This window comes from Stegostoma tigrinum, chromosome 23, assembly GCF_030684315.1.
Source record: "Stegostoma tigrinum isolate sSteTig4 chromosome 23, sSteTig4.hap1, whole genome shotgun sequence".
NCBI classification, from domain to species: Eukaryota; Metazoa; Chordata; class Chondrichthyes; order Orectolobiformes; family Stegostomatidae; genus Stegostoma; species Stegostoma tigrinum.
This window is the reverse complement of record NC_081376.1, coordinates 33,999,459-34,143,637: the sequence shown is the minus strand read 5'-3', so window position 1 is coordinate 34,143,637 and position 144,179 is coordinate 33,999,459. Positions and strand designations below refer to the sequence as shown.

At 42.0% G+C, this 144,179-nt stretch overlaps 3 protein-coding genes and 1 non-coding gene across 11 annotated transcripts in view; 1 reads left to right on the top strand and 3 right to left on the bottom strand.

Annotated features, from left to right (window-relative positions):
* Nucleotides 1–55,052, bottom strand: part of eef2k (eukaryotic elongation factor 2 kinase) — a 63,531-nt gene extending 8,479 nt beyond the window's left edge. The window contains exons 1-18 of one of the 7 annotated variants that reach the window (XM_048552217.2): nt 54,946–55,052; nt 47,281–47,426; nt 42,083–42,353; nt 40,371–40,418; nt 26,795–26,895; nt 20,883–20,943; nt 19,051–19,088; nt 15,942–16,113; nt 13,762–13,911; nt 13,142–13,274; nt 12,292–12,419; nt 8,264–8,474; nt 8,023–8,090; nt 7,198–7,272; nt 5,948–6,001; nt 5,715–5,780; nt 4,880–5,020; nt 3,593–3,781 (exon numbers count right to left, since the gene is read on the bottom strand). In XM_048552217.2, coding sequence (XP_048408174.2) covers nt 3,593–3,781; nt 4,880–5,020; nt 5,715–5,780; nt 5,948–6,001; nt 7,198–7,272; nt 8,023–8,090; nt 8,264–8,474; nt 12,292–12,419; nt 13,142–13,274; nt 13,762–13,911; nt 15,942–16,113; nt 19,051–19,088; nt 20,883–20,943; nt 26,795–26,895; nt 40,371–40,418; nt 42,083–42,298 — 1,851 coding nt within the window. In that variant the 5' untranslated portion in view covers nt 42,299–42,353; nt 47,281–47,426; nt 54,946–55,052. Of the gene's footprint in view, nt 1–3,592; nt 3,782–4,879; nt 5,021–5,714; nt 5,781–5,947; nt 6,002–7,197; nt 7,273–8,022; nt 8,091–8,263; nt 8,475–12,291; nt 12,420–13,141; nt 13,275–13,761; nt 13,912–15,941; nt 16,114–19,050; nt 19,089–20,882; nt 20,944–26,794; nt 26,896–40,370; nt 40,419–42,082; nt 42,354–43,760; nt 43,927–44,532; nt 44,708–47,280; nt 47,427–54,945 lie in introns of those variants that run through there. The other 6 variants (XM_048552219.2, XM_048552223.2, XM_048552222.2 and 3 more) reach the window with 6 other exon arrangements.
* A 63-nt stretch (nt 55,053–55,115) lies between these two features.
* On the top strand, nt 55,116–55,197 carry trnal-uag (transfer RNA leucine (anticodon UAG)). Its single transcript has one exon. It is a non-coding gene; the product is annotated as a tRNA-Leu (tRNA).
* A 14,563-nt stretch (nt 55,198–69,760) lies between these two features.
* Nucleotides 69,761–99,774, bottom strand: sdr42e2 (short chain dehydrogenase/reductase family 42E, member 2). Its single transcript, XM_059653870.1, is given in 11 exon segments — nt 69,761–69,867; nt 73,000–73,123; nt 73,294–73,431; nt 82,471–82,612; nt 83,003–83,089; nt 83,091–83,118; nt 84,029–84,055; nt 84,058–84,082; nt 88,424–88,519; nt 97,342–97,419; nt 99,766–99,774. Coding segments are annotated over 11 exon segments (861 nt in total).
* A 617-nt stretch (nt 99,775–100,391) lies between these two features.
* vwa3a (von Willebrand factor A domain containing 3A) lies at nt 100,392–142,346 on the bottom strand. 2 transcript variants are annotated; one of them, XM_048552759.2, is made up of 33 exons: nt 142,089–142,346; nt 141,794–141,894; nt 140,811–140,931; nt 139,729–139,853; nt 139,571–139,648; nt 136,689–136,743; nt 136,065–136,166; nt 135,854–135,960; nt 135,331–135,456; nt 133,189–133,297; nt 132,502–132,567; nt 129,579–129,710; nt 129,354–129,492; nt 128,582–128,685; nt 127,881–127,961; nt 127,512–127,606; nt 127,306–127,425; nt 126,662–126,736; nt 125,501–125,639; nt 121,727–121,922; nt 120,333–120,403; nt 119,607–119,765; nt 118,752–118,842; nt 117,730–117,840; nt 117,126–117,223; nt 115,559–115,711; nt 111,759–111,867; nt 110,781–110,925; nt 108,872–109,016; nt 106,118–106,269; nt 102,134–102,260; nt 101,479–101,576; nt 100,392–101,238 (listed from the first exon to the last, which is right to left on the bottom strand). In XM_048552759.2, the coding sequence occupies exons 2-33, from the start codon at nt 141,856–141,858 to the stop codon at nt 101,184–101,186; spliced, it is 3,549 nt and encodes a 1,182-aa protein (XP_048408716.2). In that variant the 5' UTR covers nt 141,859–141,894; nt 142,089–142,346; the 3' UTR covers nt 100,392–101,183. The 2 variants fall into 2 exon arrangements, with proteins under 2 accessions (XP_048408716.2, XP_048408718.2); XM_048552761.2 differs by lacking the exon at nt 127,881–127,961.
* Between the last annotated feature and the right edge of the window lie 1,833 nt (nt 142,347–144,179).

The window sequence follows — 144,179 nt, the reverse complement described above, 5'->3', positions numbered from 1 at the left end:
TAAAAAGGCAACACCAAAGACTGAGGATGCATCAGTTCTGATCTTCGAGAATGGTCCCAACCTGGATTGGAAGGCAGCTGTTCACGAAACAGGGAGAGGGGGATACAGGGAACTGTTAGTCAGTTAGCCTGACATCAGTAGCAGAAAAATATTGGAATCTATTATTAAGGATTTGAAAAATCAAAATGGTTTGAATAGGGAAAGCTGTCAATTACTTGAGTCACAGCTGAACAGGTTAGGGCTATTTTCCCTGGAGCATCAGAGGCTGAGGGGTGACCTTAAAGAAGCTTATGAAATCCCTGAGGGGATGGATAGGGTGCAGAGCCAAGGGGAGTCCAAAACCAGATGGCATAGGTTTAAAGGTGAGAGGGGCAAGATTTAAAAGGGACCTAAGGAGCAACTTTTTCATGCAAAGGGTGGTGTGTGTATGGAACAAGCTGCCAGAGGAAGTGGTGGAGGCTGGTACACTTACAACATTTACAAGGCATCTGGATGTGTACATGAGCAGGAGAAGTTTAAGAGGAATATGGAACAAATGCTGGCAAATGGGACTAGATTAATTTGAGATATTTAGCTGGAACTGACAAGTCAGACTGAAGGGTCTGTTTCCATGCTGCATTTCTCTGACTATGGCACTTCTGATAATCAGTTTAACCTGCCTGGATTGTTGCACGGCTCTACAGAAGCGGGATCAGATAGCCAGATTGATGGAGACATGTGAAGTCATTCTATACTTAACCTTGTCGCCATGTGCAAATCCCCTTCAAGAATACAATGTGAATTAAATCAGACCGCATGACAGTAAACATGACAATGTTCACAGCCCTCCTGGCAACACTCGACTTCCCTCATGCACACCAACCACCTCCGTCAACTATCGCTCGGTCTCAAAACATGTCCTCATTCCATGACAATTTTCATTCCTCCATCCAACAACATTCACCACCGTGTGGCTCACTCACCCCACCACCACTATCCTCAACAATGTTCACCCATCACCCAAATCACATTGTCCCTGTCTAGTCAACGTAAGAAGACTGCATTGCCTGGGCGTGCATGCTGAGGGACTGAAGGGAAGACAGTGAGCACATGGATGAAGAGGAGTCAAACACTATTGGGAGTGGGAGGTGGTGTTGGGGGAGTGACAAGTGCTGTCCGAGTGTACAGACAGACAAACACCATTGAGGGGGAGATGAGGGAGCTGTGAATACTTTCAACTGAGGGATGAGGGAGAGACAAAACCTGTTTGGGCCTGAGGGGGTGTTGAACACAATTAGGATGGTGTGGTCTGGGGAGAATAGAAATTTACTATCATGTGTACTTTTACATGAAAAATACAGTGAGAAGTTTTAAAAGTCACCCTACCACAATGCCTATATAAAATGACAGAAGTGAAACATAATAATAAAACAAATAAGATTAATACCAAGTTCAACACAATTCAGTTAATGGCTTCTGGGCTTGGGGAAAGCTGAGCAAGGAACAATGGAATACCCTGAAGATACAGCTGAGACTGGACCACCAATGCCAACCACTGGGACACTGGGCCGGAAGCCTCGCTGAGGACAACAGCTGCAAGATCACCACGGCAGGGCTAGACTGCAGAGCCAGCCATTAGAACACTGGACCGGAAGTTTCCACTGAAGAAGACAGTCACAAGACTGCCATACTGGGACATAACAGCCAAACCGGTAGACCATGCTGGGCAAGACCACCACGCCAGGCCAGTGGAAACTACCTTGTCACTAGGCTGGGAGAAGCCTCCTGTTCCCCTGTCAATGCTACTCCAGATGCTGCTGCTGATCTTACTGTCCTTCCCTTCCACTGCCGCTTCCGCTCCTTCAGGCATTTGGGCTAGTTGTAGGCCTCGAGCCTTGGATGGGCTGGCGAAATCAGCCCAGGACCTACTCCTTGCTCGCAATGCTGTCAAGGATGGAGGGGTGGACAAACACTATTGGGCACTGAGGGGGAAGTGACTGCACCTGGTGAAGCAGAGGTATGAAAGAGGATGAGCATTGTTGGTGGGGTGGGGGAGGGAATTTGTGTAACATTGGTACCCAGAATAGAAGATTAGGTGTAGCTTCAGTTTATGATAAAAAAATGGGTGTAGTTTTGCTGGAATTATGCTCACCACTTGTGAGAACAATCCATCCAGTTTAGAGATTTGGACTGTTGATAAAGAACTGCTTCCCCTTAACTTTTTCTGTCCACACATTGTATTTCTGTTTTGCCTGTTTGTGTAGTTTAAAAATGATAATACTTAAACTATATACTGCAGTCATAAATTAGTACTCCAGTTTTCCTTTTACTCCACCATTGGTTATGAAAATTAATTTGATGACAATAATTAGTCATTTCCATATTAATGACAAAAGCCTGATGTGTATGCCTTTTAACCCGAATCAGTCAGGTAAATTGGGCTTTTTCGTTGTTTAATTGAATTTTCTCATTTGTGGCATCTCTGGAAACCGTGGGCCTTGATATGAGCACATTCTCCCAAGTGAGTGATGACACCGTGGACTGAAGATTGGCTAACTGACAGAAAACCTATTACTTTTAAGACAGCATGTTGTAATTAGAAGAAAGATAGGTGATCTAATTGAAACATATTATTGTTAGAGGGCTGACAGGCTGTTTTCCCTGGACAGAGAGTCTAGATACAGTGGGCAAAGTCCAATGAATGCCTGACATGGTTATATAAGTTTCTTCTTATTGACAGTACAGTAAACATACCTCCACAGTGATGTCTGTAAGGATATGATGAGGCAGCTGCAAGTAGATTAGAGCAAGGGCAACAATTGCTTCCAGTTCTCCACAAAGAGCAGCATGTTCAGATCAATGTTTGCAACTCAGCTATTTGCAATCTATATCAATGATCAGATGAGGGGACTGGGCATAACTGCTCAAAACTGCTAATAACTGATACCAAGTTAGGTGGAAATAAATCTGTGAGGAAACTACATTAACCTTGAAGCTGCTGACAATTGAACAGTCAATCTCACCAGACACTTTTGCAAAAAAAAAGTCATCATTTTGTTCATGATTTTTTGATGGAATTATAAGATTTTTGCCCTGCAGATCCACTTATTTGATGAAAACTTTCTTACATCAAGTGGCTGCAAAAGGATATAAATAATTCCTTGTTTGGACAAGAAGGTAATGGATGTAGTATTATGTGCAGTGGTGAAATTACTACAATTTTAATGGAAAGAAATTTCTTTTAAAAATAAAAAGGTGAAGAAATAAATGTTGGAAGTCAAAAATGGATCTGGGTTTCCTTGTAAATAGATCAGGTGCAACAAGCTAGGAGGAAAGAAAATGAGAAAATCTCGACTAGATTACTGCATATGGCTTGTGTCATCTTATCTATAGGAAAAATATGCTTGCCTTTCCGGGATGAGAGGTTTGTCTTATTAGTCTACAGTCTATGGGCTTTACAAGAAAGATAGGTGATCTAATTGAAACATATTATTGTTAGAGGGCTGACAGGCTGTTTTCCCTGGACAGAGGCTCTGGATACAGTGGGCAAAGTCCAATGAATAGCTAACATGGCTGTACAAGTTTCTTCTTGTTGACAGTACAGTAAACATACCTCCACAGTGACGTCAGTCAAGATATGATGAGGCAGCTGCAAGTAGATTAGACCAAGGGCAACAATTGCTTCCAGTTCTCCACAAAGAGCAGCATGTTCAAGGTGGAAGATTGCAGACTTCCGATCCCACTCTTCCAGTTTATCACAGAATCGGCCAGCCTCATGATAACGTACCATAGCCAAGTGCACCTGCACACAAAATGTAATTGATTAGCTTGTGATTTACAGTGTGACAGGAAATAAACAGGCAAAAGAAAAGGAAAGAAAGAGGGAGCAATGGGATGGGTATTGGGATTGTTCTAGTGGATGGTAAGCACAGGCACATTGAGCTAAGTGGCCCCCTTTTACGCCGTATATCTGCTCATCTATAAACTCATAACAATTAAACAAAAGGAAGGAAAAATCACCTAAATCAAGTTGAATTGTATGACTGAAGGCACTGTAACTTGGTGATATTAATCTAATCTTGTATTTGTAGAAGGGACAGCAGACAAAAAACAACACTTACATGATTAATCACATTCACTCTCATCACCTCCAGTCAGACACATCACACTGAACCTCTCCAATACAGTCCAATGAAATGGAGTAAAGTTCAGGAATGAGAACACACAGCAGAAGTGACCTTATCTAGCCCCTTAATAGGGGAGGAAGAGACAACAACATCTCAGTACTGCACCATCTGTTCTCTAGAAGATATATATAACATGACCAGGGATCTACGGGCAGCATGGTGGCTCAGTGATTAGCACTGCAGCCTCACAGCGCCAGGGACCCAGGTTCGATTCCAGCCTCAGGCGACTGTCTGTGTGGAGTTTGCACATTCTTCCCGTGTCTGCGTGGGTTTCCTCTGGGTACTCCAGTTTCCTCCCACGGTCCAAAGATATGCAGGCTAGGTGGATGGGCCGTGCTAAATTGCCTGTAGTGTTTCAGGGGTGTGTGGGTTATGGGGGGGGGTGGGCCTGCATAGAATGCTTCAAGGGCAGTGTGGACTTGTTGGGCCGAAGGGCCTGTTTCCACACTGTAGGGAATCTAATCTAATTTGCTGGGTTCTCCCTCCCCTCAAAGTTCTTTTCATACCATGTTGTGCTTTATGCTGATTGTCTGGAATCACTAACTACTTTCTTGAACAGTTTGTACCAATATGTCACTGTTCTTATTACTGGCATATCTGACAACACAATATGATGCAATAATGAAATACTATTTCTTGGACTAAACTAGGCAAAATACAAGCTGTGTCTTCTTAATCTTTCGACCAGAAGATTCCCAAACAGTTAGTATTACCTTGCCCAAAATAGATTTCCCAATTTTCTTTTCCTGCTTGATAGCATTTAATCGCTCCACCTCTACTGCCACACATGAAGGCCGATGCGTGTGAGCCCTGGACATATGGTAAAGGTTCCACTTATCTTCACTGTGGTGATCCTGAATGATAAAAATCACACCAAATAAATGCTTTGGCTTTTTGTCAACAAAGTAATGATCTACAAGTAGTGAAGCATTTATTTATCAGATTAAGAAATAAATTGCTTGTTTTACAAACAGAACTGCGTTACTACAGAAATTTGTTGAATTACATTTGCAAACACCACAGCATAAAATAATACTGTTTTGAATTATCTCAGCCATATCCATGACATTAAATGAAACTTTTGCTTTCAAATGTTTGAGGCAAGTCACCACAAACTCTTCTATTGTAAGCACAATAGCCAGGCTGGCACATACAAGTCTTATATCAGGAACTTATTTGGATCATAATGTTCCCACCAATTTTCTCCCTTCAATTCCTTCTGGCATCTGATGATTTCACACTTGAGCATAAGCAAGCTACTTGCAAGCACTCTTTACTAATCATAGCTAATTTGCCCCTCCTCTGACCCAAGAGTGAAAACAGTTATACCACCTCCTATTCCAGCTGAGAATCGCTAACTCAGCACAAAACAGGGTCCAAATCTGGCAGTTTCCAAGCTACAATGGTTTATGAATACATTTGGTGTTTGTTATACCCTCTGGGCAAATGAGGGAAATCTTCTGCAAAGTATCTGTATACATCATGCATTATCAGTTAAATGCACACAACATAATAAAATGCAAGGACCAAGCAACCATGCATGATCACCGGCTGAGACTTTTGACTGCGTCTGAGGATGAGTAAGGGTTGGCACACATTGGGGTTTGCATTTCCCTGATTGAAGAACAATAGGCAAAGAAACAGGTTTAAGAAATAAAAAGAACATATAACAAAAATATGCATCTAATGCATAAAAGAAGAAACATCGTACTCTGGAAGAGAACTTTTGGTACAAAAGTCGTTGTAGACAAACGATCCTGGTTACACACTGCAGTACATACCCTTCGAATGCTGTCTTCATCTGATTCACAATATCTTCGCATATTTGCATTCACCTGAGCAGAATTACATTAAAAAAAATTTGGCTAAGTACATTTTATTGTAGCAACAAACTAAATGAACAGTAAATATTCTCACTAAAGTAAAACAGGCAGCTTGGCACTCTAACTCTGTCTAGGCAAGAAACGCTTGCTGCAAAATACACTATGAATACGACTGTAGTAAGTACTTAATTTGAAGCAATTATATAATTCTGCATAACTGATCAAACTGATGAATAAGCCCCAGCAACATTTTCACTGTTCAAGTTGATATGTATCTTAACTTCATCTACCCACCATTATAGCTATGCATCACCAGAGCGCCAGCTTTGAAAATTTTCAACTGAATCCCCAACTCAACAGCTTTTCTGGGACAGAGCTAGATATTTCCACTATGTGCAGAAGTACTGCAGTTTTTTTGTGATTGAGATTTGAAATTCTGCATGAGAATCACGAAAAACGGAACGAGGGAGACCTAATTAAACATCTACTGCAGAAACAGCAGACAGTGTGTACATAAATAGGATTACACAATTGTTACAAAGTCTACTGCACAGAAACAAGCCAGTCTGTACCAGTGATAATGGGAACTGCAGACGCTGGAGAATCCAAGACAATAAAATGTGAGGCTGGATGAACACAGCAGGCCCAGCAGCATCTGGTGATGCATAGCTATAATGGTGGGTAGATGAAGTTAAGATCCATATCAACTTGAACGGTGAAAATGTTGGTGGGGCTTATTCATCAGTTTGATCAGTTATGCAGAATTATATAATTGCTTCAAATTAAGTACTTACTACAGTCGTATTCATAGTGTATCTGTGCTCCTGAGATGCTGCTTGGCCTGCTGTGTTCATCCAGCCTCACATTTTGCAGTCTGTACCAGTGTTTCACAAATGACAAAATGCTCTTCTTGCCTTTCATCACTTCATAATATTAGCATATCCTTGTATTCCTTTCTCCCTCACATGTTCATCCAACCTTCCCTTAAAATGCATCTATGCTACTTGCCTCAACTGCTCTATGATGGTGAATTCCAAATTCTCACCATGCTCTGGGTAAAGGAGTTTCACCTGAATTCGATATTCAATTTATGAGTGACAAACTTCGGTGTCTAATTTTGGATGTTTCCACTACTGAAAATATCTCCTCATAATTATTACATTAAGCTCTTTCATTATTTTTTCACATGATGGAAAGCTGCATATTACCCGATCTGCAAATTCCCCTTCCAATTCACTTCGTCGCTCACTGGGACAGCCACTGTCGCCACCATTTTCAGACATCTAAGAGCAGAACAGAAGACTTGTAACAAAGCAGGCTCTGATAAATCTTCAAAACTCCATGCTGAAATGGATATTTGACTAAGCAACTGCAGGTGGTCAAACAGAAGTTAAAAACAGGTTTATTGGGTAACCACAAAAACTGGATGTACAAAAATAATCTCCTTGAAAAGTACTTTCTGATCCAATTACAGTGCAAGTGCTATACAGAAACATTCAAAATGTATAAACCTAATACTAAAAATAAAATGAGATGTAGAACTGGAGGAACACAGCAGGCCAGGCAGCATCAGAGGAGCAGGAAAGCTGATGTTTTGGGTCAGGATCCTTCTTCAAAAATTTTCTGAAGAAGGGTCCCAACTTGAAATGTCAGCTTTCCTGCTCCTCTGATGCTGCCTGGCCTGCTGTGTTCATCCAGCTCCACACTGTTATCTCCGGCATCGACAGTCCTTACCATCTCAGGATGAGAGGTAAAGCTTGATTTTAACATTCCACAGCACCAATTTAATGTGGATTTGACACTACATCAAAAGGATAAAATGTTTGATACCTAAGTGGATGTACCTTTACATGTCTACAATCTTAATTAATTCGAAGAGAAATAGAAAAGCAAAAGTAAAGAGATTGTGTCTGTATGGTAGTATGTATGTTAACATCATATGTTGCAGAGTTACTTGAAGACAGTGCTACAAAAACTGAACATTAGGTGAAAAACTACATATTAGAACAATCACAATATATACATGATTTTACCCTTCTCTCAGGCAATGAATCACTGTGGTCATCACCCAGATTATCACCATGATTCAAAATTGTCCAACCTAAGTGAAACAAAGAAGTACAACAGATTAACAGAAGTATCTTAAGAGCCATGGAAATTGGCTATGGAATATGAAAAAAAAGGTGCTGCAAATTACCCTGTTCCACAACACTAAATGTAGTCCTCATGACCTGTGCAACACTTTAACAATGTAATTGGAGAAACAGAATTTACCCATTGGAGATTTCCCCAGCAAATCTTCCTTAGGACTCCACCAAGATGATGGGGAGGAGGGAAGAGAGTCAAATGTGCTGTCACTCATATTATCATCTGCAGAGTTCTCAGAGAGGCGTGTTAGAATTGGAGGCCTGGAGCCAGAGATGGTTCTCACTCGAGTGCTTCCACAGACTTCCTCTGTGCCTCGAAGGACAGTTTTGGCTGTTTTCTGATTCAAGGAAGAGAGAAACTTATTTATTCAAAGAGAAGCACCCATTCACACTTAGGCGAGAAAATGACAAATCTAAGTCAACCCAGTGAGGAATATTTCACAGACATCAATCACACTAATGTATATTTTGTGGTTTAGGAAAATTTCAATCACTGCTAATCAGTTACACATTAATTTTTTTTTCAACCACGCAGATTACTTTTGCCTCCATAAAATCATCTATTTCCAGTGTATCACATTTGCTGCTGAAAGCCTAATGCAATATTCAGGTTTGGGCTGACTTGACAAGTAACTGTCATGCCGCACGAATGCTGGGCAATGACCAGATCCAACTGAAGAGGATCTAATCATCGCCCCTCGGCATACATCCTGGGGCTTACTGTTTACCAGAAACTGAATTGGAACAGGCACGTATTACTGTGGCTATAAGAACAGGCCAGAGGTAAGGAATTTTTCAGTGAGCAACTCACCTCCTGACTCCCAAAAGCCTATTCAACATCTACTAGGTAGAAGTCAGGAGCATGATGGAGTACTCCCCACTTGCCTAGATGAGTGCAGCTCCACACCATCCAGGACAAAGTAGCTCATTTGAGTGGCATGACATCCACAAGCATCCAAGCCCTCCACTACTGACATTCAGTAACTACAGTATGTGCTACCTGCAAGATATGCAGAAATTCACTAAGGTCTCTTAGACTGCACCTTCTAAACCTAGAGGATGAGGGCAGCAAATGCATGTGAGCATCACTACTTGCATCTTCCCCTCCATCATCTGACTTGGAAAAACGTCACCTTCAGTATGGCTGGGTCAAAATCCTGAAACTCCCTCCCTAAAAGCTTTGTGGGTCCACTTATACCAAATGGACTACAATGGTCAAGAATGCAGCTCGAAATCACCTGGTCTAGGGCAACTACAGATAGGTAGTAAATACTGGCCCAGCCAGCATTCCACACAGCCCATGAGTGAACCATGAAATTAACTGTAGACTCAATTATTCCACCATCCTGCTGGCAAACCCTTTAACAAAATTCAGCTCAACTAAATTCTGCTACCATATTCCACACCTGGTGCAGAAACAGCCTGGGAATGTAGGAGGCTGCAGGGGATTGCGTGCAAAGCCCAGACTGTCACGGAAGCCAGCCTCCCATCTGTGGATTCTGTTTGCACATCTTGTTGTCACAGTGGGGCTGCCAACATCAAAGAACTATCCCACCCAGTAGTGCTGGCTTGCAGCCTCTTCCATTGGGAAGGGGATGCAGGGGCTTGAACACACTTGGGAAGGTTCAGGAACAGCTTCTTCCCTGCTGTTATTAGACTGGTGAATGGACTCTCTAACTTCAAATAATGCTAATCTTGTAATGTTGATCTTGTCAAGAGCATGTCCTGTGCGGTGTAACCTGTATGTCTTACTTTGTCCAAGGGTTTTTTTTCACCCTATAATCTGTATGTCCTTCCTTACAATGGTACTGCTTGCAAACAAAGCTTTTCAGGTACATGTGAAAACAAATCAAATCAAATCATCAAATCAAACAGCCCTAGCTTATTCAGCCTCTCCCTACAGCTCAAACCCTCCAGCCCTGGCACAATCTTGTAAATCTTTTTTGAACCTTTCAAGTTTCACAACATCGCTACTACAGCGGGGAGACCAGTATTGCATCCAGTATTCCAAACGTGGCCTAACCAGTATCCTGTACAGCCACAACATGACCTCCCAACTCCTATACTCACTTAACATGTGGTTGCTACTTAACTTTGGAGCATCAGCACCAGGTTTTGGGTACACATAAACCAGAAACAAAGATTGCTATCTGGTGCAACTTGATGATAACTGGAATATTTGTGGTCACTTAAGACTCTGAAGAATTTCGCACCTAACAGACTGTGCAAGAAGAGCCAAAAATTTAGTTGTCCACCAACACTGGTCAAATTTTATACATTAAGAACTTTTGTACCAAAGGCAATTAAGGCCAAATATTCTGTACAATCATACTGAAATATTCTTAGCATATGTTATCAAAGCCTAGAGACAGATAGATCCAATACTTATCATACACAATTAAATGTTCAACAGTTACTAACAGTGTTGCTGCCAGCAGCCTCTGCTAAACACATCCTAGGCTCCACAATGATGATAACATATGGTGGCAGTGGCTAAAACATATTCAGTAAATTCCCAATGATACTGAAGACAGAATGAGAAAACCAAATCAACTATAAGCAGAAAAACCATGTACTAAAAAGTAGCCAGTAAACAGACTAGAATTACACATAGGAGTTCAAAGGTAGGCTGCAGCAACAAAAAGTCAGAAAGAAAATCTTACCAGTACCCAAATGCTTTGACCGTGTGGAAGGCCCTAACTAAGTCAAGCGACGGCAGGTAGGTGTCGCGGGTTTATCAGTTACTTTATCACTTTGAGGTTAGCACAGAAGCTCAATAAGAATAGGTCTAAATATTTTTGTGTGCTAATGTGGTTGTGCAGAAGACATATGGTTAGACAGGGCATTAATGAAAATGTTCTGTCATATGACTATATTAATAAGATTTTTGATTCACATTTAAGCCTTGAAAGAAATACCATTATAGGGCAAATTTCTCTAGATTAAAAGAAAACCAGAATGAAGAGGAGTGTTACCACCATTACCCCAGTGTCCCCACTGTGGAGCCAAAAAAACCTACTTGGATGTCAAAACTATCCTTCCATAATTGTGCAGCAGTGCCACTCTTGAAAGGGAAGTGGGCATGTTAAAACTGGATGCTACAGCAGAATGATCCCAGCACAGAAATTTAAAGGGAAAGCAATCAGAGTAAGAAGATTTTGAGAAATTGAATATGCAGAAGAAAATGAAGTGCCATCTTCGGAAGAATTTATAAAATCTGATGCAAATGCAGAAATTATGGTCAGTTTATAAAATAATAAAGGAGTATAGAGAGAGTTAATGGTAGTTATCTTTTTCCTAGGATGGAGGATTTCAAGACTGGGTGCACATTTTTAAGGAGAGAGGAGGGAGATTTAAAGAAGATGTGAGGAAAATCTTTTACACAGAGAGTAGTTCATGTGGGGAATGAACTTCCTGGGTAAGTGGCGGATGTGGTTACAATTATGACGTTTAAAAGACATTTGGGTAAGTACATGAAAAGGAAAGGTTTGAAGGGATATGGGCCAGGAGAAGGCAGTTAGGACTAGTTTAGTTTGGGATTATGTTCGGCATGGACTGGTTTATACCAAAGCATCTGTTTCTGTGCTGAATGACTCTAATGACTACCCCAACACAATTTCTTCTCATGATTCTCCCCATCTGCACCTCCTATCTTCCTGAGATTCTCCTCAAATCCCAGTACTTTAACTAAGCTCCCGAAAATCCATCTTCTGCCTTGCCATTTGTGTCTGACAGTGCCTTTAACACTTCAGACACAATATAATAAAATGAGAGTTCAGGAAAGGCACTTAACTGCAAGTCCTTTTTCTCTTCTTTCATGATAAAATTATGGTACCGAATAATGTAGATTGAGACCTAGCTGCAAGATAACTGATTAGCCTATTTAGCAGTGGCATTACAAGAATGAGAACAATTGTTCTCATTGCCCAAACTGAAGAAAAAAAAGATCTGCTTTGCTGTCGCAATTGCTAATCCTGTTGGACAATGCTTAATGTCTGGGTTGAAATGCTCTCCTCGTAGATACTCCCAATTTGGGCACCCCCATGAAGAACAGAGTAACTTGGTCAGAAACCACAAGTGTAATCTATCAAGAGTCATTCGATTTGAGAAAGAAACAGAGAAAAACAAAGCACACAAATGATATAAAGCACTGACCAGTAGATTCTGTGCATGTTCCAATGCTTCCTTTTCTTTAAGGGATAGATCAAATGGCGTGAGACCCATTTTCTTACAAATACTATTGCATGCATGAGAGTGAAAAAACAAGGCCATCCCTCGCACACCTGTGGTAAAAAGTGCAGGATCAGTATAATTTTCTCCAAGAATGAACACTTTTTCTTGAAAACACATATTATTCTGGGTCAATGTAGAGCTAAGCTAAACAAACCAGGAAAGAGCCAGGATTGATCCCCAATTTGTCTGAATTAAATTACTCTGCTCAAAGAGCAAGTGATGCAATCAGTCATACTGTCCATGAGACGGGAGACAAAGAAACCGTCACAGTCAAATTGCATATAAATATTCACTGTCCAGAAATCTCATATGGATGAGCTATCAGAGGGCTGCCACTGTCCACAATTTTGAACACCTCTATCAAATCTCCCGCTGGCTTTTTTACCTCTAGAACATAGGTCAGATTCTCTACTCCCTCTATGCGACACTAGTCCTTCATCCTACCATTATTTTGCTGAATGACAAATTAGATTCAAAAGCCTGAAAAGGTCTATTCCTGTTCCTATGTATTATATTCTTAATCTGGTGTATCTCCCCAGCGCCCTCTGAAAATAAATGACATCATTCTTTAAGTGTGCTGTTCAGAATAATAAATTACTACAGATTTGATCCAACCAGCGATTTGTAAGTAGTATTCAGCTCAATTTCCGTTTTATCATAAATTCTTACACCAAGACATACTGAAATCTACAAATAGTTTAAATAACTAAGATCAATAAAGGAACAGTTTAATCACAGATGACTCTGTCACTAGTTCATAAAGAAATATTACCCAAATTGCCATCTCCAAAGTCTGTACCACCAAATGTATGAATCTGAGGATCTGTGTACAAGTCACCCACTCCCTGGATGTCAACAACAATCAGCTGGTGTGCAGAGCGTTCAAAGGTGAAATGGCTAAATGCCTGCAATTATATGACAAGGTCAGAGGAAGGATTAATGAATGAATTATGTTCCACTACAGCGGTATTTCACAATTCAGAATATACACGATTATCATGAACACAATATTTGACCATAAATTTCACATATTAAATACACCACATCGTATAACATGACTCTTCTTTTTAAAAACACAGACTAAATCCTGGAAAATATATTTAACAGGAGTCTTACTCCATTTAGAAATTGCAAGATAGACCTCTCCCTTTTGAAAGAGGGGGAATTAGCTTATATTTGTGGAAACAATTCTCTTTCAATCAATTCCAAGGGTCATCAAATCATCCTCTGTAAATAATACAATTCTCCATGCACACATGTACTTAGAATTCTTTTATAGTTGGAAAATTTCAGAGTGCAGAGTACAATCAGGTAGTACAAGTGAAGTTTTAGCTGGCAGGCATTGAATTAGAGCACTAATTCATTTTGCATTAATCCCAATTTAGTGCTTACCTGTGGAGTAAGGCGAAAATTTTCATCCCTTACAAAGCCAGAATTGGAGTTGTATTTGATGTATTTACCCTCTATATAGTGCTCCAAGTGGTACAGAGGCTTTCCAGGCCTGTCCTTCATCTCCAAAATACACATCTGCATAATGTCAACCTATTATTAACAGCAAAATAATTAAAAGGCAGAACACACTTGCTAAACAAATTATGCTGCCTTTCGCTATATCCCCCTAACATCCACTCCCATTTCTCCTGCTGGCAATAGCTCACTCTCGGGTATGTATTTGGTCGTTGAAGTGCCTTTCATGCTTTTTCATGGTTTTCCAATATGTTTTACTAACAATTACGTTTTTGAGATATCTGTACAAAATGTGGCAGCAAATTTGTGAATAGCAAGGTCCTACAATTAGGAATGCAATAAGTAACCAGTTAATCTTTTTCAGCAAAGTTTGCTGAAGGATAAATAAAGGCCTCGGCACCTGGGCAAACACCTTATTATTTTTCAAAATAATGTCACAGATCTTTCATGCCTACCTGTGGTGCCTCAGTTTTCAGAAATGATCCACTCCCTCAGTTCTGTACCAGGAGAGTGGGTATAAATCTGTGTTTAGACAGCATGACTTGAACCCACAACCTTCACCTTCAGTGGCGAGTATACTACTCATTGAGGCATGGTGCAAGTCTAGATAGTGAGTATTGACAGGTCACTTGAACTGTGAATGAAACACAATCCTGCTTTCCCAACAAAAATTAGGGATGAGGGAAGATAAAATATAAGACTATCAAACGTATGTGCTCCAACATATTGGAGGCAATGTAAATTTCATTTCCTGCAGACTTGTTTTTGGATACCAGATTTAACACCAATTCACAGACTTTGCCAAACACTGATTTCTATTGTTCTTCTGATGGGAGTGAAAAAATTAACATAGTAAGTGAACATACTGTAATTAAGTCTAGGTTTGATCCCTTGCCTGTAATGAGTCCATTGGTGTTCAACCAGGATAACAATGAGCAGATGTCAGTTGGAAAGCATACCAGAATGCAGTTAGTGCCCAGAGAATCCATACACCAGGAACTATGTTTTGTAGTATCTCATTGACTGGACTGTGTCCAATTTATTTTGTCTACCTCTTCTGAGGCAGTTCCTTGAGCACTCTCCCATCTTGGCTGTCTTTTTTCCAACAGCTCCAACACCCCTATGATCCCTCCAACGGACTGAACAAGAGCAATTTTATATCAGTATGGCTTCATTAACAGCACACAAAGCGAGAGAGACATAACTAAAAATGAAATACTGTAGATGCTGGAAACCGGAAATGGAAATGGAACGTGCTGGAAATACTCAGTAGATTGGACAGCATCTGGACAGAAAGAAACACAGTTAACGCTTCAAGTTGAACATAATTCTTTTTCAGGGCTGAAGGCAGGCAAAAATTTGCTGGGATTTTTTCCCTTTCAGCAGATGCTCCAGTTGTATTCATTATTTCTACTGTTTTCTGTTTTCAGGCAGTCAGATATACCATACTTACATTACTAAAACATCAGTTCACTACAATTTAAGTCATTCAACAAGAGTTCTCTTGTAATCATTTCTACCAACAGATTGTTCTTTTTAGATGCAGAGTAAATTCAACTGATTTATCTACAGATCATTTTCAGGCAATGTTAATGACATACTAGGTGATAATCTTGCAGTGCGATAATTATCACACAGTCAAATAGTAACCACTGTCAGTGCAAAAAATATGCAAAATTTTTAAAAAGTATATATTTGGGTCATGTGATTATCATTCTGATAATGGTATTTATGATTCATAATTTTATTTGAACTTTCACTTCCTTTAGATTCTTGTTCTGTAATTCTTTATTATAGTTTCACTATAGTTCACAATTCCCTAAATTGTGCACATACCCTAAATCATTGGAGTCTCAAAAGGATCGACAACATGATTATTAAGATGATGTATAACATGATCAAGACAATAGGTTTTTTGTTAGGTAAAACTGTCAAGGGTTAAAGACCCAAAGCTGATACAGCTAAAATACAGCTAAGCATGATCAAACTGAACGGTGGAACAGGCTGCAGGAGCTAACTGGCTTCCTCTTGTTGCTGTGTTCAGAATTCACAATGTTAGGAACTCTGCACCCTCTCATCCATGAGCCCAATATCTATTTCTTCACCTGTTTTGGAGGTCTGTGCCTGTTGTACTCTTCTCCCCAGAGTTTTGCCTCCATTTGAAGTCGGACATCCTCGAAATACACTTCCCGGTCCACAGAATCTAAGTAGCGTTTTGCTACATAATTAGAGGCAGATTTCCATTGCTGATGACGTGTGAAATTTGAGAGCTTCTTCCTGATAAAAAGTAACAAAGTGCAGCATTTGATTCAACTAATTGGCAAACAGACAATTCTTTCCGAGTTAAGTTCTCTGCCTCCCTGTAGTCTTTTCACATTCATTGCCCCAAAACTTCAATGGTTCTAAAATCTTTGAACTTCACTGACACGTGATTCCACAAATGAAGATCGTGCTCCAGTATCTAGTTCAATTGGTCATTAATCAAGGGTAAGTCTCAACAAGGTTCAATTAGGGCTATTGGGAGCATTACAGCAGAAACTAAACTCTGTGCTTTCCCATTAAACACATTAGTATTCCCAGCCACACGACACACTGACAAATTTCACACATAAATAAAGACAACTAGGGTGGCTTTTCCTTTCCCTTCAGGATCATCTACACCCAGTGATAAGTAAAATTAAGACACAGTAAAGCAAACTATTATACAAGTCAGTTAAACGTAATTCAATCCAGACAGGGTTAAATAAAGATTGGCATTTTAGTTCATGTTGGAAATGTGCAAAAATGATGCCAAAACAGCTTGTAACATCCAGAAAGCCCTGCCTGACAAGCCTACAGTGCACATATGGGTTTTGACTGTTGGTTCAGAGGCATGCAGCATAACAGCACTATCTCAAGGGTTTTAATTCATATCATACATTAATGAAGACACTAATTTAGAGATATGCTCTGCTCTGTGTCTGCAGAATTTCAAAGTGTCAGCAGATCAGCTAACCTACTTACAAGGGAGAAATCCCAGGCCTCACAAAGCTATAATAATCTAAAATAGATCTTCATTCACTGTGATTTAAAAATAAACAAATTTATAAGAGAAACATAATAATATCTGGGAAAATGGAAGAGGAAGGAGACTGAAAACCTTTTCTGGCAAACAGCTTTCCCCGGAGCAATAGGCAAAATCCCTTCTTCTCGACTGTAGAATTCTGGGGATAAGTTTACTTTTGCATGACAGGGGTTCATGCATTCCAGCTGTCCTGCAGCCTGGAATCACTCCGTGAAGCCTCCACCTGGTTGAAACTTCAAGCAGTCCTCAATGAAGAGAAGTTAAAATCTAAAGTATCAATGGCAGCAATGGGCTATGGGCTAAGGGCTAATGGCAAGTATGATGACCTCATGGGAAACTGCCTCCAAAAAGATATAGTAGAGTGCGAAAAGAGTTCAACCACCATTTTGCTCAACCCCAGCCCACTCAGTAAAAGTTGCAGAGGGACATCCTTCACAACAAGTTGGTCATGCAATGGTCTGCACAAATGTCCTAAAGGCCTTGTAAATAAAAAAGGGGGACATATTCTGTCATGGTTCCCAGAGTAGAATGCCAAAAAAAACTGGCAGAATGCCTCATCAGAAAGAACTTTTAAACGGGCAGCAAAATGCAGTTTGACTGATAAAGGTCTCCCTGTCACATCTTTCCTGCATGCCCATTGTCTGACCTTGCCACACACTGCCTTCACAGTTGCTACGTTAGGGAAGTGCTTGCTGTCAATCTCCCTCTAGAATTTGCCTTTGAAAAGAAGATCTTGAGAGAGATGTAGTGGTTTTTGATGGAGTGCTGGTTTTCTGGAGGGTCATTCCTTGCAATTCTGTGACAAAGCACTCCGTGCTCTGTGGGCTGTTAACAGGAATGCATACCAAGATAAACATGAACTGCAACTGAAGGACCATCAACTCACTGAAAGGAGCTCTTTGGTCTGCTAAAACCTGTTGGTTTTCCAGTGCAAAGAGATGCTGACTGGTGCAATGCAAGTTTCAGCAATAGCACATACCAAGGGGCTGGAAATTGTAAAACCCTTTGGATTGTTTGCCTAACAGACAAAGTACATTGCAAATATCAAGAATGTTGAAAGTGTACTGTGGTACCTTCGAGTGAAACATGTCATATGGAGAAAAGTTCAATTCTACTACACATGTATACGTCATTGGAAATGCTTTGCCCAGGTTGTCTGCCTAACATGGAATGTGTATTGAAATGTCAATGTATTACAGTTGTATTCAGGCACTGAAGAGTGAAACATGTTGTATGGAGACAAGTTCCAAGACAAGTTGCACCCTCTTTAATTTCCAAGTCAAGATGTTTTTCAATGTACTCATATACTTCAATTATAAAGTTTATAAATACTTTTAGGAACAAAACAACTGGGGTACCCATCTGGTATGAGTCTCCATTTGTCAGGCAAAACAGCAACAAGGAAGGCATTTATATGGCCATTAATTCATACGGCCTTAATAGAATCAAGGCTGGTTATACTGCCAGACTCCTTATGGCACTTCTACAAAAAAAATGGGAGGTGAGCTGGCAGGTAGCATGCAAACCACAGATTGCACTTTACAAGCCACCCCTAAAAAAAACTGCATCCCCAATTTCCACAGTTCTACTGGGTGGTGGAAAGCCTCCTTGCAAGAGGAGACTGAAGTCAGTAAATAGTAACCGCAAACCTCCTGCCCCCACAAGCCAGAGCAATCAATTTGATTGTAATAGCCATGTCATTATCCTATCTTTGATCTGCTCAAACTGGAGATTCCTCGGCCTGCCTAACTCGGTATCAGACCAGTTGTTGCACTGAGACACAGGAACCACTGAATTGTCTTTTTAAAAGCCACAGGAGAAACAAAGTCAAGTGGTGTCATACATAAAAACCTGTATTAAATCCTGTCACTCGGGGAAAAGTGAAGTGATTGAGCCCAGTTCATCTTCACTTCTACCACTATTGTTTACATTCTACTGAGAGAAAGACATTTTGAGTTTTCTGTTATCTACATTATGAAACAGAAACTATTTCACGTAACATGTTAAGTTAAATGCACAACCAGAGCAAACATAAATGAACTAGGTTAGAGAATGTACAGCATAACTCCACAACTCAATATCCCTGCCTTCAATATCCGCATTGATCTGCACCAAATATTCAAAGGCATCGAAACAGCTATAAAACTTACGTTCTGTAACATTCCCGCATTGCGCCACGGCCAAAGGGCTGAAAGGGAAACACATATGTCTTAAATTACTGGAAAATTTTTAAAAACATTATAAAGGTCAAGTACTTATTCCTACAGAAGTCCTCATAAGCTTTTCTTTTGCTATTGAAACCATGAAATAAGGTTTCAAATTATATATTTGGGCTGCTTCACTGTATCCTGCACACAGTTCAGTAAAAGCACGCATGCTGCAGTGATGCAAGTCAAGTATAATACTGATCCATATAGAGGATAAACTAAACTAAACTATGTTTACATTCAAATTTCAGCTGAGATAGTAGAAGGCGAAGTGCAGTATGGCAAGATCCGAAAACACTTTACGTCAATCCCACATAATGGTTGCTCAACGGATCTGGTAGTCATGTAACAGGGTCGGAAGCAGGTTTTTGTCAGTATGGTCCATGGCATTGAGGGAAGGAATGCAGTAAGGAACCTGCTGACCAACAGTGCACCCATTACAACTGTTTCAAGGTATATTCCAACGTTGAGGAAACACCACCGTGGCAGTCTAATCAAAAGAACAAACAGCTTGCAGAAGACATAGGCCACCTGTTTTGACTTACCTAGAACTAGATGGAAAGCTGTTTTCATATAGAACATCAGGAGAACTAAAGATTAGGTCAATGTGTGACCTAATTAAAATTAATGGGGAATCTATCTGATGACAGTATGTATGTGCTAGACCTCATTAATGTGCATACTGAGCTTCAAGAACAAACCATGCTTTTCATTAACACATGGAACAAAGTTGTTGTTTGTCTTACAATGAATTTTTAAAAATTTTGTTTTTAAACAATGCTGACTATGACGTCAGGGTTTTTCAAAAGTGTTTTATGACGTAATGAGTAGATTTAAAATGGAGTCACCATCATCATTTAGATAAATATGACAGTGAACAGATAGGCCCCACAATGACGGTGGGAGATAAACATCAGCCCGGGCACTAGGGAAAAGTCCCTTGTTCTTCTTTATATCATACACTACGATCTTGTACATGAGGCTACAGATGAGATATTGTTTAAAGTCTTATCGAAAAGGCAAGACCAAAACTACAGTATTTCCTCTGTACTGACATTCCAACAATATAGCAGCCCTTCAGTGCTACACAGGTTTCTCCCTTTGTGTGTGATTTTTTTGAAGACTGGACCTCAAATATACAACATTCTGACACAGATTGATCAAGGAAACACATGTCCACATGTCCCATTTAGACAGGTTAGATTAGATTAGATTCCCTACAGTGTGGAAACAGGCCCTTCGGCCCAACAAGTCCACACCGCCCCTTGAAGAATCCCACCCAGACCTGTCCCCCTATAACGCACACACCCCTGAACACTACGGGCAATTTAGCATGGCCGATCCACCTAATCTGCACATCTTTAGACTGTGAGAGGAAACCCACGCAGACACGGGGAGAATGCGCAAACTCCACACACAGACAGTCGCCGAAGGCTGGAATTGAACCCAGGTCCCTGGTGCTGTGAGGCTGCAGTGCTAACCACTGAGCCAGTGTGCCGCCCATGACATCAACTGGGCAGGGCACTGAGGTGCATACTCTTTCTTCTTCACTGCTAACCTGATTCAAGAATAGGTAAAGAGCTCCCCCAGAGTAAACCTTCTCCAAACAGCTGAGAGCTGGCAATGACTTGAAACCATGCTTCTTGGCTTCATTCTGTTTGGATTAACAGAATTGTATGTAGATAAACAGGCAAATACTTAACAGCAACATCTAAAACAGCTGCTGTATGAAATAATATAAAAATGTTAATATTTTACAATAAAGGCAGTATTACCTGTTTTGCCATTTTCATGAATACTTTATCTTCAACCCATTTTCCTGAAATAGCATTGTACCTATTAACACAGACAATCCGAAAAAAAGAGAAATTATTTGAATTCTGAATAATTTCTTCACACACATTTGTTCTCATTTTCTATACACCTACATTTTCCACCACACTGGGATGGATATTGCCAGTCCATTAATGGCTAGGAAAGGGCAACAGTGAGTTTGAAAACTCCTTTCTTGAAAGTTATTTCCTTTTCGAGTCAAGTGCATTTAACTCATCCAACCGGGATCAGCAAATATGAAAAATAAATTTTAAATTTATGTTGCATCTTTTAAGATTTCTTGAAGTTTACTCTCTCTGTAATGTAGGAAAGCCAGGTCAAACATTTGGGCCATCTGGTTAGCTGTATAATCAAAAACTGGAACTTCTAGATTACCTAAAGTAACGCTAACAAATAATCTAATCATTACAGCTTTTCCAAAGAACTTTTCTTTGGCACTCAGGTTTCTGACATTACCATAAGTGGATCCCATGTTTCCTATATTAAAGATTTGCTCACACAATCTAGCATCACCTAATATGACAGTCTAACAAATTTTAGTCAGTTGCAAAGTCTAAGAAATGCTCTGTGAATGATCAGCTTGCTGCTTCATATCCAAACTAACTTCCTCAGAAGAACCTTGCAAATGACATCAACTTATGGAATGTTACTCTTTTATGGTTTCTCTGAACAGGAAACCCAGTAAACTGACCCTTGAGTTGCCTATCCAGTTAGTGAAATTCCAATCAAACCAATTAACAACTACTGAAAACTAGATTCCCACCAGCCAACCCATGCTATACAAGTGGAACATGCTTTTGCACACCATAATGGCAATGGATACCCACAGGAATGGTATGAAACAAGGTAACGAACACTTCTTGGAGGTACTGCTAGATGTAGGTAATCGGCAGATTAGGGCTAACCAAATATCTGCGGTCAAGTTGTATGCCAGCACCGACCCAGCAAAAATGCATGAACAGGCTCTAGAAATTACAAGGGGGTGCCTCAAATTGAGAATGTTTTTAATTCTGCAGTGGTCTCAAAAGCTGAAAGAGTATTGGCTCAAAATGGTGTGACGAAACACCTTCCGGATCAGAGGTTCCCTGTAATGAACAGTAACTATCAGTGTTAAGTTAACTGATCTCAGTTTAGCCAGATTCAGAATTCTACAATTGACCTGAGCATTTGTGAGCTGGAAAGAAAAAGCAGCTAGGGCTCCTCATACTGATTGAAACTCAGTGACTCCCTAGTGGAAACGGCATGTTTATCAGCTGTCTGGCAAGGATGATAAGGCTTAGTTGTGATGACATTAATAAATTACTATACATTTATTCTCCAAGTGCAGACATATGGTCACTTGGGTATAATACTGGAGAAAACGAAGTAATAGATTTCAAAGGAGGAAGGATCAAAGGGAGTTTGTAATTTCCAATAAAGGTGTACTCCCCACTTTCACTGGAATAACCCCCACACCATATACACAGACTGTACTTGTAGCCTTGGAAAGTAACAACTGCCACATGAAGAAGCTATTACCAAAAGTTGATTTGATGCCCTACTCAAATCAATGCTCTATGGTACAATATTCTACTAAAACAGCTTGTTGTTAAAGTGTAGAATTGTACCCACTACGCCACAGCGATGTAACACATCCTACGAACAAAGTGGAAATAGTGAAGTTGCCTCTTTGATAATCGGATCTCCCAGTTATTATTTTCCCATACAAAGTTTTAGTATAGAACAATCATGCATGCTGGAACTTGCACTTCCAATATAAACTTACGGGTCTATTTTTGGCTTATGGTTAGCAAAAATTTATGAGTCTGAATGGCAGCTACATACTTTAGTCTGCAACAGATATTATTACCTCGCCTGTGATGCTCTGCAACAACATGTCAGCAAGAACATAAAGCCATTACTAAGTGCTTTAATTAAAAGTGGTGGTGGGGATTATATCCTGACATTCATATATAAAATTGTTCATTCCCAGTGGGTCTCCCATGAACTGCAGAACTGCAAGTTTGACTGAATGGTTGAAAGCCAAGTCTAATAATAAATTTAGATTATACTGCATTGCTGTAGCTTTGCTGTAGTCAGCTAGTGTTACTGTCCCTGCCCACAATGTTGCTATTTAAAGGCTGTCCTCTCATATGCAGGACCTTTCGGCACTGTTTCAAATCTTAAAAGAGATCCAAGTAAGGTTTAAAACAGAAGAACATCATTTAAATTAAATTACTAAAAATGAAAGAAATCTTATGCCTGAAGTTGTTTTATTGTTTCGTGTATATAATATTTATAAAAATTAGTTAATTTCTAGTGGAAGCTTTGATGTCTCCTTAAAATATCTAGACTTCAGATAGGAGACAGAACAGATTTACTAGATCAGAGAAGTGCAAGGAGAGAGGTAATAGAGTTGTTCTAAATGATGAAAGATTTTGATAGAGTAGATATCAAGTCAGTAGCCGGAGGGTACGGATTAAAAATTAACTTCTTTGGACGGAGTGAAGGGGGGGGGGGTGAGTGAGAGAGAGAGAGAGAGAGAGAGAGAGAGAGAGAGAGAGAGAGAGAGAGAGAGAGAGAGAGAGAGAGAGAGAGAGAGAAACAGAGGATTGAACTAGAAGTACTGAATTGTGTTGATTTGGAATACAACGTTGAAAAGGAGATTGTAACCAGTGCTAATAGTTAAAAGAGAATTGGATTATTTCTTGAAAAGGAAAAATTAAACTGCACATTTAAAGGGAAATAACAGGAAAAGTGGGTACAATTGCACAGTTGATATTGGCAGCATGGGCTAAATATATACCTTGTGCACTGTATGATCCATTTTGGTGTACGATTTCCTTGGGAATTGGTTGTTATTCTTAACTGACCCAAATGTGCACTTTTCATGCAATATCCTACAGTGAGCTGCTGGCCTACTGACGTAAGGTGGGCATCACATTTTAGTTGAACATTGGCTTCATCCATCTCACTTTTCAGCAGAGGTCACTAGATAGTGTTATGATCAAAATGGAAGGAGTGCACTTACTTTCTTCCAACACACTTTAAACAGGTCTCAGCATAAAATGATTTGTTTTCCCTTTCTTCCCCGACATGGCCAATTGTACGCTTTCTCTAAATTAGATTCAAGTAAATAGATCCAACCAGGTTTCTTTAATGAACACAAAACTTTTGATTTATTATAAAACAAAACTTATTCAATAAAGATGCAAAACTGGTTAACATGAAATATGAAAATAAAAATGTTTTTATAGGCATATAGATACATAACTGAAAACGTATGCACATATGTGTTCTTGAAAAAAAATTACTGTATCCAGTGATTAACTCTTCTAAGAAAAAATACACTTTTGACTAACAAGTCTTAGTCCTTGAAATCAAAAAGGACAAGGTTGGAGATGTTCAGACACCTATCGGTTGGGCGTTCTGACATGTATAGACATGTGTCACCAAATACTGGCAATTATCTGTGGGATGTTGGCAAATGCAACCTGCACAGTAAGTACAGTATCACAATGTTTTCCGGTCACTCTTCAAGAGGACATCTAAGTCTCACAATGAATTCACCACAGAAGACATTTCTACAACAGGAGACATGAGCTGAGCAGCTTGCTGTTTAGGAAGTTCCTCGTCTCACAACTCAAAATTCAGGACAATCTTCAAGCTTTCAAAGCATTATACAAACAGAACAGCCATAAAAATGTATGCCAGAACAGTCATGTTTGCCCTGAAGTGAGATTAAGCAACCAAGGTCAGCAATTATCTGGAATCCTGTAATTTCCAAAACAAAAGCCTTGTTCAAAAAAAATCACTGTCTTTTCACTGGCCACTTCAAAAACAAATCTATAAATCTCGAAAATTCTTCAAACTTAATTCTACAAAAAGATTAAATATGATGTCAGCATTTCAATAATGAACAGAAAATCCTGCCTAATGTTTTCTCTCCTGAGTTATGACACTAAGGACAACTGTAGCATCCCAAATACTGGCCCAGTAGGGGTTATTACTACCACAGCACACAAACACACCCTTGTAAACTCTATGAATCTGCACTACATAAAGTGAACTTCCTTATCTAGTCACGAGTAAGTTGCAAACTATCTGTACATTAACGAGCTGATATTCTTTCCAGCCCTCAAACAAGTAGGGCGCTAGGTCAATGCAAATTTGCTTTTAAAAGAAAGCTACATGAAGGAAAATACTTCCTAAGTTTGGTTGACATCAAATAACATCAAGAGGAAAGCTAATGATCTCAAACAGCACATATTGTTAATCCTCCTCTATGTAAAACAGTAACAGGTTCAAGGAAGTACAGTAAAAATGCCTCAGTGATAATGAGAACTGCAGATGCTGGAGAATCCAAGATAATAAAATGTGAGGCTGGATGAACACAGCAGGCCAAGCTGCATCTCAGGAGCACAAAAGCTGACATTTCGGGCCTAGACCCTTCATCAGAGAGGGGGATGGGGTGAGGGTTCTGGAATAAATAGGGAGAGAGGGGGAGGCGGACCCAAGATGGAGAGAAAAGAAGATAGGTGGAGAGGAGAGTACAGGTGGGGAGGTAGGGAGGGGATAGGTCAGTCCAGGGAAGACGGACAGGTCAAGGCGGTGGGATGAGGTTAGTAGGTAGGAGATGGAGGTGCGGCTTGGGGTGGGAGGAAGGGATGGGTGAGAGGAAGAACAGGTTAGGGAGGCAGAGACAGGTTGGACTGGTTTTGGGATGCAGTGGGTGGAGGGGAAGAGCTGGGCTGGTTGTGTGGTGCAGTGGGGGGAGGGGACGAACTAGGCTGGTTTAGGGATGCAGTAGGGGAAGGGGAGATTTTGAAACTGGTGAAGTCCACATTGATACCATATGGCTGCAGGGTTCCCAGGCGGAATATGAGTTGCTGTTCCTGCAACCTTCGGGTGGCATCATTGTGGCAGTGCAGGAGGCCCATGATGGACATGTCATCTAGAGAATGGGAGGGGGAGTGGAAATGGTTTGCGACTGGGAGGTGCAGTTGTTTGTTGCGAACTGAGCGGAGGTGTTCTGCAAAGCGGTCCCCAAGCCTCCCAAGCGGAGGCTTGGGGACCGCTTTGCAGAACACCTCCGCTCAGTTCGCAACAAACAACTGCACCTCCCAGTCGCAAACCATTTCCACTCCCCCTCCCATTCTCTAGATGACATGTCCATCATGGGCCTCCTGCACTGCCACAATGATGCCACCCGAAGGTTGCAGGAACAGCAACTCATATTCCGCCTGGGAACCCTGCAGCCATATGGTATCAATGTGGACTTCACCAGTTTCAAAATCTCCCCTTCCCCTACTGCATCCCTAAACCAGCCTAGTTCGTCCCCTCCCCCCACTGCACCACACAACCAGCCCAGCTCTTCCCCCCCACCCACTGCATCCCAAAACCAGTCCAAACTGTCTCTGCCTCCCTAACCGGTTCTTCCTCTCACCCATCCCTTCCTCCCACACCAAGCCGCACCCCCAGCTACCTACTAACCTCATCCCACCTCCTTGACCTGTCCGTCTTCCCTGGACTGACCTATCCCCTCCCTACCTCCCCACCTATACTCTCTCCACCTATCTTCTTTACTCTCCATCTTCAGTCCGCCTCCCCCTCTCTCCCTATTTATTCCAGCTCCCTCTCCCCATCCCCTTCTCTGATGAAGGGTCTAGGCCCGAAACGTCAGCTTCGGAGATGCTGCTTGGCCTGCTGTGTTCATCCAGCCTCACATTTTATTATCTTTCATTTCTCAATTGTATTTGCTTTGCATTAAATTCTGTTCAATAGACTCTTAAAGCAAATTTTCTTTATATTTAGGCATGTATTTCAGACGCACAAGAATAAAAAAGGTAGAACTAAAGCATGAAGAAACATTGACCTGTAACGAGTTGCTGATTCAGTCTCAATTTCTTCCAGATGGAATTCTGCCCAAGGATCAGGTATGTGTTTGGCTTTTTCAAATGCATGTTTCCAGGCAGCCTGCAAAACAGATGAAACCGGTTTAGTGCCAATTAAGAACTAAATTTATATAACATTTTACATAGGCAATTCTGATTAGACCATCTCTGTATTTGTAAAAAGTGATTTACCGGTATGCCACAGCCAAAGATATGAATACAAGAAAGAGGAGGAGTAGACCATTTAGCCTTCTCTGACATTCAATGCGATTGTAATTGATTTAAGATTTCAAATCCCCATATTGCTGAATTTTGAACGACCAAAAATCAGTCCACTCCAGCCTTAAATGTACTCAATTGTTGAATATCTACAATAGTGTAGGGTAGAGAATTCCAAAGATTCGCAACTCTTTGAGTGAAGCACGTTCTTCTTATCTCAGTCTTAAATGATATGCTTCTATCAAGTCTCTTCAGATTCTCGTATGTCCTAGCAAGATTGCCTCTCATCCTTCTAAACTCTAGAGAATATAGGTCCAGCCTCTTATCACAGAGCAATCGTTCATCACAAGGACGTATTTAATGAACGTCTACCGTACTGCCTCCTCCGTGAACACACCCTTTCTTGATCAAAAACAGAAGTTGCTGGAAAAGCTCAGCAGGTCTGGCAGCATCTGTGAAGAAAAATCAGAGTTAATGTTTTGGGTCTGGTGACCATTCCTCAGAACCCTTTCTTAGACGTGGAATCCAAAACTGCACAAGATACTTCAAATGGGACGTTACTAAAAACCTGTACAACTGCATCAGGATTTCTTTATTCCTATACTCCAACCCCTTGCAATAAGATCAACATGCAATTTGCCTCCTTAATTGCTTGCTGTACCCGCATGCTAACTTTCAATTCCTAGTACAAACTCATCCAGAATCGTTTTGAACCATCACTTATAATTTTCCTCGCTTTTTACAAAAGGATTCTGCTTTTCCATTTTTTGACCAAAATGAATAACTTCACGCTTTCCTACATTATAATCAATTTGTTGCTGCGTTGTCCACTCACTAAACTTGTTTATATCTTTTTGAAGCCTCTTTGTGTCTTCTTTTCCAGCAAACTACGTATCTGCCAACTTAGATACATGACTCTCAGTCTCTTCATCCAAATAATTAATGCATATTGTAAATAACTGAGGTTATCAGTTCTGGTCCTTGTGGCACTCCACTATTCACTTCTGCCAACTTGAAAATGCTCCATTTATGCCACTGTTTGCCTCCTGTCCACTACTGACCAATCTTTCATCCTTTTTACATATTACCCTTGACTGCATGTGTACTTATTTGTCTCCTAATCTTTTGTATGGTACGTTACTGAATGCCTTTTGGATAGGCATGCATAGTATATCTACCAGATCTCCATTTCCTACCTGACTAGTTACATCCTCAAAAACTCAGTGAACAGCTAAGAAGGTTTCTTCAGAGTACTATGGGTTCTTGATCAGATGAGCCAATGGAACGAGGAGCGGCAGATGGAGTTTAATTTAGATAAATGAGAGGCGCTGGTTTTTGAAAAGGCCAATCAGGCTAGGACTTATATACTTAATCGTAAGGTCCTGGGGAGTGCTGCTGAATAAAGAGACCGTGGAGTGCAGGTTCAAACTTCCTTCAAAGTGGAGTTGCAGGTAGATAGGATAGTGAAGGTGGCGTTTGGTATCATTGCCTTTGTTGGTCAGTAGATTGAGATTAGGAGTTGGGATGTCACGTTGCAACTGTACAGGACATTGGTTAGGCCACTTTTGGAACACTGCATGCAATTCTGGTCTCCCTCCTATAGGGAGGATGTTGAAAATCTAGAGAGGGTTCAGAAAAGGCTTACGAGATGTTGCCAGGGTTTAAGGGTTTGAGCTATAGGGAGAGGCTGAACAGGCTGGGGCTATTTTCCCTAGAGAGTGTTAGAGGCTGAGGGGTGACCTTATAAAAGGTTTATAAAATCATGAGGGGCATGGAGAGGGTAAATAGGCAAGGTCTTTTCCCTGGGGTGGGGTGTCCAAAACTGGAGCGTTTAAGGTGAGACAGGAAAGATTTAAAATGGGCCTAAGGGACAAATTTTTCATGCAGAGGGTGGTGCATACATGGGAAGAGCTGCCAGAGGAAGTTGTGGAGGATAGTATAAAGTACAACATTTAAAGACATCTGGATGAGCATATGAACAGGAAGGGTTTCCAGGGATAATCGGCCAAACGCTGGCAAATGGGACTAGATTAATTCAGGATATTTGGCCGGCATGGATGAGTTGGACTGAAGGGTCTGTTCCTGCACTGTATAACTCTATGAACTCTAATAAATGGACATAATAAGATTTGTCTTTAGTAAAAGCATCCTGATATGTTCTAATCATGCTACGTTTTTCTAAGTGGGTGAAGGCAATGCAGCCTCCTGCTTCAAAAGATATATAATTACTTGATACAAGATATAAGAACAACTTTAGAAAAGACGACATGGATTTTCATGAACACTCATACCCACATATTTACAATGGTCCAACCTTATTCCTTTTTATGTTCTAGCATACTCACATATAATTCATTCTAAAATTGAAGTGAAATATGAAATTTAACAATTTCTCAATTCCTATTTTAAGCGTTACAAAGCAACATTTTGTTTCAGCTTCCTCCAAACTGAAATTCAGAATTTATGTTATAAAGCACAATACCAGTTAAAATAGTAAAGCTCAGTATCTGGACATCTATTTCACTTCCCACAGCTGTGCTTCATGAGCAAGGTAGAAACTCTAAATGTTTGTCAACAGAATCTAGATAACATTGCCATTTAAAGGAATAGTATAACAGTTCTAGATTCACTTCTCATATTTTTATGGACAGGGCTGAAAGAACATTCACCCAGTCACAAAAATAAGTACAACTGGCAAGTGAATAATCCAATAGAACCCATTTGCACTTTACAATTCTGCATTTGGTAAAGTTTTTATAGTGTCATCAGAACCAGCACACTTTCCCTTACAAGATAGTGAAGTGTGGAGCTGGATGAACACAGCAGGCCACGCAGCATCTTAGAAGCACAAAAGCTGGCATTTTGGGCCCAGACCCTTCATCAGAAAAGGGGGATGGGGAGAGGGTTCTGAAATAAATAGGGAAAGAGGGGGAAACGGACCGAAGATGGACAGAGAAAAAGATAGGTGGAGCAGACAAGAGAGTTGCAGTTCTCCTCTATGCATCTTTGGTCCCCCTCCCCCTCTCTCCCTATTTATTTCAGAACCCTCTCCCCGTCCCCCTTTTCTGATGAAGGGTCTAGGCCCGAAACGTCAGCTTTTGTGCTCCTAAGATGCTGCTTGGCCTGCGGTGTTCATCCAGCTCCACACTTTGTTATCTCGGATTCTCCAGCATCTGCAGTTCCCATTATCTCTGATCACTATCCCTTACAAAGTTAGTTCACTGAACCCAACAAGTTGAAGTTCTGGTGCACTGTTTTCATGCAAGAAGCATTCAGGCATACATTTATTTAGGTCCAGTATTTGCTTTCTATCAATAATTTGCCCCACAGTTGATTTATCACAAAGATAATTAGCTAATAGCAAACTTCTGATTAAAAAGTGAACCTTTGTTGACACCCGTTCTCTTTCTATAGGTGCTGCCTGTCCTGAGTACTTCATGCATTTTCTTTCTGGTCGCAATATATAAACTGCAATAAACATTTAATATCATAACCACCAATAATGAAAGGGTTGGGGCTTGGCCAATTCCATATGTGAATAGAGCATCTAAAACAACGCTTTGTGGTACATTGTACGTTTAATTGAGAGGCAGTGGTATATGCTTACTTTGATTTTCTGAGCTGATCTAAGTTGCACTTCAGATCAATCTGACATCAAATAATACTGTTTTAGGCATGCTTTCAAGTATCACCTGCAAGGATGCATGCTACAATTTAACTGTTCAGAAAGCAAACTACATATATATTTCTTATAAAGACTGCATTGTCCAGTTAGTCTAAAAAAATTGACACCAATTTTCAACCTGAATATCTCCATTGCAGTGAAAATGCTAGATGAATACAGGAATCCCAAATCACACCTCAGAATCCAGTAATTCTCACTTTTTTTTGCAGATTTAGGGATGAACTATAGAACATGTATGTGCAATTCCCAATTGCAGCTGGTCACTAGGATTGGCTGTATTTATATGCAAGGCTACAGTAGGTGGAGTGTTACAGTTGTAAGTGCAAAAGCTAAAAGAGTTAAATGTGATAAACACAACCATGTTTGTTGAGCTGAAATGCATTCCAAGTAGGAAACCAGTAATCAGAGAGCAATAATTTTAGTTGTAAGATCCAGGAAAACACAGCAACCGTCTGTAAATTTCTTTGTAAATCAGAGCTTCTAGTGACTGTTAAAATAACACGGTTTTTATACAAATACACTTTGAAATTTCTTACAATTAATCAAAGATAGTAGGAACTGCAGATGCTGGAGAATCTGAGATAACAAGATGTAGAGCTGGATGAGCACAGCAGGCCAAGCAGCATCAGAGGAGCGGGAAGGCTGACGTTGCGGGCCTTGACCCTTCTCTCCACCTATCTTCTCCTCTATCCATCTTCTATCCACCTCCCCCTTTCTCCCTATTTATTTCAGAAGCCTCTTCCCCTTCCCCATTTCTGAAGAAGGGTCTAGGCCCAAAACATCAGCCTTCCTGCTCCTCTGATGCTGTTTGGCCTGCTGTGTTCATCCAGCCCTACACTTATTTACAATTAATCAGCTTTGTTTCATTGAAACCAGGGAATGTCCTACTAAAGGAATTTACAGACTGGTTACTATTGTTGCTGTATTATCCCAGATCTCATAACTGGCTTAAAATTTAATGTTATGCTGGCATAATGTCATGGGCGCAATTATGGAGATGGATCACAACAGCCATTTTAACACTTGAGAACATATATTCTGTTATTGGATTTTCACGGTCCTGATGTCTGGAATTTGGAGCATGGAGAGTAGACTAGATAGGAACAGATACGTTCGAAGTGCATTTCTCTAGGATAACCAGGGTTCCCTTTGGAGACCTGAGGTACCTCTCTGAATACCTACAGTAGGTTGATGGGCCCTTTAGGATAGTGAGCTGTGAAGGTTGTGCATAAACAATTAATCAGTCTCTTTTCATTTTCGGTAAAACTAAGGCTCCCAAAGTTGGTTCTTAAAACAAAGTGTTAACTATTTCAGCATATGTGTTCACAGAAAATCATTATAGGATTTGTGCTGAATAACTGATTTGTCAAAATATCATTTTCATAGTGGGGCGCCTATTGACGGACAGCTCTAACTTCTTGTTGATGAAAATATTGTTCACAGGACACATTAAACACTCAAATGAAATGATTGTTTTTATAAGGAATTAACTGAAAAATTTTGAAGTACTTGGATTTTTCCTAAATCAATGAGAGTGTGTTTTATTCACCACCCCCACCTAAATAACAACATTCTCAACAGACTGCGAACTTTTATTTCGGCCAAGATGCCTCCTGATTAATGGATAATACAAAGATTTGGCCAGGAAAAAGCAAAGGCTTGTGGGTGGGGTTTTATGAACTGTCATTGAATCTACAAAAAGCTATGAGACTGATTGAGGGCCTGAAGAGCTATAGAAAATGGGTAGGCTGGCATAGGGAATGAGAAGCCATAGGGTGGCATGGAAAGCGAGGGGTGGCAGCAGAGGGAAGTTTTTAGTTCTATTCTTTATTTTTAAACTTTGACACAGTGCTGGAGCCCAAAGGCAGGTTTTTTGCCCAGCCTGTCTTGGGAACTAACAGCCACTCTGAGTCATCTGACCCAACTCTCAATCCAGCCCAGCATCTTGAATTGAAAATTTGATGAATGGGTGGCTATTTTTAAAGGCTGGATTGGGAAACTGGATTTCTCTCACCCCTTTGCCCCTTATCTGGGAATGAAAATTAGGGTCTCAGTTTTTCATTTATTGTCATTTTAATGATATTTTGGGAGATAAAGCAATGTGATTTCATTTAAACTTTGTTTGAAAACTTTCTGCTCAGTTTAAACTCCAGACTCGGGGAAAATAGTCAGCTAATCTGGTATATTAAATATTGGAAAAAACTGAAATACATTACTGCATAATTCAAGTTCTGTGAGCTTTACAAGGAGACCATATAAAGAAAAAAAGCAAACTCAGGGTTTCTGTTGCTTTTGGAATCTGTATATATAGTTAATCCTCCCGAGATCTTGAGCAGGAAGCATCATGGGTGAATGCCTTTTAAGACAGCTAAGGTTACCATGAGACATCTTTGCTTGAAAGTAGGAACAACGAGTTCTGCGGGGAAATGAGCCTGACTAACATCCCAGCAACTGCAACCACATAAAACAAAGTGTTGGAAATATTTGAGATAACGAGGTATAGAGCCAGATGAACACAGCAGGCCAAACAGCATCAGAGGAGCAGGAAGGCTGACATTTCGGGCCTAGACCCTTCTTCAGAAATATTTAATATCTCGCGAGAGGATTAGAGTTAACATTTCCGGTCAGTGACCTTCTCAGATGTTGCTGCATTCCACTAAGTGTTTAAGTGTGTCAAAGCATCTTTGAAAATCCAAAGCGGAAAGAGTGTGTGCAAGAGGTTCAAGGTGGGCAAGGGAGTCAGTTAAGTGAGTAAAAGGGTAGCTCAGCAGGTGGGCCAGGTAGGTGGGGAGGGAGGTACTTGTTCTGGGTTCGAAGTAAGTGACTTTGTGGGAGAAGTTTAGTTCTGTAGTTAACTGGCAGTTAGACTAGGTTTTAAATCTATCTAAATTCCTTGAGTAATTATTCAGTTATGTACATTTGAATAATCCGAAGTTTGAGACTTTAATTCAAAACTGGAGACTTTCTTGGAGGGTCCCGGGAAGTGGGGAAATTGCTATCAGTGGTTCAGTCTTTCCAGGTCAGTCCGTATTTTCAGATTTCAAAGGATGACTTGTAGCACATTATCTAGGGCACACCTGGTCTCCAACCATTGAGAGGCTAGAAGATCAGGGCTAATATCCCAGAAGATAAACTGTGGGTGTACCTACACCCCAAGGATAGCAACAGGAAAAGAGATTCTCACCATCACCATCTCAAGGACAAGTTAAGGATGGACAATAAATGCAACCTAGCCAGCCAAACCCACATATATATAAAATCATGAGGAGCACAGATAAGGTGAACAGCCACGGTCTTTTACCCAAGGTTGGGGAGTCCAAAATTAGAGGGTACAGACGTAAGACAGAAAGGAAAAATCTAAAAGGGACCTAACAAGCAATATTTTCACACAGAGGTTGTTGCATGTATGGAATGAGATGCCAGAGGAAGTGGTGAAAGCTGGTGTAGTTATATTTAAAAGGCATCTGAATGGGTACATGAATAGGAAGGGTTAAGAGGGATATGGGCCAAATGTTGACAAATAGGACTAGATTCATTTAGAATATCTGATCAGCAAGGACATGTTGGAGGAAAGGTTATGTTTCCGTGCTGTACAACTTTATGATGCTGAGTTTCTCCAGGAATTTCTGTTTAGATTTATTTCAAATTTCCAGCATCTGCAGTTCTTTGTTTTAGTTTAATGAACTGTAACACTAGACGACCAAATGATTGATCATTGATCATCAGAGGATTGTTAAGTATTGACGTAAAGAGGAAAGCAAGGTACGGCGCAAAGAAGTGTAAAGAGAAAGTCCAAATATTGAAGCCACAGCTACCTGGGGTGAGCAATTATAATTTGGAATGCACAAGCAGCCAAATTCGTAGGAATGCAGTTATTTTGAAAGGGTTATAGAGGTGGAAAAATACACAGATATATAGGAGTATAGTCATGTTGAGATTTAAAAACCACAGCAGCGAGCAGTTCTCTTTATCAAAAACATAAGAACTAGGAGCAGGAGAGGCCATCCGGCCCCTCGAGCCTGCCCCGCCATTCAATAAGATCATGGCTTTGAGCTCAGCTCCACCTACCCGCCCATTCACCATAACCTTTAATTCCTTTACAGTTCAAAAATTTATCCAGCCTTGCCTTAGAAACAGTCAGGTAGCTTCAGCCACTTCACTGGGCAGGGAATTCCACAGATTCACAACCCTTTGGGTGAAGAAGTTCCCCCTGACCTCAGTCCTACATCTGCTTCCCTCTATTTTGAGGCTATGTCCCCTAGTCCTACTTTCACCTGCTAGCGGAAACAAACCCCCCGCCTCCACTTTATCCAATCCCTTCATAATCTTATATGTTTCTATAAGATCTCCCCTCATTCTTCTGAATTCCAATGAGTATAATCCAAGTTTACGCAGTCTCGCCTCATAATCCAACACTCTCAACTCTGGAATCAACTGAGTGAATCTCCTCTGCACCCCCTCCCATGCTAGTATATCTCTTCTCAAGTAAGGAGACCTAAACTGCACACACTACTCCAGGCGTGGCCTCACCAGGACCCTATACAGCTGCAGCATAGCCTCCCTGTTTTTTAAACTCCATCCCTCGAGCAATGGCAGACAAAGTTCCATTTGCCTTTTTAATTACCTGCTGCACCTGCAAGCCTACTTTTAGTGATTAAGGCACAAGGACACCCAAGTCCCTTTGCACAGCAGCGTGCTGCAAGTTTTTACCATTTAAAACATAGTCCATATTGCAGTTATTCCTACCAAAATGGATGACCTCACACTTATCAACATTGTACGCCATCTGCCAGACCTTTGCCCACTCACTTAGACTATCTATATCCTCTGCAGACTTTCAGTGTCTTCTGCACACTTTGCTCTACCACTCACCTTAGTGTCATCTGCAAATTTTGACACACTACACTTCGTCCCCAACTCCAAATCATCTATGTAAATTGTAAACAATTGAAGTCCCAACACTGATCCCTGAGGCACACCACTAGCCACTGATCACCAATCAGAAAAACACCCATTTACCCCTACGCTTTGCTTTCTACTCTCCAACCAATCCTCTATCCATGCCAATACATTACCTGTAATACTGTGCAACTTTATCATATGTAGCAGCCTTTGGTGTGGCATCTTGTCAAATGCCTTCTGGAAATCCAGATACACCACATCCACAGGTTCCCCACTGTCCACCATGCAAGTAATGTCCTCAAAGAATTCCAACAAATTAGTTAAACATGACCTACTCTTCATGAACCTATGCTGAGTGTTCCCAATGGGACATTTTCTATCCAGAGTCTTGCTACTTCTTCCTTAAATGATAGATTCAAGCATTTTCCCCACTACTGAAGTTACGCTAACTGGCCTATAGTTGCCTGCTTTTTGTCTGCTTCCTTTTTTAAACTGTGGTGTCACATTAGCAGTTTTCCAATCTGCAGGAACCACCCCAGAGTCCAGTGAATTCTGGTAAATAATTACTAGTGCACTTGCTATTTCCCCAATCACCTCTGAGTACCCTGGGATGCATTTCATCAGGGCCAGGAGACTCGACTACCTTTAGCCCAATTAGCTTGCCCACCACTGCTTAGTTATAATGATAGTTTCTAGTTCCTTACCTGCTATAATCTTCTTGTCATTAGTTTTGGCATGTTATTTACGTCTTCCACCGTGAAGACCGACACGAAATTACTGTTGAATGTCTCAGCCAGTTCCTCATTCCCAGTTATTAAATTGGCCTTCTCATCCTCTAAATGACCAATGTTTACCTTCGCCACTCTTTTACGATTTACATATTTATGGAAACTTTTGCTGCCTGTTTTTATATTTTGAGCTACTTTACTCTCATAATCTATCTTACTTTTCTTTATAACTTTTTTGCGGCTTTCTGTTGGTCTTTAAAGATTTCCTAGTTTCCTACTACTCTTTGCTTTTCTGTATTTTTGTTTCAAATCTGATACTCAGACTGACAAATGCCTGTCTTGATGAGATTTCTAAGATTCATGCAAAAATCACACGACACCAGGTTATAGTCCAACAGGTTTATTTGAAATCACAAGCTTTTGGAATGCAGCCCCTTCGTCAGGTGCAATGAGAGGAGGAGGCATGCTCTCCTCTTTATCCACCCCAGTCCAAAACCGGCACCTCCACATTACGGTTCATGCAATATTAATACCTATACAGCAATTTTACCCACATAGTATGATGAACACAGAAGTTATTTGCTAGAGTTTGACCCACCACACTGCTGTTATCTCAAGTAAGTGGGTACACCCGAAGACACCTCAGTATCTCAATAGGAACCCATAGAATTTAATTAATGGACTATCCCACAGATAATTGACACCTAATGAAACCAATCATGAAATAAGAGAAATGATATCTGTACATAACCATCACTCTTAAGAAACCAATCATGCACCACCTAAACCAGAGAACTGATCACAAACTGCCTCAACTAGAGTTCAGGCATGCCACAGGATCATGAAACAAGCGGTGTCTCAGAAAATGTTAGTTAATAGGCACCAATTTCCACAGTAAGGCACACAAAAAACAAGATAAAGAATTGAAGCTGTTGAGGAGATGCCAAGAACAGAAAGACAATGAACAGAGAGAGGTACAAACCCACATGTCAACTGCATCCAAGGTTGAATTGGGATACAAGAAATATGTTGAGCTAGTAAAGCTGCCTACCTTGGTCAAGTACTTTACAAATGTTTTGTCACTTTATAAAATGTTTCCCCAAGATAAGGCCCCATGTTATTTAAAGTACCAAAAGAAAAAATATTAAGTGAGTGCAAACTCTCAGAATTCAACTTTTAAATATATTAAAAACTTACCAATGGAGCTGACAGCTACAGAACGGTGCTTGGACAAGGAACAAAAACAATGGCTTCACTTTTCCCAACATTTAAACAGAGGGGATTTCTGCTCTTCCATTAATATATGTCGAATAAGGTATCTGGTACTTTAGCAACAATAGAAGAATCAAGCAAACTGGAAGTGCAGTACAGCTGGTTACTGTAAGAGCACATGTGAAGATTAACACTGTGCTTTCACTCTTGTTCTTAGCTGCTTAATTTTCACGTGGTTTTGGTCACCTACAAGCTTGTACCATGTTCTACATCAGCAAAGCAGACATATCAAAGCAAATCCATATTAATTCCTGTGCATTTTTAAATAACCTACTCATGGAATGTTGGCATCACTCAAAGTGTCTGCATTCATTGTCTCCATCCCAACTACTCAAGTGTGTGGTGAGAAACTACGTTTTTGAACTCGTGCACTCCCCCTGATGTCGAGGAATCTACCTTGGTGTTAAAAGGAAATTCCAGGACTTTGACCAAATGATGATAAAGAAATGGCAATATAGTTCTCGGTCAGGATGGTGTAATTCTTGGTGAGGCACTTGGAGATAGGTCAATCTATCTGCCTGCTGCCACTCTCCAAGATGGCAGAGGTCAAAGGTTTGGAAGAAGTTGCTAAAGGTTTTGTCCTATAATTCAGAGCACCACAGGCCTATTAGGGAAAGTAGTCCCATGACAAATCATAGAATGCCTACAGTGTGGAAACAGGCCCTTCAGCCCAACAAGTCCACACCGACCCTTGGAGCATCCCGCTATAACCCGCCTAATCTACAGACCCCTGAACACTAGGGCAATTGAGCATGACCAATCCACCTAACCTGCACATTTTTGGACTGTGGGAGGAAACCAGAGCACCCGGAGGAAACCCACGCAGACACGGGGAGAATGTGCAAACTCCACACAGACAGTTGCCCGAGGGTGGAACCAAACCCAGGCCCCTGGCGCTGTGAGGCTGCAGTGCTAACCACTGAGCCACTGTGCCACCCTAAAGAGTGATATTGATACAAACTGAAGGGTTGGATACAAGGATATATTTCTGCTTAGTGATTAGGTCAATAAGAGTCTTAACATCAACTGACTGAATAGGTACGAAGTGTTCATCATCCCCAGGTGATCCATCAATTTAGTCTTAAGGCCGAGTCATTCACTCACCCACATGGCTCAGCAACGTGCTGCCAAGACTTTATTTTTATGGGCCTAGCTGTTACAATAGAGATCCTCTGCATCTGACATGTTAAAGTAACAAACATGATTTTGCCGCATGTACTTTTGTCCAGATATTACAGAATACACTTTGCAATACAAAACAGGGTGAATGCAGCACCATAGGAACCCAATAATAAAGAAGGACTGTTGCTAAATATAAATAGAGCACTGCATCCTCCAATTACTGGCTATTAAACATAATGGTGTAGCTGAACTTCAGTGAAACTCTTTCGATTCACTCTAAAATGCTTCAAAAACATTACTGCAAAATTAAACAGAACCATAAAAATGCTCAATGGACTACATTCAACAACCAGGAAAGCATGTTAACAGTACTGCACCTTTGCTGTTACTTCAGAGTTTTTAAAAAGACACTGAAAACAATTTTGCCAATTCTGTTTTTACTGTACACACCAATTCAGAGATATCAAATTTCTTTTTGCTCTTCTTCCTCCACCCCTCAACATTTCTTAAATGCAGTGGCTCTCACTACAGTAAAATTCCTGGGCTTCAGTACACTGCTGACACTTTATCCAGCTTATGCAGCAAATAACAGCCAAAGGCAAAATCATTTTTGAGCTTTGATTCTGTCCTTTACTTGATGCTCATTTATTTCTGGGCAGCCAAGTGGAGAGAAATGGAATCATAGGATAATGATCAAGAATAAGAACACTGAATTTAAAGACTGGGTCAGGGGTGAGGGCAGTGTTCTTTAAAAATACTAATTTCAATTTGAGGACAGCTAATAATATACTACTCCAGCAGTGTTGAGCCAACTTACTTTTTAAATAGCAGAATAAAATTAAAGCCACTGCAGGCTTCTGCCACATTCTGGAGTCACTGACACCATTTCAAATAAAGCTGTAAAGCATATCCTTCACACTAACATATCATTTACTTTGTTGTAAAATCCCAATTCTACGACTTTTGATTGTATCTTACAGTGTGAGTGAAATCACAAATCCACTTAAGCTACTGTTTGCCTAGCACACCCAAAATGCATACAGTAAATGGCAGCTTCAGACAGTATTTAACTGTTGCGAACAGTTGTTGTTACAACTAAGAGTTAATTATTATTTAATTGACAAACTACATGAAATCAGGGACCGTTGACAGGTGATCCCAAGATTGGATTTTGAATCCTGAAGACAATGCTTTTTATTGAAATAGCAACAGTTAGTATTTATATAGCAACATTTAAGATAGTAAAGCCTTCTGACAGTGCATTAATTAAAATATACACCAAGCAACATAAGGTGATGTTAGAACAGGTAACAAAACCTTAATCAGAGAGCATGACTTTAAAAGGCAACCTTGAAGAAAGGAAGAGAGAGGGGTAATGAAGTTCAAGTCTGCTGAAGGGAGGAAAGAAAGACTCTTGGAAGGTAAAAAGAGTTCTACTGTGTAGATTTTCAGGAAAAGAAAGAGTTGTGGGTCAATCATGGCAAGCATGAAGAGAAGAACTAAACAAGTCATTAAAAGCAAACATTATGGGGACATGCATGGAAATATACAGCACAATATAAACAGATTTGGGACAGAACAGGGTAACTGCAAAATACGCAGTGAAATGATTGCAGATATTGGACCTACCCGACCTCGGTCAGTTAATGAGCCAAACTTAGGAGGGGTCTGGTGATTCTGAAGAATACATGAAAGATCATTTAGAATTGCAAAAATTTACTTTTAAAAGAAACAATTACAGGCAATTCTTATTTTGAAACAAATGCACTGCTTGTCAATGTAATCTTTGGCTTAATTACAATATCTTACGTTGATTTTGATTATGAGAATGCTCCCATATATATATGTATCTTTTGTTGAGCCAGCAAATAAACTTATAAGGTTACTCTTGTTTACAAATGAAGGTGGACTAGAAAAGTTAATTGATTTGGATAAATAATTTTTTTGAGTTCAAACTGATTGATCAGAAATGTAAAAACAAACAAATGTAAATACAATAAAAAATGATCTTGTAATTTTGAAACATTATAACAATTTAGGATTAAAATGGCAAACTTTTATATCTCCATTTTAAGATATGAAACCATAAATAATATTTGTCGCCAAGTTGAGAGATTTCTGTGCTGGTTCACATCTTTGATTGTTTAGAGACTTCAGTCAACCTATAGATCAGATAACTATACGTTCTACATAATCCCCTAAACAACAATAAACTGACAAACATAACAGATATGTTTTTCAACAAAACTTCCATGACACAGTAACATAACAGAAGCCTACGCTGCAGAGACTGAACTGTCATCACTGCTTCAAATCTGGAGCATACAGTATTGGCAGACAGCAAAACAGTATTATTCGAGATAAAAGGGACTGCCCAATGTACAGGATTATTTCAAGATGACAGCATTATTGTAGAAGTATTAGAATGATCAGCCACAATAAAACAATGTTTTGAAGGAAAAACAAATAAGCAATTGTTTCTTACAAATAATGAGCTACTTCAGTCTGAAAAAATAAGATCAAGTACTATTTGACAACATGGATTATTCACTTTGCTTACATTTTGAGAAAAACAAACTAAAACCAATATTTGCATTTTAAAACTGCAATAGGCTTTTCCCAATATTATGCTTCTTGAAGAAACAAAATATCTGAAAAAGTTAAATTGACAGCAAACTTACCACTTATTTCTAGACAACACATTCATTTACCCTCACCATCCTAAAATTCTTAAATCAATTAACAATTGATAAAGAGACATATGGATTAAAACCCCAGTGTGACAGAAGCAACAAAAGCATGTTGATGAAACCTTTTTGCTGGTAACAAAAAAGGTACTCCATTCACCACAAATATATTAAGATCTTTCTTTTAAAAAAGCAGCAAAGGTATTTCATACAAATGCATCTCTTAATAATATCCACCATGCAATTTCTTGCTAACAGTTGTGTATGACAAAATCTCTAAGGAGAATGCCATCATTTGAACAGAAAATTATTATAATTACTGCCATGCTAACCTGTAAATATCCAAACCCCTGGCCATCAGGTTCATTAAAATGAAATATTGTCTGATATTTGCAATTTCAAGGAACGATAGTGACCATCTTATGTGATGGATAGAATAAAATTTGTGCTTATAAACAGTCATACTTTAAGTTATTGTAGCAAGTGTGTTTTAATGTAAAAGCATTTGTAAATGCTCATACAAAACATTCATGATTGCAGTAAATGCTGTTTAATATCAGAAACAATGGGTGCTATAACCATGCAGTCATGGAGTCATGGAGTCATTAAGGGCAAAAGGAAAAAGGCAAAAGTGAGTAAATCAGCAGCTCATACCTTAACATTGAAAGCTGACTTTCCAGGGGAGCTGGAGGTTTCACAAAATTTATTCTTCATGAAATTACGATTGCAGATCTTTCTTGATTTATTAAGGTCATCATAATCCGTAATGGAGCAAATAAGGTACTGTTCGTCGTCATCACTATCCTCTCTTGAGTCTCTATTTCCATTGCCAACTCCTTCTATGTCAAAAATCAAATCATCCTCAGCCATGCTGAAAATGTTGATGTTCCAAGCTTCAGAGTATTATTTAGCAAAGCAGATTCACCTGTAAACAGTAAACAGATTGTCTCATCATCCGTATGCATTATAATTGATTTTGCTCAATTACTGCGAGTTTATTTTAAAAAGCAAAACCATAAAAGGGATTATTTTTAAGGGAGTGCTTTTGTTTGCATTATCTACAGTTAATGTTAATTTTCAATTCTGGCTCTGTTGCAGGAAGTCACAAAATATTTACATTTGCTCTTTTACCAACTGCACAAACATATTAAATTCATATCAGACCCATCTGTTGACGTAACAAACTCCTCTTCTGCTTGATTCATTATTTTACCTCCCCTTTCGTGTGGTTCTTTATCACAAGTTCCTGCCAGCAGGGCAGGGCAATTCAGATTGTTGAATGGGGGCAAAGTGTCAACTGAAACCAGTGATGTTCAGTGACAGCTGGCACAAGCAGCAACTATGTGACTATGAAAGTAAAGACATCGAACTAAAAATCAATAAAGTATGTTGAGAACTCTGCAGATGCAGCAATATGACGTATCCAAAATAGAGAGCACATATTCATTTTCTGAAGCTTCTCATTACAGAATGCAGCCGTCAGCAGCTATAAAGCCAACTAAAGATGTTATTTGAAGCCACCTCCTCAACTCTGATACTGAAATGTTTCTGCTAGTGCTGGTAATGATCAGACAGTAACGTTATCGAGCACACTTCGACTAAATTAAGCAGCAACAAGCAGTGCATCTGCGACTGAGAATATACACACACACGGTCATATTTACGGTAGCTGTTCACAAATGCTGCAAACTAAGTGATATACAAAGCATTTCGGCAATATTTCAATAGCATGGTAATTAAAATATTTGTTGCTGTACAATGTAACTCACAGAACATCGGGCTCTATGCAAAAGACACTCATTGTCAAAAGAATTTTCAATTCTTCACTTGGAAACATAATTTCATTCTTGTGCTACATGATTTTATCATTCACCAACCTGGGCAGACTTAATGACAATCAGGTCAGAAGTCACACGACAACAGGTTATAGTCTAATAGGTTTATTTGAAATCAAAAGCTTTCAGAGGCTGCACCTTTGTCAAGTGAAATGCAGAGTGGCACTTAGGCACAGGATACATAGCACAGAGATCAAACGATCATATGACTGGTGTGAGTGGAGTGTCAACAGGTTGAATAAGTCGTCTCTGCAGGTAATCAAAAATAGTAATGGTGTAGTAAACTGTCAGCAGCGAATTATAAAGTGAAGGACATGATCTTTAATCCATTTATTTGAGGCAGAGAGATAATTACAAAAAATTAAAAGTGAGGCAGTGCTGGAGACAAACCAAATGGCTGGAATAACAGGAAGAGTCTCGTATCAAGGGGCTAACCGAAGTAATAAGTAATCCAAAACCGTACAAACTAATTAAGATAGCAAGATCATAACACTCACTTAAGAAACGTGGAACACTCGCATAAATCCTTTGGAACTCAGTCACTGCAATACTGTTAACCTCGCTTCAACTGTATTATTAAAATTCAAGCACCCCACTTAATCTTCTCACGTCATTTTAAAGTTTCTCAGTAAGACATTCAGCACCTCCTTTCCCAGCGAAACTAACCAGTAACCACACTGTTCTGATGGGAGTGCATGGCACATGACTTTCCCTGTGCGTTGGTGCGAGATGTCGTTGCCGCCCACATTCAGACTTGCCAGTATTGTATTTAGATCTTCTAGTGTTATGCTAGTGATTCCGATGAGATAACTTGTTTACATCGACTCCAATCCCCATCCCTCATGATACATTTGGATCTCGTCAACATCTTTTCTCCACAAAACGTATTTCTGCATAACTATTAATGAAAAGTATCTGTATGTTTAATTTTAAAAATATAAGTGGCAATGCTGTTCCTGATTTTAAAGCAGCTACACTGGTGCAGTCTTCAAGCGCCAAGCCAAATATTTCACTACTTCCGATTTTCAAATTAAATGTCCCTTGCTACAATGATACGATTGTCCTCTGCAAATAAACAGCTACGGTCATTTTATTTGCACGACACGTTCCCTTGCACTGTACGGTACAGAAATGATACCCGAAGTTGTTCACGCGTAGTACTCGAAACAAGCAGCTCCCGAAGACAATTGAGAAACATTCTGCAAATTATAAATTAATACAAAAGCAAATGACAACGTGGCAAGAGACTGGATAGTAACAGCCGCTTACTGTAAGACTTGGAATCTTGAGATCCAACATACGGTAGCAAAAGTTGAGTTTTATGAGGTCCCACGTACCTAAACGCTTGTTGTTAAGGAGGGTCTACTTGCAGGCTGACTCGGTGAGGGGTACATGCGTGGAAGAGACGTCTCCAGATATCGCCTCCCCTCTCACTAGGTTACTGACCCGCCCAATATGGGTTCGGCGTGTACATGTGCGCCCCACAGTGCGCACACTTCACCGCACGTACACACAGCCTACGAGAGCACAAACCGTTCCCGAAGCCAGCTTGTGCCTGACAGAGGACAGACAGAACCGAGTAAAAATAGGCGAGTTGTTGATCTGCACGAACAACCTGTGCAAGAAAGTCCTGAAATGCTTACCATCACAAGACACAAACGCTGTCCATGCAGCAACTGATTAATGCCGGATTTTTTTTACTTCACATGTTTTTCCGCTTTTTCACACAATTTTAAATTGCACTGTGCTTGCAGATCAAATCATAACTGAAACTCAACGAAAACCTGACCTAAACACATTCCAGTGAAACCGTCTTCCCCCAGAAAAATTACAATTTTAACTAAATTACCGCACTTCTTTTAATATGCAAAAATTTAAACTCTGTGTTAGAAATAAATAAATTTAGGATTTAAACTCAGACCTGACTGGTCTCTCAGGTATAAGTTGCAACTCCGTTCCATTGCATTACTTCCAGGGGCCGGGAGCACTGTTTAAACTTCTGCCCAATCTATCTGTCAATCATTCAGCATCGCCAGAACAGATAATCCTGGTATGAGATAGGAAGGTGTGGAGCTGGATGAACACAGCAGACCAAGCAGCATCAGAGGAGCAGGAACGCGGACGTTTCTGGTCTCGACCCCCCTGCTGTGTTCATCCAGCTCCGCACCTCTCATCTCACTTTCTCGGGCATCTGCAGTTTCTACTATCTCTAATCCTGGTAGGAGTACGTTTTTAAGATAATAAAATGTGAGGCTAGATGAACACAGCAGGCCCAGCAGCATCTCAGGAGCACAAAAGCTGACGTTTTGGGCCTAGACCCTTCATCAGAGAGCTCTCTGATGAAGGGTCTAGGCCCGAAACGTCAGCTTTTGTGCTCCTGAGATGCTACTTGGCCTGCTGTGTTCATCAAGCTCCACACTTTGTTATCTTGGATTCTCCAGCATCTGCAGTTCCCATTATCACAGGAGTACGTTTTTTATTCTTTTGGGATCTTGCTCTGTAAAAATAGACAGCCCGTTTTCTTACACACTGACTAAGATTCAAAAATGCTTAATTAGCTGTAAAGTGCTTTCGGGTATTCGGAGGTGCCTGAAAACCACTATATAAATACAAGTTTTTTTTAAATACTTGTCTGTGTACTACAATTTCCCCATACAGGACTGTGGCAGTACATCATACAAATATCATGCAGTATGGCTTTTATGAAGAACTACATTTCTGAAAGTACGTCTCAAAAAACTTATCTTTCCTATGGACCCCACTATTACACTGGTGAATATGCCTTCATCCATTCATCCTGTTTCTCAAATCCCTCTATGGCCACATCCTTCCTTACCTCTGTTGGCTCCATCAACCTTGCAATCTCAGTTTTGTTCCAGTTGTAATGTCTTCATTACCTTACCATTGGCAGATGTACCATCCTAATGTCCCTCCTTAAACATCTCCACACCTGTCTGCCTTGGTACTGTCCTGAACATATCTCTTTGACAAATCTGTCCTAATGTCTGTTTATGTGGTTTGCTGTCAAAATCTGACACTGAACAATGAAGTGCAGTGGGATATTTAACTACATTAAAGGCACAATATAAATGCAAATTGTTATTGTTTGTCTGCGTCACCCCTTCCCTTAAAAAAACTCAGCAAATCCCATTCCCTCACTGCTATTCTGAATTATACAAAAGGGAAAAAAAATATTGCCAGAGTAAATCATTCCACATTCAAAGCCAAATATCCCTGCTTTAGATAATTTCTATGACTTAACACTTCACCCAAGTAATAAATTTGCAGAATGGAAATGTCTATTTATTTAGCTGCACTCACTGTTCTTAATGATCTAGGTGCAAGGGTGAAAGCCACAGGATGGGACAAGCAGTTCAAATGTCACAGCTGCACATAAGGCTCAGATAATATACAAGCCAGAATCTGAACCTTTTTGAAGTATATATATGTTAAACATTAATGTGCTTAGAAGTGTAATAATTGTTGTTGAACTGCCACTCCATAAAAACAAAAAGAAAGACTTTAAGGCAGCTTGCTTTGTGATTTAAATTAAAAGCATCTACCAAAAGACCAACAGCATATGTAACTTGGAAATGTAATATTTCCCATGTTTCTCTTGTGCCGGTTTCAAACTGTGCCACAGCCAAATTCAACAAATTGATTTAAAAACGTAAAATATGAAGTACACATCAGAAATAATGCTATGCTAACCTGATTCCATGATTCTGAGGTTAAGAGAGAAACAGTTAACATTTCAGCTCAGTACATTCATCAGACTTGAAACATTAACTCATCTTTTTTTCTCTAGAGAGATGCTGCCTGCCCTGCTGAGAACGGTCAGTATTTTCGATTTTCATTTCAGATTTCCAACACCTGCAGTAATTTACATTTGTTAACAAATTTATGCATATAAATACATCACAGAAACAGGCCATTTTGCCCAAATGATCGATCCCATTTTTATTATCCACACAAATCAGTTCCCTAATTATTTAACAGAAGTGTGGCAACACTTACAACAGCAGTGACTCCACAGGTCTCAGAAAGTCTTCAACAAGCAGCTCACAATGATCAGAAGTTGACATGTAAATTGGGAAGATGAAGCAACTCTGAGAATAGAATCAAAAATCCACATTCTGTGTTCCTTCTATGTAAGTGGGCTACTGAAAGATAAAAGCACAAAAAGCAGTCACTTTTTTTTTCATTCATGGGATGAGGGCATCGCTGGCTAGGCAGCAATTATTGCCCATCCCCAATTGCCCAGAGGGCAGTTAAGAGTCAACCATATTGCTGTTGGTCTGGAGTCACATGTAGGCCTGACCAGGTAAGAATAGCAGTTTCCTTCCCTAAAGGACATTAGTGAACCAGACGGATTTTTCTCCCCCAACAATCAACATTAGACTTACAGTCATCATTAGACTCTTAATTCCAGATATTTATTGAATTCAAATTTCACCATCTGCCATTATCTGGGTCTCTACATAACAGCTTATATTCACTAGCTAAAACGTCACCAACTTGAAATGTTAACTCTGTTTCCATCCACAGATGTTGCCTTATGTGCTGAGTATTTCCAGCTTTTTTTTTAAACTTCTCTCGATGGAGATTTGCTTCAATTATTCTTAGTGTCAGTAACTCAAATTGGAATACACCTTCAATACTCAAAACATGAACTTCACTTCCAGAATACTGAGAACAGTTTTAGTGCCCTTAACTAAGATAAGTTGTACTTTAATTGGAGGCAGGTCAGAGAAGACTATTTGATCCTGGATATGGAGGAATGTTCTTTAAGGAGAGCTTGAGTGGGTTCTCATGTACTCATTGGAATTTAGAAGTTCAAGAGGCGACCCTATTGAAACATATAGAAATTGTCAATACAAAAACTGTGTTGGGTGTTTTGAAAAGCATTAAGGTAGACAAGTCCCCAGGACCTGAGGAGATCCTCACAGAATACCGATGGAGGTCAGGGAGAAAATTTTTGGGGCCTTATATGAAATCTCTGCATCCTCTTTAGTCACAGAAAATCGGTCCCAGAGGACTGGAGAGTAACCAATGTTTTTCCTTTGTTTAAGTAGGGCACCAGGGATAATGTGGAAAATTTTAGGCTGGTGATTCTTACATCAGTGGCAGAGAAATTATTGAAGGAGATTTTCAGAGACAGGATTCAATCACATTTAGAAAAACATGGACTTATTAGCAACAGGCATGGCTTTGTGCAGGGGAGGTCGTATCTCACAAACCTGACTGAGTTTTTTGAGGAAGTGACAAAGATGATTCATGAGGACTAGGATAGTTGTCTACAGGGACCTTAGAAAGGCCTTTGACATGATCTCTCATGGCAGACTGATATAGATGGTGAAGTCACATGGGATCCATGGTGAGCTCGTTAGACAGATACAGGACTGGCTTGGTCATGGAAGACAAAAAGTAGCAGCGGGAGGGTGTTTTTCTGGCTGGAGATCTGTGATCAGTGGTGTAAGGCAGAGGTCAGTGCTGGCACCCCTGTTGTTTTCAGTAAATAATTTATTTGGAGGAGAATATAGGTGGTCTGACTAGTAAGTTTGTGGACAACGCAAAGATTGATGGAGCTACAAATAGTGAGGAGGATTGTCAGAGGATACAGCAGGATAGGCTGGAGAGTTGAGCGGAGAAATGGCAGATGGAATCCTGACAAATATGAAGTGATGTATTTTGGAAGGTCTAATGCTGAAAGAGATTTACACAGGAAATAGCAGAACCTTTAGAAATATTAACACACTGACCAATCTAAACGTACAGGTCCATAGTTCCCTGAAAGTAACAACACCAAGTGGATAAGGTGGTCAAGAAGGCATATGGCATTCTTGGTCAGGGTATGGAGTATAAAAATTGGCAAGTAATGTTGCAGCTGCATTGAACTTTAGTTAGGGCCACGTTTGAAATACTGTGTACAGTTCTGGTTACCACACTACTATAAGCATGCAGAAGTTTTGGAGAGGGTACAGAAAAGGTTTACCAGGATGTTGCCTGGTTTGGAGGGTATTTGCTATGAGGAGAGATCGGACAAACTCGGTTTGTTTTCATTTGAATGCCAGAGGCTGAGAGACAACCTGATAGAAATTTACAAAATTATGAGAGGCATGGATGGAATGGATAGTCAAAGTCCTTTTCCCTGGGTAGAAATGTCAATTACTTGGGGTCACAGGTTTAAGGTTAAAGGGGGCAAGCTTAAGGGAGATGACAGAGGACCATTTTGTTTTACACAGAAGGTGGCTAAGTGCCTGGATTGCACTGCCGGGGGCGGGTGACAGAAGCTGATACAAAAGCAACTTTTAAGAGGCACCTTGACAAATACATGAATAGGCAGGCAATAGAGGGACACAGACTGCACAGCAAAAAAAGGTTTTAAGTTTCAAAAAGTGTCATATGTTGGTGCAGGCTGGGTGGGCCTGTTACTGTGCTATACTGTTCTTTGTTTTTATACGATTCGTAGGGTAAAATAAAACAAAGAATTGCTAATGCTGGAAACCTGAAACAAAAAAACAGGAACAAAGAACAAAGAAAATTACAGCACAGGAACAGGCTCTTCAGCCCCTAAAATCTGCGCCGATCCACATCCTCTATCTAAACATGTCGCCTATTCTCCAAGGATCTGTGTCCCTCTGCTCCCTGCCCATTCATGTATCTGTCTAGATACATCTCAAATGACGCTATCGTGCCCGCCTCTACCTCTCATGATTTTGTAGACCTCAATCAGGTCCCCCTCAACCTCCGTCTTTCTAATGTAAATAATCCGAATCTACTCAACCTCTCTTCATAGCTAGCACCCTCCATACCAGGCAACATCCTGGTGAACCTCTTCTGCACCCTCTCCAAAGCATCCACATCTTTTTGGTAATGTGGCGACCAGAACTGTACACAGTATTCCAAATGTGGTCGAACCAAAGTCCTATACAACTGTAACATGACCTGACAACTCTTGTACTCAGTACCCCATCCGATGAATGAAAGCATGCCGTATGCCTTCCTGACCACTATCAACCTGCGTTGCCACCTTCAGGGTTCAACGGACTTGAACACCCAGATCTTTTTGTGCATCAACTTTCCCCAGGCTTTTCCATTTACCACATAGTTCACTCTTGAATTGGATCTTCTAAAATGCATCACCTCACATTTGCCTGGAATGAACTCCATCTGCCATTTCTCTGCCCAACTCTCCAATCTATTTCTATTTTGCTGCATTCTCTGACAGTCCCCTTCTCTATCTGCCACTCTACCAATCGTAGTGTCATCTGCAAACCTGCTAATCAGACCATCTATACCCTCCTCTAGTTCATTTTGGTATTGTTAGAAAAACTCTGCAGGTCTGGTAGCAATCAGTACAGAGAAATAATAGAGTTGACATTTACAGCCCAGTGACCCTTCCAGTTCTGATGAAGTTTCACTAAGCTCAAAACATTAACTCTGTTTTTCTCTCAGACCTGCTGTCAGATCTGCTGAGTTTCTCCAGCACTTTCTGATTTCATTTAAGATTCCTAGGGGTCTTGATCAGGTTTCCCTCTAATTTTGTGAACTGCATGAACTCCTGAAATGTGTGAGTGGCAGCAACTTCTGGAAACAGAAGTCAATGCCATGACTGGCATGTTTATGCCAGTCGCTGAACATCAGAGTGGTCACGTGGTTTACAGGGAATATAGGTTTTGATTACTCATGTGGGAGAACCTAGAATGAGAGACATAATCTCAGAATCAGGGGTCACCCAGATAGGACAGATAAGAAGGCATTTCTCCTCTCAGAGTAATGAAACAGATAGCTGTAGAGGGTGGGTCATTAAGTATATTCAGGACTGAAATGGTCTCATTTTTAATCAGTCAGGGAATCTAGGGTTATGGGAAAAGGGAGCAAAGTGGAGTTCAGAATTACAAGTACAGCCATGATTTCGTTGAATGGTGAAGTGGATTTTATGGGCTAAATGCCCTACTTCTGCTGCTACATCTTATGGTCTTATTCCTTACTCTATTCTAAAGGCATATTTAGTCCTTTTGATTACAAGAATTAATCCAACTAAAGGGCCAATCTCCTACTGTGAACAAAGACCTGCAAGGTACTTCTGGACCCCTCCACCTGCACAAGTTAACAATCTGTAAGCATCACCTGAATCACACAATGGTTCCTATCTCTGCAACAGCCTATAGCCCGACAACCTTTCAAGATCTTTGTTCACCTCCAGTTCTGACCAATCATGTCCCTGGTTTTCATCACTCTATTGATGGTTGTGCCTTCATCTTACTCAGCTTAAGCTCTGGCATTCCCTCCTTAAAAATGCTCCTTAAAGGGAGTCAGTGACCCGATGGTAATGTGACAATGCACAGATCCAAACCGATCCCTGGGGACACAAGTTTGAATCCAACCATGGTGAAATTTGAATTTGATTAATAAATCAGGAATTAAAAGCTATCCTAATGACGACCATTAAACCATTGTTGATTGTAAAAACCATCTGGATCTAATGTCCTCCTTTTAGAAAAGAAAATCTGCCAGCCTTATCTGGCCTGGCCTACTTGACCCACAACAATGTGGTTAATTCTTAAATGCTCTCTGAAGCCTCACAAGCCACGCAGTTATACCAAACACTAAAGTCTAAACAAAGGAATGAAACCAGCAGACTACCCAACATTGAACTGAGCACCAGCAACAACAATTGTGAATCTAACCATGCCAAGTTGTCCTTATTAACATCTATTAAATGAAGCAGATTCAACATGAGAAACTACATTTTTTACACAGCTAGTTATCATGTAGGGTATGCTGCCTGAAAGGGCGTAAGAAGCAAATACAATCATAACTTTCAAAAAGCAATTGCTTATATACTTGAAGGGAAAGATTTTTCTGGGTTATGGGGAAACAGAGGGGAGTGCAACTAGTAATACAGCTCTTTCTAAAAAGTGGCACAGGCACATCGGACCAAAGTGACTCCTTCAATACTTTCTCATTCTGTAATTCTATGATTATTCCAAAAATTTCTTTGTCTGCATCAGATTTGGATGCCTCATTCAAAGAGAAAATAATTTCCCTTTAATTCTCAGGGATTTTTTCCCTTTCTTTATTTCTTAAGCTTGAAAGAGCTTATGGTTTACATTTTTGCTAACCTATCTGAAAGTTTATTTGATGAAATGTGAGGCTGGATGAACACAGCAGGCCAAGCAGCATCTCAGGAGCACAAAAGCTGACGTTTCGGGCCTAGACCCTTCATCAGAGAGGGGGATGGGGGGAGGGAACTGGAATAAATAGGGAGAGAGGGGGAGGCGGGCCGAAGATGGAGAGCAAAGAAGATAGGTGGAGAGGGTGTAGGTGGGGAGGTAGGGAGGGGATAGGTCAGTCCAGGGAAGACGGACAGGTCAAGGAGGTGGGATGAGGTTAGTAGGTAGCTGGGGGTGCGGCTGGGGGTGGGAGGAAGGGATGGGTGAGAGGAAGAACCGGTTAGGGAGGCAGAGACAGGTTGGACTGGTTTTGGGATGCAGTGGGTGGGGGGGAAGAGCTGGGCTGGTTGTGTGGTGCAGTGGGGGGAGGGGGTGAACTGGGCTGGTTTAGGGATGCAGTGGGGGAAGGGGAGATTTTGAAACTGGTGAAGTCCACATTGATACCATATGGCTGCAGGGTTCCCAGGCGGAATATGAGTTGCTGTTCCTGCAACCTTCGGGTGGCATCATTGTGGCAGTGCAGGAGGCCCATGATGGACATGTCATCAAGAGAATGGGAGGGGGAGTGGAAATGGTGTGCGACTGGGAGGTGCAGTTGTTTGTTGCGAACTGAGCGGAGGTGTTCTGCAAAGCGGTCCCCAAGCCTCCGCTTGGTTTCCCCAATGTAGAGAAAGCCGCACCGGGTACAGTGGATGCAGTATACCACATTGGCAGATGTGCAGGTGAACCTCTGCTTAATGTGGAATGTCATCTTGGGGCCTGGGATGGGGGTGAGAGGAAAGTTAAGGCAAATGTCAGGAAGAACTTCACTCAAAGGTGTGGTGGTGGTGGTGTTGGTGTTGGACTGGGGTAGACAAGGTCAGAAGTCACACGACACCATGTTATAGTCCAACAGGTTTGTTTGAAATCACAAGCTTTCAGAGTGCTGCGCCTTCATTACTCACACCCCCATCCCAGGCCCCAAGATGACATTCCACATTAAGCAGAGGTTCACCTGCACATCTGCCAATGTGGTATACTGCATCCACTGTACCCGGTGCGGCTTTCTCTACATTGGGGAAACCAAGCGGAGGCTTGGGGACCGCTTTGCAGAACACCTCCGCTCAGTTCGCAACAAACAACTGCACCTCCCAGTCGCACACCATTTCCACTCCCCCTCCCATTCTCTTGATGACATGTCCATCATGGGCCTCCTGCACTGCCACAATGATGCCACCCGAAGGTTGCAGGAACAGCAACTCATATTCCGCCTGGGAACCCTGCAGCCATATGGTATCAATGTGGACTTCACCAGTTTCAAAATCTCCCCTTCCCCCACTGCATCCCTAAACCAGCCCAGTTCACCCCCTCCCCCCACTGCACCACACAACCAGCCCAGCTCTTCCCCCCCACCCACTGCATCCCAAAACCAGTCCAACCTGTCTCTGCCTCCCTAACCGGTTCTTCCTCTCACCCATCCCTTCCTCCCACCCCCAGCCGCACCCCCAGCTACCTACTAACCTCATCCCACCTCCTTGACCTGTCCGTCTTCCCTGGACTGACCTATCCCCTCCCTACCTCCCCACCTACACCCTCTCCACCTATCTTCTTTGCTCTCCATCTTCGGCCCGCCTCCCCCTCTCTCCCTATTTATTCCAGTTCCCTCCCCCCATCCCCCTCTCTGATGAAGGGTCTAGGCCCGAAACGTCAGCTTTTGTGCTCCTGAGATGCTGCTTGGCCTGCTGTGTTCATCCAGCCTCACATTTCATCATCTTGGAATCTCCAGCATCTGCAGTTCCCATTATCTCTGAAAGTTTATTTGAGCTGTCAACCTTTGAGTAATGAAGGCGCAGCACTCTGAAAGCTTGTGATTTCAAACAAACCTGTTGGACTATAACATGGTGTCGTGTGACTTCTGACCTTGTCTACCCCAGTCCAACACCAACACCACCACCACCACACCTTTGAGTGAAGTTCTTCCTGACATTTGCCTTAACTTTCCTTTCATAGGTAGTGGGGTATGGTCCCTTCTTTCCAGCATATTGTACCTCATTATGTATGGCTATGTTTTCAGTTCTGGGTTATGATGACCAGCATTCTCGATAAGGAAGGGTTTATTGGTGGCACCCCTATCTGCAAGACGGAAGTGTGTGGATTCAAAAACCCTCCAAGTCCTAAAATCAAAACAATCAGAGTTGACACCCTATGGAGTACGATCATGCAGATAAAATATTGCCCTCTGACCATTCCCCACCGACGCCAAACATGCCTCTGCTCTATTTGCCCCTACTGCTAATTATGTCCCGTCTGTCTCCCCATGCTACTCCCACCGCTCCATCGCCTAAACCTAAACCTAAACTTAAACCTAAACCTGTCCTGGCCTTCCTTCACCTGTCCCTCTCCCTCCACCTCCTGAGGCAGGACAAGCCCTCAGATGACAGTTGAGGGCCCACGCCTCTCGCCTGGAGTCTGCCGGTCGAATGTTCCGAAAGCACCCGGTCAATGTCCAACAACCCGAACCTACCGTCAATCGGGGACGGAGGTGAAGACCTGATCCCGGGTTCAGGCCGCTGGCGAGCGCCGCGTGCACCGCCTATAAAAACCGGAATCAAACAACCAGAGCAACAGACAACGTAGACAGTGCGGCTGCGCAAACACTGGGAAATACCGGCTGGGAAGCGCCTACTCCACTGCGGTAGCGTGGCCGAGTGGTCTAAGGCGCTGGATTTAGGCTCCAGTCATTTCGATGGCGTGGGTTCGAATCCCACCGCTGCCATAAGTGTTTTCTTTTCCAAAACATTCAAGCACATCATAACTTTTTGAATAATAGAGCTTGAAGATTGCACGTTCAACTAGCTATTCAGATCATAACCAAAGACATTTTGATAGAAACAATCGTTGTATTGTTGCAGAAAAGAAGGAGACCACATAGCCTATCAAGCCTGTGTCAGCTCTCCGCTCGAGCAATCTACGTCCAGCTGTCCCAGTTCTCCACCTTCCCCCCACAGTCCAGCATCTTATTTCCCTTCGATTTTTATTCATGTCCCTGAGCGAAGCCACGATTGAACGTGCAAATACCACCTTTTTCAGCCAGTGCATTCCAGCTCTTCAAGCACTTGCTGTCTCGAAACATTTTCGGATTAATCAATTTACAGCACAGAAGGAAGGAGCCATTCGGCCCACTGTGTCCACGTTGGTCAATTAAGATCTGCCTACACTAATCTCATTTACCAGCTTTTGGCACTTGACCCTGGAGGCAACGAGAGCATAAATGAAAATACTGCTCTAACGTAACAACAATTTCTGATTCAATAGCCCCTAGGGTAGAGAGTCCCAGGTTTCCACTATCCCGTGGGTTTTCCTCAAGTTATTTTTGGCTGGAGGACTACGTAATTTTCATTACTGCCTCACTGGGCCAAATAATCTCCTTCTGTGCTATAATCACTCTTAAATTTATCTAGTGAGTTGCTCTCAGATGCTTCAAAAGAGTGATATGAAACAAAAAAATGGAGACCAAGCCATGTAAGGAGATGTTAGGACAGCTGAGGGTTATGTTTCAAGCAGCATCCTAAAGGACAATAAGGAGTCAGAACAGTTTAAGGCAGAGACTGTCATAGATTAGGCCTCAGTAACTGAAGACAAGGCTGCCAATAGTGCTGCAACAGAAATCAGAGAGCACCAGAGCTCAGAGGAAATTTCATTCTAGTATAGATGGATGCCAGTAACTTTTGATGCAGGAATACTAACTCCAGGCAGGGAATCCTGGAAGTTGTGACAAGGCAAGTAAATGTGTAAATACTGCTTAAATCTTGCCAGAGTTTCTGACTCAATCACTCTTTGAAGTGCTGTAACGATTTCCAGATTTCCAAAACCTCTGAGTGAACAAAAAATCCTTGACTCTCTACACCTTACCTTAAATTTATGCCTCCTTGTTATTTACCCCTCTACTAACTGAAAAAGTATTTTTGTATTCACCCTTTCAATGCCCCTCATAATCTTATACATTATCAGGTCTCCTCTCAATCTTCACTGATCAAAGGAAAATAACCCCAGTCTATCTACAGCTTCGGATCTCCATCCTGGGCAGCATCTCCTTTGCACCGTCACTCATACAATCACCTGTTTGCTATTATCTGGCAACCAGAGCTGCATACAGTCCTCCAGTTGGGGCCTAACCAGCACTTTATACAGTCCCAGCACAGCTTCCTTGTTCTTGTATTCTGTGTTTCCACTAATAGATGCAAGTATTCCATACGCCTTCCTAACCACATTATCTACCTTCCTTTAAGGATCACGTGGAAGTATCCTAGCATTCATTGTGTAATCTCCTGCCTTGTTAGTCCTCCATAAGTCTCACACTTTGCTGATGGTAATTCCATTTGCCACTGCTCTTCCCACCTAATCCATCTATTGATATCTTCCTGTAGTTTATGACTATCCTCCTCACTATTAACCACCCAACCAATTCTCAAATCATCCACAAATGTTTTCATTTTACCCCCTGCATTGAAGTTCAAATAGTGTCATACAGCACAGAAGAGGTCCTCAGCCTATTGAGGCTGTGCTGACCTATCTACACCAATCGCACTTTCTAGCACTTGGCCCATAGCTTTGAATGTTGTGACATTTCAAGTGTACATCCATATGCTTCTTAAAGGTTATGAGGTTTCCTGCCTCTACTGCCCTCCTAAGCAGCACATCCCAAATTCCCATCACCTCTTGGTGAATTTGTCTTTTCTGTTAAATCCCTCTAATTCTCCTTCCCTTTGCTATTGGTCCCCTCATCATTGACCCTTCAATTGAGGACCTTCCTATCCATGCTGCCCATGGCCCATATAACATTATTCACCTTAATCAGGTTCTCCCTGAGCCTTCTCCACTCTAAAGAAAACAAAATGAGCCTATCCTTTCTCTATTCATAGCTGAAGAGCTTCAACCAAGGCAACATCCTGAATCCCCTCTGTACCCCCTCCAGTGCAATCACATCCTTCCTTTAGGGTGGTGACCATAACTGTACAAACTACTCTAGCTGTGGTTTAACCAACATTCTCTACAGCTCTGACATATTCTTCATGTTCTTATAACTTATGCCACAGATGATAAAGGCAAGTGTCCCATTATGCCTTCTTGACTACCTTATTAACCCATCCTACCACCTTCAGGGTTTTGTGGATCCCATATAAAATCATTAATATACACCACAAATAGCAAGGCCTCAGTACTGAGCCTGTGGAACCTCACTATAACGAAACTTGCAATCGCAGAAATATCCCTTTACCATCACCTTCTGCTTCCTGATTCTCAGCCAGTTTTGGATCCAACATGCTGCTTTGTCATGGATCCCATGGATTTTTATTTTCCTGACCAGTCTGCTGTAGAGAACCTTACTAAAAATATTGTTAAAATCCAAGTAGATCATATCAACACTCCTAGTTACCGCCTCAAAATATGCAATCAAATTTGTCAAATATATTGTTCCCTGAACAAGTACACATTGACAATCTTGACTGATCATGTCCCTCCAAACGCAGATATATACTGTCCCTCAGAATTTGCTCTAATTACTTCCCCACCATGTAGGTTAGACCAACTAGCCTATAATATCTTGGTGTAGCCCTTCCTCTTTTTTTTCATAATAGGACAATGCTGGCAGATATCCAGTTCTCTGGCACTCCAATGGTTGCTGGAAAGGTTTTGAAATATACTACCATAGCCCTGATATCTTCTCCCTTGCCTCCCACAACTGTCATCTGGGCCTACAGTAATCTACTTTACAGTTGCTCAACCCATTAGTACCTCCACTGGCATTCTGTGTTCATTTCTACTAATATTTCACAGTCTTCCATCTAGATATATAAATACTGATATTGTCCTTTTCCATTATGAAGACCGTACAAAGTATTCATTGAGGACTGTTTATGTCTTCTGGGACCATACACTGACTAACTCCATGTTCCCTAATGGGGCCTAATGTCTTCCTAATTATTCTCTTTCTGCTTATACATTTAAGAACCCGGTTGGGATATCCTGTAAACCACCCAACAACACTTTCTCATGCATGCTCTATAGCTTTCTAATTTCCTTTTTGTGTTGCCTCTGCACTTTATATATTCCTCTACAACTCTGTCATATTGAGCTGTCATAGGGATTTTCTAAGCCTTTGCTTTTGTGTCCCTTCCAAGGATTTTCGGACCTGGTCCTACCTCTTGTCTTCCTGGAAATTTATCCTGTAGACTTTCTATTTTTTGCTTGAATGTCTTCCATTGTTATGACAATGTCTTATCGGTAAATAGCTGCATTCAGTCCACTTGGATCAAATCATATCTTAGCCTATCCTCTGGCCCATTATCATCCTTTTCCACAACTATCCTGAAGCCAAATGAGCTATGGTCACATCTCCAAAATGCTCCTGTATTGTTAGACCTTTAACCTGTCCAGGTTCATTTCTGAATATTAGTTCCAGAACCGCCTCCTGCTTTGTCATGCTTCCTTTATCCAGGCTAAAAAAAACTTTTCTGGATGGAATTTAAGAATTTTGTTCTTTCTTTAACTTGCATACTAGAACTGTCCCAGTTAATATTTGGGTAGTTACATTCCCCAACTATTACTACTTTTTTATTCCTATACTTCCCTGAAATTTGATCACGTTTGCTGTTCTATCTCTCCCTAACTGTAAAGAGGCCTGTGGTACACATCCAACTTTTCCTCTTTTATGTTTCTATTCCTACTGATATGGCCTAATCTGATTACTATTTAAAGATATTGTCCCTCCTCACTGCTGTAACTGATTTCCTGACCAATATCACAATTTGCCTCCTCTTGAACCCCCCTCTTTATCTCATCTGAATACACTGTACCAGCTCATTTACCTTATTCCTCAGGCACTTTGCATTAAAATAAATTCCATTTAGCCTGGCTAAATTCATTTCTTTCTTATCTTTTTACAGGGATAGTAGGAACTGCCAATGCTGGAGAATCTGAGGTAACACGGTGTGAAGCTGGATGAACACAGCGGGCCGAGCAGCAGCCTGCTGTGTTCATCCAGCTTCACACTGTGTTATCTCTTTCTTATCTTGTCTGTTTCTTCTGCCTTCCAGACTCATTTATTCACATTTTAAATTTTAATTCTACCTTAGCTTCTCTTCCGTCTGAATTACTTTTCAGGATCCCATCCCTTTGCCAATCTAGTTTAAATCTGCCCTCTCAGCATTGTCAGAGCCTGAAAAAAGCAGAAATGCTGGAGAAACTCATCTGGTAGTGTCTCGGAGAGAGAAGATATGAAGCAAACTCATAAACATTAACACTGTTTTTCTCTCTCCACAGATGTTGGCAGACCCACTGATTTTCTCCAAGATTTTGCTTTTATTTCAGTTTTCCAACATCAGTACTTTGCTTTTATTTAGAGTTAGCATTAACAAACCTCTCCATGAGGATGTTAGTTCCACCCTGATTCAGATGTAACCTGTCCAATTTGTACAGGTCCCAACTCCCCTAGAAATGGTCCCAAAGTCTCAGTAATCCTAAACTATCCCTCCTCTGTAATCTCTCCAACTAGACATTATCTGCTGTTTCCTTTTATTTAAAGATTAGATTCCCTTCAGTGTGGAAACAGGCCCTTTGGCCCAACAAGTTCACATCACCCCTTGGAGCATCCCACCCAGACCCATCCCCCTCCCCCTAAATCCACACACCCCTGAACACTACAGGCAATTTAGAATTGCCGATCCACCTAGCCTACACATCTTTGGACTGTGGGAGGAAACTGGAGCACCTGGAGGAAACCCACGCAGACACAGGGAGAATGTGCAAACTCCACGCAGACAGTTGCCTGAGGCTGGAATCGAACCCAGGTCCCTGGTGGTGAGGCTGCAGTGCTAACCACTGAGCGACCATACCACCCCATACTTACACTGGAACTGGGAATAACCCAGAGATTACCACCTTTGAAGTCCTGCTTTTCAATATTCTATCTAACTCTCTAAGGTCTGCTTGCAGAACCTCATTTCTCTTTCTTCCCATGTCATTGGCTCCAACGCAGACCACAACCTCTCTGCTTCAGAATCTCTGCCAGCCAGCCTTTGATGATGTCACCCAAGAGGTAACATACTAACCTGCTCAATCAGACCAGGATTCTGGTTAGACCACAGTTTGAATGTGACCCCCAGCAATAGTTCCTGAAATACAAAGTCAAGTAATGCAACAAAACCCCTGTTTTTCAGTACCTTGCTGAAGAGTCCAAAAAAACCAAGTATTTAATAAAAGACGGAACCACAAGGCTCCCTGTTTAAACAAGCCTATTTACTTAATACAAATCAAAGAACATGAACCTTAATAATTAAATTCAATCTTAAATATTCAATTACAATAAAGTTAAGAAAAATATAATTAACACAATTACTTATACTTCTAATCAAGTTTCCCAATTCAGTTTGCCTTTTTTATCCATTTATCTTACAGCCCTAAACATTCAAATCAACGACGTGCCAAAACTTTGATGATTAACCACTTGGTTTGGTCATTGTGTTATTAATGATTTGCATATGGGCTAAGATTTCTTGGGCTTTCCATTTACTTCTGGGAACAATGCCCCTTCAAGTCTCCTCCAGCCTTCGGGAAGGCATGGTTAAGCTGGATAGCTCTTTGTCTGCCAGCACAGGACATAATGTGTTGAATAGCTGGAAGTTTTCTATTTTTAAAAAAAATCTGATTCTAATGATTTAGAATTTGCAATGTTTAAGTCTGGCCTAGAGACTATGATTTTACAGAAGTGTTTAAGATGCTCAAGGGAATGTTCTAAAACATTACCTCTAATTAAACAGCAAGTGTAGGTTCAAATTTAATAAAAAGGTAAATTTCAAACCGAAAGCAAGAAATCATCAGGAGTATACTGATTAGAATTAGAATTAGGTTTATTGTCACGTACTCAAATAGAGAAGTACAGGATTATATGGAAAATCAGAAGATGCAGAAGGCACCAAATCTCATGAGATGACAGCAGTGATTTGAGAAATATTGATTTGTATATAATAATATTTAGATTTTTTTTGATAGTCCTTTCTGTCAACTTTGCCTCTTTTTCTTTTGTCTGATTTGATGCATGTCAATCCCTTTCAATTCGTGTGGACAGACTGACCTTCTTTGATTCCCGCAGACAGTATTGCAGCCAAACTCCTGCCTTCTAACACTGCAGTCAGAAGCTCCATCCATTACATTCATGTTTAATCTGTCCATTGTTTCCTGTATATCTGGAGTATACTGGGGAGGCGATGGCCTATGGTATTATTGCTGGGCTGTTAATCCAGAGACCCAAGTAATGTTTGGGGGACTCAGGTTTGAATCCCACCATGGCAGATGGTGGAATTTGAATTCAATAAATATCTGGAATTAAGAATGTAATGATTGTCAAGAAAAAAAAAATCTGATTCACTAATGTCCTTTAGGGAAGGAAACTGCCATCCTTACTTGGTCTGGCCTACGTGTGATTCCGGACCCACAGCAATGTGGTTGACTATCACTGCCCTCTGGGCAATTAAGGATGGGCAATAAATGCTGCCTGACCAATGAAACCCTCATTCTGTGAATAAAAAAAAAGTTGAAATAACTGCAAAGGGGCTGCTATCCTGTTACCAAGTCACCCTTTATTTACCGTACACAGTACACTGGCTGTAGCCAGCCAGCTTGGGAGTCAGTCCTCAACCAAGGAGATTCTAATCTCCTAGTTATTATCAGTCAGCCAAGGCTTTCCTGATTAGCCCATGCTAACAATCCCATTCAACAACCACTTAGTCATTGAGGTCCCCTTGGTTCCAATCACTGCATCGCTCTCCCGCTAAGTCTGGGGATGTAGGCCCAGTCCTTCATTTGTAGCTTCACTTGGACCACTTTCGTCTCAGGTCTGGTTCCTCTGACTTGGACTCAGACAGGGTACGTGTACTGGACCGTGGCCCATCTCTTGCATCCAGAACATCTTGGGGAATTTCCTCCTCTTCTTCCAGTGGTAATGGTATCGAGGCTGCATCCATTTCAGACCAATGTGCACACAGCAAATGCCCACAAACAGCAACATGATAATGACCAAATGTTTATCCGTGGTTTTGAACCTGTTACAATCACCCCCAAGTTTGGTTATGGTACAGTTAGGTTGTTTTTTAAAGTTTGGGAATCCCTTTACCTATTAATAGAATAAAGCCACAAAGGTTCCACAGTTTTAAACAAGCAAATATATTTTTTTTACCAAATCAAGAAAGTAAAATAACTTGCAATATCTGTCTTTACTCTAATATCAAAAACCAACATGAGGAAAACTGTGATGAAGAACAATACACTGCAAATTAAACTGCAACTGCAACCAAAACAAATCCCCAGGACTTGTTAGCAACTAACCCAGGCATCTAGAGCCACTGCCTCACAAATGTCTCATTAACACTTGGATATTATTTTCAAGGGATAACACTCAACACACTGGGCCTTGAAACGCCTCGAATTCATTACAGATCAACACACCTCCAGTGACCAGGATAGTAAGGCCCTTCAAATCTGTAAAAGGACAGCTGGGCCTATTGCAGGTGGCATGACCCACTCTGCATGCATGGGACCCTCTGCCCATTAGGGTTCAGACTTTTTGACCTTTGCTTGGAAACAAGGTCAGTTATTTTTGTTACAGGTTAAACTTCAATATCCAGGATCTTTGCGATCTACTTAAGAATGTGAACAGGAACTCAGTTTAATGTTTCATCCAAAGGACAGTACTCCTGACAGTGTCAGACTTTCCCAATGCTGTCACCCAACAGTGCACTGTTCCCTCAGTACTAAGCCTTTCACGGTGTGATGGTTCCTCACTATTTCCCCTCCAACTGTGCAACACTCCCTAAGTACTGATCAGTCAACAGTTCAGCACTCCATTAGCACTGACACTCTGTTAGTGCAACACTTTCACAGTACTAACTGACAGTGCAATACTCCTAGTGTTGACTTTACAACAATACAGCTCGCATTCAGTATTGATCCTTGATCAATGCAGCACTCCCTCAGTGCTGACCTTCTAACAGTACAGCGCAGCCTTGGTACTGGTGCTGCAACACTGCGGAGTTCCCTCAGTATGGCACTGGATATACCAATCTGAACAAGTATCCAGTGTGGCTATTTAAACAGTACGCAGTTTGATGTTTATTAGGCTGGGGTCATGGGTCTCAGATTCTCAGGGAATAAAAGTGTACTAGGGAATAAAATGTTTGCTTTCCCTCTTTGCAGATGATGTTTATTACTTGTCACCAAATATGAAGATTACTGTACAATGGATTCAATGTACAGTCAGTGAGCAAGCCACAAGGCCCATATATCATCCTCTTAAGACTGAAGTATCTAACATTGTTAAACAAACGTAGAGTTTTCTGTTGGATTTTCTTACATATTCCAAGCTGCAATAAGAATTATAAAATAATGAAGCCATTTGGGCCAACATAACCACGCCAGCCCTTTGAAAGTGATATCCATTATCCCTGCTATTTTCCCATTTTCATGCAATTTTCTTCCTTTGAGTCTTTATCCAATGCTATTTTGCTGTGTAAGAAACATTTCTCTCCTCACTTTCCCATCGGCCAGAACACACGACTTTTAAGCTTAAATACAGCTAGACTGCTAAGGCTTTTATGACTATATTCTGGATCCTGCATCAATGGGATATTCTCGTTGCTGGGAAAGTTTCTCAAACAAATTTGATCAGGAGCAGCAATTTAAATAAAACTATCCCAGGTACATAAAGAATATTTGAAAAACCCCAACTGGTACAATGCACCAGAGAAGTTTAACCGGTCACCTTCCAGACTGTGTGCTACATTCTAAAAGTGAATGCACATTCGATCATTGAAGGAGCTCTAATTACCTTTACAGTATGAGCAAGGAAGAGAATTAAGGAATGATCCCGAAGTGTGCATGAAGATTAAAAAAGTCAATACATTAGACACGGAGACACATTTCATTTGGTGGAGAAAGTCCAGAACTAAGAGTCATAATATTAAAATTAGAGGCAGGCTGTTCAGAAGTAATATCGGGAAGAAACACTCCATTTAAAGATCATGGAAATCTGGAACTCTCATCTCAAAAAGCTTTTAAGACAAAGGTCAACTAAAAATTTCAAAACTGAAACTTACAAATTTGTTAAGCAAGAGTGTACCAAAGGTTATGGACACAAGTTGGGTAAATCTTTACATTCTGTTATGATATAATTGAGTACCAGTCTCAATGAATGGAATCTTCCTATTCCTCTGATTTAAGAATAATTCAATTATAGTCTATTTCTAAATACAGAACTTTTCTACTTTTGATTTTATATGAAATTGAGTTTTACAAACAAAACACTAGTGCCTCATACAACCAACATATTGTAAATCTGGCTCAATAGAATTTACAGCAGTATATGGATACTATCCTCCATTTCTTTCACAATACATACTGTCAGAACAACTAAAAACGTTGAGTTTTGTTTAAAGTAAAAATAATGATGCTGTAAAAGTTTATTGGTTTCAGGCAGAAATTGCTGCAGACTGATTAACTCAGGAAACATTTTTATAACAAATACCAGTATGAATATATACTACTGATCGTGTTAACATGAGTAGAATTACAAAGTGAGCAGGTGTTATTACTTTGCCTTTTTGTATTCATTCAATTAATTTCAAATTCTGTGTAATTGCTGTTCTTTCTGTCAGAGAACACGTCCAGGAGCATTCGCCGTTCATTCATCCAATGTGTTCAGATTCTCAGCAATTCTCTACCATTATTTTCCTGGACTAAATTCAACCTTACCCCAATAAAACCTACTTTCTAAATAAAATTATGTACAATGCATATTTTCTTTGCAAAAAGACAGTTTGGGCTTGTTGTTACTGACTACCACTCACCAAGTGAGAAGTATCACACTGGGAAGTGTGAACACAACTTCAGCGTCACACACTTTGTACAGAGGACTGGATCTTGAGAAATGCTGAAGCTTGTGAAATGAGCAATGTTTTGTGCAAAACACCGATTTTACACAGCAATCAACTGAAGCTCTGAACTGACAAGAGAAATGAGGTTAAATGTTAGAAATCAGGGCAAGTTGTAGCTTGAAGACTTTATTTTAATAGAAGATCAACGAGGTTTGACCAGGATTATATTTAACATTCAAGGGAGGTGGGGAGCTGGTGGTGGTGAAATTCAGATAAAATGAAGGCAATATCCTCTTTGCGGAGGTGATTCTGAGTATACATAACCACATTTAGTGTACTTAGAGTTTGTTTTGCCTTGATCTGCTTCATTGCAATGACTTAATCTATGTAAACTTGGTGTAATTCTTGTAAAGACAATATCCCCTTTTGCCAAGGGAGAATGGAAATGAGAATTGAGCAGTTTCTATCGGGGGAAACTGATTGTCAATATCCAGGTTGCATTTTAATTGATTTGTGGGATTTGGGTGTTGCTGGCACCATTTATTGCCCATCCCAATTTCCCTCAAAATTTCTGAAAGCAAGAAAGTGACTTACTAGGCTATTTCAAATTCACACGTAAGGCTGAAACAACTATGGATGCTGTACCTCAGAAACAAGAATAGAAATTGCTGGAAAAACTCAGCAGGTCTAGCAGCATCTGTGGAAAGAAATCAGAGTTAACATTTTGGGTCCAGTGACACTTCTTCAGAATTGAGGAATTTGAATTTCCCTACTGTGTGACAAATTTGACCTCGTGTCTTGAATGAGCCTAACCCTAAGGATCACTAGGAGCATAACCACATACTACCCACCTCTGACCCTACATCGCCGAGGCTAAACCCCAACTGTCCGACACCTCCTCCTACCGCCTCCTTGATCATAACCAAACCCCCGAGCACCAAACCATCATCTCCAATACCATCCATGACCTCATCACCTCAGGGGACCTCCCACCCACAGCCTCCAACCTCATTGTTCCCCCACCCCACACGGCCCATTTCTGTCTCCTTCCCAAAATCCACAAACCCGCCTGCCCTGGTCGACCCATTGTCTCAGCCTGTTCCTGCCCCACCGAACTCATCTCCACCTATCTGGACTCCATTTTCTCCCCTTTGATCCAGGAACTCCCTACCTACGTCCGTGACACCACCCACGCCCTCCACCTCCCCCAGAACTTCCAATTTCCTGGCCCCCAACACCTCATTTTCACCATGGACGTCCAGTCCCTATACACCTGTATTCCTCATGCAGATGGCCTCAAGGCCCTCTGCTTCTTCCTGTCCCGCAAGCCCGACCAGTCCTCGTCCACCGACACCCTCGTCCGCCTAGCTGAACTTGTCCTCACCCTCAACAACTTCTCTTTTGATTCCTCCCACTTCCTACAGACAAAGGGGGTGACCATGGGCACCCGCATGGGCCCAAGCTATGCCTGCCTCTTTGTAGGTTACGTGGAACAGTCCCTCTTCCGCACCTACACAGGCCCCAGACGCCACCTCTTCCTCCGGTACATTGATGACTGTATCGGCGCCGCCTCTTGCTCCCAAGAGCTCGAACAGTTCATCCACTTTACCAACACCTTCCACCCCAACCTCTAGTTCACCTGGGCCATCTCCAACACATCCCTCACCTTCCTGGACCTCTCAGTCTCCATCTCAGGTAACCAGCTAGAAACTGATGTCCATTTCAAGCCCATCAGCTCCCACAGCTACCTAGAATACACCTCCTCCCACCCACCCTCCTGCAAAAATTCCATCCCCTATTCCCAATTCCTCTGCCTCTGCCGCATCTGCGCCCAGGATGAGGCATTCCACTCCCGCACATCCCAGATGTCCAAGTTCTTCAAGGGCCGCAACTTTCACCCCGCAGTGGTCGAGAACGCCCTTGACCGTGTCTCCCGCATTTCCCGCAACACATCCCTCACACCCTGAGCCGCCACAACCGCCCAAAGAGGATCCCCCTCATTCTCACACACCACCCCACCAACCTCCGGATACAACGCATCATCCTCCGACATTTCCGCCATCTACAATCTGACCCCACCACCCAAGACATTTTTCCATCCCCACCCTTGTCTGTTTTCCGGAGAGACCACTCTCTCCATGACTCCCTTGTTCGCTGCACGCTCCCCTCCAAACCCACCACACCCAGCACCTTCCCCTGCAACCACAGGAAGTGCTACACTTGCCCCCACACCTCCTCCCTCACCCCCATCCCAGGTCCCAAGATGACTTTCTATATTAAGCAGAGGTTCACCTGCACATCTGCCAATGTGGTATACTGTATCCATTGTACCTGGTGTGGCTTCCTCTACATTGGGGAAACCAAGCAGAGGCTTGGGGACCGCTTTGCAGAATACCTCCACTCACTTCGCAATAAACAACTGCACCTCCCAGTCTCGAACCATTTTAACTCCCCCTCCCATTCTTTAGATGACATGTCCATCATGGGCCTCCTGCACTGCCACAATGATGCCACCCAAAGGTTGCAGGAAGAGCAACTCATATTCCGCTTGGGAACCCTGCAGCCCAATGGGGTCAATGTGGACTTCACCAGCTTCAAAATCTCCCCTTCCCCCACTGCATCCCAAAACCAGCCCAGCCTGTCTCTGCCTCCCTAACCTGTTCTTCCTCTCACCCATCCCTTCCTTCCACCTCAAGCCGCACCTCCATTTCCTACCTACTAACCTCATCCCACCTCCTTGACCTGTCCGTCTTCCCTGGACTGACCTATCCCCTCCCTACCTCCCCACCTATACTCTCCTCTCCACCTATCTTCTTTTCTCTCCATCTTCGGTCCGCCTCCCCCTCTCTCCCTATTTATTCCAGTTCCCTCCCCCCATCCCCCTCTCTGATGAAGGGTCTAGGCCCGAAACATCAGCTTTTGTGCTCCTGAGATACTGCTTGGCCTGCTGTGTTCATCCAGCGCCACACTTTATTACCCCTCCACTACCCACCTCTTATTGAGTCGTGTAGCTACCCGAAAATTTCTTGCTCCTTTGTTTGATTTGCTGCTTGTTGAGTTCAGTAAGATGACTCAAAGGGAGTTGCCTGATTTAAAATGTATTTTCAGACTCCTTGATGCAAATTCCTGCTCCCATATCGGGTGCATACAGACACGTATGCTCCTGATTTTCCAATCCAGCCTAGGAAAAGGTTTCTGGACAGTTGTATTTTTATTCTGGAGGCATGGGGTAGGTGGGAGATAATGCTAATTGGGGTTAGACCTGTCACTTGTGGAAACAGCATTGAGATGGCTATAGACACTGCTGGGTGCCAAGGCAGACTGTTTACCTTAGTGCTCCGAAGCTGTTTCTCAGTTGTAATAAAAGTAATAAGGCCCTGAATCTTCATCCATCGCAATCCCTCACACCTTCATGTGTTCCCATGCTCCATCTGCACCAAGTAATGCCACCTCAATTCCCTACCTCCATAGCCCCTCATACCTGTATGCCAATTCATGAGCCTTATGTCTTCCATACCAACCAATGACTGCTGCATTCATTCCCATGATTCCTTGCTGCTCTTGCGCTTTTTATTTCAATTTATTCAAAGGATGTGAGTGCCACTGGCTAGGCCAGCATTTATTGCCCATCCCTAATTGCCCCGACAGCAGTTAAGAGTCAACCACATTGCTGTGGGTCTGGAGTCACATGTAGGCCAGACCGGGTAAGAATGCCCTTCACTAAAGAGCATTAGTGAACCAGATAGATATTTCCAACCTTCGACAATGGATTCGTAGTCATTATTAAACTCCCAATTCCAGATTTATACTGAATTTAAATTCCACCATCCTTTGTGGTGAGTTTCAAACCTGAGTGCTCAGAATATTACCTGGGGTCTGGATTAACAGACCAGCAATAATCCCATTTGGCTGTCACCTCCCCATAGTGCCATCTTATGACTGTCCATGACTCCCACTCATCCCTGTGCCCCTTTTGATCTTAAGCTATAATAGTGCCAACACATCATCCATCACCTCCGACATCAATGACCTTCTTCCTTTACACTCACTATACCAACTCCTGCCACTTTGTTCTTGGGCATTCCTCAGGAACCACATAAAAAGAAAAAAAGTTCCAATTATCTATTACAAACTCCACAAAAACTGACTTTAATGGATAAAATTAAATTCAATGCATTTAATTAATCCTTCATGAAAACAAACATCTGTATTAATAGTTTCTCAACAAATTCCGTTCAGCTTTTTATAACCACTCGAAGCTGTTAATCAAGCTACGAGTTTACGGCAGTTCACTTTGGCGAACAGCATTAGGGATGGTCCCTGGGTTTGGGGCACAGGGAAGAAACAGATTAGGAGGAAAAGAATGGTTAGGAAAGATAAGACTTTCAACAAAAGAGAGAGGGAACTGTCTTGTTAAGGCCTTGTTTTTATGTAATACTGAACAGAGCCAGAAAAACTGTATTTGTTGGGACAATGTCCAAGTTGCTTTCTTCCTTTGCCTATCTTGAAGGTACGTGTGACTGTAATGCCTCAAGCCTGAGAAAGAAAGATTTAAACATGTCACAGGCCTATTGCTTCACCAATCACAGGACCACACAGTGCAGCTGGAGGCCACTCAGCCCATTTTGGTTCTTCAAAGCTCTTTGATTAGATGGAGAGCCCTAACTCTTTCTTCATGGCTCTGCACTCTTTTCTATTACCATACATTCTACCGATTTCCTTTTGAAAATCATTTGATTTCCAGTGATCTTTCAAGCAGTTTATTCCAGAGCACATCAATATAGTGTGAAATAATACTCCTAAAAACATCATGGGTCATTTTACCCTCTGGTCACTAACTCTCTGGTGACTGAAATCAGGACCTACTACTTACTCTATTAAAGCCTCTCATGATTTTGAACACCTCTTTTTAATTTCTCCTTAACTTTCCTTACTGCAAGGAGAACAATTCAGGTTCATCAGTCTCTCCACAGAACTGAAGTTTTCACCCCTATTTAATTTGAATATAGCTCCTGTGCATTCTCATTGAGACTTACGAGTATTCCTCAAAAGTGGTACTTAGAACCAGACACCAGCTGAATGATTTGTAAAGATTTAGCAGAGTTACTTCCGCTGTCTCCTCAGTGAACCTGTTGTCTGATGCTCCAATAAAAACAACAACAGTTTTAAAGCTTGGAGATCTCAAAATAATGGTTAAATGGTTATGAGCAATGGAGAGATTTCTGCAAGCGGTCTCAGGGCCATGTGAAGGTGTTCCATCAAATAAAACGTCAGCATAAATGCTGACCTGTGACAATGGGATGTAAAGCTGATGTGCAGTAGATATGGCCTGCATGTGTCTCCAGTCCTACACCTATGCGTCAACTATTACTTACTCTCTCAAAGGGGCTGGACTGGTCAACTTTTATCTGAGGTGAAATATGCTGTTTTAATGGACACAGAAAAGGATTTGTAATGGGTTTCCTGCTCATCCACTAACACCACTGAATGTTGGCATGGAAATGGTCAGATCAACAAGTTAGCCAGTCTCTGGGACAGAAGAGAAGGGGTTCGATGGGGGACAACAGATAAAATAATAGTTGATGTGGAAATAAATCAAATACACAAATGACATACAAAACATCTAAAATAAATTGTCTCCAAACCAAACAATGAAAGATTAAAAAATAAATTACCTGCCATCTAAATGAAGTGGACAGGCACATGAAGCCAAGGTTTTTAGCCCAAATTCACAAACTAGTGGAGACAAATAGATGTTACATGATTTCACAGGCTGGGTGATTTAAAACACTCATTTTCAGTTCAATAATAGCTTTATGAACAGGAGGAAGATATATATCCTTTCAAGCCTGTTCCACTATTCAATCAGATCAGGGCTGATCTGAAACAAGTTCTCCACCCAACAAAACTAATCATCGCAGCTTTGAATTTTTTGGTTGCCTTTCCAGTCTCAATAGCTTTTTTGGGGAACAGTGTTCCAATTTCCACCACACATTCTGGGAGGAAGTTCAGCCTAACATAACCTTCACAACAGCCTGGCTTTAATTTTCAGGTTATACCCTCTTGTTCTGAATGTTCCCTCAACTAGAGGAAATCATTTATCTCTCTCTACCCAATCAAATCCTTCAATCATTTCAAGCATTTTAAATCACCCTTAATCCAGAGTTTCGCAAACTAGAATCTGCAAATGTAGGGGAACGTGACAGAACTTTTTGAAGAAGTAACGAAGAGGATTGATGAGAGGAGAGTCATGGATGTGATCTATATGAGCTTCATTAAGGCTTTCGACAAGGTACCTCATGGTAGACTGGTCAGCAAAGTTAGATCACATGGTACACACAACTGGCTTGAAGGTAGAATACAGAGGGTGGTGGTGGAGGGTTGCTTTTCAGATTGGAGGCCTGTGATCAATGGTGTGCCATAAGGATCGGTGCTGGGTCTACAGTTTTTCACCATTTATACATATGATTTGGATGTGAACATAGGAGATATGGTCAGTAAGTTTGTGGATGATAGCAAATTGCTGGTGTAATGGACAGCGAAGAAGGTGACTTCAGAGGACAATGGGATCTTGATCAGATGGACCAATGTGCTGAGGAGTGGCAAATGGAGTTTAATTTAAATAAATGTGAGGCGCTGCATTTCAAAAAGGCAAATCAGGGCAGGACTTGTACACTTAATGGTAAAGTCCTGGGGAGTGTTGCCAAACAAAGAGACCTTGGAATGCAGGTTCATAATTCCTTGAAAGTGGAGTCACAGGTAGATAGGATAATGAAGAAAGTGTGTGGTGTGCCTGCCTTTATTGGTCAGTGCATTGAGTATGGGAGCTGGGAGGTCATGTTGTGGCGGCACAAGACATTGTTTAGGCCACTTTTGGAATACTGCATGCAGTAACACCCTAGGGTCTTTCATGTCCTTTGGAAGGGCACAAGGGCCTAGGTTTACTGCCTCATCTGAGAGACAGCATCTCTGACAATGCAGCACTGCAGGGATACAGCAGAAATGTCTGCCTGGCATTTAGTGTTAATGTCCTGCACCCACAATCTTCTAACTCAGAGAACTAAGCCATGCCTGACAAGGACTGTCAAATCCCAAAAGGAGAAACTATAAATAGAGTCACATTTTGATGATTCCACCTCAAGATTTCTCCAATAGAAGAACATACTGGAAATACTCAGCTTGGCAACATCTGTGGAGAGAAAAAAAGAGTTAGCATTTTACCAAATAGGTCATAGACCTGAAAAATTTAATCTGTTTCTCTCCTCACAAATGCTGCCATACCTTCTGAGTATTTCCAGACTTTATTCCAGGCTTCCTGCAGCTGGAGTATTTTGCCTTTGTTGAGTTGTCTTTAATTTCAGCCACTTCTCTGTCACACCAACGCTCTCAATTAGGGAGCCAGAAATACCAGAAAATTCATAGTCACCAGGACAACCTCGTTCAACCTCTGCAAAATTGGCCCTCTCAGCTTAGCTGCTGCTAAAACCTTGTGTGTAATTTTTAGTATGCTCCCAGACCTGTCTATTCCAATGCCCTACTGGCTGGCCTTCCATCTTCTAACCTTAGTAAACATAAGCTCATCCAAAACTCTGTCACTCCGTTAGTAATTTGCATCAAGACTCAAACACCTCCCACCTCTTGTGCTCACTGACCCACACTGGTGCTCAATTTGGTTGCTCCTTCAAACACCTTCTTGACAAAAGGTTTTTTGATCATCTGTCCTAATATGTTGTTGCTTGCTGTAAGTTTAGTCTGATTTATACAGCAGTGAAGCACCTTTGGGTATTTTAAAATGTTAAAGGTGCTATATAAAAATGTATGTCAGGTCAATCAGTAATATCAGTAAACCTCAAGGACTGATATAACCCATAATTTCACAGGCCGTGGTGCACATTTCCGATGTTGGATCCCAGCACATCCCGTAGTGGTGCAGATAGGCTACTTACTGCTGTGTGACCTTTAGCATCTGTGAGTTTCTCCCCAGCGAAGATGTGAGCTTGCACCAGATTGTCAACATGGACCCAGTTCATCTTGGCATCAGGATTTCCGAAGGTGAAACTGAACAGTCATCTCTCAATATTCACCTGCAGCCATCAAGGTACAGATTTAATACAGACAAGCATTCAACAGTAATCACCATTAACATTAAGTACTGAAGCTTTGCTCACGTCGTATAGTGGCCTGCCTATTCCTAGCAATTCCCAAAATGTCACTAATCTGTATTCATGCTAGTTATGGCTCAGTAGCTGGCACATTTACATCTGAGATAAAGATTTACGGGTTCAAGTCTCATTCTAGTGATTTGAGAGCATAGTGCAGGCTGATACTGTGAGTGCTGCACTGTTCAGGTAAGATATAATATCCAACATTGTTTCAGGTAGTAAAATATTTTACAGTGCTATTTCAGAGTGATCCAGGATTACATTTCTCTTTCAATCAACATTACTCAAATAGATTATCTGATCTTTTATGTTGTTGCTGTGGAAACTTGCTCAGATTACGCCATATTTTGTACATTACAATAGGAAGGATATTTCAAAATAAGTATTTTGTAAAAACTAAAAGAATTACGGATGCTGTAAATCAGAAACAAAAACAGAAGTTGCTGGAAAAGCTCAGCAGGTCTGGCAACATCTCTAGAAAAAGTCAGAGTTAACATTTTGGGTCTGGCAGGTACTTTGTTAGTCATACAGCACTTTGGGACACCTTACATTAAAAATAGAAACTGTATTTTTAAAAAAATTCTTACTTTGTACTTACTGATTTAAAAAGTTCCAGTGATTTCAGACAAAGTTGGAACTTTGCAGCTGCCTCAATGAGCAGTTAGTATCTTGTTGAAGTGACTAAGTGATGAGATTTCTTACTAACAGATTGATTCCAATGTCATTGTGTGTGAAGCAATTTCTAATTGTAGCTTTTAGGACATCAGTGTCAACTCTATTAAACAATCTGAATGTGTAATGTTGCCATGACTGTAGAAAATTATCCTGATGGCCAGATGAGATTCCTAGTGGAGATATGATTTTGATGATAATTATCCAAGCCACGCTCACTGCTATCGCCTCTGACAGTTTTACTTCAACATTGCCTCAATCCCTTTCTGTGTTTGCTGACCTAAATCTGCTCCCATTTCGTAATACCTCTCATCCTTCTTTTCAAATCTCTGTATGTCCTAATCCCTCACGATCATGTACCCTTTTCTATGCCCACAACTCTGGGACCTCTCCATTCCATCAATTCTGGCCTCTTAAAGCATCAGAGGTTGTAACAGTTCCATCATTGGTGGCTGTGGTTTCAGCTCCATGAGCCATAATCTCTGAAATTCCCTTAACCATCCTTCCTGCTTCTCCCACTCCTCCTTTAAGGCATTGCTTAAAATATACCCATTTTAGTCACCTATCCTCATATCTCTTTATCTGATCCTCAGTCAGGGTTGCCCGAGAACATCCCTGGGATGTTTTACTATGTTGTTACATAAAAACATAAGAACATGTTGTTTTAGGCTTGTAAAATAACAAATCTTTCAAAGGAGTTCCATCAGCTTTCAGCCTTATCTGCTGAACAATAACTTTGATGTGGATGTCCCAGTGTTGGACTGGGGTGGGCAAAGTCAGAGGTCACACAATACCAGGTTATAGTCCAACAGGTTAATTTGAAATCACAAGCTTTTGGAGAGCTGCTCCTTTATCAGGTGACTTCTGTCGCCATTGCACCTGACTGTAACCTGGTGTTGTGTGATTTCTAACACCAGCTTTGAAATGTCTGATAGAAAATTATACTGAAAATCTAGGCAACCAAATATTCAATTCTGAAATTGACACCTTTATTCTCAGTTTCTTCTCTCTACACCCAGGTGTTAATCTGTCACCAAGTGTTTGTCCAGTACAATCAGGGTTTGATTTCATGAAGGTTATTTCGGTCATTAAAAATTCAATAATCTCACTCCCATAATCATTATCAAACCCAATTGCACAAAAGAGACAGCGGCCTTTGAAATATGCCTGGTGTTTTCATTTGCTATCAGGCAGGTTTGGGGAATAAGACAAATGAAACCTTTAAAGCAGGCAAATGCAAAAATACAATCACCAGAGAATTTAATAATTAACATTAGCATTTTATCAACATGAAAACACCAATTCAACAACTTGCATTTATATAGCACTTTGAATGTAGTCAAAAGATCCCAAGGTACTTCACAGGAGCTTAATCAAACAAAATCATACAGCAATATTTGATCAGATGACTTGACAGTAGGAGGCAGAGGCTGATGGTTGAAGGTTGTTTCTCGAACTGGAGGCCTGTGACTAGTGGTGTGCCACAGGGATCAGTGCTGGGATCTGTATTATTTGTTATTTATTTAAAAGATTTGGATGTGAATATACAAGGCATGATTAGAAAGTTTGTGGATGATACAAAATTAGGAGGTTAGTTGATAGCGAAGAAGGTTATCAAAAATTACAGAGGGATCTTGATAAGATGGGGAAGTGGGCTGAGGATTGGCAAATACAATTCAATACAGATAAGTGTGAGGTATTGTACTTTGGAAAGTCAAACCAAGGTAGGACTTATTGAGTAAATGGTAAGGTTCTGAGGAGTGTAGTGGAACAGAGGGACCCGGGGTACAAGTACATAGCTTGTTGAATGTGGCATCACTGGTGGACAGGGTGGTGAAGAAGGCATTTAGCATGCTGGCCTTCATTGGTCAAGGCATTGGGTAATAGGAGTTGGGACATTATGGTACAGTTGCATGAGTCGATGGTGAGGCTGCATTTGGAGTATTATATACAGTTTTAGTCACCCTGTTATGGGAAAGGCTTGGTTAAACTGGAAAGTGTACAAATATTTAGGAGGATGTTGCCAGGTCTAGTATACATGAGTCACAGGTTGAGGTTGGTCCAGATAGGACTTTAGTCCTTAGAACATACAGGAATGAGGTGTTACCTAATTGAAATGTATAAAATTGTGAGGGGCATAGATAGGATGAATGCAATAGTCTTTTTCCCAGGGATGGGGAATTGAAAACGAGAGGACATAGGTTTAAGGTGAGAGGGGAAGATTGAAGAAGCACTTGAGGGGCAACTTCTTCACATAGAGAGTGGTGCCTATTTGGATTGGGCTGCCAGAGGAAGTGGTCGAGGCAGGTACAAATGCAGCATTTTAAAAACATTTAGATAGATTCATGGATGTTAAGGGTTTAGAGGAATATGGATCAAATGTAGTCATTTGGAACTAGCCTAGATAACAAAGTGTGGAGCTGGATGAACACAGCAGGCCAAGCAGTATCTCAGGAGCGCAAAAGCTGACGTTTCGGGCCTAGACCCTTCATCAGAGAGGGGGATGGGGAGAGGGTTCTGGGATAAATAGGGAGAGAGGGGGAGGCAGACCGAAGATGGAGAGAAAAGAAGATAGGTGGAGAGGAGAGTATAGGTGGGGAGGTAGGGAGGGGATAGATCAGGAAATGGAGGTGCGGCTTGAGGGGGGAGGAAGGGATGGGTGAGAGGAAGAACAGGTCAGGGAGGCAGAGACAGGCTGGGCTGGTTTTGGGATGCAGTGGGGGTAGGGGATGAGCTGGGCTGGTTTTGGGATGCAGTGGGGGAAGGGGAGATTTTGAAGCTGGTGAAGTCCACATTGATACCATTGGGTTGCAGGGTTCCCAAGCGGAATATGAGTTGCTGTTCCTGCAACCTTCGGGTGGCATCATTGTGGCACTGCAGGAGGCCCATGATGGACATGTCATCTAAAGAATGGGGGGGAGTTGAAATGGTTCGCGACTGGGAGGTGCAGTTGTTTATTGCGAACCGAGCGGAGGTGTTCTGCAAAGCGGTCCCCAAGCCTCCGCTTGGTTTCCCCAATGTAGAGGAAGCCACACCGGGTACAGTGGATACAATATACCACGTTGGCAGATGTGCAGGTGAACATCTGCTTGATATGGAAAGTCATCTTGGGACCTGGGATGGGGGTGAGGGAGGAGGTGTGGGGGCAAGTGTAGCACTTCCTGCGGTTGCAGGGGAAGGTGCCGGGTGTGGTGGGGTTGGAGGGGAGTGTGGAGCGAACAAGGGAGTCGTGGAGAGAGTGCTCTCTCCGGAAAGCAGACAGGGGTGGGGATGGAAAAATGTCTTGGGTGGTGGGGTCAGATTGTAGATGGCGGAAGTGTCGGAGGATGCATTGTATAGTGGGCACCATGGTCACCATGGACCAGTTTGGGCTGAATGGCCTGTTTCCATGCTGCGTTACTCGATGACTATGAATAAAAACCTCGTAAGGAAGGTAGGTTTAAAGAAAGGATCTGCAACACTACAGTGTTTTCACAATCTCAGGACACCGCCCCTCAAATCTCATTATAGCCAACAAAGTCTGGTAATTGTTGTAATATTGGAGACATGGCTGCCAATTTGGACAAAGCAAGGTCACACAAACAGTAACGTGACAATGACCAGATAATCTGTTTCAGAGATATTGGTTGAAGGACAATCTAGATCAGGTCCATCCGTATTTTGCATCTGTACTTATAAAGGTTATTGCTATTCACAGTTTGTATGCTATCTTCACATACACTTGATTTCCTTTGTGGGACAAGAACATAATTTCTGTGGCCAACAAGTCCTGTAGAAGGACTTCTGGTTCAGAAGCAGGTGTGCTATTTATCGTACCACAAAATGCCCTCCTAATCCCAGGAAAACACTCCAATTAACATTAAGATGCTTGTTTCTAATGAAACTGGTGGAACACTTATGACTGACACAGTTAATGCAGGAACAGTTACAGGTGGATTTTCTTCCAATCAATCGGGGAATTTCAGTTGTGAACCTGATGAGTACTAAGAATAATATTTAGCACTAACATCTCTCTTACAGCTGCTGAGCTTTTCAGAAGGTTTTGAAATGCAGAGCAAGTTGATTCTACTGCAGAAGCGATTTTGTTCTTGTTTAAAGTACAATCACTTCACTGTGGGGCCTGCAGTGTTTGAATGTCTCAGATCTCTCTATCTCTCACTCACGCACACACACACACACACACACACACACACACACACAGATACACACACACACTCACTCACACACACACACACAGAGATACACACACACAGATACACACACACACTCACTCACACACACACACACACATGCACACATACTCACGCACACACACACTCACACACGCACACACACACTCACACACGCTCACACACACACGCTCACACACACACGCTCACACACACACGCTCACACACACACGCTCACACACACACGCATACACACACACGCATACACACACACGCATACACACACACAGAGATACACACACACAGAGATACACACACACAGATACACACACACATGCTCACATGCACAGATACACACACACACACACACACACACACCTTTGCAGAACACCTCCGCTCGGTTCGCAATAAGCAACTGCACCTCCCAGTCACAAACCATTTCCACTCCCCCTCCCATTCTTTAGATGACATGTCCATCATGGGCCTCCTGCACTGCCACAATGATGCCACCCGAAGGTTGCAGGAACAGCAACTCATATTCCGTTTGGGAACCCTGCAGCCTAATGGTATCAATGTGGACTTCACCTGCTTCAAAATCTCCCCTTCTCCCACCGCATCCCAAAACCAGCCCAGTTCATCCCCTCCCCCCACTGCACCACACAACCAGCCCAGCTCTTCCCCTCCACCCACTGCATCCCAAAACCAGTCCAACCTGTCTCTGCCTCCCTAACCTGTTCTTCCTCTCACCCATCCCTTCCTCCCACCCCAAGCCGCATCTCCATCTCCTACGTACTAACCTCATCCCACCTCCTTGACCTGTCCGTCTTCCCTGGACTGACCTATCCCCTCCCTACCTCCCCACCTATACTCTCCTCTCCACCTATCTTCTTTTCTCTCCATCTTCGGTCCGCCTCCCCCTCTCTCCCTATTTATTCCAGAGCCCTCACCCCATCCCCCTCTCTGATGAAGGGTCTAGGCCCGAAACATCAGCTTTTGTGCTCCTGAGATGCTGCTGGGCCTGCTGTGTTCATCCAGCTTCACATTTCATTATCTTGGACTCCCACAGTTACCTGAACTATACATCCTTGCAGCCTGCTTCCTCTAGGGACTCAATTCCATTCTCCCAGTTCCTCCGTTGTAGCGAACTTTGACAAGGGACTCTCCAAAATGTCCATCTTCTTTCAACCAAGGATTCCCCAGTGCCATGTCAACAGGGCCCTCAACTGGGTCTGACAAATCTCCCACACTTCTGTGTTCACCCTCTCTCTTCCCTCCCACAACAGCGATTGTGTTCCCCTTGTCCTTAACTACCATCCCACCAGCATCCACATCCTCAAGATCATCAGATGTCATTTTTGCCATCTCCAGCGAGATGCCACCACCAGACACATATTCCCCTGCCCTCCCTTGCCTGCCCTCCACAGAGAACAGCCCCTTTGCGACACACTGGACCACTCTTCCTTCATTCCCAACATCCCTCCCACAGCCCTACAGCACCTTCCCCTGCAACCGGCAAAGGTACAACACGTGCCCAATTACCTCCTCACTCCCCAGTACCCAAGGGCCCAAACATAGCTTTCAGGTGAAGCAGCTCTTTACCTGCACTTCACAGGTAAATCTAGTCTACTGCTCACAATGTGGTCTCCTCTACCTTGGGGAAACAAAGCATTGACTGGGTGACTGCTTCATAGAACATCTACGTTCTGCTCACAAAAAGGACCCTGAGCTTCCAGTTCCCTGTCACTTTAACACACCACCCTGTTCTCTGGCCAATTTCTCTGTCTCTGGTTTGCTGCAGGTTCCAGCAAAGCTCAATACAAGTTGGAAGAACAACTCCTCATTTTCCACTTGGGGACCCTGCAGCCCTCTGGACTGAATATTGAGTTCAATAATTTTAGGGCCTAAACTCTCCGATGTCCTAGCCCCCTACCCAACACACCAGGCCTTGTTATCACATAGTCTGCCATCACACACTACCTATTGTAACCCACAACCAGTTTTCATTCGCAGATATTCTCCCTCCTAGCCAGATGGTTGTCCTCTCCTTTGTCTGTCTTGTTTTTGTCTCTCTTTGGGCTCCATCCTCGCCTATCATTTACTCCTGAACACTTTGCCCCACCCTATCTTCTGCATATAAACTGAAATTTTCCTAGCTAGCATCATGAGAAAGGGTCACCAGACCCGAAACGTTAACTCTAATTTCACTTCACAGATGGTGCCAGACCGACTGAGCTTTTCCAGCAACTTCTGTTTTTGTTGTTGGTACAATTTGTCCCTGGTCTTGAAAGTCCTGTAGGTACTGTCAGATTGAAAAGTTGGTCTTCCAGCGTGGGATAATTTACATGGATGGAAATCCAGCACCTACTTCGGCATCAGATATCACATTAAGGAAGAGCACAAACCTCTTTTAGAAGGAAGTGATGAACAATATGGATCTTTGAAGGGCTGCATACAGACTGGCTGTACATTCACTCAGTGGGTATCACTCCTGCCTGTAACTCAGAAATTTGTAAGTTCAAGTCCCACTGTAAAACGTGAGCATTAAGAAGCAATCTTGACTGAATGTTGCACTATAGTACTGTAGTCAATCTCAGAACTGTGTCTAATTTTAAGGACAATAAAATTGGCCCACAGTGCCCTTGGGCCAGCATGCAGGCATAAAAGGTAAATAAGTATTCTTGCTCCTGATTGTTACCCATTGTGGGATAAAGGTGGCTGGGGGGAGGCACAATAAGATATCTGCAACACATCACAGTCAAAAGAGCAATCTGAGCAAGACAGTGTATTGTCAGGAACTAGTCCAAACTGTGTTCCTTCTTCTTGCTGGGAGAGAAATTTCAAAAGGCACATTGGCAAAACTTACACATCCTGTCCATTAAAGATGTTGAAAGATTAGTTGCCTGATGTTTAACTTCTGAGTGCAGGCCTCATGTTCAGAGAATGTTTAATTCATTGCATCTGCTGCTATATTTAAACTCTATCACACGACACTTGATATAGAGTTGCAGCACCGAGTAAATTATCAATAATACAGAGCCAACAGTTAGATGGGGAGATTTAAAATTTACAAACATACAGATCTTCCACTGTTTAGTCCTCAAATGGTACGAAATTGTGATCAGACATCACATTTAGTAAAATACAGTGGAAAATTCTGAGTGACTAATGACATCGTTGGATCAGTCAGGCAACGAGGTGGATGCAGAACAGGATTTATAGCAAACCACATCTATGTAAACAGAATCTTGAACTCATGACCAAAACTAGAGTTTAGCAAAATCTCTCAGTGAAACAGGATTATTTTTTGAAAAAAAATGCTGAGCAGAGGAAGGCAACTGAATGCAAATGTTGTGCAATTCTGGTTATTTGCAGTCTCTAGGTGTAACTAACTGAGACTGGAATTTGTGGAATCACAACACTGAATGCCACTGGGCAGAATTTGAAGGAAAACAATGGAGTTCTTCCTGATATTCTGGGCAATAATCCAAGTGATGAAACCCAATAGAGAAAGAACCTGATGATTTATTGTTCATGAGAGTTTCAGGAAGGGCAGAATGGGTAATTGAAACTGGGCGGCTGAGGTGTTTAGGGAAATGAGAAGGATGACACATTAAAGAGAAGCTGAGAGGCATCATAAGCGGCACTGGAGTTTAGGAGGAGAATTCCATACAGCATGAGGGATGATAGGCAAAGTGGGGATGGAAGAAGTAGATTAGACTTAGGGAGAGCAAGGTGTAGGATGGACATTGGGCGGGCTCCAGCAGAACTGCACTGGAGGCCCGATCCAACCAGGACAATGACTGCCCAATCATAATCAATGTTTCAAATAATAGTTGGCCTAGAAATGCTGTGATGATTTATGGATAATTTGTTCAAGGCATTGGGTTGATTAGAGATCTCTAGGTCTCCCCAGTTCCACCCTCTTGTGTATCTTCGATGACATTCATTAACTCTGTGTACAGTCATGCTTTCATCTGACTGGACTCTAAACTCTGATTTGTCTCCTTCAACCTCTCGCTCCTCCTCTAGAACATTTCAACTAAACTTTTGGTCATTGACCCCAATGTCTCCTTATGTGACCCATGACAAAAGATGGTTTGGTGTTCCTCCAGTGAAGTACCTTGGGAAATTTTATTACATGTAAAGCACTACATAAATTCAAATTACTATTGTAGATACATGTACCTTTCCAAGGCACTCCTTTAGCTGCCAGCACCATCTGATCAGCAATAGCTTTGGTCTTCGAGTAATGACCAACATGCCAGGGTGAAAGGTACAACAGAAAATTATACAGAACATTCTGGCAACTGTACAAGCCACTTTGAAAGTTTATCTCTTTTACTGGAGCTTTCCTTCCTCTTATAAATACCCTCTGTGTCATTCTCCACTCCCCCACCTCAGAGGGTGTGATTCCATCTATTTCATCTCCGACAATAGAAGTCATCTGGTGGGAAAGGCATAAAAACTATCCATCAGCCATCCTACACATGGAATCATGGTGGGGGAGACTGCAGAGTCTGCTGGGAGAGTGGAGGAGGTGTCTGGATAGTGCGTGGGTGTTCGTGCGGACTCTTGATGGAGGAGAGGCAAGTCTGAAACAGACAAGATGGAATGAAAGTGTCTCCAGAATAGAAAGGAAATCAGTGAATACGTTGTCCAGAGGTACTTATGGTACTGTACCTTCATTCCCCTGGTGTATCTGTTATCCTCCAAAGACCACATTCACTGTGCTGGTGTATTAAACATGGAATATTTCGTTGGAGGCACCCTAGAAATAAAACAGGACAAGCCTGTGTTCACAGCACTATGCAAGCTTCATTAAAGGTGACTAAACCTGGATCCAATCAAGTGATCCTGGGTTCATTTGTTGATTAGTTTGAAGGCTGAGGTAGACAGATTTTTGGTCTCCAGGGATTCAAGAGGAGTTGGCAAGAAGGTAGAAGTAAAACAGAAGATTGTCAATGCCTGCTCCCAGGTCTTACGTTCTTAAGAATTTCTCTTTGTTTAAAACAAATAACAGGCTAAAAGCTCGTTGTGAAATGCACAGCCATCAAAACAGACAGTCATCAGAAAAACTGGAAATGATTGCAGGACCAAAATTTCATTTTCGTAAAACGAAAGGAAAAGCATGATTTGTATATATTCACAGGTGACATTTTTAATGACCACAGGACATCCTGACGCACCTTATAGCCACCAAAGTACTTTGTGTAGTGTAGCTTCAGTTAAAATGTACTGTGGTGGTCAATTTTTGCAAATCAAGTTCCCACAAATGGCATTGTGTTTAAGTAGAATTGTACTTGTGCATGTAATGTTAATTCAGATATAAATATTGACCAGGATGCCAGGGGATCTTGGAGAAGGGGATCTTGTACACTTGCCTGTGAATGCAATGGAGCCTTGGTTTAATATCTCACTTGAAAGATGACACAACATCAGGACTGCATTGATGTGGCAGCCTAATAGATACACTTGCAAAGTCAACTTTGTCTCTACATGTCTCTCTCCTCCTTAAATCTCACCTCCTTGACCAAGCCTTTAATTACCCCTCCTAATTAATTTGCTTTAATGTCTATTTTCTCTGGTTACTATTCTTTCAAAGTGCCAGATGATGTTCTTGTACATTAAAGGTGCCATATAAATGTTCATTATAATGAGCCAATTTATTGGGTTCTCACCATCAATAACTTGTCTCGTTCCACCATTACAGGTTCAATTTGATCTTCGTGAAGCTGCAAAAATAAATAGAAAAACATGACATAAAACAAAATCTCAATAGTAATGTCATTGTAACCCACCAAATGATATCCTTCTAGTGCTTAATCACTTTTTGTTGACCCCTCCCCCACACAAGAGGAAATAATTTTTAATTTTTGGAATGTCTCTATTAAATTTTCAGTCCTATCTCTGGCCAATCTGAGCAACATTCAGAGATATATCCATTCATCAATAACTATTTCTGTCCACAATGTGCAAGCTTTAGCAACTTACAATTGGTGTCACTTAAGTGTCTGCCTTCTGTGTTTCACCTTTGAACCATTTCAGCTCCCTGCATCTGGGCTTTGGGATTTGTAGGCAGTGAAGGATTCATGATAATTCACTGTCAGTTGGCTCCCGAAACCGCTCAGTGACAATGAGTCAAAATCCATTTTAGCTGTGAAAAGCACTTATAATTGATGACATGATCTGATGCCTCATTCCCTTTAAATTGCTTACTCAAAATGCATCCCTGAGCAAGTAGATATCCCCAGTGCACAGCCACTTTTACATAATGCAACTGTTGAATCTTTAAGGCTGAATATCCTGCTAAGTTCAAAATTAAGTTTGCTTCCCAAAAGCATAACATATTTGCTTTGGGCTGACATCTCACAAACTACACCCCCTCTCTACTTTTAGTTCCACAAGGAAAAGTGTTGAAGTTGGGGGAAAAACAAGGGCAAAAAACTTTGCCTCCCACCACCCCAAGTTAGACACTGTTCTCCTGTTTAGAGCCTGTCAGAGCCCCAGTTTCCAGGTCAATCAGTAGTTCACAATAATGGCCAATATTTATTTTGTGTTTGAATTTGGTTTATTGTTGTCAAATGTACTGAGATACAGTGAGAAGTGCTGTTTCACGTGCTAAGCAGGAAGATTGTACTATACAAATTGCATCAGTATAACAAAACAGAATGCAAAATACAGCGTTACAGCTGCAAAGAAGGTGCAGAGAGAGAGAGAGGCCAGAACTAACATTTGAGAGGTGGGTTCAAAAGTCTGATGACAGTGGGGGAGAAACTGTTCTTGAATCTGTTAATATTTCTGTGCAAACTTTTATATCTTCTGCTTGACGGGAGAGGGTGGAAGAGAGTGTAACTGGGGTGGGATGGGTCTTTACGTCGGTTGCTGTCCCGAGGCAGCTGGAAGTATAGATGGAGTCGATGGGTGGAAGGCTGGTTTGTGTGGTGGACTGGGCTGTGTCCATGACTCTCTGTAGTTCCTTGCAATCTTGGGAAAAGCAGTTGCCATACCAAGCTGAGATGCTCCCAGATAAGATGCTTCCTAAGGTGTATGGAGAGAAATTGGTGGGAGTCCTTGTGGACATGCTGAATTTCCTTAGCATCCTGAGGCAGTAGAGACATTGTTGTGGGTCTTGAATGCTGCGTGATGTGGGTGGACCAGAACAGCTTGTTAGTGATCATCACTCCGAGGAACTTGATACTCTCGATCATCTCCATCTCAGCTGTGTTGATGCAGACAGGGGCGTTCCCTCCACTCTGCTCCCTGAAGTCATTGACGAGCTCCTTTGTTTTGCTGACATTGATGGAGAGATTGCTGGCTTTACACCATGCTGCTAAGTATTCTATCTCCTTCCTGTACTCCGTCTCATCATGGTTTGAGATCTGACCTACAACTGTGGTGGCGTCATAAACTTGTAAATAGACGTGGCAGGATTTAACTCAAAATTTTAACTGTTCCTCCCCCCACAGATGTTGCCAGACTACTGAACATTTCCTGTCTTATTTCAGATTTCCAGCATCCATGATATTTTACTGTTATTAACATTTGTGTCCCGGAAGGAAATGTAAGGAACAGAATCATGTCTTCCTGCTCCTGATTGTCACCAAATGGCTGTGAACAAATGAGGAAAGGATTGGTCATCACTGTGATGCCTCACATAGTGTAACAGCCTTGTAGCCCTCAGTGACACATGGATTGATGACAATGGGAAAGCTGCTGTACCAGTGAAATCAAACCGACAGAAAAGCCTCCAGGCAGCAGCCGGCCACTGAATCTGATACTCTCTCTAATGAGGTAATTCAGAATGATCAGCAACAAATTAAGAAATTGACAGATGTTAGACAATGCCTTGCCTCCACAAATGCCCACTCTTCAATTATTGAAGAGCTAGTTTCCAAATCCCTTGAACTCCTATCAGTCTACTTTCAGGTAACTGGAGAGAAGCCAAGAAAGGGCATTAAAATTTAACAAAGGACTGTAATTTATTCGCCGTCTCAGTGAAGGTGGAGGGCCACAGACAGAGCAGTAAATAGACTACACTGCTGGCTGAAAGAATCTGTGCTCGAAGACATTCTACTCCTGGAGATTTCAAACCATTCAATTCTTCAAAGCAATGATGTGCAACATATAAAAAAAAGACTGGCATTTCAACAGCACTGTCCACAATGACCTTGGAACATCTCAAAGTGCTTTACAGCCAAACAATTACTTTTGAAGCATTCTCCTTGTTGTAGTTTAGGAAACAAGGTATACAGAGCAAGAGCCCCAAAAAGTAATGATCAGATAATGGCTGATGGATAATTACTCTCTCCCTTCTCAAGCAAATATAAAAGAAATACCAGAAATTTAGATCTTCGAAAGGGCATAGCCAAATTGGGATAAAAACTGGCCAAAACAATTGGGATAACTCCTCTGTTGTTCTACAAGAAGATGTTGTGGGATCTTTTATTCCCACTGGAGAGGGTTTAGTGTTCCATCTGAATCATGGCATCTCTAATTACACGCCATTCTTATTATCATATTCCTCTTGCCTCTGAGTCGGAGGATCGTGGATTGACGTCCCTCTCTAGGACTTCAGGACAAGATCAGTGTTGACTCTCCAGTGGAGTACAGAGGGAATGCAGCACTGTCAGTCATACTGTGTCTCAGAAGAGATGTTACATTGACACATTGTCTTCCCTCTCAAGTGAATATGAAAAATATCAGTGCCCTAAAAATACTAAAATTTAGAATTTCAGAAGGATAGGTTTTTGGGTGGGACAATATATAGCAGGTGAAGTTCAATGCAAAGAGGTTTAGGGAGATGCATTTGGTGGGAAGAACATGGACAGACAATACAAGTATGCATCACAATATTCTAAAAGCTGTGCAAGCCAGAAGGAGGTGAATGTATATTTGCACAGACCACTGAAGGTGGTAGGATAGGTGGAGAGGGAGTTCATAAAGCATACAGCATTGTTGACTTTATTAAGAGCCAGGAGATGATGTTGAACTCATACAAGACACATTCAGCAGGAATACAGTTCTGAGTTCCACACTATAGGGAGTATATAAATGTATTGAATATTGTGCAGTTGAGATTTACAAGAACGGTTCCAGGGATGAGAAATTTCAAACACGACAACAGATTGGACAGATTGAGACTGTTCTCCTTGGAAGGAAGAAGGCTAAGAGGTGGCCTGGTAGAGGTTTTCACAATCATGAGGGGTCTGGATACAGGATAACTAGATTAGAAATAAACTGTTTCTGTTCATGAAAGGATCAAGAACAAGATGGAACAGATTTGAAGCGACTTGCAAAAGAAGCAAATATGATGTGGGAAACCTCTTTTTCCAACAGCAAGTATTTGGGTCTGGAATGCTCTGCCTGGGAGTGTGTTGGAGAAAGGTTCAATTCAGGAATTCAAGGACAATTGTTTTTACTTAACAAATTGTTCAATGTGTAGGATTTTGGGAGAAAAGGCAGGAGAATGGCAGTAAATATTGAGGCTCATTTGGAGAGCCAATGAAGATATAATGGGCCATGGGATCTCCCTCTGGACCCGAACAACTGGCAATAAAGCATGCTAGCATTTCATGAGGTTGTGAAAGGCTTTTTATAAAGATACATCTTTCCTCTTGGCATAGGAGTGCAGTCAGCAGCCCAAATGTTATGCTGAAGTACTTGGAGTAGGATTTGAACTCACATGTTTTGACTCAATAGCACAAGCAGTGCACACTAAACCATATTTCCACCATACTTCACAGAACACATTAACTGCAGGAGTGGTCCAGTTGGACTGCTACGGAGGTCAGGCCAACCCCTCTTCCCTTTAACCTACTGGCTTCTGGAATGGAATACTAATCAGATTGCGCTCTCACGAACAATCCCTCTCTCTTCACCAATTCTTAGCCCAATGTCTACTTTAGTGGGAAAGCTACTTCTCCAACTGCCCACCATCCAACTCTACACCCTCTCCCCACCCCACAATGATGCTGAGCCATCATTTGTGAAACAAAAAGATTGTGAATCAATAAAACAGTGAAAAGGAAAAACCTACTGCTCCTGCATTATCCAAATGAGGCTGTAATACTCACTTGTTCTGTGACTGACATTTCGTAGGAAGCAGCATGATAAACACAATCAACCCCTTCACAGGCCTGATACAGAATGTCATAATCCCTAATGTCACCCTGTAAAAAGGCAGAAAGTAATTCCGTCAGATCATCAGTCATTTAGAACCTTGTGACTTATGGAATCAATGGTGGAGCTATTAAGCTCCACTGGAAACACCATACAATTAGCAATGGCACAGGAACAAAATATTAAACAAACTAGTTTGAGGGGTTCAGAATTATGAGGCGTTCTAATCCAGGAGCAAAAATAAAGCCATGTGGAGATGAGAAGATGTTTTTCAATGCAATGAGTTGTTGTGATCTGGAAAGGGCAGTGGAGCAGATTTAATTGTGACTTTCAAAGGGACATTGGATTAACGCTTCAAAAGGAAAACATTCGCTACACCATGGGGAAAAGGCAGGACAGTGGCATAATTGGATAGTTCTTTCAAAGAGCCAGCACACGTTGATGAGACAATTGGTCTCCTTCAATGCGCCAAGATTCGATAATAAAAGTTCCCTATCCTATTTTTTTCTGTCACAATACACTCAATGGCTAGTACACATCAAAATGTAAGTTTTAAGATATGGATGTTCCATTATGAGTAGCAGAGGGCAGGGGAGGAGAGAGTTTTTAAAATCAATTCACGGGATATAGGTGTTGCTGGATGGACCAACATTTATTGTTCACCTCCAGGTGAGTTTCAGAAGATGGCAGTGAGCTGCCTTTTTGAACCATTGCAGTCCATTTTGTGAAGGCACACCTACAATGCCATAAAGGGAGGGAGTCTCAGGATTTTGTCCCAGCTACACTGAAGAAACAATGATACATTTCCCTATCAGGATGGTGTGTGGATTGAATTGGTGCTGCTCTCGTAGATCTGGCAGACAGACAGGGCAAGCAGAGAGTCTATGAGGAAGAGTACGCAGTTGGAAAGGCAAAGTGGCAGTCAGTGCGATGGGTTGAGGTGCATCTACTTCAATGCAAGAAGTGTCAGGAATAAGGGCGACCAACTTAGAGGGTGGATCAATACTTGGAACTATGATGTTGTGGCCATTATGAAGACTTGAATAATACAGGGCAGGAATGGTTGTTGGATGTTCTGGGGTATAGATGTTTCAAAAGGAGTAGGGAGGGAGGTAAAAGAGGTGGGGGAGTGGCATTGCTAATCAGGGATGGTATCACAGCTGCAGAAAAGAAGGTCGTGGAGGAGGGTTTGTCCACTGAGTCAGTATGGGAGAAGTCAGAAACAGGAAAGGAGCAGTCACTTTATTGGGAGTTTTCTACAGACCCTCCAATAGGAACAAAGACACTGAAAAACAGATTGGGAGGCAGATTTTGGATGGGTGCAGAAGTAATAGGGTCGTTGTCATGGGTGATTTCAACTTACCTAATATAGACTGGAACCTCCCAAGTGCAAGTAATTTGGATGGAGCAGATTTTGTCAGGTGTGTCCAGGAAGGATTTCTGACTCAATGGTAGATAGGCCAACTAGCGAGGAGGCCATGTTGGATTTGGTGCTTGGGCAACAAATCAGGCCAGATGTCAGATCTCTTGGTGGCAGAGCATTTCTGTGATAGTGATCGCAACTCCCTGACCTTTACTATAGCCATGGAGAGGGATAGGAGCAGATGGTATGGGAAAGGACTTAATTGGGGGAGGGGTAAATTATCATGCTATTAGGCAAGAACTGCAGAGCATAAATTGGGAACAGATGTTCTCAGGGAAATGCATGACAGAAATGTGGAGGTTGTTTAGGGAGCAATTGTTGTGAGTTCTGGATAGGTTTGTCCCACTGAGGCAAGGAAGGGATGGTAAGGTGAAGGAACGTTGGATGACAAGACATGTAGAATATCTAATCAAGAGCAAGAAGGAAGCTTACTTAAGGTTGAGGAAGCAAGGATTGGACAGAGCTCTGGAGGGCTACAAGGAAACCAGGAAGTAACTGAAGATTGAACTTAGGAGAGCTAGAAGGGAGTCTGAGAAAATGATGGCGGTAAGATCAAGGAAAACCCTAAGGCTTTCTCTGCTTATGTGAGGAACAGAGGGTGGCCAGAGTGAGGGTACAGCCAATCAGGGATAGTGGAGGGATCTTGTGCTGGAGTCAGAGGACGTAGGAGAGCTCCTTAATGAATACTTTGCTTCAGTATTCACCAGTGAGAGGGACCTTGATGTTTGTGAGGACAGTGTGAAACAGGCTGATACGCTCAAACAGGTTGATGTTAGGAAGGAGGAAATTTTGAAAAAACATGAGGATAGATAAATACCCTGGGGCAGACGGGATATTTCCAAGGTTACTAAGGGAGGAGAGGGAAGAGACTGCTGCCCCTTTGGCAATGATATTTCCTTTCTCACTGTCCACTGGAGCAGTACCAGAAGATTGGAGGGTGGCAAATGTCTTTCCCTTGTTCAAAAAAGGGAATAGGGATAATCTTGGAAATTACAGACCAGTCAGTCTTACTTCTGTGGTAGGTAAATTATTGGAGAAGATTCTGAGAGATGATATTTATGATTATTTGGAAAAGCACAGTTTGATTAGAAATAGCCAGCATGGCTTTGTGAGGGGCAGGTCATGCCTCACAAGCCTTATTGATTTCTTTGAGTACGTGACAAAATACATTGATGAAGGTAGAGCAGTGGATGTAGTATATATGGATTTTAGCACGGCATTCAATAAGGTTCCATATGGTAGACTCATTAAGAAAGTTAGGAGGCATGGGATTCAGGGAAATTTGGCTGTCTGGACCCAAAACTGGCAGTCCAATAGAAAACAGAGGGTGGTAGTAGATGAAAAGTATTCAGCCTGGAGCTCGGTGACCAGTGGTGTTCCGCAGGGATCTGTTCTGGGACCTCTGCTCTTTGTGATCTTTATAAACAACTTGGATGAGGAAGTGGAAGGGTGGATTAGTAAATTTGCCGATGACACGAAGGTTGGTGGAGTTGTGGACAGCATGGAGGGATGTTGTAGGTTGCAACAGGACATTGACAGGATGCAGAGCTGGGTAAAAAAAGTGGCAGATGGAATTCAACCCAGAAAAGTGTGAAGTAATTCATTTTTGAAGGTCAAATTTGAATGCAGAATATAGGGTTAATGGCAGGATTCTTGGCAGTGTGGAGGAACAGAGGGATCTTGGGGTCCATGTCCATAGATCCCTCAAAATCGCTACCCAAGTTGATAGGGTTGCAAAGAAGGCGTATGGTCTGTTGGCTTTCATTGGCAGGGGAATTGAGTTTAAGAGCCGTGAGGTTATGCTGCAGCTCTATAAAGCTCTGGTTAGACCACACTTGGAATATTGTGTTCAGTTCTGGTCACCTCATTACAGGAAGGATGTGGAAGTTTTAGAGAGGGTACAGAGGAGATTGACCAGGATGCTGCCTGGACTGGAGAGCAGGTCTAATGAGGAAAGGTTGAGGGAGTTAGGTATCTTTCCATTGAGCAAAGAAGGATGAGAGGTGACTTGATAGAGGTTTACCATATGATGAGAGACATAGATAGAGTGAATAATCAGAGACTTTTTCCCGGGCGGAAATTACTAATCTGAGGGGGTATAACTTTAAGGTGATTGGAGGAAGGTATAGGGGAGATGTCAGAAGTAGGTTCTTCACACAGAGAGTGTTGGGCGTGTGGAGTGCACTGCCGGCAGTGGTAGTGGAGTCAGATACTTTAGAGGCTTTTAAACGACTCTTGGATAGGCACATGGATGATAGTATAATGCAGTGTATGTAGGGTAGTTTAATCTTGGTAGGATAATAGGTCAGCACAAAATCATGGGCCGAAGGGCCTGTACTGTGCTATACTGTTCTACGTTCCATCAGGATGGTCATGTCAGGCAGCCCATAGGAGGAGACTAGAGGGTGGTGCTTGATGAAGATGGACATATTCAAGAACCTATCGTGTCAATTTGTGGGTGGGGCATTTATTGACTGGAGATCAGGTGATGAAACGGTCGGGAAAATGGGAATCCCAGTTAATGAGAATCACTAGCTCTGCAGATAACCACAAGTATAACAAGTGGGCCACAAGGTGCTGGGTTATCTAAAGGTCACATGAAGGAGGACATTGGGTTATGGGTGAATCACGTAGGGTCTGACACCAAACAGACACTCTGGAATTTGTTCTGGTAACCTTTAGAAAAGGAACACAGATATTTTCAGACCCATACCACAGGAGATATGTTTCAGGTTTGGTGGGGGTGAGATTGAGTCAGACAGCAGAAGGTTCAGAAAAAGCCCTGACCCGAGAGGGGTCCTTGCTCATTTCAAGCATTTTAATGGGTTAACCACCCACGATTTTGTAAAATCAGTGGTGAGCTACATGAGTTCCCACAGACTCTTCAACATTTTAGGTTTCATCAAGGCAAGGGGCCATGATTTAATAAATGTGAACAAGTGAAGTAACATGCTTTTAGAAGGTAACTTCACATAAAGTAAAACTTCTATAAGCAAAATTAAGTCATTTTGATTCAACTGTGTACGTTAAGTAATGAATCTAACCGATTGTTTGCCAATACCCAACACCAGCTATCATTTACACACTCCCTTTCATGTCATTCTACAGAACATCTGTTTCAGCAACAACGCAGAATTGTTCTCGTGTTGACTGAAGAGAATTTAATTTGTAGAAAGACTATTAATCAAAGTAACTATCATTCACCTAGCCAGACACCTGAGTCCCTGGATAAATCTCTGAGTCCACTTCAGTTACACAAACCTGCTACTGATGTTGTCTTTCTGCACAAGTTAATATTAGTAGCAAACGTAAACATTGTGCCTTTGACCTGATCTCTCACTTAACTAATGAAACCCTTTGACCAATCTCTGAATTTCCAGTAAATATCATATTTGCAAGTAATCAGCCTTCAGTCTGAAAGACCAATTACTGGAGAGATAGTACATTGGATAGACTTAACCTTAAATTTCCCTCATCACTGGCAGTTAAGGTGCTAGTCACTGTGTGGAGCACTGTTCCAGATCAATTAAAAATAATTTTCAATGTAAGTCATACAGAATAAAAAGATATAACTTGCATTTAGCTAGTGCCTTTTATGACAAGTAACTGGAAAGTTTGCATGTTTGGGAGTTAGGTGGGAACTGTCCTGAATCTGAGAGCGCTTAAAACATACCCAAAACAATTACAGGTGAGAAAGCCCACTTGGCACATTTAGCCTGTCTGTTTCTGCCTCTGGCTACACTTTATTTTCCCCAGAGCGTTGGAGGCTGAGGGGTGACCTTATAGAGCTTTATAAAATCATGAGGGGCATGGATAGGGTGAATAGTCAAGGTCTTTTCCCCAGGGTAGGGGAGTCCAAAACAAGGCAAGGTTTAAGGTCAGGGTGGAAAGATGTAGAAGGGATCCAAGAGGCAACTTTTTCATGCAGAGGGTGGCAAGTGTAAGGAATGATTTGCCACAGGAAGAGTGGAGGCTGGTACAATTATAACATTTAAAAGGCACCTGGATAGTTATATGAATAGAAAGGGTTTAGAGGAATATGGGCCAAATGCTGACAAATGGGACTGGATTTATTTAGGATATCTGACCGGAATGGTTGAGTTGGACCAAAGGGTCTTTTTCTGTGCTGTACACCTCTATGACTCTGGGAAATTTCCTGATGTTAATGCAGAATTTGCTCTTTCTCTAAATCAAAGCTTTGATACTTGCCTAATGGTGCCAATTTTTAATTTGTAGTAACACCCTAGGATTTATCTGTTTTATCATATTTACCATCTGATATAAAGACCCTCTAATGGGGTTGAAAAGCTCATCTCCAGTCTTTCCTCATCCCAAAATGCTCTGATAGTTTCTGTTTCAAGCTGTTCAGGCATGTCATTACCTGCCTCGAGAGTAGGTGGGACTTGACTGTGGTCCTACTGGCACAATCTTTTGAAGTTAGGAGTCAATCTCCTCAACCCTAACTAACATCCACACAATGAAGAACATGAAAAGCATAACAACAAGAGCAACAAAACTAGACTGTGGGGCAGAGGGGGGAATTTGAGCATTGTTAAACATGAAATATCAATGTGTTTGGCCATCATTCTCCAAGTCTGCCTGGACTAGAGTTTGTGTAAACAAATTAAATAACGACTTTACCTGCAGGAAGACAGTTCCTTCTGGAAGGCACCATCTTGGTTTGTAAATGTCCACAAGGATGAGACACGCCTGATCGGGCAAGAGTGCAGCCGAGTCTGAACCAAAATATCCCACCCCTCTGTCACCAGGCACTCCTGGAATTCTTCAGATTCACCCACCTCACATGCCCATTGACCGAGCGGCTGTGTGTCTTTGGCCAGTGGGGGATCACTCCATTAAACCTGGACTCACTGCTGCTCCCAAAGGGAGTACCTGTTGGATTCACTTTGCTTAGCTCCATTTGAATATCACTTGAGGAGGAAGGTGGCAGTGTCGCTGTGCCTTCAAAATACCTCCCAACCCAAATCAGACCACTGGGGATTAGGAAGAAGCTCAGTTAATAGCAGAAGAAGTTCAGGATGTTTTATCTAAATTATTCAATGGGCTCTCCCATCCTCATCACCCAAAGCCAAACAAATCTTTTCTAAAGGTGCACAACTAACAAAGTTATCAATCAACAGCTAAGTACTTCCTCAGATACTGAACCAATCTGTGCTCACATGCAGCAAGACTTAACCAACACTTAGGCTTGGGCTGATGAGCAGCAAATAAAATTCATGCCAAACAATTGCAAGACAATGACCGTCTTGAACAATATGCAATTTAATCATCTTCCCCACGACATTCAACAATAATGCGATCACTGAATCCTCAGTACTAATGTCCTGGAGACATTTGACTAGACATGTCACTGGACCAATGATATAAATATTGTGGTCAGAGAATAAGGTCAGAGACTGTAATTTCTGCAGCCAGTAGCTCAACTCTAGATCACTCAAAGCCTGTCCATTATCCTAATGCACAAGTCCTGAACCTTCTCCATTTACTTTAATGCTTGTGACTTCCAGCATCAAGAAGCTCAATACCATCCAGGGAAAAATAAAACCCACTCGACTGGCACCCTTAAACATTGATTTCCATTAACACTGGCTCACTGTTGATCTAGAAAACAATTGCAAACATTCACCCAGGTTTTGTCGACAGCATCTTCCAAACCTGCAAACTCCAGCACCTTGAAGGACAAGGGCAACATATAATTGGGAAGACCCCATGTGCTAGTTCCGCTCCAAATGATGTGACATCCTAACTTTGAACTATATTGCCTTTCTTCCACTGCCACTAGATAAAAATGGCGGAACGCTATCTGAATGGATTGGAAAAGTTTCAGAAGGTGGCTCATTGCCTTGCTTGTAAGGAAGCCTGAAATGTATTAGTGGATACTGTAGTATCCTTTTCCAATGTCACGCAGGCACAGAAAAAGTCACACACAAAGAGGGAACTAGAACAACCCATCCCGACCACTAAGTAATCTAGATTTGTGATAGGGTTATCTTGGCCAGAAAGAGAAGCAGACTGAAGAGAAAAATCTATGATCCGTCCAATCCCCTCCACACAGGGTACCAAAGATCAGGAACATGGCAACACCAGGAGTAACAAGTTGGAGACCTCATCAAAAAGTGGGAAAGGAACTACAATCTCTTACAAGAAATCATAAAATGCAACTTGCAGATTTATAGCACATGTAATATAGTAAAATGACCCAAGGTGCTTCACAGGAGCATTAGCAAACAAAATTAGACACTGAAGCACACAAGGCTATATTAGGGCAGATGACCAAATGCTTGGTCTATCAGGTAGGGTATAAAACACATCATAATAGAGCAGACAAAAGCAGATAGATGTTGAGAGGGTATTTCAGCATTTAGGGTCTGTCCACTGGAAATAGGGCCATTAATGTTGAGGAGATTAAAACTGGGGCTGGGTAAGAGATTAGAATTCGAGGAGCACAGGGAGTTAGAGGGTTTTAGAGCCTGATGCGATACATCAAGTGTAAGGCTGTGGAGAGAGTTGAAAATAACTTGGTCGCACAAAACAATGCAAGCTTGATCAGATCTTTTGGAAAGCTGGAAGCAGGACTGAAAGTAAAGCTCTCCTCCCTCCTGTTTAAGAGAATATAATCATTACTTGTTTTTGAACACTTGTCCTGTGCCACCCTGTAACAAAGAGGCACTTAGCAACGTGGGCACAGCTAATGGCACTGAAGCAGTCCTGAGTAAGGGGGGTCTACACAGCCAGAGCCCACCTGGCCTGCACAGGAGAAATAGCCACATTCAGTCATCCCAGCTATCCAGGCCTTGGAGCAACACGCCATCCAGTCAGCTCTCCTTGGGAAGGACTGCAGTTACATATACATCTCCCCATCAGATTTGCAGTTTAGCTCACCCTGAATCCAGCAACATCTCATCACAAGAACTGAGTAGTCACTGGGGCAGCAGCAGCTAGTCACTTTATATGTCATCCACTTTAATCCTAGTGAGGCTCACTGTAACATTTACCATGTAAACAGCTGTGTCATGATTAATACAGACTCAGATTTGAAATGCTTGTGGTGCTGTCCCTGCCTGTGAGCCAGGAGGGCTGGGTTCACATCCCAGCTCCTCCAGGGGTATGCAACAACATCCTTAAATCAAGTTGATTAGGAAACTATCTAGTCCTGCCAGCCTATGAAGGATAAATTGTTCTCAACTCTCACATTCTCTCCTTCCTTCCAGGAAAACAGCAGGTTTGGGAGATTCCTAAATCTTTAACGGAGTTTGCAGTTACCGAACACGCTGCCATGTGCATGAATATAACACGGTCCTGGAAACCCGCGCCCAGGAAGTGACTGTGATCCCTGTTGATCTAATGGGAACCTACAGCGGACGGTTGTGATATTTCATGTACCCACGATGGACCAGCCCTGCTTCTTTCTCAGAAACCGATTCTTACCGAGAGTTCGAGGCGCTGGAAGTTGTAGGAATATTGTCGCAGTGGGACTTGTCGCCGATCTTCAGTGGGGAAATACTCCTGTTACTGTAATGACTGCACTGGGGAGGTCCAGCTAGTAATCCAGGTACCTCTGACGTACAGGTACGGACGGGGGTTATCCTGCTCATGTTGCACGCTGAACGGTAAGAGGAGGAATTTCAGTTATTATAAAACAAAGAGCTGCAGATGCCGGCAATTTTAGATACTCCTACGACTTTTCACTGTAGCGCCCATTCTTCACCTGTAAAACTAGCAGGAGCGCTGTAAGCACGTCAACATGGTTCCAGTTCATAACACCAACTCCAGCTCATAACAGTTGGCTGCTTTTCTGATCAAGATCTATCCTCTTCAAACGGTCACTTCAAACGGTATTTCAGATGCTGCCACAATAACCCAATATTTTTAACATCTTTTGTTATTATTTCAGAAACCATTAAGTTTCAAGCTAATTTTATTTCTTGCTGTTTTCTTTGTGTATGTAACTTTTTTTAACATCAGCAACATTTATGTTCTTGATAATGATTTTCATGTTGAAAGTATTTCTCTTATATGTGTTGAACTGACGTTCTTTATTGTTGGTGCGGATTCTTCTCTGGAAGGAGGGGAGAGATTCCTGTCTAGACTTGACCTTCCTAATCCTCTCAATAGCTAATTGTAGATTTGACTTTGTTGTAGCTGTTTGTACACTGTACAATTCAGCAGACGGCCATTCAGTCCATGGTGGCTGTACCAGCCCACCCAATGAGCATCTCAGCTGTTACCATTTTCCTGTCCAGACCTCATAATCCTGCACACCCATTCTCTTCAAATAACTACCTAACTCGATTCTTGAAAGCCTCCATTAAACTTGCATCCATCACACTCTCAGACAGCGCATTCCAGACACTGACCACTCAGCGTGTGAAAAACGATTTTCCATGTCTTTGATTCTTTTACAAATTACTTCAAATCTGTGCAATTTCATTCTTGATCCTCTCCTCGAACATTTTCTCAGTCCTAACCACTCATGATTTTGAATATCTAATCAGATCTCTCTCAGCCTTTTTCAAGGAGAACAGTCCCAGGATCACCAACCTATCTTCCCAATTGAAGTTCCTCATCCCTGGAACTAACTTTCTTCGCTTGTTGTGCTGCAATCTCACTTAATTTATCTTTAGATCCTTCTGAAGTGGAGGAGGTCCCTCCACCACCACAGACTTTCTCCAGTGGTGTAGCTGGTTTATTTGTTTGCCTCGTTGTTGCATCTTGGAATCTGAACTGTCTTCAATCTTGACAGTAATCTGAAAACAGTTCACACAATGACAGCTTGCTGTCTCTTTTACATAATTAATCTCTAACCTCATAATGGATCAGTGGTTAGCACTGCAGTCTCACAGTGCCAGGGACTCGGCTTCAATTCCAGCCTCAGCTAACTGTCTGTGGGGAGTTTGCACATTCTCCCTGTGTCTGCGTGGGTTTCCTCTGGGTGCTCCGGTTTCCTCCCACGGTCCAAAGATGTGCAGGCTAGGTGGATCGGCCATGCTAAATTGCCCATAGTGTTCAGGGGGTGTGTGGGTTGTAGGAGGATGGATCTGGGTGGGATGCTTCAAGGGGCGGTGTGGACTTGTTGGGCCGAAGGGCCTGTTTCCACACTGTAAGGAATCTAATCTAAAGGGATTCTGCTTGTTGTCCACATTCTGCCACCATCTTAAATAACACATTCAAATATTCTGCTGACATGTCCTTCACTCCCAGAGCACTTAACATTCCCAATCCTCTGATTCAATACTGAAATAAATTTTTAATCCGTTTCATACATTTTGTACATAAATTTCAGATCTATACAACAACAAAAACAAAGTTGCTGGAAAAGCACGGCAGGTCTGGCAGCATCTGTGAAGGAAAAAAACAGAGCAAATGTTAACTCCGATCTTTTCTTCACAGATGCTGCCAGACCTGCTGAGCTTTTTCACAACTTTGTTTTTGTTCCTGATTTACAGCATCTGCGGTTCTTTTGTTTTTTTAAATTCAGATCTATACAGGCTTGCTTACGTAACAATGTGCATTTTTGGTTTGGGTAGCATGCAATCTTTCAGAGATCTCTCCTTCTCTTTCAGCTTTGCAATGGGACCAGATCGCGCCATTCTACCTCCTCTGACTGAATGAGACTGCTGGTCCTGTGACTGCTATAACATCACAAGCGCCCACTGACCACTGCATTAGCATACTAGTACTTTATTTGTTAATTTCTCCAAGGAGTATGATTTGTTCACTTCCCAACCATCAAATGTAGAGCAATTAATTGGGCAGGACAGTTGAACGTTATATGATGACACCTCTAAGAACACATTAAACCAGAGCTGAAAATTCTGGAAGCAAATCGTCCAATTGTATATGCCAACTCACCTTCTCCATCAACAATCTGCTCTCAGGGAATCCCTACAGTGGGAGGGCAGGCTATTCAGCCTGTCGAGTCCATACCAACCTTCTGACAGGCATCCCACCACGCCCCCCCCCCATCCAACCCTGTCCCTGTAACCCTGCCTTTTACATGGCTAATCCACCTAGTCTGCACTTCTTTGGACTGTGAGACCACAGCACCTACAGTAAACCCACACAGACATGGTGAGAATGTGCAAACTCCATACAGACAGTTGCCAGTGAGTGAGATCAAACCCAGGTCCCTGCTGCTATGAGGAAGCAGTGCTAACCACTTAGCCACTGTGCTGCTCTCTGCTACTCCCTTCTCTCAATAATCCGACCACTGCCCTGACTTTCTCCCTGTGGATCCTTCCACCCTACCAGCTCCAGTCTGCACTAAAATTGCTTCCTTTCTGTTCATACATTTTACTTCTTCCCAACTGCTTCTCCATCCCCTCACCTCCTGCTCAGATATTTGAGTGCATGTGAGGTACACCAAACAAATTGCAATATGGTTACTGAAGGAAACAGAGGCACAAACGTTTTATTCACTCTGAATTCATATTGTTCATTTTAATCTTTCATACAAAGTACAAAAGTTACAAATCATTTATCAAGTATCAAAGAATACACATCTAAAAAACTAAAGTATAAATTATTCACATAATTCATCAAAATTACAGTCACTAAGAAATAAAACATTTTCAAATACAGCATGGAATCACAGAAAGGGAAGTTGGAAGTTTACTGAGTGAATCTTACAGATGTACTTGTTTCCTGGCATTGCCTTGTGAAGTTAGTTCCACATCACAATAGATGTGAGGGTCCTTTTAGAAAGAATTATATTTGAGTTATGCTAATGCATGGTGATTGTTGTTACAGAGCTTTCAGCAAGATCCCACATTAGGTTATCACTAATCTGATTAGCTAGTAGTGGTTGAAGGAAGAATGTTGGCTAGAGCACTGGGAAAATTTCCCCTGCTCTGCTTTGAATTGTACTCGGGAATCCTTTTCTGTGAACAAATAGACAGGGCTTCAGTTTAAGGTCTTATTTAAATACCCATATTTTCGACAGTGCAGTGCTCTCTCAGTGTCAGAACAGTGGGAGTACCTGCAGTTGAGTGAGAATGAAAGACATGCTGGCTTTGGAGGTGGTACAGAGCAGAAACACCAAAAATGATATCAGCCATTCAGGGCTTAAACGAAGAAGTGATAAGGGGAGGTTACATAGTTCTAGTTTGTATTCTCAAGTTTTGGTGGCTAAGGAGTGATCTAATCTAAGTACTTAATATGACAAAGAGATTTGATAGGTTTCATAGAGAAACAACGGTGTCTAGTGAATAAAAGTAGAAGACACTGGTTTCAATTCATTCTGTTTTGGCATGACCGACTCATGCTGTGCTTTAAGTTCCATTTTCTGTTCGATCTGGTTTCTTTTGTTTTTCCAAAAGTAAGTGTCTGGTGAAAATGAAAAGAACCAGTTACACCAACTAGAGCTTAGTATACTGCGTTACACAGTCCATCAATAGCATTATCACTATATTAATCTGGCCTGCCCATATTTGCATTGTGCTAAGCTTTACTCCCATTGCAAAAGGGGCTCCACTATGAAATGCCATCGCACTGATTGACTGAATCTGATGAAATTAATCATAAACAGCATGGAAGGTAACTGGAGTCAGAATCAGGGGAACTAACCTGAAGGATTTAGCTTGTGTTAGAAATCGTCTTGCTTTATTTATTTCTCTGGAAAGCTTCTTTAAATCGTCACCCTCAAATGCAGGTAGATTAGGATTCTGCAACCAGAAAATGTAGCATGTTAAAACAAGAAATTCACCTAGGATCTCTGGTGGTGACACTCACCTTGAAACAGGCAACAGGTTACTTTCCAAATGTTGCAAATGTCACACCAGCCGTGACATGCTGCAAGGGTCCATCCATTTTAAAGTATTGCTGCAGCAAAAATTTGTAAATATGGTTGTGTTCAGTGGCAGAACGGAGATGATTGACAGGGAAATGACCCAAATGATGCCTGGAGACCACAATGCTGCAAGTAGCTGGGATTGGTTCTACGGGGGTCTTCAGTTGCATAACAATGACGATCCACCATTCGAGGAGGAATAACCCCACCCTTAACTGGAAGACGTTGCTGTGAGTTCATTCACAAATTCTGATTGGGGTAGATTGCAAAGCCTCTGTTTGCTACATGGCTAAACTCTGCTAAAAGTGCAGCGTTGCCTTAAGTTCATTTGCTGACATACTGCAGTCAGCACTCAGCATGTATGAATAAATCATTGATCAATGAGGGCATTAGATTACAGCAAATAATTTAAAAGAAATGTCAGTAACATACGTCTTCATCTGCAAACCCTCCTGCGAGCATTTTGTGTGCTGCCAGCTGCCCATCAACAGCTCCATGGCAACGGTGGAAACGGCCTCCAGTCTGTGCTGCTAACTTCTTGAGGAACTCATTTGCTGTGCTGTCATCAAGGGGAACCAGAAAATAATTGTCAAAGGCACAAAAGTCTGCTTAAAGTTAGTATAGATTCAGGAATAGCATGGAGCAACTGGAGGGCAGTTATCATCAACAGTTTTCCACTGATCTTCAGAAATCTTCAGTCAGAAAGAATGGATTTATCTTACTTGCTTTTAAAGGGGACGTGAAAGCACAGCGGTGATGTCACTGGACTAGTCATTCTGTCTTACAGTCTGGGAACAGGGGTTCACGGCAGCTGGTCGAATTTAAATTCACATTAAAAAAAATTCGAATGATAAAAGATGGTCTCAGCGATGGTGACCATGAAAACTACCACTGATTGTTGGGAACAAAGTCCCATTTGGTCTTTTGAGGAAGGAAACCTTACCCATTCTGGCCCCCATTAAACACCAGATAAACAGAAATGTGGTTGATTCCTAACTGCCCTCCGAAATGGCCATCAGTTCAAGGGCAATTAGGCAGGGCAACAATGCTGACCTTGCCAGAGACACCCACATCCTACGAGAAAGAATAAAAGAAATGTATCCAAGCCATTTGCCTTACCTACTGCATTTTCACATTCTGATCACTTAATCAGAACTATCAACATCCTTTCTCCCCCCGTACTCCACTGACACCCACTGTTGCTTAAATGCTGCCCCCTCTACATTTCACATCATCACTGATGAAGAGTCATCTAGAATTGAAAAGAGATTATGGGAATTTCCCATAACACATCCCTCACATCCTGTCCCCGCTATAACTGCTAAAAGAGAATCCCCCTAGTCCTCACATACCACCCCACCAACCTACGGATACAATGCATCATCCTCCAACACTTCCGCCATCTACAATCCGACTCCACCACCAAAGACATTTTTCCATCCCCACCCTTGTCTGCCTTCCGGAGAGACCACTCTCTCCGCGACTCCCTTGTCCACTCCACACTCCCCTCCAACCCCACCACACCCGGCACCTTCTCCTGCAATCGCAGGAAGTGCTACACCTGCCCCCACACCTCCTCCCTCACCCCCATCTCAGGCCCCAAGATGACTTTCCACATCAAGCAGATGTTCACCTGCACATCTGCCAGTGTGTTATACTGCATCCGCTGTACCTGTTGTGGCTCCCTCTACATTGGGGAAACCAAGCGGAGGTTTGGGGACCACTTTGCAGAACACCTACGCTCGATCGCAACAAACAACTGCACCCCCCAGTTGCGAACCACTTTAACTCCCCCTCCCATTCCTTAAACGAAATGTCCATCATGGGCATCCTGCAGTGCCACAATGATGCCACCCGAAGGTTGCAGGAACAGCAACTCATATTCCGCTTGGGAATGCTGCAGCCCAATGGTATCAATGTGGATTTCACAAGCTTCAAAATCTGCCCTCCCCCCACTGCATCCCAAAACCAACCCAGCTCATCCCCACCTCCCTCACCTATCCCCTCCTCCCACATCAAGCCGCACCTCCATTCCTACCTCCCAACCTCATCCCGCCCTCTTGACCTGTCTGTCTTCCCCGGACTGACCTATCCCCTCCCTACCTCCCCACCCATACTCACCTCTACAGGCTCCATCCCCGCCCCTTTAACTTGTCTGTCTCCTCTCCAACTATCTTCTCCTCTATCCACCTTCAATCCTCCTCCCCCCCTCCCTATTTATTTCAGAACCCTGTCCCCATCCCCCTTTTCTGAAAAGGGTCCAGGCCCAAAACGTCAGCTTTTGTGCTCCTAAGATGCTGCTTGGCCTGCTGTGTTCATCCAGCTCCACACTTTGATATCTAGAATTGAAACATTAGTTTGCTCTCTCTCCATGGATGCTGCCTGACCTGCATTTGTTGTTTTCAGTATTACATGTTAACAGTGTATTCCATATTGTTACCATGCTCTGGGTAAAGAATCTTCTCCTGATCTCCCTATCAAACATGTTCACAAGAATATTGTATTCATCTACATTTTCTAATATCTATTTTTAAAACTAGGGTTATTATTTTAAATTGCTTTTAACCCAACTCCTTGATCATGAGTAAACATTTAAACGTTCTGTTTCATTTATGGTTTCAAGTTGATATTTGTTCTTCACAATTAACACGACCAAAAACAGTTTTACATGTTTGGAATTTTGAAGGTGTAATTTTAAAATGGTTTTTTTTTGTGTGAGCAAGCAATGCTGTGACTGACAACATGTGGCTGGGTGGTTTGCTGTCACCATCCTCATTTCCTGACTGGGTTGTCAGGGCCTACTTGGTCTAAATGGAACAGAAAAAGAAACTACTTGGTAGTTAACAGCAAGAGGCTCTTGTCGCTTGAGGGTACGTGATGGTCTAGTGGGACTTTGGCTGAACTGCTAGTCCAGAGAGCCAGATAAAAGGTTCAAATCCGGCAACAGAGGGTGGAATTTGAATTCAGTTGAAAAAAATCTGAAATTAAAAGTCTATTGATGACTATGAATCAATTGTTGGGAAAACCCATCTGGTTCACTAATGTGCTTCAGGGGAAGAAACTGCCATCCTTACCATGTCTGGCCTGCATGTGACTCCAGACCCACAGGTTGACTCTTGACACTTAACTGCCCTCTGGAGAATTAGGGATGGGCAATAAATGCTACCTAGCCAGTGATACCCTCATCCCGTGGATGAATAAATAAAATGTAATTCATTGCATGATAGAAATTAGTGACAAGTTACAAGAATAAATGTATACTATTACAAAGGCTGGCGGAGACTTGAGGTAACAAATCCATCCCCTTCAAGATCCTCAGATATTCCACCTTCCTTTATCAAAGGTCTTTAAATATCTGAATACGTTCAGAAACATTATTTTACTCGGTGTATAAAATCCCAAGATGTTTTCTAATTTCCTAATGTCAATTTTATGGTTTACGGCTCATATAGTTTTATTGCTTACATAGTTTTATTTATAGGGCTGTTATCTAATGTCTGAGCTTGTTCAAGAAGAGCAGCGCTTTAAATTATATATAAAATTAAACCTTGTGGAGATTTAATAAAAGCAGTTTGTCAAATTAAAGTGTGCCTTTTTGCTTCTGCAGCTGATTAGCTCCAGTGACCCTCTGTGGGACTTGGAGTGGCGTGGGATCAGGCAGGTAGAATGGGGAATCAGTCAGGCTTTTGAGTGGAGGCTAGAAAATCAGACAGGAGCAGAATATATGGTGTTTTGACAGTTGGGGGAATTTACAAACAACCCAGAGTGATGTTTGGGAAGAGGGAACGATCTTTCACCTGCAGTAAAAGCGAGGATAAGGATTGGGAGAACTGGTGGAGACTGATTGAAGTCAAATCAAAACCTGAAACTGAGTTTTTCTCTTTACATTTATCTTGACACCCCTGGTAAATTTTCCCTAAATTTCTGTTTCAATAGTCATGTTTAAAGTTGGACATACATGTGTAAAGGGAACATTTACAGGGCAATGGGAGAGTGGAACTAATTTTATAGTCCATTCCAAGAGCAGAACAAACATTTAGAATCATACAATCTCTACAATGTGGAAGCAGGCCATTTGGCCCATTGAGTCTGCAACAACCCACTGAAAAGCATCCACTCAGACCTACCCTCTTACCCTATCTGTGTAAATCTACATTTCCCATGGCTCATTCTCCTAGCCTGCACATCCCTGGACACTATGGGAAATTTAGCATGGCCAATTCATCTAATCTGCACATCTTTGGACTAAAGAAGCTGAATAGCTTCTATGTTCTGTGGTAAGACCATCCATGTTTTAAATCGCACTCAAATAAGTCATCACAAACATGTAACACGTTCAGGCAATATAATTCCACAGCAGAGCATAGGGTCATATCTCAGGGAAACACATGGTGGTCAGTCAATTCAGTGACTCACCTGTCTGTACAATTGAAGGAAATGGTGTGAATTTTGACACCTCGCCCCTCATTCATTTGTTGAGTTTCCTTCAGGATGAGACTACAGCTGGAGTCTGGCTTTCCATCAGTCAGCAGGTATATCCCTTGCACATCCGAAAACTGAAAGGCCCTCTATAATAATAAACAACTTTGAGGAATCTTTACTAGAAATGCTTATAGTAACAATAGAAACAGAAGGAAAGCAGGCGCAGTTCCTGCCAGGTGGTTGTTGAAACATCAGCCTCCAATGCAATGATGTAGGGGATGACTATAGTTAGGCATCGGGCTGATGAAACCTTCACCCATGCTTTAGTTTTACTGCCAGTCTCAACAGTTCAAACACTCTCTTATCTGGCCTCCTACCCTCTGTACAGTCAAGCTCATTCTTGGCTCTGCTGTTCCCATCCTAACTCTCATCAAATCTCTTTTACCCATCACTCCTGTGCTTAGAACATAGAACATAGAACATAGAACAGTACAGCACAGAACAGGCCCTTCAGCCCACAATGTTGTGCCGACCATTGATCCTCATGTATGCACCCTCAAATTTCTGTGACCATATGCATGTCCAGCAGTTTCTTAAATGACCCCAATGACCTTGCTTCCACAACTGCTGCTGGCAACGCATTCCATGCTCTCACAACTCTCTGCGTAAAGAACCTGCCTCTGACATCCCCTCTATACTTTCCACCAACCAGCTTAAAACTATGACCCCTCGTGCTAGCCATTTCAGCCCTGGGAAATAGTCTCTGGCTATCAACTCTATCTATGCCTCTCATTATCTTGTATACCTCAATTAGGTCCCCTCTCCTCCTCCTTTTCTCCAATGAAAAGAGACCGAGCTCAGTCAACCTCTCTTCATAAGATACGCCCTCCAGTCCAGGCAGCATCCTGGTAAACCTCCTCTGAACCCTCTCCAAAGCATCCACATCTTTCCTATAATAGGGCGCCCAGAACTGGACGCAGTATTCCAAGTGCGGTCTAACCAAAGTTTTATAGAGCTGCAACAAGATCTCACGACTCTTAAACTCAATCCCCCTGTTAATGAAAGCCAAAACACCATATGCTTTCTTAACAACCCTGTCCATTTGGGTGGCCATTTTAAGGGATCTATGTATCTGCACACCAAGATCCCTCTGTTCCTCCACGCTGCCAAGAATCCTATCCTTAATCCTGTACTCAGCTTTCAAATTCGACCTTCCAAAATGCATCACCTCGCATTTATCCAGGTTGAACTCCATCTGCCACCTCTCAGCCCATCTCTGCATCCTGTCAATGTCCCGCTGCAGCCTACAACAGCCCTCTACACTGTCAACGACACCTCCGACCTTTGTGTCGTCTGCAAACTTGCTGACCCATCCTTCAATTCCCTCGTCCAAGTCATTAATAAAAATTACAAACAGTAGAGGCCCAAGGACAGAGCCCTGTGGAACTCCACTCACCACTGAATACTGATGTATTACATTGCTTCTGGTCTGTCAACAGCTCAGTTTTCAAATCCCACCATGGCCTTGCCCTGATAGCTTTGCACCTTCTCTACTACTCTGCCCTCTCAATGCATCTCTGTCTTTGTTTCTATAATTCTGGTACATCTCAGATTTTCATCACTCCAACACTAACTCCAGCTGCCAGGAACTCAGTCCCCGTCATCAAACCTGCTCACTTCTCGCCCCTCTTTAAAACCCATGTCTAACAAAACTCTTGGTCAAAAGCCCTAAAATTTCTTTATCTGCTTTGGTGCCCAAGTTAGTTTAACAAGTCCTGTGAAGAAACCTGGGGTGTTGAACTATTTTAATGGGGTGCAATGTAAATACAACTAGCTGTTATTTTTGCTGTCTGGTTAAGGGAAGAGGAAATCTAAAGAAACAAAAGCAAGGCTTTGGGCAATAAGGTTCCAGTGTTGATCAAGCACCTTTGACATGTTCATTTGTACCTTGCCAATAAGGTTGTAAAAGGGAGAACAGATTGGGATTGGTCAGGTCTACGTGACCACCTGGCTCCTCTGCCAGCCTGACATGTTGCTAAGGCTCAGATTTGACATGGCTGAGAATCTGAAAGGTCCTTAAGGACACTGACTACGTATCGGCATCAGCATTCTGCAATGCTGCCAATCTGAGTGTAAAACCTCACAAACATCCCAATTACAAAGGCATAAGAACATAGATGGGTGTGGAAAGGCAGCAGTTCCATCAAACCAGCCAGAGCGGAGTGATGAAATACTGCGACAGGCTCCTATTGAGTCTTCATCTGAATCCCCCCTCCCTCAATAGCCCACCCTGCAGGTTATCATTAAGGACAAAAACAGACGAGAAATGTAGATTTCATATGAGGGAAAACAAACATCTGGAAAATCCCTTTCCTACTTCACCATATGAAGTGATCTCAGTGTCTGTGGCAGAGAGTCAGAGTCCATCACACCAGCTGGTTACACAGTCCAGAGGCTCACCCATCCCCAGGAACGGAGGAATCTCCCAATTCCCAATCCATTCCTCTTCTGACCTGGTTTAATCCCATGCCTCCTGGTCATCCTCAATTTTTTAAACTGGATTTATCTCTTTTCATCAGCTGGTTAATTATAAGACATAGCTCTACATTGACACTGCCCCAAACTAAATGGACTCAGCAAACATTTGAACATCATTTTTGCACTTCACAAATGGCATCAACCATGCCAACAAATATGGGTTCTGTGATGGCAAGAGCTAAAACAAACCTTCGTAAAAGAAAAGCTGACCTGTAAGGCCTCCAGGGTGCACGTGTTTCCATGGGCAATGGTTCCTGAAGCCCACTGGACAGCATCGTGGCAAGTTTCATCTGTAGCCTCCACCAGGGATTCCCGCCAAGTGGTGACACGCTCAGCGAAACATAGCAAGTTAAAGCTGTGACAAAAACACTTTTGTGAACACCATGGAAATATAGTGACAAGGTCAGTGATTGGTGAACTCTGCTTCTCTCTCTCTACCTTACAGATTTATAAAATCATGAAGGGCATGAATAGGGAAAATAGGGAGGGTCTTTTCCCTGGGTGGGGGAGTCCAAAACTGCAGGGGATAGGTTTAAAGTGAGAGGGGAAAGACATAAAAGGGACTGAAGCAACAACTTTTTCCACACAGAGGACGGTGCATACACAGAATACACTGCTGGAGGAAGTGATGGAGGCTGGTAAAATTACAACATTTACAAGGCATCTGGATGGGTATACGAATAGGAAGGGCTTAGAGGGATATGGGCCAAAGGCTGGCAAATCGGATTAAATTTATAGAAGGCCAGCATGGACAAGTTGGACCAAAAGGTTTGTTTCTGTGCCATATATCGTTATGACTCTATTACCAGTAATTTTCTACTTTTTTATTCCAGTCTTGGCTGTTTGGTGTTCCACCATACAACTGGTGGAAGGACAAGTTGGGAGGGGCATTAAAAAAATTATGGGATCCTCAGGCTTATAATTTGAAGCAACAAGTACAAAATCAAGGACATTATGGATACCTTTATCAATCATTAGCTTGTGTTCAGTTCTGAGTACCACATTTTTGGAAGGTCTTGAAGACTGTGCAGAAGAGATCCATTAGAGTGGTACCAAGGAGGAGGGAGTTCGTAACATGAAGAAGCTGGGAATGTCCTCATCAGGGCAAGACTAAGGGATGGTTTCATAATGTTATTCCTAAAGGGAGATTTAGATTGGATAATTAAGGAAAAACTGTTTCCAGTGGCATAAATTTTGACAAACAAGGAATGCAAGTTTAGGAAACTTGGCAAATGAACTAGAGACAATGAGGAAAAATATCTTTTGCAGGGAATTATCATGATCCAAATATTCTGCCTTAAAGGGCATTGCAAGCAAATTCAACAGTAACTTTCGAAAGGGAATTGGATAAATATTCAAAGTGGGACATTTGCAGGGTCTAAGGAGAAAGAGCAGAGGAGTGAGATTAACTGGATGAGCCTCTGAAAGTGCCAACATTGGCACAGTGGGACAAATGGTCACCCTCTGTGCTGCAAGCTTCTATAACTCCACAAACAAATGTTCCAATTGTCATAGGTAAGAGTATCAAAGTTGGGGTGAATACTCAAATAAAAAAAGAACTGTTGATGCTGAAAATGTGAAACAACGGCAGACAGAGTTAGCAGGGCTAGCAACATGCGTGGAGAGAGTAAAACAGAGATAATATTTCAAGTCTAGTGATCTGTCAGTACAGGCTCTGAGAAAGAGTCACTAAATCTGAAATACTCTGTTTTCTCTCCATGGATGCTGCCGGACCTATTGAGTTTCTCCACAGCACTTTGTGTCTTTGTTGGGTTGAATACTTGTTCTGCATATGGTCTTTGTCAACTTGCACGAATTCTCTGCATTGAAGACCTGGCCCACAAGAATAACTTAATTTTCCTCCTAACCCCAAATATATTCTGCAGAGAAATAGCCAAAAAACATTGCAAAGCAAGAGAAATATTGAGGGAGTTAAAAAGGATCAAACTGAGCTATCTGAGCTTGTGAATCGTCAGTAGAAACCAGATTTCTCAGTGTATTATTCTTCAGCAAGAAATACAATCGATGGAGGAATCGGGGCAATGTATCCAGTAGGGCTGAGAGATAGGCATACCAGTTTGTACAGATCCCACTATAGTGCCTTTCCCCTCCAGCTTACCTGTGGCTGCCCTTCCTCAGCTGTTCCCAGATCAGTGAAGTGAGCTCATTTTTCAGGGCTGGCAGGTAAGGGCTTGTGGAGCCTGAGATATCCAGCAAAATACAGACTCTCTTCTCCAAGATTGTTCCAAACAGACATCTGCTTCCTACGCCAGGATATTTAAAGATTAAACATCAACACAGACAGACAATCACAGAGCAGAAAATCCACAGGACTGCAATGTTATACAAGCACAGAAAACAGGTCGCGCAGCATCTGTGGAGTAAAGAGTTAACGTTTTGCGTCTGTATGACTTTTCTTTAGCATTCTTCTGCTCTGAAGAGGATTCATTCTGGATTTGACATGTTAACTCCATTTCTCACCACAGATGCTGTTCGACATGCTGAGTTTCTCCAGCATCCACTGTTTTTAATTTCAGATCTCCAGCATCGGCAATATATTGCTTTTACAAGAAATAGCTTTCCTACTCTTGGCCAAAGCCACTTCACACAATAATCACAGAAATGCTGTCAGCTGGAACCCATATCCCAGCACTCACTCACCTACAAGTGGCCTCAAATTCGAAGATGTTATAAGCGTGTTTCAAACTCCCCTGCACCCTGTTCCCGACCTCTCCTATTTGAGCTCTACAATCCCCTTTGTTCACCCAATTTTGGCGTCCTGCACATATCTCCCCCACTTTGCACTACCATTAATGATGGTACCTTCAGTTACCATGATGCCATGGATCTGGATCACCCTCCCTAAACCTCCCCAGCTTGCTGTTCTGTTAAACATCATTGGGCATGCTGGGGTGTCGCTTATCGCAAGATCTCGTTTGGCTCCCAACTGAATTATGTCTGACTCATGCTGATAATGTTTTCCTAACTTAAAGACGATTAGAAAGATGTAAGTTGTTGTTGCTTTCATGTGGCCTTGTATTTACAGTGTCAGAGTGTGGGAGTGGGCAGTGGATTGAATTTAACTTACAGTCCCCACCTGACAGCAGCCACTGTAATCGCTGCAGGAATCGGCTCAGAGTTTGTTGCATTTGTTCAATGTATTCTTCTAGCTCATGCAGCTGTAAGTGTAGATGCTTCATCACACCCTGGAACAGAAACCATAATACCACTGGCTCAACCATCAGAAAATCTAACACCAAGTCCCAATCAACCCTGTGTTCCCAGTCACATCAAAACATTTCAAACTCCTAGACATCCAGTCACTTCCTTTGTTGGCCATGCCTCCTTGTGAAGACAGTAAAAAGGAGAAATGTACTGGCTGAGGGACACACGCTAGCTAAGAACATCAAGAGAACTTGCTGCTCTTTTTCTTAGAGGTTAAGAAGCCAAGCTGGACAAATGGAGTTAATGTACAATTAGACATGATCTGATTAGATGGTAAAACAAGTATGAGGGGCTGAATAGCCTCCTCTTCTTCCTACATTTCTAACTTCTTATAAAACAACTTCTCTGTTATGACAAACACAATCAGTTAAGACAGTATTTTACTATATCTACAGTATAAAAATATACACGTATTAAATCATATAGTTACAGGCGGAAAGGCCCACCCTTCCATTGTATTAGAACATAGAACATAGAACATTACAGCACAGTACAGGCCCTTCGGCCCTCGATGTTGTGCCGACCTGTCATACCAATCTCAAGCCCATCTAACCTACACTATTCCATGTACGTCCATATGCTTGTCCAATGACGACTTAAGTGTACCTAAAGTTGGCGAATCTACTACCGTTGCAGGCAAAGCATTCCATTCCCCTACTACTCTCTGAGTAAAGAAACTACCTCTGACATCTGTCCTATATCTTTCGCCCCTCAAATTAAAGCTATGCCCCCTCGTGCTCGCCATCACCATCCTAGGAAAAAGGCTCTCCCTATCCACCCTATCTAACCCTCTGATTATTTTATATGTCTCAATTAAGTCACCTCTCAACCTTCTTCTCACTAATGAAAACAGTGTCAAGTCCCTCAGCCTTTCCTCGTAGGACCTTCCCTCCATACCAGGCAACATCCTAGTAAATCTCCTCTGCACCCTTTCCAAAGCTTCCACATCCTTCTTATAATGCGGTGACCAGAACTGTACGCAATACTCCAAGTGCGGCCACACCAGAGTTTTGTACAGCTTCACCATTACCTCTTGGTTCCAGAACTCGATCGCTCTATTAATAAAAGCTAAAACAGTGTATGCCTTCTTAACAGCCCTGTCAACCTGCCAACTTTCAAGGATCTGCGTACATGGACACCGAGATCTCTCTGCTCATCTACACTGCTAAGAATCTTACCATTAGCCCTGTACTTTGCCTTCCAGTTACTCCTACCAAAGTGCATCACCTCACACTTGTCTGATTAAACTCCATTTGCCACCTTTCAGCCCAGCTCTGCAGTTTATCTATGTCTCTCTGCAACCTACAGCATCCTTCGTCACTATCCACAACTCCACCGACCTTAGTGTCGTCTGCAAATTTACTAACCCATCCTTCTATGCCCTCATCCAGGTCATTTATAAAAATGACAAACAGCAGTGGACCCAACACCGACCCTTGCGGTACACCACTAGTAACTAATCTCCAGGATGAACATTTCCCATCAACTACCACCCTCTGTCTTCTTTCAGCAAGCCAATTTCCGACCCAAACTGCTATATCTCCCACAATCCCATTTCTCCGCATTTTGTACAATAGCCTATTGTGGGGAACCTTATCGAACGCCTTGCTGAAATCTATATACACCACATCAACCGGTTTACTCTCATCTACCTGTTTGGTCACCTTCTCAAAGAACTCAATAAGGTTTGTGAGGCACGACCTTCCCTTCACAAAACCATGCTGACTATCCCTAATCAATTTATTCTTTTCTAGATGATTATAAATCCTATCCCTTATAACCTTTTCCAACACTTTACCAACAACTGAGGTAAGGCTCACTGGTCTATAATTACCAGGGTTGTCTCTACTCCCCTTCTTGAACAGGGGAACCACATTTGCTATCCTCCAGTCATCTGGCACTATTCCTGTAGACAATGACGAGTTAAAGATCAATGCCAAAGGCTCGGCAATCTCCTCCCTGGCTTCCCAGAGGATCCGAGGATAAATCCCATCCGGCCCATGGACTTATCTATCTTCACCTTCTGAAGGATTTCTAATACCTCTTCCTTCTGAACCTCGATCCCACCTAGTCGAGTAGCCTGTATCTCAGTATTCTTCTCGACAACATTATCATTTTCTAGAGTGAATACTGTTGAAAAATATTCATTTAGCGCTTCCCCTATCTCATCTGACTCCACACACAACTTACCACTACTATCTTTGATTGGGCCTAAAGAATCAGAGGTAACTCAAGGCAAAGAAAGCACACGTGTGGTTAGCAATTAAATGCCTGAGACAATGATAGAATCACAATCAATAGTTTACTTTAAAAGGGAATTGTATCAATGATGCAGAAGAAATACTTGCAAGATATGAAGGAAGAGTGGCATTGTATTGTAGGATTATACGGGGACAGAGTGGCAGAATGGGACAATATCAGGAAAGTGAACTGGCCTCCTCCTTTGTTGTACTATTCTATCATGCTGTGACATGATAAATAAGCAGACCATATCATCACATTGCAGATATGGCAAGCTTCCTCTCCATGATGGTACTTTTAAACACAACATGTAGTTTATGGGGTAAAAATTGTATCAGTGATAATGGGAACTGCAGATGCTGGAGAATCCAAGATAACAAAGTGTGAAGCTGGATGAACACAGCAGGCCAAGCATGTGGCACCTTTATACCAATGTTGTGGGCAGGAGAGCGCTCACAGTTAACATCTCACACAAAAAGTTCAGGGCAATGCCACACTCCCTTGCTGCTGCCCTAAAATGTTCCCACAAAGTTCCTGGCACAAGGATTTAACTCACAACATTATCATTCAGAACTGATCCAAAACATCACTGGCATGAGTTACAGAAAAAAAAACATAGAAACTGCTTTAGGAATTTACAATTAATTTAAACAATTGGAACTTCTAATCTTGGGTAATGTTGACCAGTTATTCTTTTGCCATTTGGTTTTCTTGCGGAAAACCAAGACACTTCCCCGAGTGCAGGACCCGGGGACTTCCACCACTACTCACATCAACCACCCTCTAGCCCCCTGTTCAAAAAGCGATATGACATGTTAACGGCAAGTGCTGATTGGAAATTCTGCCGTTGGTATATCAACTTCCACACCCTCAGAATGTCCAAAATACTTTACAATCAAGTGTCATCGCTGTTGTAATGTAGGGAATATAAGACAATAAAATGTAGGAGCAGGAGTAGCCCATTCAGGCTGCTCTGCCATTTGATGACATCATGGCTGGTCTGATAATCCTCAACTATGGCAGCCAATCTATGTATGGCAAGATCCCACAAAGAAGCATGTCAATGACACAGCTTGGAATCCTATTCTTGCAATAATGTTGTGGAATCATTCACATCCCTCTGAGAAGGAAGGTGCCATGTTGATTTAAGAGGGGCAGCTCTAGTATCTCAGTGCTGCCTCAGTATTGGATGGGAGTGTCAGCCAGGATCAGTGCTCAAGTAGAACCTGAACATAACCTCCTCACTGAAATATAAAAGTGCCACCCACTGAGACACGATTGACAACAAACGACAAGCTGTTGCTGCTGTGATTTTCCTTCAGGTCATACACTGAACTGTACATGACGACAGAAAGTAAGATAGCAATGATTTGTATTATAAGAACTGACTGAAAGAAGACAGGCTGATTCAGCCTTCGGGCTGGAACGTACATTGATTTCCACACTGGGGAAGGCTGCACAATACTTTGCTGAGACCCTTTTGCGTATGCTCCTCACAAGTTGCTTTGTGTGCACACAGTCCAGGCTGGAGACGAGCTTATGCAGATCCAATCCCAGCTTCTTAATACTGAACTTCTTCAACCACTTCAAATAAAATACAGCAAAAGGTCTATGAGGACAATGTATCAGACAGGATTACTGTTCAAAACTCCCCTACCCCACTTTCCACTTCCTTTTCCTGAAGGCGCAAAATGCTAGAGCTACTGTCAGGACTTAACAAAAAAAAAATTGCTCGTGTTTGGGACAATGTATCAGTGAAAGGAACAAAGGTGTCAAAAACAAGGAAGCTGTCAAAATATAATCAGATCTCACTGAGGAAGTGTTTGTTTATGAAGAAGGGTTTGCTTTAATCACTGAATGACATTCCCTCACATTTCTAACTTCTAACCTGGAAACAGTCCCATGGCCATTGGCAATCCTTTCAATGAGGAGCCACATTTCGGGAATCAGGGAATTTGTTGGCTGTTTGAGAATCTCAATCCTGTTCCAATCCCAACTCCATAAAGGGGGGTTAGGTGGGGCGTGGGTGTTGATGTCTGAGCAGGACATCATTGCACAGATATCAGGATAATTAAAAAACATTTTCAAATGATCGAATTCAACCTGTCAGATCAAGTCTGAAAATTTAACAATAAGTTGTGGTGACTGAGCAGCCTGAGAAGGCTGGACGTGGAAGCTCCTGGCCTGGAGGGTGTGAGGCTTCTCTCTGGCTGCTGCCTGTGGCTAGGAGTGGTGACCTTGGACAGACTCAGTCTGTAACTCAGATGTACAATGGACTCTGAGTTTGCTGATCAAATTTATGAATAACAGCTCATGAATACGAATACTGCTTAAAGACGAAATCTGTAATTAAAAAAGCCCATCTCATACAGAAAAAAAAAATCAATAGATTGGTATAAAATTCTAACAAGTTCATTCATCTTATTTGGGGAAGGAGACTTGGCATCATTACATAATCTAGTCCTGTACATAACTCCAGTCCTACACAATCACAGAATGACTCTTTGAAACAAGTGTGCATTCAACAGCATTAAAAACAAAAAAAAAACAGAAATTGCTGGAAAAACTCAGCAGGTCTGGCAGCATCTGTGGAGAGAAATCAGAGTTAACACTTCAGGTCCAAAAACCCTTCTTTAGAACACTGGTTCTGAAGAAGGATCATTGGTCCCAATGTTAACTCTGATTTCTCTCCACAGATGCTGTCAGATCTGCTGACATTTTTTCAGCAATTTCTGTCTTTTGTTTCTAATTTCCAGCATCCGCTGTTCTTTTGTTTATTGTTTAGTTCTCAATACCATTGACCTGATATTAATGGTTCGATAAGAAAGTCTTCTGCCAACTTCTCCAAAATAACAAGGAAGTGAGTGACAAATGCCAATCTTGCAAATGATGCACACATCCCAAGAATTAATCTTTAAAAAAATTACTGATAAAACAGCTGCACATTTGAGAAGCTCTGAATGCAAAATCCCAGCACTGTGGGATGGATACACCATACCGCTGAGGTTGAACAAATCTCCTCTTCTTTTGGCAAGTATACAAAGGGAATGGTCTTCCTCATATTCTTCATCTTAGGATATTTCTGATAGACTGCACCTTCCGACAGCAATAGAAACAACTCTCAGTAGTCTCAGCATAGAGTACAAACTAAAGAATTATCATCAGCAATCAGTCACAAAATACATAATACATAGCACCTTTAAGATGCTGATTTATGGAGCATTTTAAAGGAGAATCATGCAGGACAATGGGGAATAAAAGATGACAGTATATGACTAATTGCACAGCTCTTTCAGAGAGGCAGTACAGACACAATGGGCTGAATGGTCTCTTTCCATGCTGCGTATGCTATGAGTCTTCATTAAGCCTCTACACTATCTCAGGCAGTAGGCAGCAGCACACACAGATTCTGTGCACCCCGGAGATTAAACATCCAACTTGAAATCTAACTCCGAGACTGCCACCACATCAACGATCTGAAGTGAGGCTTGACTTTTTCCAATCCAGAGTTCAGAGCGAGCCACTGGAACACAATGATTCTGGGGCTGTATTCAGGTCTGTTCAACACTCACACAGGCATGACTATACGGTGTCACACTCACCGATTTTATTTCCATCCTCTGTGTAGAACATTGACTTCGAAACCTTTGCTGTTTTATTTGTCTTTGTGTGATTTTCCACAGAGGAGTGAATCCACTTCTTATTGAGATGAGCTGGAACAAACATTTTATAAATATTATTAATGCATGTCTGCTTTCCGAGCTACAGAATGTTAGGTTTTCTTAATGTTCAGAGGAGATAGTTACCTAGTGGTAACATCACTGGAAGAATAATCCAGAAGCCTAAACTAATGCTCTGGGTTCAAATTTCACCACAGCAGCTGGATTAAATTCAATTTCCAAAATCTACAAATATAAAGTTGGAAAGCATGATAAAAACCATTCATTGTGGTAAAAACCCATTCAGAGGAAGAAATCTGCCTTCTGTACAATGTGCGCGATTCTAACAAACCTCTGAAAGGCCTGGTAGGCCAAAGGCAATTAGGGATGGACAACAAATGCTGGTCTTGTCAGCAACAACACAACCCATGGAAGAGTACAGGCAAAATGCATGACAAAGGTTATCCCCAAATGAAAATGAAATTCAGGCAGCAACGAAAGGTACCCAGCATCAATGACAGAGGGATCAGGAGCTCAAGGAAACAGGAGATAAATCAAGGAACATATCTGCTCAAGGAGAAGGAGGGTGTGGGGGTCAGGGAGCATGAGGGTACTCAGCAGGCACAGGGTGCAGCACATGGAGAAAAGACGCAGTGATAGGGAGCGGGACAAGGAGTAGAGGATGGTGATGAGAGAGAAAGGGTGTGACGACATGGGGGTCACAATTGGAAAGGATAGGGATAATTTCACTCTGACCTTGTGGCTGTGAACGAACAGGATTTAAGCCTTTTGGGCTTTTATAGACTGTGTGGCTCTCTTAAAATGCCAGTGAGATAGTTCTCCTGCGGGAATGACAGAATCTGGCCCCTACCAGGTACCAAAATTCACCAACAGTATTTCTCCTCACCCAAGCTTTGAATCATTACTCAGCAGGCATCTTGTCCGTTCTGTATTTGAACACACACCTGGAGGGATGGCAACTTTTGCACTGTGTGGATGCCAGGTCAGGGCTCTGACAGCTGAGCTGCTTTCTTCGCTGCTTCCCCCGCTCGCTTGCTAATGGAATCACAGAAATCACAGGTTAACCATCATCTTCCTCCACTAAGTGGTTTGTATTTTAATTGTTAAGAATTGTGCAGCCACTGAGCAGATGGATGGAACTGATTCACCAGCTCTGAGGGGTTACTGGTCCAGTCAGAGGGATAGAGAGACGATCTCTTCGACAACCACATGTATTGTGCTGCAGGGATTTTGAGAATGTTCTGGTTTTTTCTCAAGTTTTGCTTACTCTCCCACATACTGAGTGACGCAGCAATCCCACCAAATCAACTCACTCTGGCCTATCAACTGGATACATTGTTTGATTCGAAGGAAATATAAAATGTAGCTAAATTCTGCATAACCTGTTTTGAAAGAAAATTTGTACACAAGTTAGGCAAAAAATAAAACTCTCTACTCTGTACTGTCAACTATACACAGGTATGCATGACACAGGTCAGAATCAGAGAAAAGTGCTCTCTAACTCATCAAACACACAACATAGGGTTAGGTACAGTGTAAAGCTCTTCATACCATCAAACATATAGGACAGATACAGGGTCAGATACAGTGCAAAGCCCCTTCTATACTGTACCATTAAAGGCACATAGGACAGATACAGCCTCCTTCCCTGTCAGGTGATGTTGTGGTTTTCTGACATGATCCAACAGTTAGCCCAGTTACACTGTGATTGGAATGGAGTGCTGTGAATAGACACACGGCCCCTCTCACACTTCCTCTTTGAAATTCCGAGTCAGGTGTTACTTACAGAATGACCTTACCTTTCTGGCAGGACTCAGTGCCATGGGTTTTGGAGTGAGCAGCTTCTGAGGGTAGCGATTCTCCCTTTTCACCAACATCTTTAAACCGTCCCCAACGTCTGTTGATGTTTGTGACTGCTTCATGGAGCGTTTCATTAAAGATTCGACCAGCATGGCACACTGTACAAGGAGGTAAGTCACCCTTCAAATTCATTGTAGTAATGTTGTCTGACAGGGATCACAGCAAGGGGATAATTGCAACTTGCATTTACATAGAGTCTTTAACATGATAAAATGTCCAAGGTGCTTCATTGTAGGGCAACCAAACAACATCCTGGTACTGAGCCTCACAAGTAGATATTAGCACTAGAATGAAGCTGGTTCTGGGTAGCGTCTTAAAGAAAATGAGAGATGAAGAGGTTTAGAGAGCTAGGGGTCCAAGCAACTGAAAGTATGGCCGCCCTTGGCGACCAAACATAGGATACAGCAAAGTATGAATGTGGAAGAGGTCAGCGCTGAAGGAGTGCAGAGATTTTGAAGAATTGTATGGCTAGAGGAAAATACCCAGATAGGAATGTATGTATGGTCATGATGGCATAGTTTTAAATTACATCTGCTAATTTAAATAGAAAATTATTACATACAATATAGGGAGATGTATCTCCCCAGTGTGGATATTAACTGAATAGGTATCAGGAATTTTAATACCATAATAATGATTTGAATGTTTAATGTTATTAAACACACCTTCTGTGAGTAGTTGGCAGCTTTCTCAATTTCAGCCAGTAGAAGGTGAATGTCATCACTCTCTATAATACCTTAAAAGAAATCCAGAAAATCAAACAATTTGTGTACACAAATGGCAAAACACTCAGTCACTTAATCCAGTCTTCTCCTGAAAGCAGCAACTCTCGCTGGGTTATAATCTTGGGGCTCCAGGCAGACAGCAGGCTTTAAGTACCAGCCTGAATACTAACTAACAGCCATTTATTTAATTCCACTGGGAATTATCACAGCTAAATTTGAACTCATTCACATCCAATGTCTGTAACCCTTGTCCTTGCCTAGCAACATCATTGAAACCAGAAATCCTGCCCTGTTTCCCACCCACCTCACCCTTTCTCAAAAAGAGCTGCTTAAAACAGTGGCCACTGCAATTACAGCTCTAGCTGAGGATCAAATAACTATGATAGATTGGGAGTCCAACCCGAGATCTGATACAGCAAAGGTTCCATCCAATTTTCCATCAACACCAATAGCATGTCCATATTGTATTACCTTACACTTTAAACTGCATCTGCCATCCATCTGCCCATCTCACTAATTATCTTCAGTGGGAGCAGTCACAGTATGTTTGAAATAGGCCACTGGGGCAGTGGTGAATCTACTGCTAGGTCATGAGGCCAGCAGGAAACAGCCTTTTTGTGTCTGTGCACCTGATTACACTATTTTGCGGTTTCGGCAGTGGAACGGCACAGTCTGTATTTTTCTGTAACAAAAACAGAAATTGTTGGAGGAACTCAGCAGGTCTAGCTGCAAATCTGTGGGAAGAAAGCGGAATTAACCTTTTGGATCCATGGACCATTGGCTCTGCTTTCTCTCTCCACAGATGCTGCCAGATCTGTCGAGTTTCTCCAGCAATTTCTGTTTTGTCTCCCAAATTCCAGCATCCATAGTTCTTTTGTTTTATATCCTGTATTGTTTTATCACTGTGAGTGGTAACAGGGTTATAGAACAGAATAGTATCAATTGTCACTTGGAGTACATTCTTGGATTAATAACCCACAGAATGAGTTTAAATCCTGCTGTTACAATTTGGGAATTTAAATACAACACTGGGATTGTGAAAGTGGCCATTTAGATTGCTATAAAAATCCAACTGTTTCACTTTGGGTTTAGGGAAGGAAATCTGCCATTAACCATTAATTCCTAACTACCCTTTGAAGTGGCAGAATGAGCTTAAGAATGGGGTAATAGATTCTGACCTCGCCAGTGATGCCCATTCTCCAGGAATGAATGAAGCAATGGTCTGGTGTTGTGTGTCTCTAGTTTAAAGCTCTGTCTCACTTGAGAACCTGGGCTGAGTATTGGAGAGCAGACTGTGAGCTCCACGCTGGCTGAAAATAGAGCATCTCACTGACCTGTTTCCTGGAACCAGTGGAACCGCCCCCGACCTGAACGAGCCAGCCCCTGCAGTGCACATGCTGTCTCTCCCGGAGTGGCGTAACGTGCAGGGACTATCCCACTCAGGTCATTATCATCGATACTAAAAAGGCAGACGTGAAGTTGCAGGTCACGACCTCCACAGATTTCAGCAACGTAAGAACAGACCCTGTCCTGAGGCATAACCAGGAGAAAGACCAGCTTTAGAATAAGGGGCTCGCACCTGAGCTGCAAGAAATACATCGGTGACATGCAGCACAATCTAACTTACATTCCCTCCAAAAACTAATCACAATAAGGCTACTTTATGACAATAACCAAGCCTCAAAACATCCATTCTTCCTAAGTGAATCACATTGAGGGGTTCTGGGAGCAAAACATAAAACTGCAACATAAAAGTAAGCTTTAAGTTTAAAAAAAAGCTCATACATCTGTACGTGAGCAGCACATAAGACTATACATTCCACAGTATTAAATTCAGTTCCTACCTATAAAAACCAGCACAACATCTGATTTATCATGAGCAATCATGGGTGGTAAGCTAGTAAACAAATTCAATGTCACAGTTCAAAATATCCAAAGATAAGCAAAAAAAACCCATTTCCTGTTGGTTCCAGTGTCATTCAATAAAAATCACCAACTGGTCCCAGGTATCACCGTGACACCAGCATTTTAATCACCGACATTAATTTCTGTTGAAAAACCCACACACACACACACACACAAGAGGGAAATGTGGAAATAACACAGTATGAAGCTGGAGGAACACAGCAGGCCAGGCAGCATCATAGGTGCAGGAATGTTGACGTTTCAGGACCCTTCTTCAGAAAATTATCTGTAGAAGGCAAATGACCTGAAATGTCAACTTTCCTGCTCCTCTGATTCTGCCTGACCTGCTGTGTTCCCCCAGCTCCACACTGTTATCTCTGACTCCAACATCGGCAGTTCTTACTATCTCTGAGATTCACTCTGTGCCTTTTTGCCTGACTATTTTATCGACAATCACACAGACAAGTTAACTGACAATTGAGATTAAAGTGGTGGTGTCAGTTTCTCATGCATCAATGACTAATCGGAAATGCAAACCACTACATCTGAATTCCCAATGAGCCCATGGGTGTGTATCTCTGCCCTGAAGGAGATATAATGCTGTGATCCCTGCAGGCAGCCCCATGCTATTGTTGACTATCTTTTATCAGAGTGTCAGGAGATTAATTTGCCCACAGAATGACAGTTGGATACTGTCTATTTGTATTGGAACCTTGGTGGAAACCTAGAAATTAGGACCTTGAAGGGTTGTGGAGACTGGCAGCCAACTGAAACTTTTAGATGCTGAGATCAGTAGATTTTTGTTGGACAAGGGTAACAAGCGATATGGGGCAGAGACAGGAAAATGGAGTCGAGAATCATTGACCATGATCCAACTGAATATCAGGACAGGCTTGAAGGGCTGAATGGTCTCCTCCTGTTCCAATTCTCTATCAGAGTTGGATCTGAAGGAATTCCCAGTGCATTGTCCCATGCACATTCCCTGTTCAAATTCATTGCTTAATCGCAACAAGCAAAAGAGGGATGTTTTAAAGGGTGCTTTTCACAAACACCAGATGCCTTAAAGTATTTTACAGTCAACAACGTGTTTTTTTTGAAGCATGACAGCCAATTTGCACATTGCAAACTCCCAAAAAAAAAGAGAAAACAACCAGTTAAGTTGATGGGAAGTTTAAAATTGAGGAATGTATCACAAGGAGAAAACCTTCCTGCAAGGATTATATTTCATAACTGCTTTCGTTGAGTTCAGTTATTGGTGTTGAAATGGGGATCAACCAGAACAAGTCTAGAGTTAGTTGAAAGGAGCTGCTGGTCATTGGACTTTGTATTTAAGAGCTGAGTTCAGGAGAGGCTCTTGCTCAGTGGTAGCACTTTTCCTTGTGATTCGAGTGGGGTTTCAAGTCTCATTTCTCTGATCCAAGGGTCTCTTGTGACATAGTGGTTATGTTTCTACCTTTGGCCTCAAAAGACTCAGGTTCAATCTCAGGCTGCTCTGGAGTTGTGTCAGGCTACAATAATAAAGAATATCCCAAGAGCAATTTACAATGTAGCTTGGATCAACTCCTGAGCCTGACCAAGTTGGTTATAAACATGCCCAGGCAGCAGGCTGTGGAGGGGTTCATATTTTCATATTGTCTGTCCATCTTCCATGGTTATGTTCATGTCTGGGTGGCCTTGGAGAGGGAACACATGTGTCCATCAATGTTCTTGGTGTCTTTAGAGAGAGATAGGCACCACAGGGTATAGAGTGCCTTATGTTATGTTCCAACTCAAGTTTGACTTAGTCCCTTCCACCTCTTCCTACCTATCCCTCACTTTTGCTTCTAGTTGGCTGCATGGGTGATCCTTGATTGTAGTTAATAGCTAAACACAAAACCGAAGTCATGGTGATTTGGTGGCAGGAGTGTCGGTTGGTTGTGCATGATATCACTTGTGGATATTAAAAAAAAAGCTGAATTCATGAATTTGTCAATGAATTGTTTTGTTTAATTGGTGGTGGGTTTCTAAAATAAAAAATAAGCTTATTTTTATTATGTCAGTGGTCTCTTTATATAAAAAAGTGTTGGGTTCTTGAGGAGGCTCTAAGGTGTGGTATCTGTGCTTGGACAGAATTCCATTTCAGCACTGGGTTCCAAAACCTCCCTCAGGAGCCTGTGTTCCCAATCTGAGCTTCTTTATGGAAATCCCCAGTGACCTGCCAAGTGGTAAGGAGTGGTTTCTTGTATGGGCTGAGGTTGTGCACATTTTGCATCTTCACTTTCATCCAGCGCTCTGAAACTCCTTGCCTTCCAATTCCAACCGTTGGGGATCCCAGTGCAGAGCTCCCTACGCAGGGGTCCTCTCAGTCTCCAACAGGGACCTGGGTGGCGGGTGGCAACATGCAATCATAGGTTTAGCTGGTTCCCAGGCTAACTGTCAAGATTTGTGGGGACGTGGAGTTTGTGGATCACGCTTGCATTGGCTCTCAGAGGTTACACAACCTTTTTAATTTTTTGAAGAGCCTTTTGTTACGATTTTGGTTACTCTTCAGTCCCACACTACTGATGTTTATGCAACTGGTGCTGAGGGGTTCGAGCAGGTCAGAGGACCTCCTAGTGAGCATGCTCCAAGGTCTGGATAAAATGGCCAGGGAGGAGGTCATAGTTCCTGACTGCCTGCCTTTCCTCTGTGTTTACAGCTGTGCCAGTGTGTCCTTGGAGACAAAGTGTGTGATGTCTACTGTTAGCCCTGTGTGCGTAGAGAGACATGGGCACCATGGAGGCTGGAGAGGATCATCTTCCTCAGAAACACCATTTTGATTTCATTCTCCTCTCTGATTCTCTCCATTTTTATTTTTTTTTCATTATAGCTGCACTGTCCCTGATGGGAAATGTTTGTAGCTTGTGAACTGGATTTTTAATTTTAATTTGTTGAAGGGTTTAATTATATGAAACAAAAAGTGCAGTTCTTGTTACAGGGTGATCTGTTAACTTGTTAAGATGTCGTATTTTCGAAACAAAAAGAGTTGGGCTCTTCCCCATTGGGGAGCAGGCTTCTAGACAGGGAAAAGATCCAGAAGGGAAAGGTGGAAACTCGAGTTTGTGGTAAATAATAGATTTACAGTGAGGCCCTTCTAAGTCTCTGGAAGACTTATCCTGCTTGCTTTAAAACATGGACATTGGTCTGTTAAACACCTTTGTTTCAAACTCAGTGCTACTTCCTACCATCTCCTGGTCAGGTATTCCACTGGCAAGAAGGTACATGCCACAAAGATCCTCTTGTTCATTCAGATTATTTTCTGTTGCAGTTTTCAATGCACTCATGAAATTCCGACTGCCTTTGCACTCCAGAGTCAGGACCCATCTAAAAGTGGGGGCAGAGAGAGACAGCGGTCATCACAATAAACAGAAACACACATCTGTCCAACACCTACTAGGTTCTGATGAATGCCAGTTAGAGATAAAAGTAGAAAGAGAGATTCAGTATAAAAACTATATCTGCATTCATGTAGTTTCATTTGCGACAAACACATACTTCTAAGTACTTTACAGTCAATTAAATAACCCTTGAAGTGAGGTCACTTTCACAATGCAGTAAATGCTAGTCAATTAGCATAGAATCATAAAATCTCTGCAGTGTGGAAGGAGGCCATTTGGCCCATCAACTTAACACTGACCCTCCAAACAGCATGCCACCCAGACCCAACATCCTGCATTACCTATGGCTAACCCATCTAGCCTGCCCATCCCTGGACACCATGGGCAATTCAGCATGACCAATCCACCTAGCCTGCATGTCCATGGACTGTGGGAGGAAACCCATGCAGACACGGGGAGAACGTGCAGAGTTTGCACAGTCATCCGAGGGTAGATGGGTGTGGCACGTGGCAAGTATTGTGAAAACAACCAGATTTTGTTTTGTAACGTTGGTCAGGACACCAGGGAGAAATTCCTTGCTCTTTTGTGAAAAAGTTCCATTAGATCTATACATGAACCTGACAGACATAATGGGGCCTTGAAGTGTAATCTTCCATTTGAAAGATAACATGATTGCATTCTCTTGTATTTGACTGAAGTGTTCGGGCTGATTTTTCTGTTCAAGCCCTAGAATGGGACTTGAAGCCCGAACCTTGCGCCACACAATAAGAACGAGAATGAGACAAGAACGAGATCAACTGAACAATGGTTGATATGAGAGAGCTGCACCAAAGATGGACAGGGTAGAAGGGCTATGTGGCTTTCACAGAAAGTCTTGCAGGACAAGGAGAGGTTTCAGGAAGGCAATTCTGGCCCGTGATGTCAAGGCCTCTAGTGAGGTTCTAAGGGCAGCACAAGATGCCAGAAATGGACATGAAAGAATCAGTCAGAAAAATGGCAGAAACTCACCTCCATGCTGCCTGCAGATTTTCTGGTGTAACTGGCACCATCTGGGGCTGGTATTGCTTAACGTCAGAACCAAATCTACAAACAGGACAACAGAGTGCATGGCTCATCATTGAATTCCCATATAACCAGGAAAACAAACCCCTCAATCCCAACACCTCATCAAACCTGTCCTCAGCCAATCTCACCACAGCTCAATGACAGAATTGAGAGATCTAGTAAGGAAGGGAGAGAAAGAGACAGAGGGAGAAGAAAGGTGTGAGGAGAGAGGGAAGGGGGAGAAGAGGCAGGGGACAGGAGGAGAAGATGGTAAGAGGGTAGAAAGGAGGGGAGAAGATGGAGGGAGAGATATGTGAGAGAGGGGCAAAAGGGGGTTGGGAGAAAAGAGAGGGCACAGGGAGAGAAGAGATGGAAAGGAGAAGGGAAGGAAGGGGTGGGGAGAGTTGGAGGGGAGAGGGAGAGATGGAGTGGGTGCAGGAGGGAAAGAGTGTGGAATGGAGAAAGAGAGGAGATTTGAATTTGCTTTTCACTTTCCATGACACCAGGGTGTGCCAAAGTATTTGGGTCTGTGACGGGAAAATATAATGCTCCCGCAGCACAGGGAGCTGATCACAGAGCTCAGACTTTCCATAAGTGTCTTCACTCACACAAACAGGTTGAAGCATTCCTTATTTATCATCTGCTGTTCGAGTAGGAGGCGCAGAGAGTGCTGGATGTGGATAATGTGCAGTGAGTTATAGATTGAGATGTCCACCAGTATTATCACCCTGCACAAAGACAAATCCAGTCAGGAATGACAGTAATTCAACCTCAGGTTATTTGTACAATGCTGGAGCTTAGAGCAATGACTGACCTCCTTTCACAAACATTGCCCCATATCTTCCTGCTACTGGTGGACAGCCAGTCAATTCTGCGCTCAAACTGGCTCATAGCTCGTCCAAGCCGCTTCTGAGACAGAAGAAAAGAAAACGTAGATTTCATTAGAGAGAGGGAGGGGCGGGGGAGAGAGAAGGGGATAAGAAATGCAAGTGAGAGAAGGCAGAGAGTGAGAAAGAGAAAGTGGAAGGAGAAGACATAGTGAGAACATGATTGAGAGGACATGGCGGATACAGAGGACAGGTGAGTGAGGATAGGGAGAAAAAGGTTGGCAGAGAAAGAGGGGGACAGCATGTGGGTGGGGAGCGTAGACAGATTGAGAAATGTGTTGGTTAGGGGCTGTTACCTGGTACTCGTATAACAGAGGGGGGTCTACATGCACATTCTTCACTGTCCCATCATGCCACTCCAGCTGCATCATCGCTCTCTATGTGGAAAATACAGTTGTTAATCTCTCCATCACCCAGAGGCCAGCACGCTGGATACCCACAAATCACATTTTACATTGATGTTGCTTCAGCGTGGGATCCAGCCTATGTGAACAGTGAGTGTCAGCAACAGTGTGTCCACAAATGGACCTTGCAGCCAAGTCCAATCCTGCTTGGTCCCCACACTCATTCTCAGAGAGAATGGGCTGAGATTAGAACCAGCAGCCAAGTGGAGCTGGTATCTCGTTTCAGAAAGCAACATCCAGATGTCAAGCCTGCTGACTTTATTTAAAGGCCATCCATTGCTAGTTGACCAGGAGAAGGGGAAAGACATAGACCGCAGAGTGGGGCATTGGGGGGGGGTGCAGGTGGTGCAAGCCCCGGTGTTCCAAATAATCCGGTGACACCCGGGGTTAGCTTTTTAGAAAGCTAATGTTTTTGGAGGAAGAATCAATCATGTCAGTGGAGAGGTACCTCAAGGAATGATGAGGTTAGATTTAAGTACAGTGAGCGAAGAAAGGAGGAAGAGTCTGGAAGTCCTGAGAATTGCAGCAACAATTGAGGAAAATTCAGAGTTGAACCGAGTTCATTATCAGAGATGAGAGAGACTGATATTTACCCCATGTAGTGTCGAGGACACAGTCTTGCGAAGGATTGGCACAAATTCCTCCAGAGGTGAGAACGCATTCGGTGCCAACACTTGGTACAGACTGAGCTTCTTGGCTGCAAAATGTAAAGATGATATCTGACATCAGATCAAAACCGCAAGGGGCAGCAGTCACAGAGAAATCGGTCAGCAGCAATGAAACTGTTTGTTGTCTTCATTTCGTCACACTCTTCCCTCAAAGAGCAGTATGAAGGAATGATGGGTTCACAGGCTACAACCTCAACACTCCCCCTGTGGCCATTACCATCTTTAACCCAGTTAGTTAATAACAGGGAACTGTCCTAAATGACAGGAGGGCTAATGGACGACCACAATCTATATAACGAGTGACAACCCAACTGGATATGAGTTCAGAATTCAGAACCTCATTGGACCACTTGGAACAGGATTCAAATGTTGCACCTTCTGACCTGGTCAGGCATATCCTGATTGAACCCTGGTATCTGGAGCTGGCACAGATTTGAGGAGTTAAATTTCCTGACATGCCCAGTTAGGACTTGAACTGCTGATGCCCAGGTTTAATGTTTCAAACATTGGATTCCCTTTGCCATTACAAGGTGGGTCCCTTGGAGAAGAAGCACAAGTGTGGAGTGAATGGGCTGAATGGACTATTTCAGTGCCACAGAATGGACTTATTCACCCAGCCATAGGGGCCTCACTGGGAAATACAAGCATCATTGCCCCAGGAGCAAACCCTAGTCAAGTTGAAAATCTGTATGAGTACCTTTCAAGCCATGTTGCTTCAGCCAATCAGAAGAGGTCTTGGGCAGGAAGCTGGAGGTCTCAATACAGAGAGGTCCATCGTGATTGGGCGGTTGGGGTAGGAATCGAGCAGGTGGTATCTTGGCAACCTCAGTTGTAATCTAGGTCCAGGAGGACAAAAGCATGAAGCATCTCCAAAAAAAACCTCCGAAAACAGTGATGGCTGCAACTCCAAGCCAATTCCTACCTGCTCCGCAACCTCATGGAGAGTGTCCCCCAGCAGCCCCTGGCGTATCTCCTGGATCTTCTCCAAAATGTCACTGGCTTGCTGCAGTTCCTTCATCAAGACCTCAAGATCACTGCTCCAGCATCCCTGGGTCTGAGGGACAGGAAGACGGTCGTCAATTTGCCCATCAACACTCAACCAGATTTCAAACAGCAGTGATCCCACACTCACTCACTCAATAACACACTCAGCTGAATGCAACAAACACAGAAAATGCTTTCTGAAGAAGTCACATCGCACTTGAAACGTTAACTCTGGTTCTCTTTCCATTGATGCTGCCAGACCTGCTGAGTTTCTCCAGAATTTTCAGTGTTTCTTGCACATTTCCAACATGTACTGTAGTTTGCTTTTAACATCACCTCTGACATAGCAAAACATCCCAGAGCATTCAGGTAAAATCTGACCCCCACGCACATAAGGATGCACTTTGAAAGGTCTAATACAGGAATGAAGTATACAGTAAATTGTAGATCCTTTGAAGCATTAACATACAGAGGGATATGGGTGTACAGGTCCATAGTTCCCTGAAAGGGCAATGCAAGTGGATAAGGTGGTCTAGAAGGCATATAGCATGCATGCCTTTATCAGTCCAGACAGCGCATAAAACAACTGGCATGTCATGTTGCATCTATATCTAACTTTAATTTGGCCACATTTGGAATATCATGTACAGTTCTGCTTGCATACTGCAAGAAGGATGGGGGGCTTTGGGGAGGGTACAGAAACGGTTTACCAGATGCTGTTTGGTTTGGAGAGTATTAGATATGAGGAGATATTGGAAAAGCTTGGTTTGTTTTCACTTGAAAGTCAAAGGATGAGGGGTCACCTCATAGAAGTTTACAAAATTATGAGAAACATGGATAGAACGGATAGTCAGAGTCTTCTTCCATTGGTAGAAATGTCAATTGCAATAGGTTTAAAGTAAAAAGGGGAAAATTTAATGGAAATGTAAGAGGCAAGTTTTTTTTTACAGATGGTTGGAATGCACTGTCAGAGGAGGTGGCAGAAGCAGGTAAAATAACTTTAAAAGGTGTCTTGACAGATACATGAATAGACAGGAAATATAGGGATATGGACTGAGGCAAAAGGATTTTAATTTAGAAAGGCATGCGTCAGCACAGGCTTGGTGGGCCTGTTCCGGTGCCATACTGTTCTTTGAGAAATTAGTGCGGGTGAACAAAGCTTCATCAAAGAGGTTAAATTTTAAGGAGCGTCTTAGAGGAAAGAGAGTTGGGGACATTTGTTGGGGGTGGGGGGCACAGTGGTGAATTGTTGAACTGATTATCAATGCCGCTGAAGGCATTACATAGAACATTACAGCACAGTACAGGCCCTTCGGCCCTCAATATTGTGCCGACCTGTCATACCGATCTCAAGCCCATCTAACCTACACTATTCCATGTACGTCCATATGCTTATCCAATGACGACTTAAATGTACCTAAAGTCGGCAAATCTACTACCGTTGCAGGCAAAGCGTTCCATTCCCTTACTACTCTCTGAGTAAAGAAACTACCTCTGACATTTGTCCTATATCTTTCACCCCTCAATTTAAAGCTATCCCCCTCGTGCTCGCCGTCACCATCCTAGGAAAAAGGCTCTCCCTATCCAACCGTCTGATTGGAGCCATTATTTTGGGGGGTGGGGGGGACACAGAAGACCAAAATTTGAGGAATTCAGAGAGTTGAAGGGTTTTTAGGGCTGGAGGAGGTGAAGTTAAAAATCTTGTCTCAGCAATAAGTCAGAGGTCGTTAGATGATCCGATAATCAGATGTTTGATTTGTAAACTCTCCCTCGCCATCACTTTTTCTGGGCTCTCTTCTAGTCCCTCTACCATCCCAGTCACAAACTCTCTATTCCTTTAATTCTTGTGTCTGTACATCGCTCCCTTCCCTTTGCTCCACCACTGACAGCTATGTGTTCAGCTGCCTAGGCTTCAGGTTCTTGAATCCTCTCCTTTACTCTCTTCACCCCCTTTCAGATCATCATTAAAATTCACACCATTGACCAAGCTTTCAGTCATCCCTTCCAATCTCTCTCCTTCTTTCACTGAGTATCACTTCTTGTTACACTGTGGGAAACCTTTCAATGTTAAACAGATTAAACAATAACAAATCGTAGCTTAGTATTTACCTGCAGGATTCAGTTTAAAATGTGCTCCAATAATGTAGAATCCTACAGTTTAGCAAGAGGCCATTCAGCCCATCATGGCTGAGATTGGAAGCACAATCTAATTAGCCTTTCAGCTTTTGTTCTTTAAACTTCAATGGATACAAGCACAAACTGTCCAAAAGACCAGCCCCTCACCCCAGGAATCAATTGAGTAAACTTTCCCTGAACTGTTTTTAATACAACAATGTCCTTCTCTAAAATAAAGACCAAAACTGTACATAGTTCTCTCGATGTAGTCTCAGTGAAGACTTGCACAACTGCATCAAAATGACCTCACTATTATATTCCATTCTTTTTGCAATATACACTAACTATCCATTTGCTTTCCTAATCACTTGCTGTACCTGCATACTAACATTTGCAAATCATGTAGCAGGACATTCAGAGTCCTGTGTTTTGAGTTCTGTAATCTCTCTCTCTAATTAAATAACATGCTGCTTTTCTCCTGCCAAAATGTACAAGTTCACATTTTCCCACATTGTACTCCACCTGCCAAATTTTTGCTCAATCATTTAATTTATCTACGTCCCTTTGTAGACTCCTCACGTCCTCTCCATGACTTACTTTCCTATCTATCTTTGGGTCATCTATAAGTTTAGCTACCATATGTTTGCTCCTCCAGTCTCTCGACAGTAGAGAAAGGGTCAACTGAGGCAGTGAGACAAACAAGAAGAGAATAAAGAGATGCATCTCGGGTTGTGAAGGCTAATTACCTGACAGCCAGTGGAGTACAAATGGTAACGTCCCCCTGAGGCTTCCGCCAGAGACCTCAGTGTCACCTGGATTTATAAAATGTGCAACATGTCAAAAATGAATAACATGAATCAGACGCAGGGCTAAGTTATACCAGAGAACATTGTTCTTTCACGGCAATAGATCCTAACCAACACTTACAAAACAAATACAGGTGATTTCAATACTCATATGCTCTGTCTACATTCACAAAATTCAAAAATTGTATTGATTTTTATTGGATTTGATTTTGGACTACACTTTAATTTTCGACGAATGGTGCATTGAATTCTGTTTAGTTTCTCTGCTCACTCTTTATTGCCTTTCATTTAGTTACTCATACCCAGCACTTGCTATTCCTCCTAGAGTACATGACATGTTTTCAAGAATCTGTCTGACTTGTTGTACAAATAGACAAACACAAATATAAAATCAGCTTAAGGATTCAATCTGAGATCAATCTGTGAAGAGCAGCAATTGGGTGAGACTTCCCAAATTTTATTCCTGGAATGGGATTGAAGATATTTGCAACACGTCAAGGCAAAAGTGATGTCATGTGATTAAATCCTCATAAACGATTCACTGTATCATTGATTATCATGGCAGATAATTGAGTCTCTGTGGTCAAGGCTCTCACAGTGCACAGTACTTTCTGACAGGCTACTTACATGTGTCATATGGATGCTACAGTCATATGCAACAGTCTGGATGGGCAAATGTCTTCCTAGTATGCATTGCTGCATATAGTCAGATAAAATCTCTGCTGTTTGATCAGGACTGGAAGGAATAGAAAGAAATTGCATTTATATAGGGCCTTTTGTAATTAGTGAATGCCTCAAGAGCATTTTTACAGCCAAGAGTGCACATTTGAAGTGTAGTCACTGTTATAAATGTAGGAAACATGGTAACTAAATAGGACACAGCAAGCTCCCACAAACAGTACAGCGATAAAGAGCAGACAATCGATTTTAGGTGATGTAAATATTGGTCAAGACAGCAGGAAGAACTTTCCTGCTCTTCTATGAAATAGTGGCCCAGATCTATCTCAGTCAGTTCAGATAGGACAGGGAGCCCTTGTTTAACACAGAATTTCAAAATGCAGCAGTCCCTTCATACTGGACTGAAGTATCAGTCTGGATTTTGAGCTCATGTGTTTTAGAATGGGACTTGAACGCACAAACTTCTAACTCAGAGGCTCTTGGTCATGACTCCATCTGACTTGTTGCAATTATAGGTAATGGCCTTTCATAAAGCAGCTATAGGTGCTAACTAAGTACCTCATTCAGCTGCTCTTTACCGGTAAAGAAAAACGCAAAATGTTTTTGTAAATAGTTTAATGAGACACCAATATTTTCTCCAAACAATGCATTGTACTTAAATGAGCAGCTGCTTCTTTTCTTTATGTCATGATAATGCCAGATACCAGGGTGATACATGTTAAAATGTCACTTACTCTTGATCAGCTTTATTAGCTCCAGCTGCTGCCAGACCAAGGTTGATAGAAAACACAAGCCAGATTTGAGTACCAGTCAAAAACTGTGATTTATGACAAATAATGAGTCTATAGCTACAGGTATGTCTTATACCTGTACTAACTAAAACGCTCATCCCTTCTAAGCTGACACAGACACAGACAGACACACAGACACAAGACAGGTTTTTGGTGGAGGTAGAAAAACTGGAAGGATAGTTCCGGGTCTTTGCTTTCAGATTCCAACGACGAGATGGAATCAGCTCGCCAGGTCCTTGGTGTTCAGATGTCTCTATCTTTCTCTCTCTCTCTCGAAGCTTCCATCAGTTTCATAAGAAATACAAAAAATCCGATTCACTTTGAAAATGTCTCTGATTTATCAATTCAAAAGTCATAGTTGACAGCACTTGCTGGAAGAAAGGTAGCCTGTTTTCTTCAGTATTAAAATGAGGCTTTGACTGCAGAGAACAGGCAGATGCTAGCCTAGGAGAAGATCTGCACGCTTCTTTCCCCATCCCCTCTCTCTATCTCTCAATCCAGTTCCTAGAACATTACCCCTGTGTGGCTAAAATAATAGATTAGCAATAATACCATCATGCTCATCACCTTCCCACTCTTGAAAACTGTTTCTTTCTCATTTCATTCCCAGATTTTAGAAACACAAAAATAAAAAGACACACCAATGTCCTTTAGAGAAGGAAGTCTCAAATTCTCATAGTTTTCATGTGAATCCAGACCCACAGTAATATAACTGATTCTTAGCTGTCCTCTGAAATAGCTCAGCATGCCTCTTAGCTCAAGGGAAATAAATGCTTGCCTTGTCAGTATTCCCACATTTCATGAAAGAAAATGAGATAACAGCGCAAAAAAGTATTGCCTTTTCTCAACCATTCAATAAGATCACAGTTGATCTTTTACTCCAGTTGATCCTCAAATTCCTTAATTCCCTTAATACCCCAAAATTGAATCACCCATGAATGTCTTCAATACCCAAACATGCAGAGGCCAGAGGGTTCAAAAGATTCAAAACTCAAAGTGAAGAAATTTTTCTTCATCTCAGTTTGGAATGAAATGGCCCCTCACCCTGAAACTGTAATCCTGAGTTCTAGGGTTCTGTAATAAGAGAAAACAGCTCTCTCACCATCTGCCCTGTAAGACCCTCTCAGAATCTTATACATTCAATGTTATGACTATTCATTCTTCCAAACTGTAGCAGAGTCAGATCCAATCCATTCAATCTCTTCTCATAGATCATGAATCCTGTATGTTACTTCCCATTCAGCATATGACAAATAAGCCACCAGTAACTAGGCATTCTTGTGTTTCAACGTTTTCTTACCATGACCCCAGTATAATGAGAAGAGAATTCAACTTCCTCACTTTCACTATTTTCTTCATGGCCTTTAGTAGGTTGCAGCTGCCACTGGGCCGGAGATCTTGAACCCATTGCCGGGCTTCATCCAGGCTGTGACAAACAATAACATAACGATTGATAAAAATGGACCCTAAGTGTGAGAATGACAGTACATTCATAAATTCCCATTTCATGTTAGCAATGGAATTCCAATCCCCACTTCTCCTACAACAACCACAAACACAGCAAAACTTCCCAAAGTGATTCACCGGAGCGATTATCACACAAAGGTGACAGCAAGCCACACAAGGACATACTAGGGCAGGTAGCAAAGAGATGGATTTTAAGAAATGTTTTAACGGAGGAAAGAGAGTGTCAGAGGGATAAGGAAGAAATTATAGAACCTATCATCCTGAAGGGGCTGAAGGCATGGACATCAATGACGGAGTGGATACAGGAAACTGTCAATACATAATGGAAAAAAGACTAGCAAAAAAATGTCACTTACGTGCGAATGTTAACATCCCGAGGGGTCTCCCAGAGTTCAGAGATATCACTACCAAAGGAGAGGAAATAAAACTGCTTCCTAAAACAGAGCTGTTCATCCAGCAGACACTGTGAATCAAGAAACAGAGCTCAACTTGACACAGGAAATATTCTTTACAGCAGCTATTCCAAATAAAATGTTTTCTTTTCCTGCTACACCATTGCACACTGACCAGGAGAGCTGCCTGAAAGTCCTGCAGTCGTCCAAGTCCGCAGTTTGCATCAGAGGAGTCGATAAGCACACCAACCCGAGAACCCTTCACCAAACCAAACATCTAATGGCAGACAGTAGGTTAGAGAGGTCTTTAATGAAATACAATCAATCAATCAATGGGTTTTCATGCTGGGGGAGAAACAGACAAAATCCTAGTCATGTGACCCACCCACGAAACTATGGGATAAATTTGTAAATAACTTTTTTATTCAAAATATTCACACTAATTAAAAAAAACTGTGACTACTAAACTACTAGTTAAAAAACCCAACATTTCACAACAAACGTAGAATCTGATTATTTAGTTTCTATTAATCAGGAACTCAGTCTATAATTTGTCTTTGAGACAAGCTTTTGAAAGTTGCTTGAGGAGCGTTGCCTTATAATATTCCAAATTCCGAAGTGGGCTGTTCAATTTGGGATCGCTATGTTCTTGCTTTAATCCAGGCTCTCATCTCTTACAGGGAATAAAATACGTTTTTTGTATATATATATAATATATATATATATGAGTCAGGGGAAGAAGTTGGCCTGTTACTGGATTGTATGACTCCACTCAGAATCATATAGCGGGAAAGCTAACCTTTCTGCTCCTTTCCATCAGCCATTCCATCCGCTGGTGATAAAGGTCAGTCATTCTGAAAATATTTAATGAAACAGGTCAGAATAAAGATCTGAGCAGAGATTGACCATCATTTCAGGAAGAATGGCATCTTAAAATGACATAATACCTTTAACGTAATGTATGAAAATATTCCAAGGTGCTGCCCAGGAGGATTGACAAATAAAACGTAACACTGAGCAATGCCAGGATGTCAGGTCAGACCACCAAATGCTTGGTCAGAGAAGTATGCTTTAAAGAGTAAATTAAAGGAGGAGAGTGAGGTAGATAGGCAAAGAGGTGTAGGGAGGGAATTCCAGAGCTCGAGGTCTATGGAACTATAGGTAAAGCCCCAGTGATGGAACAATTCTGATTTGAAATGCATTGGATTTCAGGGCTGTGGGACTGTGCAGGGCTGTGGGACTGGAGGAGACTAATAGAAATACAGAGGGGCAAGGCCATGGAGGGGTTTGAAAACAGGGATGAGAATTTTAAAAAATCAAGATGTTGTTTTAGCCAGGAGTCAGTGTAGTTCAGTGAGCACCAGAGTCATTGCTAAATAAGATCTGGTGAGAGTTAGGTGAATTCAAGTTTGTGAAGGGAATAGCAAGAAATAGCACAGAATAAAGGTAATTCAGCCCATCCAGCTGATTCCTTCAATAGACTTCATACAACCACAGGGTCCATTTCACCCAAATGAACTGTCTGATTCCCAGAGATAATCAGACGCCATTGTAGAATCTCTATCTGGCCTACTTCTCCCAATGCTCAGCCCAATCAATATCTCCCAGGTACATGCCTCTCATCAAAATCACTGAAACTATGTTTGCAGTGTTGTCCAATTTCATCATCCTGAGAAGTATTTGAGAATTCAGGTATGGAGATTTGCATTTCTAATCATTGAATAATGAATGAGCAATACCCCCCCATTTGCGGGGTCTATCATCTTAATCTTTATTCACACGATTAATGCTTTTAACAGTGAACTGTTTTTTGATTGTTGTGATGCAGGTTTAAAGGTATTTTTAAATCAACCTATTCAGACATGTTATTACACACCTCTGGGATAGGTGGGACTTGAATTTGAGCCACCTGGTCTAGAGATACGGGCACTACACCACACCACTAAACCCTTATTTCCTTGGTCACCAACTAGTGGCAGATAGTTGCTGTAAATATCCTCATGTGAAGGGCATTTCCCTCAGTTTCAAAGGTTTCCTCCAGGCGCTCCAATTTCCTTCCACACTCCAAAAAAAGTGCAAGCTAGGTGGATTAGCCGTGGTAAAATGCGGGGTTACAATGAATGGGTTGGGAGCTAGGTCTGGGTGGGATGCTCTTTGGGGAATTGATGCAGACTTGAGGGGGCAAATGGCCTCTTTCTGCACTGTAGTGTAATGGGGTGGGGTTTCTACTGAAATGAATACTTGCATTGTCACAGCAATACCCCAGCCTGGCCCACGATTTCTCAATATTTCTAATCAATCTGTTCACAGTTTATGTGACATGCCTCAGGATTAGTTGGGACTTGAACCCAGGCCTCCTGACTCAGAGGCATGGACGCTACGACTGTGCACCAAGAGCCCCAATCAGTAATTTCTATTGACTGCCACTAAATTAAAGCAAGGGAAGATGCTTCATGCAGAATTGAGCTCCAGGACAAATGATTATTTGGGGTATCCTGGTAAATCAGTCCTTAAGTGATTCAAAGGCACAATCTGTGCTTGAAAAAGTGCTGTAGTACAGTAGAACAGCATTTATTGTCACGTGCACTCGAATAAGTGCACTGAAAACTTTGTAATGTCACCTCACAGTGCCAGGGTACCTAGCTACAGGTACTTTAAGTGTTGTCACAGAATTGAAATAGTGGGAAAAAATAGGCTAGCATGGGAATGCTGAGTTTAAAAAGTCCAGAATAAGAATAAAAAATATCTGCAAGTTCCCAAGTTAAAAGTCTTTTTTCCCTGAGTCTGTGCCGGTCAGGTTGCAGGACACGAGGCCATGCTGCCTTCACATATTGAACTCTGTCCGGGACCCGTCTCCAGGATCGGTCCCTCTGGTTGGCCTGTGCTCACTGCCGTCCCACTCCAGGCTCCAGCTGCGACTCAGTTCCGGGATTCAGCCTGTGTTGGCTCTGCTCCATGCTCTGGCCTCTGGCTCTGTCTTGTCTCCCCTGCCAGGCTGGTCTCAGACTCAGTTCTCCATTTCCTCCAGGTTAGGGTACTTTAAGAAGTTAAAGGTTAGGGTCCCAGGGAGGGGGAAGAAAAACTTCATCTACAGGGTAAATAGAAAGAGAAAGGAGAAGCAGCTGGTGAGCAGACAAACTCCCACTGGAGTATCTTACTCTGCCGCTGTCTTAACTGGTGCAAAGGGGTGCTCTACTCATACAATTGTGACTACGTTTCCAAAGGCTCTTCTGACTTTAAAATGACTTGTGACATCCTGAAGTTTTAAAGGAATCTGTAAAAATGCAAGTCTTTCTTCAGCCTCATATTGCTTCACTATTACTCTGTCCTGTTCTCCCCATTTCAACAGGAACACTTTAAAAATACTTTGACTGTAAGCTGATTTAGAGAATCCCATGGCTGACGAAGATGTCACAAAGAGATGCAAGTAGATTTTTAACATCTTTTTCTCCACCCCGTTTTATTCTATCTGTCTGCTTGATTTTCTCTCCTCTCTAGTATTGTTGTTATCTCTTCTTCTTGCCCTGCCTGTCTTCCTCCTGAATGATGTTTGTCCCTCTCCCATCTCAGTATCGCTCAAGATTCAGAGACCATTCTCTCCATTTCTGTGCAATCCATTCACTCCTATTGTGGTTACAGAGCAAGTAAATATTCAAGAGAGGAATCAGGAAAAATACTTACTGTTGAAGTTTGGATTCAAACTCATCAATGACATCCAAGCCAAGCTGCAGTTGTTTAACGTCCTTCTCATCCTTTTTCCTAAAGTGCAGGTACAGGGAATGCGGTTAAAAGGAGTTTTAGATAATACAATACCTGTTAATTGCTTCTGTTAGACTCACATAATGATCTTGCAGAGTGTTAGAAGATGCTGAAGCGTCAAATTCTGGTGATCGAGGCTGTGATTGGTCAGCCATTCCTCGGATGTCTGGTTTTCATTGGCCAGCGACTGTTTCCCTTTCGTTCTCTACAGTGGGCATGAGGTAGAAATGAGAAACCACAGTCTCAGGAGCTGCCTACAGTACTGGACTTCCAAAACAGGGAATTGGAAAAATACTTGGGAAAGAAAAGAAATAGCAGGGCTGCGGGGGATGGGGGAAAGAAATCAGGCAATGGGGTTCAAACCCATGACCTTTCCCACCAGAAAAGGTAGCTGACACCACCATCTGCAAGTTTCCCACCAAGCCACACATCATCCTGACTTGGAACAATATTGTTGTTCGTTCGTTGTTTCTGAATGAAATTCCTGGAACTCTCACAATACTTTGAAAGTACTGACACCAAACAGACTGTGGCAATTCAAGGAAATGATTCACCACAGTCTCGTCAAAGCTGTTAGGGATGGGCACCCCAGCAATATGCACATGCTATGAAAGAATGAAAACAAAAGATAATTCTTTCATAGAATTGGCACAGTTTTGATGGAGTGTGCTCTGTGCTGCAAGATTCTATGAAAGGAACAACAGACAAAAAGAAATTTCCAAATGTTATTATCACAGCCTTACTGTGTGTCCAAAAACTAGGGGTTACTCAAGCATTGATGGTACAGAAAATGTTTAATGCTCCAAATTCTTTCGTAAGCAGTGTAAAGATGCCTCTGTTCAAACTGAGAAGGGTAATAGTTGACACAAATTTAATTTTGCCTTTCAGTCACCAAATTTAGATGACAAACTTGCTGCGAAACCTCACAGAAAAGGATTTTAAGAAAACAAGGTTGGACTCTATGTACAAGCTCCCACTGTGGGACCCTGGCCTGTTGAGCACTTGGTTGTGAATTTGGGGAATACTATATTGCTCAGCCCTCACTACTCATGACCCCCCATCTCTCCCCCCCCCCACACATACATACACACACACACACACATACTTCCCACAAGATTTTACATTCCATACAACCTTCAGTCTGATCAGGTCTGTTACATACCAATAACCCACTGGTTTGATTGACATGAGTCACCAATAATCCATCATCTGGTTCGAGGTTGATGATAGCAATATCCTGCCAGGGTTTTCTCTGTCTCCAAGGGATGTTGTCAGATAGTGGCCTTGAAGTACAGCAATGCAATTGTTAAAAATAAAAGTACTTCCACTGCATTACATCACCCAGTCAGAATCAAACAAACAGTCACTTTTTAATGGTCTTTCTCCTGGCCCCAGTTGATGGGCTGAATGGCCTCCTTATTCCTGCTCCCAGTGGAGGGGGAGAACAGTTTTCCTTCTGTTCCTGAGGGTCTACGACTCTGCACAGAGACAGTGTACAGCTGGTTACAGAGCAAAGAGCTTAAGATCCTCTTTGCAGGTTTCTAGTCTTGCATTGGCGCCGTTCGATGTGCAGAAAGCAAAAACAACTTGATGATAGAAATATGGAAATGATCTGCATTTTTGCCAATCCCAGATGCTGACTGGATGGCATGTGACTGAGTCATGTTGAGCACCAAGAGCCAAAAAGTGATCAGGTTGGCAATGTTTACTTAGCGTCAACATTTGCACTGAGGATTAAGATATTTTGCCAGGCTCCATACTGCTGATCACTTTGCAGTAACAAGTGTTGACTATTAAGTGAGGTAAGGACCAGGAATAAATAGAAGAGCATTGCATTGTCAAAAACCCCATTTGTAATCATTTTCCATGCTAGCACAATGACAATGGTCACTTGAGCAAAGCTGAGGGAGAACTGCCAACACAGAGAAAGCAACTGGACCCTGTAAGCTATCAGATACCTGACGGACAGCACAATTCAGTCACTGGACCACAACGAAGAGGGTGAAAAAGTAAAAAAAGGTAAAGAATTTGGAAGGAAGCTCTAACTTGTCCAAAAACTTGATCATCGCAAGTCTGAAGATAAATAATATGAATGATCTTCACCGAGTTTAGTGATTTTTAAAAAATTATAATAAATAAACTTGCCATTCACTTTGAAGAAACTGCTCATTTGCCAGGATATCAGCCATGTTATCAACGTGTGGGTTCATTGTCACCGTCAACAGCTTTAAATCTGCACCGAGACACTAGACAAGAAAGATGTTAGCAACTGATCGGGAATGACTGCTCCAAAAAGAGATAGAGATAATACACAGCTAGTGAAATTTCTTCCGATACTGAAAGCAGAACCCGCGCTACTCCAGATCCCAATACATTTCTCAGCGACGTGTCAATCATTAGGGTCTCCGGAGGCCGGGTAATTGGCAGATTCCGGACTCACCAGCTCGGGGTCCTCGCCGCCTTTCGGGTGTTTGCCTGTTGCCAAGAGAGATGGAAGAGTCCATTCCTAACAAAATGCATACATTCTCGGCTGTAATCTTGAAAGGGAATCATTAGGCTTATTGAAGACCTGTGTATTACAGTTTAGTTATCAGGGAGAGCAAATTCAATCCGTCCAATATTATACAATTGGCTCTTCTGTTTTAAATAAACTGAGTAGTGGAGTCCAAGCTTTGCAAGTAGCGGTCAGAGCTGTAGCCTGGCAACAGACAAGGGAGGTGCTGGCAACAAGCAAATCGGAACCAGCTGATTGACAATAATGACATCATCAGGAATTCTTGGTGTCTTAATATTCCGTAAATGTTTCAAATCATTCAAATCACACACACAGGAGGTCCAGGAAGTACCTCGTTCTATACTAAATACAAGCTCCCAGACCCACTGCAGGATGCAAAAATAAGACAAGCAAAAAAATACACTCGGGCGGTAGGTTACTGAAACTGAAATAAATCCGGAGCGATAGTTTCGCTCGATTGAACATCGCAACGAGGGACCAATTGCAATTAGCAAAACTTGCTGCGTCCGGATACTGTCGTCAAGCGTTTGTATTTACGTATTTCATGTAATATTCAACATACTGTAAGATGTAAATTCGCCATATCTAACCAAACTGGACTGCTCTCTCAACAGACTGGTGGTGGTTTGAGGGCAGTCCTCCACGGTAACCTCAGACAGTGTGGAAATTGAACCCGTTCTTCGTATCACTGTACATAGCAGACCCAGCCATCCTGCCAACGGAGTTAACCAAAATCAAGCTTTTATTATTAGCACTCCCTTTCTCTTTTGCTCTGGGCGTTCTCCCAATCTGTTCCACTCCCGCCCCGCCTTGGTCAACAATATAAATAATCATTTCCCAACCCCATTCAGTTATGAAGGAGCATCACTGGACTCAATGTTAACTCTGTGTGCCCTCCACAGACTTGCTAAGTTTCTCCAATATTTCGTTTTTATTTCAAATCTTAAGTTTCTTGTTTTTATTCTAAGCACTCCTAACTCTTGCTTGTAATGGACTGACAATGGTCTTGGCCAATTTTTTGACGTTTAGAAGAAGCTATTTCAGTGTTTTATCCTTTTTTGCAATTTACATTAATATTCAATTCTCCCTTTCTTTATCAGCTTCCTGGTCTTCCTATTCTAAAATTTAAATGTACTTATCTGTAAATTTACAGGCCTTTCCTGTTAATCTTATTCAAGCCTTAACTTCTATTGTTGAATGTTTTTTGGGTTTTTGTGCCTTCAAGAAATGTATAATTGCAGTCAACTGTGGTATTTCTTTAATACCAGCCACTGTCCATGTATAATCATGCATTTTAATATACTGTTCCAATCCACTCCAGTCAAATTTCTCCCTACCCATACCATCACAATTTATTTTGTTCAATTCTATCACCCTAATTTCAGAATAAAACCACTTTATAACAAAACGTAAAATTCTACCATTATCTCTAAAGGTTCATTATAACATTATTAATTAGCCCTTTTAATTACATAGATTAACAAGTCTATTCAATCATTAATTTATCAACTTACTGCTCCAGAAAACCATCCCCAATACACTCCAGAAACACAACTTCCATAGCATTTGTGCTCACTAGGTTTAACCAGTCTATATGCAGATTGAAGTTGCCCATTATTACTGTACTATCCATGGCAGATGTTTCTCCTGGTTAATACTATGCACCATAATAATGCTACTGATTGGAGGCCTACATGTAAATAACTCCTCTCAACGTTTGCCGATATTTCTTAGCTCCATTCAGATTCCATGTCATTCTGATATGATACATTGTACTGAGCCTATCACCTATTGCCAGTGCACCGCCACCTCCTTTACCTTTTTGCATGTTTCCTCAAGATTGAACCCCAATGTCAGGGTTTCTAATGAACATGACTTGTAAAATTTCAAAAGGTCCTTTAGGGATTTCAAAATGACATCATTGGAAAATTATGTAATTTTCTGCGGTTAAACTGATTAAAAGCCAATCAATCAGAATTCTGGGAATATTACAAAGCTTAGGTGAAAGTTAATTCA

What these genes read in the sequence shown, in the direction of transcription:
- vwa3a (XM_048552759.2), bottom strand. Translation starts at nt 141,858, where the DNA reads ATGAACCCACACGTTGATAACATGGCTGATATCCTGGCAAATGAGCAG. An exon ending in GGCAATGTTTGTGAAAGGAG is followed by an intron (nt 127,426 to 127,511) that starts GTCAGTCATTGC and finishes GTCTTTGTGCAG; the next exon opens with GGTGATAATACTGGTGGACA. An exon ending in TCCCCAGTGTGGAAATCAAT is followed by an intron (nt 111,868 to 115,558) that starts GTACGTTCCAGC and finishes TTTCTGTTCCAG; the next exon opens with GGTGTGATGAAGCATCTACA.